The sequence below is a fragment of the Alosa alosa genome, chromosome 5 (genome assembly GCF_017589495.1).
Source record: "Alosa alosa isolate M-15738 ecotype Scorff River chromosome 5, AALO_Geno_1.1, whole genome shotgun sequence".
NCBI lineage: Eukaryota > Metazoa > Chordata > Actinopteri > Clupeiformes > Clupeidae > Alosa > Alosa alosa.
The window spans coordinates 5405066-5535767 of NC_063193.1; the positions used below are offsets into that span (position 1 = coordinate 5405066).

Sequence of the window (130702 nt, forward strand, 5' to 3'; positions counted from 1 at the left end):
TCTCCACCACTTCCTTGCTAACGTCTCAGCCTTGTTGGGACATGGTGGCCATTCACCAACCATCCATTACTCCATCCATCTGGACCATCTAGGGTTGCATGGCACTCATCCGTAAACAAAACTGTTTGAAAATTAGTCTTCATGTATTCCTGAGCCCACTTCTGCTTGTGAGCATTGTTTAAGGGTGGCCGAATAGTAGGTTTATGCACACTTGCAAACTTCTTGAGGATCCTACATCTTGAGGTTCGCGAGACTCCAGAGGCACCAGCAGCTTCAAATACCTTTTTGCTGCTTTGCAATGGCATAGAGCTGCTCTCTTAATCCTATGAATTTGTCTGGCAGAAACCTTCTTTATTATGCCTTTGTCTGCACGAACCCGCCTGTGCTCTGAAGAAGCGACAAATTTCTTTACAGTACGATGATCACGCATACGTTTTTGGGAAATATCCAATGTTTTCATACCTTGTCCAAGGTAGTGCACAATTTTACACTTTTCAGCAGCAGAGAGATCCTTTTTACAGTGCATGAAAATGCACTGTACTGTTCTTCCAAGGCAACAACAACAACAACTTATTATTATTATTCCGCTTACCACTTTTTCCGTACGCAATTTCTCTTGAACAGTTTAACATAGAAACTTCGTTCAAACTTTGTAACGTAGGTATTCAAACGGACCAAGCTGCTATGTCTTTTCAACTTTGAAACTTTTATACTTTTTAAACTATTAAAGAAAAACTTTTTAAAAATCCCCATAGACTTAACATTGCTGATTGTGACATCATAATACGGCCATTAAGCAATTAGAATCCTATGGCAGGTGTTCAGGCCACCTGGATCAACTGCCAGTCTCAGGCTTTAAGCATACAAACTGGCCTTATTAAGACTACACATCCTGTTCAACTGCTTCCTCTGCCAAAAAACTGTTTCAAAATAAAAGTCCTCACTACAATATTTCACTGTAAAACAATTTAACCCTTTAAACTACTGAACTTTTCAACTGTTCAGCCATTGTAACTGTTACTTGTCATCAACTATGACTCCTACCCACTGTAGCTAGTTAGCATGTTAGCATAGTTAGCATACTAGTTAACATTTTTAACAAAAATATCTGTTTTAACTATACATGATATTTTACATCACAACTTAAGCATTTTCATGCACTGGTAATTCCTTGGAATTGCATTTCTAGTTCTTTCTCATATTGCTTGAAACCTGTGGCATGCTTAATAATGTGGAACATAGTTTCTTAAGTAGTTTTCCTTTGATTGGGCTCACCTGGCAAACTAATTATAGGTGTCTGAGATTGATTTCAATGATCCAAAGAGCCCTGAGAAACAATACCATCCATGAGTTTAATTGTGCTTCTTGTCAGGCCATCACTGTAAATAAGAACTTGTTCTAATGATCTGCCTGGTTAAATAAAGGTAAATAAAAAATTGAAAAACAACTAAATAAATGTTTATGACACTTAAATACAATTTGCATAATAATTTGGAACACGGTGTACACGCCAGGCACCGGCTAGAACAAGGTAGCGATTGAGTCTCTCAGACGTTTGTTATGACAGAGCCAGCAAAAAAGAAGCAAAAACCGAGAAAACAGTGAAGAAATTGCCAAAACTGTATAGTTTTCGCAATCAGGCGTAATAATCCAGTCACTAACCAATTCATCTGCTGCAGCTCAACCTTGTTGCTGGAAGTTAGCCTACAGGTACTATTTTCAGGTGCTGCATGATATCATTGTGCTGCTGTGCCCATGGTGTTCCTAGATTATTACGCTGGAATGAGAGTTCCATGTCAAATCAGCCTAGAAAATCACCACGTTTCATTTTCCATTGGTCTTATTACACTTTCTAACTTGAGAGGAGACCAGATTTAAATAGGAAAATTCCCAGAAATCTTAGTCACTTTTAAACATGATGCTAGCAGGCGATAAGCTAATGGTCTAATCAGATTCAATGATCTATGCTAGGCTGGAGCTAAAACTGGTATCGCCAGACTCAGAGAACGGCTGGATGAACTGGAGAAAGGTAAAAATCAATTGTTTAACTCAAGGGGAGGTGGAAAATGAGTGTAATTCCCCAAATGGTGGAATATCCCTTTAACCATTACTTAGAATGTTGGCTCTTTACACCATCTACCAACTACTTTCTCTTGTTTTTCCCTTTCTACCATGTCCATCCAACTAGACGGAGCTACTCTATTATGTGTTGGGGAGTAAAAAATTCCCCAACAGCCCAACTGCACATTTGGAGCGCTTCATACGCCGCTTCTATGTGGTGGCGTACTGGTTTGGCTACGGATCTCTGTCTGTGTGTGAAGTTCATCAAGATGGCCACAATGTGAGTTTGACAGTGCGGACACCATCATGCCCCGTCAGGACTAAGGTTATGGGCTGCAGGGCTAGTATGATTCTCTTGTGTGACACTGGAGAAGGAACAATTTCTAGTGGTGAAGTCACAGTTCGTTTTAGAGATCCATAATGAAACTTCTAACATGGTCACTTGCTGTTCTCAGCTTACTTTGTAAAATGGTTCCAATGGTTCCATGTGTGTTTGGCTTACGTGGCAGCAGATGCATAATCCTTGGGTTTCTCCTCTTTTTAGCCTATATCGTGAAAAAAATATGAGCTCATTCATGGCTGTAATGTATGGCCTCACATGGAGCTGCTGATCACTTTCTACTCAGCCATCATTCAGCCTGTCATCTGCACCTCCATCACTGTCTGATTTGGGTCTGCCACCAAACGGGACAGGGTCAGGAAAAGGGCAGCTAAAATCTCTACAGACCCCTCACATCCTGGTCACAAACTGTTCAACCTCCTTCCTTCTGGCAGACGATAGGCTACAGGGCACTGTTTGCCAAAACCAGCCAACACAAAGAGAGCTTCTTCCCCTAAGCAGTTAGGCCTACTCTGTTGAACACTCAGTAACAGCCCCCACCCTCACACTGAACAAGTCAATCAACACTGTTCTGCTCATCTACCTCATGTGTACTTCAACCTTATGTTACAATGGTATTATTAATACATGATCATTGCACTGAACTGCCTTGCACTATATTTATTTTTAATCTTAAACCTCAGTCTATAGGCCTACTGATATTGCACTTTCAACTGTAGGCTATATTGCATCTTGCTTCTGTCTGTTGAGGGGTCCACGACCATGGCACCATTGACAGGGACAACATGGAAGCGATCATCCACACTACACACACACTATTTCAAAGGAATTGTATTGGGTAGGCTAATTCAGTTTTGAAAACATTTTTTTATAGAGCCATCAAGAATAACACTCTTTTGCAAAAGGTGGCGGTAATGTAGGCTATCAAATGATGTCAATCGATTTGTTTTAAATGTTTTGCCTATTTGCATGTGTAGGCTACATACTTACGGTCTATATCAAGTTTTATTTCATGATGAGACGAATATCTGAGTTATGGGCTTCAAGATTTCACTAGACTCTCCACAACACACACACCTTTTATTTTATTTTTTTATTTTTTATAATGAACTTTTATTTTGACAAACATATCCGGTTGCATCTATCCTCATCCGTAAGCTGTTGTCACTCTATTCACGGAGATGTTTATGTCGGGTAAGATTCACACGTGTGTACTGTCTATGTGTATACCACGGGTTTTTTCACTTATGTGAAACCAAATAGATGTGAAACACTGTAGCCTTAAACTTAGAGCCACTCACACTCACCTTCAGATACAGAGTCGTATCTTGGATGTTGTTTAGGGTCCTAAGTCAGGTCAGTATTAGGCTATTGGCCAAAGCTAACGTTAGCCTACTCAAACAACAACAACAACTTGTAGCGAAATAGTCTGATTGTAAATGATACTGTAGTAGCCTAACGACAAGGAGGTTACATTAGGCCTACATTAGTCGACTTAATAGTCTTACGTTATTGTTTTGTGGTAGCCTACTGCTAATCTCAGGCATCAGCTGAATCATTCTTGTTCCAGAATTATTAGATATATACTCTAGTATATACTCTAGGCTAAGATCTAAACTGATCGATTAGTGTTTACGTGTCTGCTTTTTCACTCGGCTTTCTGTTAACTCTCGATTGCAGAATGGCTTCCCAAGGCGGAGGGGAGTGTTCATGCTGCTCCCATCAACGGGCAGTGCCCAGCACACACCAAACTTTAGAAGAGATGGACTTTGAAAGAGGTGGGTGACAATTGGCATCTAAGCTTAGCTGATTCCTAGTCTGCTGCTGCATGTCACACTCGGTGTAATTTGTGTAACCAAAAACAAATCCCCACAGGAATTTGGTCTGCTGCTTTAGATGGAGATTTGGGCCGTGTGGAGTCATTCATTAAGAAGGGGACCGATCCTAATACAAAGGATAATGCAGGCTACACTTCCTTGGCAAGTGTTTAGCCAACCATATTCCTATATCTTACTCAGACCTTGTGATGCATTCTTTTTTTGTCAAATTCACTGAAAGGTCAGCTTTACTGTAAAACATTAAAATTGAAATGTTTTCGGGCTTTTCTTGTTATCTCAGCACTACGCAAGCCGCGGAGGCCATGAGTCTGTTTGCGAGCTGCTCCTGGGTCACGGGGCGTGCGCCAGCCCCCAGACCCGTGGCGGTGCCACGCCGCTCCACCGGGCCGCCTACTGTGGGCACCTGCCCGTGGTGAGGCTCCTGCTGAAGTTCCACGCAGACCCACAGAGGAGTGACGACGACGGAGCCACTCCTCTGCACAAGGCAAGGTGGCACTGCTGCCTGGCATACTGGCGTTCAGCACAAATGCGTGCTGCTTGTATTAATTTTCCCTTGGGGATCAATAATTTCCTCTTGGGGATCAACAAAGTATCTATCTATCTATCTATCTATCTATCTATATCTTAAAACTTTAGTGTTTTTGTGTGTGTGTGTGAGAGAGTGTGTGTCTATCTCTCACTCTGTGTGTGTGTGTGGTTGTGTGTGTGTCTCTCTCTCTCTCTCTCTCTCTCTCTCTCGCTCTCACTCTCACTCTCACTCTCTGTAGGCTGCTGAACAAGGCCATGTGGAGGTCTGTGAGCTGCTGCTGAGGCATTATCCAGCCCTGCGGACACAGAGGGACAAGAAGTCACGTGCGCCTCAGCATCTTGCGCCTGTAAACAGCCCTCTGCAACAGCTCCTTCATAGCACAGAAGATGATGGGCCTCCCTTGGACTCGAGCAGTAGTACATCCTGTACTGTGGACATGCCAAAGGCAGATCATCCCCCGTAATGGTACGGTCATCAAATGTTACTGAGGAACAGACTTGGAGTACAAAAAAGAGCTCTGGTTCTCACATCGCTCCAGTCAAGACAAGCTTGGGAAACATTTGTATTTGTAGGAGATGACATTCTTTTTCTCATGGGGGCGGGGGGTGTCTTTGTAATATAAAAAATTGCAAGGAAGTCATATAAAAAACTGCAAGGATGGCCTTTGTTTAGTTGTAGTTCAAACAAGGTTTAATTTGAGCCAAACTGTAGCATCTACATAAAGTATTGGCCATTACATTACTTATTTATTCAATGTGTTTTCTCCATGATCCTACAGAGGGCGCTCTTCCCTCAGCTATTGCAAGGACAGCTGGTGCATGTGCTCTTTGAGAAGAGAACATCTCCAGGAATCTCTGTGCTGTGGAGACCTGGGTGTGCAGACTGAATAACCATTGAAGCAAAGCCTCGACTATCAGGACATGCCACTGTAATGTGCAGCGCCAGAACACCACTCTGTGAAAGAGATGTTCTCAAGCCCTGTTCAACACAACATGTTCGGAAGTTTATGTGTGATCTGGTGCAAGGGCCATAATGTTTTGTTTTGAAGTGCTAGCTGTAAATCTGGTGTGCAGTGATGAAAATCTGTATGGCATAAATTAGTTATGAAGAGTTTGGGCACAGTTGCATTTCTACATTTTTGGAATCTTTTGGGGGGAAAAAAATGATAACATTTATGCTCATACTGTGCCTTGCTACATATTGTGTACATATACATAAAATCCATTGGAAACTTTTCTGTATTTCTTTTCAGTGCAGAAACATAGCAGGGGGCTATCATTTTACATGGATATGTTGTTTTGTAGCTGTTAATCTCAAGAAATTAAGATTTGGTGAGCAACAGAAGTGAATCTGGCTCACTGGGGTTCCTCGGCAAGTAATGAGGAGTTTGCAAGCTGGAATGGTTGTTCATTCTTGGTTTACAACATTTTTGAGCGAGCTCCAGTAACACTCTCCAGTGGAACTGTAATTGTATCTATCACAGCTGTGTCTCTCGAGATGGGCTGTGGGGAGAGTTAGTTGCCGGTGCTGTTATTTTCATGCTAACTTCTGCACAGCTGCTCCGGCGACTGTAGGCCTACCTGACCAGTCGCTGTTCTCCCTGTCCACTTCCAACCTTGAGTCTGTATGTCTTCTTTACTGAGGTCCTGTCTGCCTCAGAAAGTGCTGGAAACATTTGGCAGTCCAATGGCGTGTCTTGGAAGTGGACACAGGCCAGTTTTGACAGGGACTGCCTTTCCCCCTCCTTTGATTCGAATGCCATTGCAAAGCGTGGTCGAACTCTTGTTGGGGGTCACAGCTGATGTCTCATCTAATATATAGGTTAGTAGCTGGAATGTAAGGTTATTGAAAGGTCAAGTTATGAAACGGTTTCAATTTCAATAACCTTTTGATGCACTTACCTTCCATATATTAACATCAACCACTGGTGTGGACAGTCTGAGGGAGAACAAAGAAGATGTATGGAATGCATACAGTAAACATTACATCTAAACCCTGTAGCCAGTCATTCAGTTCTTACTCATTTTCATTGCTTTGACTGACGTAAATCAGGCCAAACAGACCTTTACGCCATGAGCTGTATAAAAAGTGGAAGATATATGTAACCTTGACTGGGAAACACTGCCCTGTTTACAGTGAATCTGCTGTCTTGACTATTTGCAGCACAATGTGCACAGCTTGGGCCATGATGAAAACCGGCAAAAGCACCTCAGTTGGGAGAGTTCTCCTGGAGGCGGTTTCAAACTGGCAACCTCAACACATGCGCTCAATAACTCAGTTTGCATCACCTTGGCGTCGTGGAGATGCAGCACGCACATACATCATGTGTGTCCTCAGCTGTCAAGAGCAGTGAACCCGAGACGTTCTTCACTCCCAGTGTTGATTAGCCATAATAAATCCTTGTTGCCAGTGCAAGAGAGAGAGAGAGAGGGGTGATTGTGTCACCCACACTGAATGTGCTCGTTTTCAACCAGGCACGAATGCAGAGATCTCTCAGACCAATGGTGTAATATGGAGGGGAAAAAACTGCTCATCCTAATGCTAAGCAAACCAGCGCTGAAGTGGGTGAAAGCCTTTTGACGTCACATCGGTGTGTGCACCACTGCACATTTGTCTAAGTAAATGACGAACAAATGTTATTTCATATCTCCTTTCTCTGTGCTGCCACAGAGCCATGAGGAATGCAGGGCCTGGCGAAACGCAAGCACTAATCAATTATGCGCTGGTTGTTGGGAGGTTTATGAGATGCTGTCAGTTGCTTGCCAGACAGGGCTGCATCATCCATGGCCTGTCACAGTTATGATGTGAGGCGGATCAATCCCAGGCAGCAGAGCTTGTGTCTCTGTGCCTGGGATTGGCTTGCTGGGAAATCCAGATTGGCCCTGTGCTTTTCCCACTTGCCACCCATTGCATATTTTTCAGTTGGATCTGTTAACTTGTTTTTTGGATATTTTGTCAGTGGGAAAAATAAATGCCATTTGCTTAGGTTGTGCTGTTCTTTTTTATGGGAGAAGGAGATGGGGGTGGGGTACAGGGCAGGGAAACTGCACTTGAGTAGTTGGTATTATAGTTTGTGTCAACGTCTAGTGCCCCTGCTCCATTCAGAATCAACCCTGTGCATTCTGTAAACTATACAACACACACACACACGCACAAACCCATCCGCTGTGGACACATTGTGCCCTGATCCCAGTGGGGCACCAGCAGGCCCTCTTCCTGTAAGCTCAGCAGCTTTACTGACCACAATTCTCTACAGCACACCAGCGCTCTGGTCCTTATTAAGCTGCTAATTCCGTGCACCACAGGGAGACTTCTACCTCCATCCATTCTCTGTCAGCCTCTGCCTTCACTCGGCCTTGTCTTTCTTTACTCAACAACCATTTTCCTGTTGCTTTGCACACAAGTCACTTCTCTCTTTTTTCTGCTTCGGTAATAGAGCGGTAGCACAGAGACGTATTTCAGGCCAAAATTAAAGTTTTGCTGTTGACAAAGCTCCCCTGACTCTCCCAAAGCTGTAGACTTCTCCCCTGTAATTTCACAAAAACGTCACTTATTATTGGCTACAGAAAACAAACAGAGCAGAGCACTGGCCATGGGGATTGGTTGGAACTTTGGGTTTGCTTACCCAGAACCCACCATTATGAGTCCGTGTTTGGATAAAAGCTTCTGCTAAATACTAGTCACTTCATCACAAACATGAAGGCTAAAGGCTGGTGTTATGGTTGCCCTCACAGCAGACACAGAGCTAGTGTGCCATGTTGGGTTGTGAAGGGTGAGCCCAGAGCAAGGATAATGTTGGCACACCATGATGGTGTGACAGCTGGAAGGTGAGGATGGTTCAGCAGCACTGCATGTGCTGTGTATGGTTTTTTTTTTTTTGGCCTGGCAGTGATCCAGCTGACATCACCCTTTTTTTAACCCTATCCCTGTGTATTATGCTGATTGTGCCTGTGTGTGTGTGTGTGCTGCTCCCATACACGTGCACTAGAGAGACATACTACGGGTCCCTCACCCAGTGCGTCCATCCTGTTGTATTAGCTTCGACTATAGGCCCTTTCACACTGGCAAAATTGCCGCGATTTTATGTACCAGAATCGCGGAACGACTGTCCCTTTCACATAGACCGAGGCGGAACGGCGGGACAAAGTGTCTCGCCAAATTTACTACCAAGCCCCCTAGACATTTTGCTGAGTTTTTTCGTTCCGCCACCAGTGTGAATGGGTCAAGGCGGAAAGGGGAATCTGGGCGGGCATTTCAATGCTATGTCCAGCCCACCACAGGATATTGCAAATAAATCTAACTGATCAAAAGCAGCAATAGCAGAGACAGCACATTATGTCAATCTATAAATTCACAAAGTCTCCAGTCATTCAATGCCTGCTAGAGTTGACTGTAGCTTGGAATGCAATCCATAATAGGCTATCCTAAAATCCAGCAATAAAACAATTGCATGAACTCATGAGCGTCTGTCTGCCCTATATGTATATCCTCTGATTGTAATGCTTACAGATATCTAGGCGATATTTGTAACATTTATTTTGTATTTGGCCTGTTATAAAATCATGTAGACTTATTGAACAATTTAAACACATTAGGAACCGCAAAGTTGGAGATATGCATAAAGACATTGCTGCAAATTTAAAACCGGATTACTCTGGAATGGCTAACTGTGCAGGGGAATGCTTTAGGCTACACCTTTATGTTCGGTAAGGTCTGCTGTTTATTCTGATATATGGTTTGTCATGTGTTGAGGGAAAGTTCGCGAAGTATTCCACCAAGATGAATGGGTAGGGAGACTGGCGCAAAAAATATGATTAAATTAAAGTTACTTTTCTCGCGAACCGTTTACCACAACAACTAACCACTAACATCGTTTAAAGGCTGAGAAAAAGCTCTTTCGTGTGATACATGTGATGTCTGTGATGAATAGGCTACTTCGCAAGTAGTTCAGCAAATTTGGGTGGGACAGAAATACCATTACAGAGCAGCAGTTCTGGCCATATCGGCTCTGGCTCACATGATGTAGCCTACTGCTTTAAATGCATTATCGCTTCACTACCCAACACGCGAACAAGAAAGAAAATAAAACAGAAACCAATGTGCTTATGTCGCGATTTCCGATAGGCCCAGGCCTAGAGAAAAGACAGCTATGGTAACCTAACAATTAGGATTTGCTTTGCCTACACTGCTGTTTGGTTGTCCCAAACTTTGAGACGATCCATACTCGCATTAACTGAATCTTATCAACCCGAACTGCGATGTTGAGTGACAGGATGCAATGCCTAATAATCTCACTGCCTTCGGCATAACTGCTAACAGTGCACTTAGGCCTACTGTTAAACACCTGGAAAATATTAAGCTGCTGTTTTCTTTTCATGACGAGCACTAGGCCTGGCCTATGCTTGAATGATTTATGACTGAATGGAACGTTGCGCTTTTAAAGAACTGCTTATTTCGTCATGTGACAAAGTTTACACTAATCATCATCCTCTAATGTATCCTTATGTTGAGATGTCCATTCTCTTTGCCCTAGGCTATCATTTGTGCGCGAAGCATGTTTCAATTAAGACAGTACACAAGCTATTTTAATTGTTGTAATATTGAATTATTTCATGAATAAATTGTACGCACAGTAGGCTACATTGTACGGCCAACGCAAGGGGCAACTCTTATCTTCAATTTCTCTTCCAAATTACGTTTTATTGTCTGAAGACATCTATTGCAAGAATTTAACATTCTAACAGCATCAGCAAAGCAAATGCAAGCTGACCAAAGTGCAGTCGGTTCTCCCGCCATGGTTTTTGAAATCACACACCTGCTGTATCTAAAGGCCCACGCACATAAGGCCTGCTACGACTATCACTCTACACGCCTCCTGTTGCACGTCACAATTTAATTCACTATAGCTGATCCTGCCTCCTGGCTCCTCAAAATGCCGCATCATGTGAACAGATCAGCAGGCCGGCAAATTTTCTTTCAGACACAAAAAGACGGCAAAAAGACGTCCCCTCTTCCCGCAAATTTAGCGGGATCTCTGTGTGAAAAGGCCTTATGAGTGTTTGTCCTAGCTCACACCGAGGAGACATGCAAGCATGCACTGCCCTTTCTGGGGATTGTTATTACTTTGAAACTTTTATTTCTTCTCTTTCTTCTCCTTCTTCTTATAGCTGATGTAACTTCCTGTGAGTGTGTATGTGAGATTGTGTGTGACAGTTGCGTCTTTAGGTTGTTTGCAGGTGAAATGGCACGTGTGTGTGTGTGTTTGCAAGAGGAACTGCACTTTGGAGCATGGGGAGATTTCATTGGCGTGGGGCGGTGGGCGGTGTTTCCAGGCCGATCCTCGAACCACATCCAGGCCAGAGAATGGAGCTGAGCCAGCCTGCATCTGGAGCTCATTGCAGCTGACGCCACACGACACCAGGAGGGGAGAAAGCCTATGCTAGTATGTGTGCGTGCGTGCGTGTGTGCATGTGCTCGCATGCCTTAATGTTTCAATGCTTTCAAGAGCTTTGCTGAATTTATTATATTCCCCAAACCAGATGAGGCTGAGTATGTGTAAGTGTTCAGATAAAATGAAGGCAAGAGAGGAAAAGGAACCATGACACTGTATAGTCTTGCATTCCTTACCATCCACTTGTGTTATCGAAACTGTCACCTGTTCTTCAAAGATTACCCTCATTTTCACCTATACCCCCAGTGACATGACATGATACGACCCACAAGACCACCCTCCACTAGGGAGATTTGACCTTACTCATCCTGGTACTGTACTATCCTCTCACTGATACGGACACACACGCACACACATACATTATGTCCTTCACACGACTATATACTATCAAAATGAATTTAAAGATGATGCCAAAATGAGTTGCCTAAAAGGAGTTGCATTGTTAAAACACAGGCCACATTTTCATCCACCTCAGCAGGCCTTTACTGAGCACTTCCAAAGCCACCCTCCACCAAGGAGATTTGACCTTGATCATCCCAGGACTATGCCCTCACCAATCTGGTCTCAAATGGTGTTTACACACACACACACACACACACACACACACACACACACACACACACACACACACACACACACACACACATGCCTTTTCTGCACATGTTATACTTGTGTGCCATGGAAAATGAGGCCTAATCCATTGCAGGACTATGGCTGATGCATTTCAGATGGCACACAGTAATATCAGAGCACATCACAGCCACTTGCCTGATGTGTGACAGCACTCCGTTCTGGGGGAGATTCAAACAATCGCTTTGAGAAGGCTTTTTTCCCCCCTCTTTCTTTTTGCGGAGCAAGCTGTTGCCAGAGAGAAAGACTGAGAGAGAGAGAGAGCTTGCTAGCGAGCTAATGAAAACACCATGTGCTATTGGCTGAAAATGAGAGAAACGCTCACAGGGGTTTTTCTCAGGCTGTTGCTTTTATATATGCTGTCATGTGTCAGGCTTTTAGTAAGAGAAAGGTTGTCGCTTTGATGTGGTAAGCAAGCTCTTGGACTCCTCTTGATTAATATCCATTTGAATTGGTGCTAATTTGCCTAGTTGGATGTGAAGTGAAGCTGTGACTGATGAATATATGTTTGTTGAATTGCTGATGTATTTTCCCCCTGTGGCCCTCTGAGCATAATAACCATTCTTCCTTTGATGTGTATTCAATATCTGGCCTGTTTTACTCATGCATGTGTTGTTGTAAAAGCAGTGTTGTTGGATCGATAGGTCACTCTGCTGGGAGTGCTCCATTTCTTATCACCCTCGCATGACTCCCAAACCTGACTCAGTTTTCCAAAGTGAGAAAGTTGTCCCATGGCAAAGGCTACTGCGGAAAACCAATAAACATGAAAAAAAGGAAGCTCTGGTCCAAAGAAGTCACAACACTCTTAAGCAGCCACACTGGTTAGCCACTTTCCTGGCCATTGTTTCTTCTGTCATCCTCATATTTCACATTTTTGGCAGCTGAATTTAACACTCTGTAAGCCACATATCCTTTCTATAATAAGCTTGCTGCTTACAGCTTAGCCATCTACTGTGTGTATGTATTTACATGTGAAAAAGAGCACCTTGGCAGTGTTTTGTTCTCTTTCTCTCTCTCTCTCTCTCTTTCTCTTTCTCGCTTTCTATATTCTTGCCTTTCATTCTATGCTTCTTAGTCTTTGTCAAAACTATCATGAGTGAGGCTACAAGGCAAGGGATTTGGACAGCACTCAATTTAGTGAGATTTATTTGGAAAAGCCATGAAAGTTCCCTTGGATCCACAATCCCACTTCCTCGGTAATGAACCACAGTAAAGCCAGAACCTGATGTTATTTCCCTCTGAAATAGAACATGGGTTTTAAACACAGGGCTCCACTATGCCTCAGGGTTCCTATTTGAAAAAAAAAGGCTCACGGGTAAACATCACTGTATAGAGGATGGACTGTGTGCACATTTATTCAAGGTGGATTCCATTCCATGTTTGTTACAGTTTTAGACCCGCAGGAATTAACATGTATAAACAGCAATGTGTGATCAAAGAACTTGGTTTATAACAAAAATCACTTGTCAAGTTACACATTTTAAATTTTGGACCACATTGTTTTAATTAACTATGTGTGTGTGTGTGTGTGTGTCTGTGTGTGTGTGTGTGTGTGTGTGTGGATGGATGGATGTGTCTGTGTGTGTGTGTGTGTGTGTGTCTGTGTCTGTGTGTGTGTGTGGTTGTGTGCAATGTATGACTGGGTGCGGCTGCTGTGTGTGTGTACATGCATTCGTGCCCGGCGTGTGTGTGTGTGTGTGTCTGTGTGAAGCCTGTGAGAGATTGGTATTCGTCTGCTTACTGTCACCATCCTGCTTTGGCAGACCCTCCTGTTTCTGTTAGGAGCCATTTCCTGCAGTGCCAGTGGCGGCGTTGGGCCTGTTTGAACTTGAATTAATCAGGGAAATGGGCACCCGTTTCAAACAATATCGAACCCTCAGATCCTGGCATGGACATCTTTCCTGTATTACCTAATGGATGTGTGTGTGTGTGTGTGTGTGTGTGTGTTTCTTGTCTGTATTTGAGTTAGTGTGTGTGTGTGTGTGTGTGTGTGTGTCGGTGTGTGTGTGGGTGTGTCTGTGTTTATGTGTGTGTGTTTGTGTGTGTGTGTGTGTGTGTGTGTGTGTGTATGGCTGCATACGTTTCTGTGCTGTGGATACTGCTAGATGCATTGAAATCTAGCTCCTATAATCTGCTCCGCAGAGATACTCGTCCAGAGAGAGGGGGTGGGGATCCCCAGGTAATCACATCAATCTCTAGTTGCCCTGTTGTCTCATGATTGAAGTGCGGGTGGGCCACAAGCCGACCGCGGCTTCACTAGCCTGGTCAATTGGAAACAGTGGGCAGCAAGCCAGCCGAGGTTTAAAAGGCCACCACTCTTCTCCGGTTTAGGTGCTTATCGGTGCTGTTAGAACACGAACGGCTGACTTACGATGACATGAACCCATTAGCGATGGCTTGAAAAAGATGAAATTTTCTCCGATTTTTCCCCTCTCCCTGTTGAAATGTCTTCGCTCCGTCTGGCTCAAGTGGTTAGGCCTGGGTTCTAGAATATAAACAGAGACAATTTGTAGCCTGTAGGCGTTGAATGATTTACCGACAGTTCCATTGTTTAATTCAGTTTCACAACACATCTCAGCCAAAGCCAAGGATGTGGAGGAAACGCATTTGTCTAGTTTGGTCCTTCATTTTGCTCAGTGGAACTCCTTTTTCTGTGGTCAGCTCTTTTTTTCTGAAAAAAAAAACTTTTACACTGACGTTATATCTTACAAATGTAAATAATATCCTTGGCCGTATATTTGTGATTATACAGTATGTTTTGGATTAAGTACAAAATGTGACTTCATATGTACACTGAAATTCTTCAAATGTACACTCCTTAGTTGATGTGTATTGAGTAGTTACCTTCCATTTTAACAAACCGACTCTCATTCAGTACATAAATATATGACGTGGCATTTTTAACAGATAAAATTTGTTCTCACCCTTAAAAACAAACAACCTTGTAAACCGCATTGAGTATAAAACTGTCTGCTATGCTGAGACACACGCTCCCATTTCTCTCTTTCTCTTTCTCTCTCTCTCTTTCTCTCTCTCTCCCCCACCCTGCTCCTTGTGTTGCCTGGTAATGTTTTATGAGGGTGCCAGTAAAACACACATACTGACACTCAGTGCTAGGTCTCTGCCTGCTCTCAGCCTGTGTCTACATGCCTGGAATGTGAGTGTGTCTGTGTGATGGAAAACAATGATCTTAGCCAATGCCTGCATCTATAGAGCAGTCCCAACACCAGTACACCAGGCAGATATGGCTGTTGGGTCATTTAAAAATTATTCAGTTCCATGCTGTCAATTTCCCGCTTTGGATATATGATATTACAGTTCATTTCGCACGTGATTATGACTACATGAAAAATGTAGGCCTACAGATGGTGGTATTATCAATAATGTAATCAGGTATTTAGGGTTTAATCTAGAATGAGAACTCTGAATATTAGGTACTTAGGTGTGCAAGAGGATTGTTTGACAAGAGTAAATCATGATATTGAAAGAGCCTGCTGATAGTCGAGGATTGCTCTAATGTAAAACAGGCCAAATATGTATCAAATGCATATGAGAAACATGTAAAGACTTTTGTTCTGACTTAATGGCTGTCAGCCTGCTATTCCACAGGTGTGGAACGTATGTGCTTTGCTGAATGCTAGTAGTAGACTTGAAATTTCTCACTGGTTTTGAAACATGGGTGTTGTACATCAGCAAAAATCCAAGACATAATAGAGTGTAATACTGTATGTAATTAAACCCCTCAGAGTGTCTGCCTATTGTTTACAATGTCAAAATAAGATCAAGAAATAACATGATGAATGTTTCCATGCCTATAATTTGGCGCGTGCATGTGTGTGTGGGGTGTGGTGTGGTGTATGTGTTTGTGAGGATGGCTGTCTATCTCTGTGTATGTCTGTGTGCCTCTCATTGGTTTCTGTAGGGAAAAAAATAAACCTGTTCTTATTGATTATGATAATGCAATCTTCACAAAAGCATCTCTTGACACATGCTATGGCAGGTAGACAAACTGCCCAGAATCTCATACTATTCAGATGACAAATAATGAGCAGTCATTCACTATAAATCAAATCTGACTGTGTATCTTTAATCAGTGGGAACACACTGATACAAATAGATGAAGGATGATCTGTTCCTATAGCTTTTCAAGAGCCTCACGTTTCAAGAGATTGTGTGTTGTATGAGAATTCAAATGAGTTGTTCCTGTATATGTTCTTCTTCTTTATTTCTTTATCTTGAGGCAGTTTTCTACTCATGATATTTGATATAGAAGTACCTATCTGTTCAATTTCCATCATTGTAGAGTGGTTGATGAATGACAACATATCCCTTGATGTTTGATATGATGATGTAATGTTTGATATTTTTTGTAGTTCCACTTCAAATGTAGCATATCACAGGAAAACCAGAAACAGGCGGTTGCTGGTGTCACCAAAGAAAAAAAAAATAGAATGATATTTTAAATTCTGTAATAAAGTAATAAAATCAGCAGCAAGGTAGACATTGTGACCTAATCTTTCGTAAAGAGTGTACTGTGTTATGTGTGGTTACAGGCACAATGCAATACAAACACAGACCCAGCAACATGCTGGCCAATTCACATGTTTGGTCTGCTTTGGGCTTAAACAAGAAAACCCTTGACCCCTCGGGTCAAAGGCTATCGGACAAAAAAAAGGCCACCCTCAATCTGCGGGTGAAGGAGGCCCTCAACAAAAAGAGCCCAGAGAGTTCCGGAAGCGCTCCCCTCCTCAAGCCTGATGTGATTTGCTCGGCCGGGGAAGGATGGGGGTACTGCTGATGGATGAATGGGGGCTTGTGCTGAGATGGACTGACAGGACGAGAAAAGAGCAGGGCTCTCTCTTTCTCTCTGTCTCTCTTTCTCTCTCTCTTTCTCTCTGTCTCTTTTGTCCCTGCCTGTGAAAGAATATTTGGACATACACCATTAAGCTGGTTTTGTCAGCAGACGGGGAAGAGAAAGGCAGTTAGTCCATGCTCTTCTGTCCTAGATGTGGGCAGGCTGGTATGGAAATAGTCCAGCAAACAAATCATGTGTGTGGGGGAGCATTGTTCTTTGGCAGGTCCTTTTGAAATGACACTCTGCATCCATGCTGATGTGTGGTTTTCTTCTCCTTTTGTTTCTGAGGCACGGCGGTCCGAACTTTAACAGTATCCGGCATATTTCTTTACCATGAAAAGAAGGGACCCCGGGAGTGCTGTCGTCTCAGAGCCTCGTCTGTGTTTGCTGGGTCTGCCACAGTCTATTGTGATACAAAACAAAATCAACTGAAACATGCTTTCACTTTTAAAAAAAGATTTGAAACAGAAACACTTTCCCTGACCATCGTTGGTGGGACTGTCTAGGTAAAACATAAAAAATTTACCATAAATGCCTATCTATCTATCTATCTATCTATCTATCTGTCTATCTTTCTATCTATCTTTCTCCCAATAGTTTATTGTTTGTTTATGTGTTTGCGCGTGTACACCATATCTGGGATCTTGGCTGCTACTTTGTTCAGAAACCACACCCAAACAGATGCAAATGGTGCAGCCACAAACTCTGAGAACGTCATGTCAGGCCTCCATTCCCAGGCAATCCCTCATTAGTACCTCCTCTTAAGCTTTACAGGGCTGGAACCAGCTCTCTATACCAATAGTTCTGTTCAGCATGGCACTTCTGAAAGAACAGATATTGCACAGACCATACAGACAGGCTGGAGGGTATTGTCTTGTAATCTGTGCAATGCACTTGAACTTCCACAATCCCTCTATCTAAATCTATTTAAAAGTGTTCTAGAGCTTCAGGGACTATTCTGCTCTGGCTGAATTCATGACCATTGCCATAATGTCCAATACAATGACCTTTTTGCTGAGATAACTCTTCACTGTACCTCCATTCAAATTATTGTAATGGAATTATAACAAATGAAGTTTAATTCAATTTAGCCTTAAGGTTTTACTCACAAAGGGGACTAACATAAAGATCATAAAGATAAAGGTCTACAGGATATCCAATTCATTTGTTGCCAAATGCATTTTCTTTCCCACCATATGATTACCTTATGACTCGAACGGAAGTGGGAAACTGTTTGAAACTGGCCAGGTCCATGTCAAGGAAATGACTGGCGGGCCGCATTAGCTTTTAAGCGTCAGTGCACATGGTTTGAGTTGATCCCTGTCGCTCATGTGCTCCGTCCTCACATGAAACCCTCACATCTCGAGCAGCCACACATGAGCTGCTTTTAGTGAATGCGGACCTCATGATCATTTGTGTGCATTGTGAGGGAATGCTGCAGCCCTGTATATCCTAGTAAACACTCAGTGGATGTGAGTGGCATCGGTACAGATGGGAGATTGGTTTTATTTTTGTTGAACATTTTACTTTGGTTATACATTATACATGCATTTAGTGAAACGAAAAAACAAAATCATTTGTTTCAACTGTTTTAATTATGGAAAATAAATTACTCTAAATTATAAAGAGAGATTCTAACAAGAGTGCAACCTAATGCTTTTACTTTTTCCATCATTGACCGTGTCTCTATTTGTGATTACAGATCTTTAGCTTCACATCTGAATTAATTTCTGATTAGGTACAAAACCCCAACATGATCAATGGTCACACACACACATACAATCATGTATATCAAAGGAAAAGATAACCCCTTCAAAACATCTGAATGACAACCACCACAGATGACATTTCAGATGACTTTTTCCTCCTAATAACCATGGTCAGTTGATCCCCTGTCACAGGTGTCTAAAAACTGTGCACATGCATGGTATCCAGTGGTCCCACTCCTTGTGGGCCCTCCATGTGCAACGGTTCCTACAAATGCAGACTTCACACAGAGAGAAAATCGAGGGTCGTCCCAAAAATTCCTGTCATCCCCCCCCCCCCCCCCCACAACATCAGCAAAGGCAGTCCACAAAATGCCTGGGCTGATTAATTCCTGGCCCAAGAAAAGTGAGGCATGCGTTTGGGAATCAAGGATCAATGGGACTTCATTTAGCATCAAAGTCAAACTTCATATGGTCTCTACAGACATAAATTATGCTTTTGATTGAAGAGTTGAACCAGTCTACGTTGATGTGGGTATGGTAGCCAGATGGATTGTTGGCGTTGATCATGTCATCATCAACGTATATCATTCTATTTTGTATTTCTTCTGTTTCTAACCATCTTCATCCAATCTAAGAAAATTCATTTTAAAATGACCTTTTTTCACAACATTACCTTAATATGACATATACAATTTCTTTAAATACATAATGCATGTAGCCACTGATCAGTAAGGCTTTTCATTTTTGTACAGGAGTGCCTCAATGTTTTTATATTTCTATGATGATTTAGAGCAGTGGTCCCCAAACTTTTTCTTCCGAGGGCCAGCTCACTATCCCTGGCTATAAGAGAGGGCCAGAGACTCGGAGTATATCAGTAACCATAAATAGCTTAGCGCTGTGAACAAAGGCAGTCTACCTTAGTTGAATATTCCATTACATTTAATCTATAGGCTAGATTTTATATTTATATGTTTATATTGCCATCATGCCATATCAGTGTAAAATGTAGCTCAAATGAAATAATACTAATAATAGCATTCTCAAAACTATAAGCAGGGAGTCCCAAAAGTATATTTTGAACTCTGAACTTTGCATACACAGCTCAAGTTGTGAACAAGCAATATCCTACAAATAATTTAAAGTTCTCAAACTATGAGTTTTATGAAGTGGTGGCAGAAACATCTGAAATGACCACCATTCTAACTTTCACTCACCTGATGAGAACTTTGTGAACTCTGTATGAACATTTGAACGAGTGAATAAAAATAGATAGATAGATAGATAGATAGATAGATACTTTATTGATCCCCAGGGGAAATTCAAGGTCTCAGCAGCATACATACAACACAAACACATTCTTTAACAGCAGAAGAGTAATTAAAGTATATAATATAAAAACACAACTAAGCAGTAAGGACAGTAGAAGATAAAGGATATGCTAAATATACTAAAATACAAATTATACTAACACTTAATACAATATATAAAAATATACTAAAATACAAATAACAAAATTACAAATTATACTAACACTTAATCTAAATAAATTCGAAAAACAGTATCCACATAGTGGTGATTAATAAATCAGAGGCGCTTGCAATGACTGAGGCAGGGACTGAGCCTGTGATTCTCTGTGCATAGTAAGGTATGGTAAGGTGCTCTAAGGTGCTCTGTGTGAATGAGTGTCATGGTGGTAGTGCAATGGTGATAGTGGTCATGGTGATAGTGCAAAATATAAATAATTATACCAGAAAGTTCCAGAATTATGACTTGAATAGAAGTTAGTTAGTTATTAACAATTAATTGATACATTTTTAGAATACTTTGAGCACTGATGCAGCCAGCAGAGGCCTCTTACATTGTTTGCAGGTAGGCCTACTATACATTTCATTCTGTTTTCGATGGCAAACGCGAAACAGCGCCAAAACAACCACCAGTGGACAAAAAGAGTATTACATGTGTACTGTTAAGACCCGCCATAGAGAATGAATGGGGGAAATCGGAGGTTATAGTTTGACGATGTCGTACTCCCGTGCGGGCCGGATCCTATATACCACGGACATGTTTTGGGGGGCTACCTAAAATGAGGTGGCGGCAGTATCCGGCCCGCGGGCCGTAGTTTGGGGACCACTGATTTAGAGGCCCATTTTTGAATAGCAGCCTGTAGTTTTATTGCAAAAAACCCTTTTGACCCAGGGAAGCGTTCCCTGTCTGTCCTTTAACATATATGTACCGGTATGTTTCACCAAAGTGCCTTGACAGCAGTTAAGTTCATGTTATATTGTGTTTTATTTACTTTTACTATAAAAGATTTTCAACCCGACACTTTCTTGCAGAGTAGGCCTACTCATTTGTTTGTCTGTTCGTTCGCTCGTTTGTTCATTCTTTCTTTCCTTCCTCTCCCTCCCTCCCTCACCCCACCTCCCCCTCCCCCGACATGTCTCTCATTAGTCTTTGTAGGCTTGGTTCACACCTCATTGCCACCTCTATTCATTGCAATATTTGGTGATAAGCCCTCTTTAGTAGGTCAATGGGACCCTTTCAGAGTGGCCTGTTTGCCCTCCAAAAAATAAGAGTCAGGATAATGGACAATTAGCTAGATTTATTCTTTCTTTTTGCCTTTCCCAGTAATAAGGCTCAGGAACCATTTCCTGTTCCAGTGGAAGATCTTTATGTCCTCAGCATTTGAACAGAATTCAGGCTGGAGCCCAGTGTAAGGAGAAAGGAGGGGAAAGAGAGGTATTTTGTACTTTCTGGGAGCAGTTTTTAAAATGTGACACTACAAATTAATATTGACATCAAACAGGGTGCCGGATTCAATTTCAAACTTTCATATATTCCAATAAGGTAAAATTGCCTGTATTTTTTATTATTCATATTCTGACCGATACAAACTAAACTTGCTCACCTGTGACTCTTCCACAGTATATTTCCCAAACAACCTAATTGTGTTTCTCAGGGGTGTCAGCAGAGGAGAGAGTATGCTGTCCCTGAGCCTCCATGCTGTTCTCAGTGCACATGATTGGCTTAGGCAGGGTTCAGTGAAGAGTCACACTGCTTCACAGACCAGATGATGTCCACTGGGGGTGTAAGACAGCTAATTACACCTCTTTAAACACAACACGGAGGAAATGAGATGGTCGAAAATGAATCACTGATAGCATCTACTTGTGTCAAGTCAAGGAAATAATCCAGAAGGATCTGATTTGTAAGGCTCACTGCACAAAGGATCAGAGCTGGTGTGTTTTTCCTTGACCATTGGGGCGAACAGCACAGAAAACCAAGTGTAATTGATCATCTAAGTCTGCAGCGTGTTCTACCTGTCCTAATGAAAGGTATCTACACTGAAGAACTGCATCCTTAACATTTCTATGATGAGGTTAGTATTTTTGTGTAATAGTTACAAGCCTTTACAAATGTAAAACTATTCTGTTGTGGTGATAAAAAAGTTCCCTCTAAACAGATGAGTATACTATAAGTGAAAATTCTTGATGATTAACAACAAGTATCTATTATTATGAAAGCTCTTAAAATACAATGTTTTATTAACTGAAATGTTAACTAAATGTATGGGTTTGTCTCTACTATAAATAATTAGAATTGCAGATAATGAACAAGACATCTGGTAAACATAATTTATTTAACTTTGCAAAACTGTTTACTAAATCTCATATCAATGTCTTCATCAGGCGATTTTATATCACACTCCCTCGCAGACTACAATCCCATAATGCAAATGGTGCTGTTGGGCACTGAGGTGTTTCGAATGGCAGGGGGAGCCAGGTTTTAAATTCGGTGATGTAAGTAGTCTCTGAGCGATGGTAGTAGGAGGTTTCCTTGAGCCCGGAATCTCATTTGTTTCTTCTCCACTTTTGGGGAGGTCGATGGTACGCGCTACAACTCGCCCCGTGATAGTGAAGACTAAAGGCGACTTAAATTAAAATCTAATCTTTGTTGTGGTATCAACATTTCCAATCGTTTTTCAGCCTTTTCCTATAGTTTTAACCCTGAGAACTACTAAATGGAACATACGTTTTAAATGGATTTATGAACCGAACCGAAGGACTGGTCACTAAAGTTGCTGCTATCGGATAAACCTTCTCCAGAACAAAAAAAAAGGGAATTAGGAGGAACTTCTGTATTTCTCTCTCAAGGTAATAGCCTACTTTGATGTTTACCATTGAGTTACAGATATGCACTTGTGTGAAATATTTAAATACACGCGTTTTGGTTATACAGATCGTTTTGATCAAACTAACTTTCAGAGCCCATGCATGCTTGGTGGTGCTCGTTTCGCGACTGTTTTCCCTTGTGTGTGTGATTGCACGTAGTGAACAGATTTGTAACTTTGACTACGTGTTTCTTTGAGACTTTGAGGACGGAGGAGACCGTGCTTACCGCCTGTATATAGCCCATTCCTTCATCTCTATTGCGTCTACCAACAAGCGGATGCTAGGATTCATGTTTGTATTGATGGACAGCCGTTCTCTCCGGAGACGTGTGATAACCTGAGTAGGTTGAATTCCGGTTGAGATAACCATTGCCTAGAGCATTTCAAGTGGTCTCCATCAACTTTTGGCGGTGTGCTGCGCGGACGTTTTTCGACTCTCGCGTTTTGCAGTTCGTTACATTTAGCTTTAATTGGAATATTTCACAGAGGCAAATTCATTTGTAAAATGCAATGTCCCTACTCAGCTGCGCATTCAGAGATGCCCAATTGGCCAAGGGCCAGTGGCTAAACTGTTTTATTTAATAACTTTTTCCAATGATACATTTGACTGTTCATCTTACGAATTGAAGAGCATCACTTCATGTTTTCCGATTATTCTTTTCCTTAGTCCACATGGCCCCATGGCCCCCTCCCGACACAGTTCAACCATTTCAGTGCTTGTAGGAGAACAATTGAACTGGGGTCGCGGTCATTTGCATGTTAAATACGAAAACAGAGGGTGAGATTGCCGGGTTATGCAATTCATTTCACACATTAAGCCTACAATCTTTGTCATGTGAGGTTTTTCATTTGGAAATGTATTTTGTCATCAGGTCTAAGTGTCCACACCCGTATGCCCCTATGTCTTAAAAGGATGCCTAGCCTATTGCCAAGATTCATCCTATGCCAGAAATTATGTTTTGACGTGAAATGGCTGCTAATGTTAAAGGTCTATCTACTGGCGTTTGTCTTAAGAAATTCTTCACATTGTACTTCAACCAGATTGTAGGCTACCACTGTTCATGTTTCTTCCAAATTGAGGGCTCTAATGTGCACACTTTGCCTCACTCATTCACTGTTTGCTGTTTGATGGCAGTGCTGGTAATGTATCCAAAGTTGTATTAACAGAAATGCAATAATGGAAAATTGCCCTGATGACTACCTGCAATACTCTCTGTGTGTCAGCAAATGATTGTGTTTTGTGCTTGTCATTTTGCAATTGGACAGCCATTGGAGTCCTGGAGCATATCATTGTTTCCTCTAATGGGGCATCACATTTGAGCTTTCCTTTATATCAAATTGCTTTTTTATTTTTGATTTGATGGTTTTTACAATATGCCCCCAATACTCATTAAATTTGATATAAATCTGTAAAACGTGCTTTTTTGTTTGCATGCATATGCATTTTTAGGTATTTTTTTGTTGTTGCTTTTATTTAATTTTTGCTTACAGCCAGATTTGCCAGATGTTATTTTATTTTAGTCCAGTAGTTGAGGTGTTTATCTGTCAACTGGATTAAAATATGCCATACCAGTTACAGCTATCGATGTTTGGAGAGGAATATATTTGAAGGTCTTAATCACAAGTTTGTGTTTGTGGACCCTCTTATGCAGTGTTCAGTGTATTGCACTGGAATGACAATGATGGATGAATACAGTGTATGTACTAACTGCATATGCTGGTAGCCATTGTTTACATCTCGTGTGTGAAGGTGTTATGCTCTTCTTTCTTTGCACGATGCTGGTCAGTGCATTAAGATCCCTTGTTGCACATTGTATGGCTTGACATACACTGTGTATGTATATCAAGGGTATTTTGTTCATACTTGGACATAGTTTGGGAAGGTAGTACTACCAAGGCTTCCCCTCAATAGAACTGGCATCAGGTGGAGAAATGGTGATTTGCAGCACCCACACTGTCTGTAGTCATGGCGTTTACATGCCAGGGTGTAGAAAAATGTGTGATGGAAGCATCAATTACTGATGACTGAAAATGATTGGGAGGAGGAGGGCAGTGTTTGTTTGAGCAGATCTGTGCTCCCATTGGGAACAGTTCCGGAAGGAGGTTCTCATTTTAGAGCAAGGAATGGTGGAGTGGAATTTTGTTCTGCCCTCTAATTTATGGGTTAGAGTTGCCACAGGAAAGTCGCTTAAGTCGTGTTAATAACAGTTTTCCGAAAAGGCTTTTCCTGAAACTTGAAAAGCAAGGAGGAAGTTGCAAGACACGAAAATGGCAACAACAGTTCAATGCTAAAATAAAGCTTGTGACAGTACAAATTATGGCTGAAAGAATAGGCATGTCATTAAAACCGCTCCATACTTGCATAATGCCCTCTGGATTGTAGTGGTCTCCAGATCCTTCTTTATTTACCTGCCAGATGGATTAGGCCTATACTTCCAAAAGTCATGTTACCTTTGCTCTCTGTTGATGATGAGTAAATGGATGTATTATCTTCTGTTTTGTGTTCCCACTCACACATTTGAGCTGTCTTGGAAGAGAGCAGTCATAGCAGTGCACCAAAGTATTTAAAAAGCTGAGTTTTGTGTCTAGAAAGTGGTTTGAGCTCTTAGAGACAACACTGTTGTGTGTAATCCTAAAAATCCCAGAAAGCCCTTTTAAAGAGAAAATAAAAGAAGTAGGGTTTGGAGCCACAGTGTGCAGACCACCCTCCTTCTTTTACCAGTAGAATGTCTGACACCTGACAAGTTTGGGTGGGACCTTTTTCCTTTTTCTAAATCCTAAAAATCCCTCACAGCCCTTGAGCCTGAGCCCCTTTCAGAAGTAAGGTGAAAGTGTGTGTGAGGGGTGCAGAGGAGCAGGCCCAGTCTACCTCGCACCTCTCCTAATAGGGACCCCTGCGGAGCTGCAGTCTCTGGGCTCCCCGCGGGGCAGACAGGCCCCCAGGAGGGGAGGAACCACCGGGGTCAGACCTGCTGTCTCTGAAACAAATGCCCACAGCTCAGGAATGCTACGCATGGTCGACTGCGGATGGTAATTAAGGGGCCGGCCCTGGTGCTTACTCTCCTCGGAACATCAGGGGGGTTGGGGGGTTGGGATGGGGTGGGGGGAGGGGTGCGAAAAAACATCACACACGCAGGGCTGGCGATCGTTGGCGACTGTCATGGCAATATTTATAGCATCATAATGCATCATCATGTAAATACTTGAAATCAGCATTTTGGGCAGTCAAATGGAAATTCACCCAAGTTTTGATTTGAGCTTCTGATTTTATACGTGACCTCTTTCGCCAACAAACTTTGATTATTGTTTTTATTTTGCCCCAAAAGACTAGAGACTTCATGAAGCATATTAAAGCACACATTTTAGAATTAGGTCAAGAGAGAGATTCTGCTTTTTCCCTACACCAAAACGGCCACTCAGCTATTAAGAAATGAATGGAAAACTCAAGTTAAAAATGGAAAAAGAAGCAAAAGGAAAAAGATTTCTTTCTTTGCGTCAGGGAGGTTGTGACCATAAGAGGAATGTTCCTGGCTGTGTGTTTATTCTCCTGTCCGCACGACTAATCTGTTGTTTGGAGAACGATAATGGGAGCGCCACAGTGCTATAATGTCAGCTCTTCCGAGACACTTAAGGGAGACTAACTGTTTTAATATGAGACATGCAAATGCCTGGACATGGTATCTGATATGTAATGCAGACACTGTGAGATACTTCAAAGCAAAAATGCAGGCCAGTTGTTAGGTAAACATGAAGCAGATGCATTTGGCCAAGATAAACTGTCAATGTTTATCTTGTTGGACTGAAACTGGAGCCTGTTTCTTTTCTTAAAAAGATGGATATCTCCCTTTCAGTAGTGGCACTATCTCCACTACTGTTCATTGGTACATGATCAATAGAGTTTTAGGCAGCATTCTGTTGTCTCGAGTTTTGTCTTGTATGAGATGCTTTCAGTGTTTGTGATGGCTTGATATTTAAAGCCAGTAGAAATTCACAGGATTCTGGTTTTCTAGTGAGTTGCTACTCAGTTACAGTTGCTTAAGGACATCATTAGGAAGAAAATGAAACCAGTCTGAAATGTTTCAACTTGTTTTTTTCCCCTTTTTTCGCTTTTTGATTCTTTTTTTTTTTCATAAATAAACACTTGTGCCCTGTAGCTTTTGGAGGAAGTCAAGTTTGCACTTGTTGTGGAACCTCAGGTGTTTTGTTGTGTGTGTGTGTGTGTGTGTGTGTGTGTGTGTGTGTGTGTGTGTGTGTGTGTTGGCCGGGGTTGTGATGTGGAACTGATCCCGTAGGAAGGAGAACCCCAGAGGGGCCCTGGGGTAAAGTTAGTGAAAAGATCCCAAGCTCCAAGTCTCTGGTCGACAACTGTTTAGCTGTGTGTGACAGCGCTGCTACCCTCGTGCTTAGCACCGCGCTTATTCTGCTAATTGTCAAGCTGGGTCCCTGCAGACACCGCTAATGAAAAGACCTGAAACGCATGCCTCCAAGAGCTCTCTCAATTGGCACTTCCTGTCTGCTTAGTGCAAGGCTGAATAGAGAGCCATTTAAATGCCCCATATGAAGCTTTCGTTAACAGATTGTTGGTCCACGTTAGTATAGGGTAGGCAGAATGGAGGGGAAAAAATCATAGTTTTCGCCTCAAAAAAGTTAATTGAAAGCATTTGTGTAAGTTGCGAGTTCTTACCAAAAACAAATTTCTCCAGCCTCTTCCACACATCAAGGTTACACAACTGTAGTGATTTTTTTTCAGTTTTAATGCATTTGTAACAAACATGCATTTGTACGAGTTGCAAAAGCCCCAAGGAGGTTGTCCCTCATAGCGGGTTGAGGGCGCTGTAGTGATGCGCACCGAAGAGGGTGTTATTGGCGGCGGACCTGCCTCGCGCATTGCGGTCACCAGGTCCTCCGGGGAGCACAGTTGGGGCTGGCCAAGCCTGCGCTGCTGAGCGCTCTTGAAGACCTCCGGCTGTCTGGCAGATGACCCGCACCGGGGCTGGAGCTGGAGCCCAGCCAGGCACTGGGGTGCGTCACTGCTTACGGGGCCCAGAGCCGGGGGCCGGGCTGCGGACAGGCTGGATCCCCACGGGCCTTACGGTGACTCAGCTGCTGCAGCCTTCCCTTTTGCTGGCTGGCTCTCCTCGATGGAGAGTGAAATAGTGTAAAGACACCCCCCCCCAACACACACACATGCACACACACACACACACACCTCCTTTGTGTGTGTGTGTGTGTGTGTGGTGGGGGGGGGGGTGGTTGGTGGTTCTTGTTTCAATGGAATGCACTGGTGGAAGTTTCTATTCGTGTCAGGCCAAACTCTGTTGCTTCTGAGACACAGCTGGTGTATGGTAAATGCAAAGGTATTTTAGGGATTCTGACTTTTCTTCCCAGTATGAGGGTCGTGACTCAACGAATAGCGTAGTGGTTAGTCAACCTCATGAGGCATTAAAGGTCTGATTTGTGGTTTTCATATCAGCATATTAGGGATGTGCATCTCTATAAGACAATCTGATACATGTCTGGGTCCATGGGCCTCAATGCGATTCAGGCCATCCTTAAAAATATTTTCGCTTGTCGAACCCTTGACCCGACCCTGTCAATTTAGAACCGACCCAAATATTTATTTTTTCCCCTTTTAGTGACCGTGTTAATACCGACCCATTGTTTTTTTTACTCTAAACAACCAATACAAATGCAATAAAAAATATTTATTTTAGTAGGCCCAAGTATTGTGAATATAAATTGCCTACATGCAAACGTGGCTCACTTAAAACCTGTGCCATCTCTACACCATTGGTTTTCGCGATGTCACACTATGGCCTACGCCGCTTCATTCACACAAACTGGTTCTTGTTTCAATGGAAGAACTGTGGCCAGATCTTTTCTCATCCCTTCTCCCCTAGTCTAACGGTGACCGTCATTGGGTCTATTCAGCACTCAAAATATGGGTCCGCAACATGGAGACTGCTGGTTCTGAGGAAATTACACAGCTTGGTGATAATTTGCTGCGCAGTTGATCAAGAAATGATCGGAAAAAAAGAAAACAAACGTATTTTAAACATGGAGCCCTACAATTAAGTGGTTATGAGCATTCATTCTTCCCAGTATGTAGAGAAACTGAAACTAATCGATAACGTTGGTATCAAAGCTCCCGCTTCAATCTGTTGGAAGGCTATTTATTTATTTATTTAAACTTTAATAGAACGACGTTTTTTTGGAACTTCCTTAGAAACAGAGTGAGACTGTTAGTACACTGTACCTCATTGAGTATTGGCAAATTAAAGGTCAAGATTTGTGCCTTCTTTTTCATGTATCTTATGACCCTAAAATGCCATGACCGGGCCTCAGGGAGTTTGAGAAAGGTGGTCTATCTCTATAAGACAATCTGAAGGCACGGGTTGAAGACCCATGTCTGGGTCCATTTGGGCATGACCAAAATTGTAATTTTATTTTTTCTTTGAATCTTGCGATTTTTAAGGATGGCCTCAGGGACAATTTATTTGAATGGGTAACAAGTCAGTGCGATTTAATGCAATCTAATTACATTTGTGTAATGTTGGAATTGATACGATGATGTTCTTTGACAAACAGAACCCCCCTGTGACAATTTGGTGAGGACATCTTGACAGCCAGAGAGACAAATGGTGGCAAAAGGTCATGTTTGGGGCTCAAACCAACCGCGAGGTGATGAATCTGTGGGGAGTCTGTGCTGGTGTTTGTGTTTGTTAATAGGCAGGACAAGCAATGGGACACTTCCTCTAGCGAGGTGTCATATAGATGCCTCTAGCTGGACTGGGCTGGGTTGTCCTGGCTGACTGACAAGACATCGAGTTCATTCCTTCTCTCCTCGGAGCCTTTTGAGAGGCCAGGTGTTAATTGCATCAGGCAGGTGCCAGTGCATGATTGAGCGAGCAGGTCTATGTGTCAGAGGTGACTCACCCGGGCCCTCGGCCAGTCCATTCCACACGGCGCTTCTTCCGATTTCTCACCCCCGCCCCCATAGTATCCCCCTGACACAGTTGTGACCACTCAGTTAGTGAACAGTGTGACTCAAACGGAATGCATAACGTCCCTACCAAAGCCGATGACTAATAGCTTCTTGTAATCTTTCACAAAGTCATGGAAGAATCAATGCAAGGAGGTTGATGGATGTACCTCCTTAGAATCTACTCACACTGGACTCACTGAGCCTTGAGCAAGGTTCATTCATGTGGCTCTGCCTTTTAACAGAACACCTTCAGGAGTAAATCTCTTTTCTCATCCTCCCTGGCCTTAGATCAGAAGAGCAACAACAACAAAAAAGTGAGCCGGTGTATATTCAGGATGGATATCTTTTAATTATGGTGAAGCAACAGATATGCCTTTTGGCTGTAGGAAACTCTAGACTGCTGTGAAAGTGATCCCTATATTATCCTGCATTTTCTGACTGTTTTCCCCACTCCCTTTCTCAAGCCTTTCATTTGCGGGCGTCGTTTGACTGGGTCAACAGTTTCTATCTCTGCAGCGGAAGTCTAACAGCCTACATTGTTATATATTCTCTCTCTCTCAGCAGTTTGAGGAATTATTTTTGTGTGCATTTTGTAGACAGCCGTTGTATTTTAGATGTCAAGCACTTACGTGTAATTATTTTAATGACAATTGCGCATATTGAAACAAGAAACAAGCTTAAGTCCAATGTCGCTCCTTTCCTAATACTCTCCTGTTGGTCTTACATAAGATATTTGGTCTCTCCAAGTATAGGCCTACTTTATGTAACATCTGCTACTATGAATAATATTAATATGATTGTTTAATGAAAATCCTTATTAATCTTGCTCCCACACAGTTCAAAGCATTTTATCTTTTTGTTTCCTGATGGCTGTTTGGTAGGCCTTTGTGGGGCTATCAACTCAATCAAACGTGCGTCCTGTTTTTGCTCTTATCACTCAGTGAATGTCAACAAATGAAATGGCGAGCCTTGAATCCTAGTGGCTAGAGTACATGCTGTCCATGTTAGCTAATCATATAGCAACGCCTGGTGTTTTAGCTGTGTGCAACCGGCATTCGGCCTTTGTGTTGGGCAATAAAGACTACTCAATTGGAGTCCTCTGGCATAAGATTATGAGGGTAACAGACTTAGAGGTTTGTATCTAGCAGTGACACCAGCCTGGTACATTTGACTTGACATGTCATGTGGTCATTAAGTTCAGCCACTGTTAGCTGATAATCGTATTTGTTCTAAAACTGGTCAGTCTCAGCTCAGTGTTAGTTCTGGGTGCTGTTCTTCTGAACCTAATTTCACACTGGGTCTGCCGCTAATTTAGGATGTCCCAAAAGTGTCCTCCCGTAGACACGCCAACCACGTCTCAGTCATGGGTTTAGGAGGGACGTCGCTATAACACTGTCATTATGGCGCTAAACAAAGCAACATGGCATGTCGAGTTTACCCGTTTACATGCATCATACGTCAGACGAGCTAATTTAGATGCAACTTCCTCATGTCTCTCTCTTGTCTGTGTGTTTGGTGTAGGTCCGCCAACACGCGCATGGTCCAGAGTTGATGCCCCTGCTGCCCAGATGGATCTCTCCATCCAGAGCGTTCCCCAGCTGTGAAGCCCACGGCAGGATGAGGATGACTGGGAGCTTGCCACCACCACTGCTGCTGCTGTTGCTGTTCTGGACTCTGGCGGCTCTGGTGTTGCAAACTCAGGCTAGACCTGCGATCACTGAAGAAGGTACTTTACAGTCTTGCAAACTTTAGCCTTTTGACCCCATTTACCCCTGATTAAATAGCTTTATACAGTGTTACAAAATGTCTTTGTAATAATAATTATAAGGTTACGTTATTATGGAGTTATTTTGTTGTTACTTTGATCAACAGTACTTGCATGACCACTTTGCAAAGGTAACATTTCAAGGTTGAGCATGTACTGTCTATCACTGTGTGTAGTCATTATAAGCATATGAGATTTTCACAGACTTTGTAAGGCATTGTTCTTCTGGTTATTTCAAATTTTAGCGATACTAATCCTCTGAAGTAATGTAATTCAGAAGTCTAACCAGGGAGTGGCATAAACCCAGTGAAGCGAAGTGAAAAGAGAAAGGGGGGGTAAAATGCTCCAGTGAAACTAAATCTGGAAAAATGTCTCCTGGCAAAATTCCAGTGATGCTATTGCTGCCACCTCTTCCCTGCCTGGAAGGCCACGTTTGGGTGTTTCCACGTTTTGAAATGTCAGACGTGTGCTGTGCCACCCACGTGTACAATAAACCAGGGGCATTATAATTATACAGCGTTTAAATAGTGGGGTCTTTTTGTCTCTTCCTCTCTCTTTTATGGTGACTCCTTCAAACAAATTAAAAAGGGTGATATTTATACTTCCTGGGAATAGATTGGGGATGAAATGACTCCCATGTGTAGACCGTGTAAATACCTTCTTAGCTTCTCCTCCTGTGCTCTTCTTTTTGAAATGAAAAAGGTATCTGTTGTGAAGGGTTAACTGTTGGGGGGCATAAATGAAGTGCTTGAGAAAAGAAACACACAGCCAAGAGATCCTCACCCTGTGACTGTCTTCAGATATCATGTTTCTGGGAAAGAAAAAGACTTTCTCTCGTTCCTCCTCTCTCTCCCTCTCCCGTTCTCCCCTGTCTCTCTCTCCCTTCAAGTGAGTGACTTTCAGTATAGACAAACCTGAACGACAGACCTCCCCCCCAAACAAACAAAAAAAACCCTTCCCTCTCCTCCCCTGCTGCTCTGTCACCAAATGGTCACTTCCTGTGCGTGACCTGGCGTCCACCCCGCTCTCTCTCGTCCCTCTGACACATGGGCTGTTTGGCAAGGCTCAGCTCTGCGCCGCCCCAGAGGCCTCCTGCCGCTCCACCGACAGGCTCAGCTGTCAAGAGCTCGTAAACTCGGACAGGCGTCAGAGAGTGTTTATTTCCCCCTCCTCTTCTCCTTCTTTTCAGAGGATCGCAGGCAAGAGTGTGGCTCACCGTGTCACGCAGATGTCACGTGACTTTAACAGTTGTTTGTCTCCTATCCTGAGTGTCTACTGATTTGAAGTTAGGTGTACTTATTGAATGTATTGAATTGGAGGACTATTTTGTTGACCTTTTGAAAGGTTAACAGCAGATAAGGTGGAGGAGTGGCGACTGGGGGAGTGTGTGTGTGTGAGGGGGTTGTTGGGGGGGTGCTTCAGGTAGTTGTTGTCTTAAGGAGGTGACATCAGGCTATAGACGGAGTTGAATAGGCTCTCTGCAAAAGAAGTCATCTTGAGGTGGGGCCCCAGGGAATAGTGTTTCCCAGCGCATTCCTTTCACTCTGGATTTCACTTCCTGTCTAAAGGCACAGGTCTGTGTCAGCCAGGCCTATGTGAGGGGGACATTTTAAAAGAAAGAAATACACACACTTCCCATATGGAGCCTGTTTGCACTTGTTGTTCCCATGTTCTGTTTACAAGCCTTAATATAAGTAAGAGGGCCATACAAGGATAGAACAACTGAGCTGCACTGCAGCAGTGCTTTGGCTCATAGCTCTATCCTCAGCTGCCTCTCTCAACAAACTGATTGAAAACATGAGCATTCTTTGCGTGGGCTCATTAACCAACTTGTTTTTGTTTATTTCCCTAGCACCCTTTGTCTCTAATGTAACACATGTGTTGAAATCGTAACGTCTGCCTCGGCCCCAAAACCCCTCTGTTTATTTACGGAAAACTCTTTGCCCCGGACTGCTGGATTTTGTGCACAAGCTGTCCTTGCTCTGTCCTTGGGAAGATGGAAAAGTATTCTGTGCCAGGGCAGGGGACTGCTGTCGTATAGCTGCCGTGCTGGTGGTGGCTAGCAGCAGCAATGGCTACAGCAGAGCCAGGTTGCAACCCATAGAGAACAATGGAGATGATTCACTGACAGCTGCTGATCTCACCCCCCTGGTGTATATTGTGTTTAGAGAGAAAAGTCGGGAGGGCTGTGAACAAACACCGTCAGCATTCAGAAGGAGAGGTGGGGGTTGGGGGGCCGTGGTGGACACTGCCTGTAACGAGGGTCAGCCTGTAGATGGGTGAATCATGTGGTTGTATTCATTACCACGCGCACACGCACACGCACACACACATACACATACTTGCAGTTGGTTATTTTGTTTCCTTAGCAATGCCATCTTGCATGAGGATGGATAGGTGGATAGATGGATAGATGGATGGGTGGATAGATGGATGGGTGGATGGATAGATGGATGGGTGGATAGATGGATGGGTGGATAGATGGATGAGTGGATAGATGGATGGGTGGATAGATGGATGGGTGGATAGATAGATGGATGGATGGGTGGATAGATGGATGGGTGGATAGATGGATGGGTGGATAGATGGATGAGTGGATAGATGGATGGGTGGATAGATGGATTGGTCGGTAGATGGATGGATGGATGGGTGGGTGGGTGATTGGCAAACATAATGTGGAAGTGCAACATGTAGGGAAGCATCATAGAACCTCAACTCTGGCTTTGCAAGTTTGCCTCCCTCCAATCAGTAGGATCTAGGTGTGGTCTTCCTGCAAACCTTTATATGTTTATACTTTTATATGTTTGTAGTACTGCTATGCCAAATCCCTCTGTCATTCTCTCTCTCTCTCTCTCTCTCTCTCTCTCACTCAACCATCAATTCAGGTCAGGAAATCCCAGCAGTCATTCTCGCACTGTATTGCTTCCTTTCTTGACGCCGGCCCCACAGTACTCCGTGGCGCCGGTCATTGCAGTGGAAAGGCCCCTGATGCGGCTGTGGCTCACTTGCTGTTTCCTGAGCTCTCTCTTCCTTTTTAGTCCAAAAAACAGCCTTGATCGCGTGCTTTGCTTACTTGAAAAGAATCCGTAAAAAAAAACCTCTCTTATGATTTTGTGTAATTAACTTGATTTTCGAGGATGTCAGTCAATTGTTCCAAATGGCTTGAAGAGGGCACGAGAGCCGCAGCTCCTCCAGCTGGGTTTCACTCGGGAAATGTGCTCTGGGATCCGACTTAATCCTATCACAGAGTCAGGAGGATCAACTGAGCCCCGACTTGCTCGTGGAATGCAAGGCCTAATGGGGACTTCGTGCTTGGGTCTCCTGAATTTAAACTCAAAATAGTAAACATTCAGAGATTGTTTTGGAATGGGCTTGAGTTTCATAAATCCTGAGTGCAAGTATCGGGATGATTTCAAAGCATGTAATTGTGACATTTTGTGTAGCAGACATTTGGACCTATTCTTTGTTTGGACTCACTTTTGGTGGGATTTATTTTACATGACCTTGGTGTTTATAGTGTTTATATGAGCTGTTAATTTGTGACCAACTCAAACACATGGTAGGATCTTTGTAGGTTGACTGCAGATCATTGTTTAATTTTAATTGGTGTACTGTATTCACCTTATTCTGCCATGCCCATTTCAGAAATGTATTTTCTCCCGCCTTGTGCTCAATCTTCCGGTCGACTAGTTCCGGCTAGTTAGCTTCATTGGGATACATGACAGAAGAGGATGGAGAGGCTACCTTGGGAGGAAACAAAAAATACAATCAGGAGGTCAGATGGCAAGATTGTACTTCGCCACCCAAGGGCATTCATCCTTACGGAGCGGGTAGATGATATGTGGCGGCCTCCCGTATCGTATGGAGATATGTTTTAGAGACAGACTGACCGTTCTCAGACCAGTATAATACATAATTGTCATAATATGTTCTTAAAGTACTTTCTTTATTTTTTTTTTACCCAAAACCCAATTCTAAAATGCATAAACAAAAACACTTATTGCGGGGCTGTATTACAGAAACTTTCTAACTTGCAAATCCTGTCCTATCCGTTTGGTAACCAATGGTAACTATGTTTTGTACAGCCGCCAACTCCTAAATAAGCGTTCCTAACTTTAGGATGACCCATAATATATGATGCCAGTCCTCTCGATAGAACTCGCTAAGCCCCCCCCCCCCACGTTTGTGTGCAGAATGGTGAATACAGTCTTGTCTCAACTGCATTGACAGACATGTATGTAGAAGATCTGAGAAAAAAGCCCCAGGGTGTAATCAGTATGTTTCAATTATGTAACAGTTTTTCTTTGAGATGAGCATCCAACATCTGCCAAATCTGTTATCGGTGTGGCATTTTGGGAAGGGCTGGAGTTTTGAAGCCACATTGAGAAGTTTTGGTCTAAGACTGGTCAACAAACTACCTGAAAGTGGTTCTAAAAAAACCTTCCAGTTAGCATTGTCTAACATGCTGCCTGGTGTCAATGGATGAGGTAGCTTATAGCAGAGACTTTCTAATGTGGAGACACAGCACTCAAAAAATACTCCATAGAAATGCATGGGGCTAGTTTGTCACGCCAATATGGCCGTTGTCTACACATATCCCACCCCTTCCTCGCAAAACGCCGACATGTGAATACATTGAGCCAATCATGTGGTGTGATGTGAATACATTGAGCCAATCATATGATGTGTTGTGAAGACATCGTGCCAATCATCTGTTGTGATTCGCCGCTGGAGCAAGATTGGTGTCGTGAAGCCTTAACGCCGGCGCGGATTCGACCAAATACTTTGCCCGATGAGTGCCCATAAAACGTTGGTATATGGCCGCCGAGTGGAGGGACTTGCCTAAAAGGACTTTGCTTATAGCTAGAAGTACCATCCAGAGAAAGCTTGTCTTACATTTTAACAGGGTGTCCCAGCCTGTAAGATAGAACTAGTGCATAGCCTTGATAGCTAGTGGGAAGGACATGTGTTAATCTGTCCTGGACCTAGCCATATTCCATCAAAATTAATTTGAAGATGACATTATAGGTAGTTGCCTATAAAAACATACCTCAAGTAGTTAATTACCATATACTGTTGCTTTAAGATATCCTAGTCAAAAGGATGTAGATGTAGGCTAGACTTTTTAATATTCGTAGCCGTGAATTCTGATATTCGTAGCCGCACAGTATGGACATTAACCCAGCCGGTCACACTCTCTAAGCCTTGTCAACACAGGACTGTGACAGACGCACAAACCCTGTATCCATCTGTGCTCCACATCAAAGCGACAGGCGCATTTACAGAGCTTTTATGGGATGTTTTTATAGTGTGCTTGTGGCCTGTTTAATAGCAGGAATGTTGACAGAAGCATATCAGCGCAGTGGACACCAGGCTAGCTGTGAGAGGGAGAGGGAGAGGGAGAGGGGAGAGGAGAGGGAGAGGGAGAGGGAGAGAGAGAGAGAGAGAGAGGAGAAGGAAACTGGACTGCTAGTGTGTAGGAGTTTAAGGCTATGTGTGCCTTTTCCCTTTCCTGGCTTCCATCTCTCTCTCTCTCTCTCTCTGGTTTTGTTTTTTGAGGAGAAAGTTGATCCTACCCCCTGGCCCCTTTTCCTGCTGGGATTAAGGGCCTGTCAGGCATATGCAATCCAGGAAATACCTTCACTGGGCCCAGCTAGGGTTACCATGGCAACTCGCCCTGGAACCTGCCACTTCAAGCCCCCCCCCCAACCTTCTACCCCCTCTTCCTCTCTTTTTTTGCCTTCTCTCGATCTACCCTGCTTCTTTTGGTTATCTGTGTGGCCTTCTATTGTGGAGTCGAGGGGTCTTTGTGTAGGTAGAGGCACTGAGTGAAGAAGGGGGAGGGGTTACTTGAGGAGGTCGACCAATCGAGAACTGACGTTCGGTGGCCGTGCCTCATGCATGTTACATCATATGGCAAGAACACACACACACACACATACTCACACACATCTGTTGCTCTTGCTCTCTCCTAGCCTCTCCCGAAATAATTCTGCTCACTTAAACTTTTTGTCTAGTCGTTAAGAAAATACCTTTTGTAGGTTTCTAAACCAGAAGTGATGGCAATGCCATTATCTGACAAGACTGCATTTTTCTGCAAGTAATCTCAATCCCATGCAAGGACACTTCCTCTTCCTTCACCCATCCATTGCACCTCTTCTTTTTCCCCTTTCTCCAAGTAATTCTACCTCTGCTATAACCCAACTTTATCATTGGCTATTATTTGAGACATGTGTAATTGAGTTGTTCTGAAGTTTTGTTTTGTTTTGTGTTGAAATTAATTTGAACATTGTTCAAGACCATGAGAATTGCCCAGGTAGCCCAATACATAGTGCATCCAAGCAAGTACTTTATTTTATGGCATGTGACTTGCAGGCCTTCATCCACACTTAAAACTCCCTTCCTTTCCTATCAACCTGAGGGTCCGGACCATGAGGACTGTAGCCTTGTTTTTGTAGCAGTCAGACAACAGCTTGGTGATAGACGGTGTGTCGGTCTAATTGGTTTACCCCACCTCCCATGCCTCCTCCTCCTCTCCCCCATCCCAACCCCCCGAGATGGCATCATCACTGTGTGTGGGGGTGGGGGGACTCAGGTGGCCGCCTCCAGTCCCCCCTAAACCCATTTATCGTAATTAGATTTGGTCTGCCCCTCTCGACTTGCTCCTCGCCAGCTTGGTGATTGGCCTGTGACTAATTCGGGGTCCAATCGAATTTTGCGAGGACTGAGTGGAGATGATTGGGGCTGAGCTGCTGGAAAGGTATAGCTGCGTGGTCCTGGCATAAACACACAAGGGCCCAGTTCCAGCAAGGGGATGCCCGTCTGGAAAAAGGGAGTCAGAGAGCAATAATGGGAGAGAAAACACACTTGCATATTAACGTCAACCAGATTTGTTGGGAGTAAAGAATTGTGCTTTGTGAATTTGTGACTTGAAAATCGCTTGAAAATTCACTTAAGAAGCTGGCTTGTTCTTTTCCATTTCCTCTATTGAATGAAATAAAAACTATACTACCTGGCAAAAGCTAGCAGGTGACAACAACCAGATTTCAGTTGCTTCACGTTATTATCTTGAACTAGACAATATACAGAGTGGAGATCTCTTTGGTGTTACTCAGTGTTTTGAATGATTTTGTTGTTTGTCTTTGTATTTAGAAACTTCAGTAATATTTCATAATTCAATTTTTTACAGAGCATTCCCCCCCTGGGCCCATCGTACAGCCAGGCCTGCCAGCCAATCAGACTGTAGCGGTGGGCAGCGATGTGGAATTCGAGTGCAAGGTCTACACCGACCGTCAGGCGCGCATCCAGTGGTTGAAACGTGTCGAGGTCAACGGGAGTGACGTGGGTCCTGGCGGTCAACCCCTCATCCGCGTCCTGAGGGTAGGACGTCTTGTCTTGTCTCGTCTCCTCATCAGGCCTCTGTGTCATGCCTTTAGCTGGTGCTTAGTCATCTGGTCCAGACTGTTCTAGCTCAGAACATCTCCAGTGTGGGCAACAGATCACAATATCATCCAAGATTAGTTGAGCATTGTCTGTTTCTTTGGAAAAACTGACTGGCCTTTTGTGGCATGGCCCTGGGGGTATGCCCAAGCACGTGGTTTAGGGACAAACCTGGGTACGTTTGCTCAGAGTAAGTGGTAAACCACCTAACCAAAGAGCCCTATCACTTTATTCTCCAAGTGAAACAGAGCTCTTCTATTTGGTGGTTTACCACTTAAACATGAGTTAACTTACCCAGGTTTGTCAACCCACATAGTTGGAATCTCCCTGTCGTGCTTCAGCTATTTCTAGTGCTGATGCCCTGAGGGCTGGCTTGTGTACAACATTCAGTCAAAACAAGATGCTTCAGATACCGAGGATGGGTTGCAGAGCATATTGTTTACACATAGCTGTATGTACTTTTGAGTGGGTTTCTAAGGAACCATCAGTAATGAGAGAGAAACAGTGGGTTGTGTATTTAAACAATAGTGTAAACAGTTATACGGTAATATGTTAATACTCTTGGTGTAAATGACACTTGCTGTAAGTGACCTCAAGGAAAATTCCAGAGTTGTTGAAAGTGCTTGGACACTTTTTTACATCTGGGAATTTTCTTACTCGTACCCCCCTGTCCCTGTTCCCCACCAGCCTAATAAGGATGTTCTCCTGCCATCCAGTGGCATTACTTTTGCTTCCTCGCTCTTCAAAGTTGCCAGGCAGAGTCCGCCCCGTGTCCTGTCCTGTCTGAATTCCTTGGCCACTGCCACTGTTTTGTTTTGCTATTGCCCTCATGAAAGCCCCACCCCACCCCTACCCCCTATTAGCTTTGATTTGCATGGCCATTTTAGTTATCAGAGTATATTATAGTGAATGAGTGAAATTGAAAGGATTGTCCTTTTAGCCCATCGTCTTTTAATCAGATTCTTTATGCACAGCAAGAATACATACAGTACTTTCTTCTCTACACTGTTGTTTTTGTTTTCCCACTGACGACCTTCACTTGGAATTTTTTCAGACCTCCGGACCCAACACCACTGAGAAGGACTTGGAAGTCCTCCAAATAAGGAATGTGTCCCGGGAGGATGAGGGGGAGTATACCTGTGCTGTTGAAAGCTCCTTGGGGCGTTTTCATCATTCAGCTTGGTTAACCGTTTACAAAGGTGCCTGCTGGATTTCATTCTGCAACCCTGGTCATGTCGCATTAACTTGACAAATTGAGTTCTGAAATGTGCTTAAAGCTGAAGTCCATTCCAATAAGTGTTCATGGGTTGCCCAACAGAATAGACATAACAGCTTTTGTTTATTGACTTTGCAACAGACCTGACGTCCTCTGAAGATGACGATGAGGAAGAGGATGAGTCGTCATCTGAAGAGGCCAAGCTGTCCAGTAGCCAGAAGTTAATGCGTAAGTGTTGCAACTTCCATCACTTCTTACCTTATTTTAATATTCAAAACTGAATGACCTGCATTGTGTAGCGCCCTTTAGACATAACAAGCGTGCAGGTTTATTCCATTGAGCTTTAAGTGGAATAGGGAAGGGGCCAAAAGTCTCTTTGATGTTAAAAATCTCTCAAATTCATGTCATAAATGATTTTGTTACCATCTGGAACTGAAAGTGATTAGACTCAAACCAACAGTGATTTGTCTCGGTTCTCAGCTTGAAGGTAAAGACAGGCCAGACTCTGTGACTTGCTGCCCATGCGGCCAGTGGTCTGGCACTGGAAACAGCGCTCTTGTGACTCATAGCAGTCACGAGAAACGACCTCAGTGAAAAAGGGAAAAGGCTCGGGAGAGAAAACGGAGGATTAGTATTTGACTCCCTAGAGGGTGTTTTATGAACGCGGGGGGGGGCAGCCATGTCGGGGCTGAAACCACCACCCTGTCTGGGGCCTCACACCGCTAGCAGGGGCTGGTTGTCGTTCAGACTGTGACCTTGGATATAGAAGGTTTTTTTACAAGCTCATTTCTTTCAGTGTGAGTGCTTTTATTAAGTAGTGTATCATTAGTTAAGTTGTCAGTAGTGTACGTGATTAATAATAGTGTGGTGGTAGTCTGTCTGAACTCAAAAAGGGCCTTTTTCTTTCACATTAGATTTGAAAGGCCGTTGGTTGAGAACTTTACCTCTATTTTTTATTCTCTTTACTTACATAATGACACTAAAATATGACCACTGAAGGATGCATACATTCATGTATATTTTCAACAGTATAATAGGCACAGTGTTGAGTGAGTAATCTTTATGAGTGAAAAAGTTGAGCTTTTGCACACCTCCTTGGGACGGGTGCGTCGGAGAAGGACCAAAGGGTCACCGATATCAAAGGAAGTAGGAAGCTCCCGCACATTGTCTTCATTTGCAATTGTAGCTTTTTATTGCAACGTTTCGGTCAGATGACCATCATCAGGCAATTGACTGAAACGTTGCAATAAAAAGCTACAATTGCAAATGAAGACAGTGTGTGGGAGCTTTCTACTTAATCTTTATGAGTGCCATGAGTAATCATCAACCCATCGCTCCTGATTTTAGCGATGCCCCCACAGTGGGCTCAACCGGAGAGGATGGAGAAGAAGCTTCATGCCGTCCCTGCCAGCAAGACAGTCAAGTTTCGCTGCCAGGCCAGTGGCAATCCCACCCCAACGCTGAAGTGGTTTAAGAATGGCAAGGAGTTTAAAAGGGACCAGCGCATCGGTGGATTCAAGGTGAACCATGGTTTCCAAGTAGCTGGTGACCACCACGTGCATTTTTGATGTCTTATTTAGTATTTAAAAAAAAACACTCACAATAATATGATTTGTTTTTGTCTTGAGTACATTTTGCACAAAAAAAATACACATTAAAAAAACTGTAGCAAGTAGCATGAGAGACCTTTGTATATTTAATGTTATGAAAAGAACAGCATTGCCTCCCAGTAAAAATTACTCCTGGTGCATTTATCCATTTCACATGTGCAGATGTTTGTGTCAGTTGCACGTGTTCCACCAAAACACCAGGATCAGTGTCCTTACATGGACAGGCCACAGGCTCACCCTTGCGGACAGACAGGTAGTAAAGGTGAAGCCAGACCCCATAAAAAGGAAGTTGTATTTGGTTAGACAGGCCTGCTTCAGGGCCCGCTTTGTTTTCTCAGTATTCGCAGTGTCCTGGACACGCTTGCTGCTTGTTTGCGTGGAGAACAGCTGGTTGTGTTTTACTGCAGAGTATTCTCTGTGCCCAGATGGCTAGTGTTTCAAAAAACCCAGCAGGCCTGATTTGAGTCCAGCCATAAGCCTTCAATATGCATGTTTTAAGAGAGGTTATTGACCATTTCGCAGCTGTGAAACCGGTTGTTTGCTCATAACCCCCCAAAAAGACAAAGTAAGGATCGGTTTAAGTCTGCAAGCTCGTGTACACTGCACATGGTGTTTTGTCCTATTTTAGTGTTGGTTGCAAGCAAGTGTGTGCCTATAGTCGTCCTTCCCTCTAGCATTCTTCAACAGTCTTGATTCACTGTATGTACAGTAGAACTTAATGTCTGATATTTAGTTGTGTCCCCAGACGTACAAACAGGTTGGGCTAAAGCAGGAGGGCTAAACCCCAATGTACTCCCATGCCTGTAAGGTCATGAAATGTGCAGTGTTATTCTCAGAGCGTTCAAATAACAGGAGGGACAGAACATACACAGAGAAAAATTATTAAACGGTTATTAAACAAAATTGCAGTCAGACATGAAGTCAAATTTTCCACTGGTTAATTATTGCTGGTAATGGAGGCGGTCTTTTATTTTTTTATTTTTTGCCTCGCGTCACTGACCTCAAGCACAACTGCTGCTTCCAATCATAGCAGACGTTGTTTTAAGTTTCCTGAAATCGTGTTAAAAACATGGTGCCAACTCTGCGTTCACAGACTTCTTTTCCTCCTGCCTCTCTCTCTCTCTCCCTCTCTGTACTGGCACAATGAACGTGTGAGAGCGCCCAAGTGAGGCCTGGTGCTGTGCCATCCAAGCCCTGAATAAGGGGAGCGTGACGTGGAAGCAGTGGTTGTTTTTCCAGCGTGTGCAAATTGAAGACATATGGACACTGATATGCTCGCACAGACACACTAGAACACCTTCTCTCTGTCTGTGTACGTACTCAACACTGATTATTTAGCACATTTCAAAACTCACTATGTGTACTGGTCCCATAATAAAACCTTTTAGGCCAGTGCTGATTTCAGGGTCTAAGGCCCCTCCCCCCTCACACTCACTATCCTCAGCATCTGTGTTTCCCATCAAGGTGTTCTCCTGCCTTGTCCTGGACAGACCCCCCTCTCATTCTCCACCTCCCCCCACCCCCCTTGCTGCCCCCCCTCCCAGCTGGGACACATTACAGTGCTTCCTCTCGACTGTGCCAGTTTCCCCTGTTCTGGACCGTTAGGCTTCAGCTTCAGTCCCCCCCCACCCACACACACACACACACACACACACACACACACACACACACACACACACACACACACACACACACACAGACACACACACTCATACCCCCCACCACACATACACACACCAAATTCCCATCTGGACTCTGTTTTCTGCTATGAACAGGCTGAGGCCTCCATTGGTGGTGGTGCTGGTGGTGGTTGGGGGTGGAGGTGGGGTTTGTGGTAAATGGGGGCCTCTCTGCCCAACCCCCTCTCTTCTCTGAAGCTATGCAGGGGTCTATTGTTGTTGCATGTAAAATCTTAGGTGTATTGCCGGTGTGTGTGTGTGTGTGTGTGTGTGCATATATGAAGTGATGGGGGTGTTGAGGAAACAAGGCAGACTGTATGCATTCAGTGAAGCAGGGCACATCTGGAGCAGCTGTGGTCTCTCTCTCGTACACACACACACACACACACACACACACACACACACATTTGAGTGTAATGAGTATAAATTTCAGTGCCCAGTTAGATCACATAGGGTCTTATGTGTGCCATTTCCGGTCTACTGGAAATGGACGTAGTTACTGTGCAGCGCAGAACACCAGTCAAGCTTGTAGACATTTACAACATTAATAAGGAAGGTGTGTGTGTGTGTGTCTGTGTCTGTGTCTGTGTCTGTGTGTGTCGGTCGAGATTACAGGCATGTGATCTTAAACAATGTAAAAGAATTTTCAAAAATATTTGATGGTTTACAGTGAAAAATATTGTTACAACTATGTGTTACAACTAAATGTTACAACTACAATTATTTCTACAGATTTGTATCTCAAAAATTGAGCTGATCACTTGTGAATGTGTATATCTTCTGTGAATAATTCATAATATTCATCTGTTCTTAGTTCTCATCTTGTTGAATCATCTGGCTCTGTTTTCCTTAGGTGCGAGAGCACATGTGGACCATCATCATGGAGTCTGTAGTGCCCTCAGACAAGGGGAACTACACTTGTGTGGTGGAGAACCAGTATGGCAGCATCAACCATACTTACCAGCTAGATGTCGTAGGTCAGTACCATGTTGGTTAGCTTTATGGTAACCTGAGGAAACAATAAGACTTAAGACTTGTCTTAAGACAATAAGACTTGTATTATAGCAATGTACTGAATAGAATAGAGAGGGATAGAAAATGTGTTTAAAATGATTTGTGTCAACATGCAGCAGCATCAAGTAGAACAATAGTCAGACTGTTCTAACACACCCATGCAAAGTCGGCAGTGTGTGAGGCAGGTGATCAACAGGCAGGTGATATGAGGCCAAGAACTAGATTCACCCACACCAGCCTGTGACTGAGTCACATTTGAATAACCCAGTCAAAATCACGCCCCATTGGCCCGTAAAGCCTTTCTGAGATATTTCTGAGGGCACGACATCACTCCAGAACCTCGCCTCCACTGATTGGTTTTGATACCACGCTTTGAGAGCAGGCCTAATTTGCCCACTCTGAAGGCGCCGCGGTCTCCACAATCAAAGAAAAGCAAAAGCAAATCGGAGTCTGAACATTTTGTTTCCATGCCAAAGTTTTCTGCTTCATTACCAAGGCTTGTATTTATCAGGCATCAGAATGAAGGGGAGGGTTTTTTCCCCCCTTGAAAGCAGCTTTTAGCCTCTGGACTTCAGTCAACATATTTAACAGTTCCAACTGACCCAGGGGCTGCTGCTTTGACTTGCAGTCGTTTCAACAAAATGGCGGCAATTATCCTCACAGAGACTGGACTGGATAAGTAGCCTAATTCGTTTGGGATCTGTTATGAGTTGGGCCATGAAATTGTGGTCTCAGTGTTGTGAAGTGATTTCAAGTCTGAGGCGACTGCGAAACTCAAACCAGGCAAATTGCAGTACTTATAGCTGTGATACACCTTTGATATGCTTTTGAGTCTTTTTAAAAGACTGTGTGTGTGTGTGTGTGTGTGTGTACAGAGCGCTCTCCTCACAGGCCCATCCTACAGGCTGGTCTTCCAGCGAATCGCACTGCGGTGGTGGGTAGTGACGTCGACTTTGTTTGTAAGGTCTTCAGTGACCCCCAGCCTCACATCCAGTGGTTGAAGCATATTGAAATCAACGGAAGTCGTTATGGATCAGATGGCTTGCCATATGTTCGGGTGCTAAAGGTATGTAATCTGTAACGCTGAAGACTGTTTGTGTGAGCTTCTTGCCAATGTTGTCTTCGGAACCAGAGCATCATGTGACCATATAGTACACACTTGACATACAGAAGAACATTGTGAGAACATACACCCCCAGTCTTGGCTACTGACAGCACTATACAGCTTTAACTGTCCAGTTTCTCTGTGTTTGTTTGTTTGTTTGTGTATTTGTTGCCATGATGATATTTATTGACTGCCAGATTCTGTGACCAATACCTGGCCAGACGTACCTGCCTTTGACGCCTGTTTTCCTGTTTGCAGCATTCAGGGGTGAACAGCTCAGACACTCAAGTGCTGACACTCTACAATGTGACTGAGGAGGAGAGCGGACAGTATATTTGTAAAGTGTCCAATTATATAGGCGAGTCCAATCAGTCGGCCTGGCTCACAGTCATTAAGCCACAGGCCCAAGGTAACCCTTCTACAGGAGCCCAGAGGGGTCATTGTTGGAAAACATTTGAGAGAGATTAAAAAAAGAGTCATAGAAACTATGATAAGTATGGAAGGATATGAATAAGCTTAATTCTGATTCCTGACTCCATTCCCTGCTCACTTGATTTTACTTCCTGTGGATGATGCCATGGAAAAATCCCAGCAGAGCCTATGGGGGTGTGTGTGTGTGTGTGTGTGTGTGTGTGTGTGTGTGTGGGGCGGGGGGGTGGGTTCTTTAGTCCATGTTTCCATTTGGAATTGTGTAGGTCACCCATTTACTGAAATGCGGTCGGCGAGATTCGTAGCTCTGCTGGATCAACTTCCATGTGGCCCATCTTGTGCATGTAGAGATGGACTGAGGGGAATACAGGCTCCCATTCCCCTCTCTTCCTGATCTGCTCTCAGATATGGTGACGGGTCTACGCAGGGTGAAAACGTTGTGCTCTCTATCTCTCTCCTCAGCTCGCATTCCCCCTCCATTCCAACCTCCGGCACTAACTATGTTTATTGCAGGGACGGTGCTGCTGAAGCTGAACCTCTGGGGTGTATTCCAATGGTGTGCATGCGTGTGTGTGTGCGCGCGTGTGTGTGTCCGTGTGTCCGGGGACTTGAGGCATGTCGGCAGCCATCAGTCCTCCCTCTTATCTTGCTACATGAACCTGCTCTTTGCTGGTGTCCTTCCTAACTCAGCCCTTCTCTCTCCCTCTTGGGGTCTTTTTTTCTCTCTCTCTCTCTCTCTCTCTTTCTCTTGTGGGTCTTTTCCTGTTGTTCTCTTCTAGACTGCTGGCCTTAACACCACGGACAAGGAAATGGAGGTCCTGCAAATAAAGAATGTGACTTTTGAGGATGCTGGGGAGTATACCTGCTTGGCGGGAAACTCTATTGGGCACTCTCACCATTCTGCATGGTTGACTGTCTATGAAGGTATCTAAGGTTCTTTCATGGTTCCTTTTCCTCCTCTGTGCCTTCTGCCAAACTTCCACACTGGCCTCACCGATGTTGTCACACTTTAGAATGGAATGCAGCTGACAACAGCTTTTTGTTGCATTTTAAAATCATACATTTCTGTATAACAGCAAGCTGCTCAACTGCCTGAGGTGACATTGTCAGTCACCCAGGAATTCTTTGCATTCAGCACACAAATGCACAGGTGCACATGCACGCACACACACACACACACACACACACACACACACACACACACACACACACACACACACACACACACAGAAATGAAGAGGGCACCTTATATTTATGGCTATAACTATAAGATATTTTAATTACTGGGAATATCTATCTCCTTGAAGCTAATCCTGTGTGTTAGGTGCAAGAGCAGTGCAGGTCAGTGTGCGTTTCTAAAAATGGCTTCTTGTCGTCATCCCTGCTCCTTTACCTCTGCATGGTCTCTGTGCATTTGCTGTCTAATGGGATGGCCTGTGACAAGACAAGACATCCCTCTCTCCTCTCTGCGCTAATGAGATCAATTCATGTCAAATACTGTCCTACCAAAATGGGCCATTGCTGTCTCTAAGAGAATGCAAGATGAATTTGGCCTTATGTGGGGTTTTGCATTGGGCATTGAGCTTTACTCCAATACATTCTTCTTCCTCTTTATATAAAGTCCTATTATATATATATAATCAGTGATGATACAGAATCTTGTGTTTGGAATTCATTTCAGTTGGACAAGAGTTCCAAAGAGTGTTTCAGTGCAATCTGCATTTTACTTGTGAAATGCAAATGAAATAATCTTTTAGTTCTTGTTGATAATCCAATGTTTTGCAAGAGTCTGTGCATTGGGTGCTTAATATGTTGGATTATCATTTTGCTTGTCAGTCATACTCCAAACACAAGCAGTTGTTTCCGTCTATTTCTAGTCTTTTCTGCAGCATTTCTAAACATAACTTATATTTGTCATTTGCACATCAGTTTTAGTAGAAATCCTTTTCTATTTATATTTGGTGTCTACAGATGTTTGTATACTGTTATCTGTGTACAAATATAAATTCTATACATTAGAAATGAGTTATCTCTGTGTGCGTGCATATCTGTGTCTGTGTGAGGGATACCATCTAGGTATTTAAAGTAATCATCCACTGTAATGATTACACTCATTAAGAGTCTTGGTTGTATATGCTTGGCGTGTGGCTACTGGCGAGTGCCGTGCAGCTAACTGTGTTTACTTCTTCTGGATGAAGCCGTGCCTCCCTCTCCACTGCCCAATCAAACCTATCTGGAGGTCCTGATCTACTGTGTGGGCTTCTTCCTCATCTGTGTGATGGTGGCCATTGCGGTCATTGCCAGGATGCACAGCTCATCCAAAAAGAGCGACTTCAACAGCCAGCTGGCCGTGCACAAGCTGGCCAAAAGCATCCCTCTGCGCAGACAGGTAACAGAAAGTAGATGGGGGGTTTGCAAACTCTTACTCTTTCCTTCTTCTCTCAGAGTAGCATCTCAGCCTTTGCCAGATATATTTTCATAAATCATTTGATGTCATGTAGACTATGCAGTAAAGTGCAGTGAAATGTCATACATTTGTTAATAAAATGACCTTTAACCTCACATTGGCTCATGAAGACGACAGATTGACGAAAGAAATTTTTTGCTGTCTATGCCTTTTGAGGTAAGTTATTCCATTAAAGGTGCTCTAAGCGATGTCATACGTTTTTTAGGCTAAAACATTTTTTGTCACTTACAGCAAACATCACCTCACCATCCACTAGCTGCCTGTGTCACTGTAAAAAAAAAACAATCTTTTGACAACCCAGGCTCCAAAAATGCCCCCAAAACAACTTGGGCAAACCTTGCCCATAAAAACACAACAAACTGTTCCAGCAAATTACCGACGAGATGCACGTTTAGAAGAGTTTCAATTGCACGGGAGGGAGGGGGAGGAAGTAGTGAACTAGCTTTCTATTTTGTTTGAACGTCCACAGAAGTGACGTTACCCAGCATCGCTTAGAGTGCCTTTATACTGATGGTCTGATACTGATACTGATACTGCTCCTTGGCCAAAGCAATCACACAAATCAGTATCACCTTAATCTCTCCAATCAACCAATTCATGTAGGCTATTAGTAATCTTTTCACACTTTGCGCTAAGCACAGTTTGCTTCCCCCATCATGCCTTCACCACCAACAAATAAGAAAACACATGTTATCTGTTGACCACCTAAGACCACTTTGGCTGCCCTTTCTCTTTGCCCAAACCAGTGTCCTGTGCTTGTGACTGGGATGGAGGATAACCCACTGCTCTCTCCTCACAGGTGTCCGTGGACTCCAGCTCCTCGCTGCACTCTGGGGCAATGCTGGTGCGTCCCTCGCGCCTCTCCTCCAGCGGCTCCCCCATGCTCTCCGGGGTCTCCGAGTACGAGCTCCCCCAGGACCCCCGCTGGGAGCTGTCCAGGGAACGGTACGGAACAGGACAGAACTGAGCCTTGCCTTTTGGCCAGAGGTGTAAAAGTCTGGGTTCAGAAAGTAAAGTCCTACCATGTAATAGTTCTAGTGTACTGAACACAGGTGATTTCACTAATTAGCTTATCTACCTGGCTGAGGAGTTGTGCTAATTAGATTTTTGATTTAGTGAATGGTTGGAGCAAATATGGCAGGACTTTTACTTTCTGAAGCTGGATTTTTACAACTCTGCTTTTTGGGTTGACATTTGTTTAGTCATTTGTACCCTGCACATGAATGTTGCCATTTGATGCATTGTTGTACCAGAGATAGCCTGAGGCTAATTGGGCCTACATCCACAGCCTCCTGGCACGTCACAATTAAATATCCACTTGGTGACCAGAAATACATACCATAATACAAATCGCATACAGTAACACACACACACACACACACACACACACACACACACCAGATCAATGCTGCCATACAATGTTCATCTTCTTGTATGACCTTTCACACTTTTAATGTTTTCTTTTTCCCCCATATGCTTTTTGGTAGGCTCGTTCTCGGGAAGCCTCTGGGTGAAGGCTGCTTTGGCCAGGTGGTGATGGGAGAGGTCATGGGAATGGATAAAGACAAGCCAAATCGTGTCAACAAAGTGGCAGTCAAGATGCTGAAATGTAAGTTTGTCACAATGGCCATGAAAATGGCACCAACAATGAAAGTGCCAGTAATACATTGTTCAACCGGACCAAAATTTACTGTATTATACATCATAGAATACAACATAGGTAGCATACTACATTGCCAACTGAGTACAGCCCTTGCAGTTGTCTACCCACTTTGTTACATCCATTATTTCTAATACAAACGTATGTGTCTAGTGTATGCTATATTTATGTATCTATAAAACAATGTATCCAATCAGAGTAGTTTGTGTGGTTACATCTTGTAAATGTGAAATTAACTTTTGGAGTGGACGCTTCTGACCACGCCATGTCTTAGCACCGGTATTTCACATTAATGTCATATAGCATAACATAGGGAGTATTCTACATTGCCAAGGGAGTACAACTGACTACAACCTTTGTGGTTGGTTACCCACGTTGTTACACTCAATGTTTCTTATAAAAAGGCATTGCTGCACTCTGGCTCGTGTTTAAAAAGGAAATCAGCCATTTAAAGTCTGAAACTGTTGTAGTAATGGCAAACCTCCAGTCTCTCAGTGGATCACACAGGCATCTGTAGCGTCAGTCCCACTGGGAGAATCAGCTCGGGACAGTCTTGCTGGCGGAGCGTCTATTCCTGGCAACAGGCCACCGTGCAGGAGACAGACTGGAGTCAAAATTTACGAGAGGCCCTGATTTAAAATGTATGACGGTCCCCATAAAATCGGAGATGCACTGTTAAGGGGGAAGGATGAGGAAGGGCTTGCTGTCTTTTTGTATTCTCCCACTAGAAAAGGCTTAGGTCCAAAAAGTTCCAACTGTGAGGCTTTGAGGTCAGTACATTGTAAAACGATAAAAAGATATAGAAAATAATATCTAGCATAAGCTGTACTGTAGCTTATTAAATTAATGTACCTTTACCTAATATTCATTTATTTCCAAAACCTTCATTTATTTACTTCTCAAACCTTAATTGTACGCTGATTCATTATGGCGATCTATAGAAATAGGCAGCTTATGACCGATAATATTTTTGTGTCATTGGTCTCAAGTCAGCAACGCTTTTCTTACTCCTGCAGCTGATGCCACAGAGAAAGACCTGTCGGACCTAATCTCAGAGATGGAGATGATGAAGATCATTGGAAAACACAAGAACATCATCAACCTGCTTGGAGCCTGCACACAAGATGGTGAGACACTGATAAGTAATTGAGAACAAAGAATGATAGGAGAATGTGAGAGGCTGCCCAGATAGAGAAACATAAAATGATTTCAAACATTGATTCCGTAAAACACTGTGAAAAAAGGGTATTGATAAGTGAAAAGTAAAAATGATTCACTTAATGGCCAATTAATGTAAATGGGGAAGATGATGTCCAAAGTGTCAAGAGTTGGGTGGACAGAGGGATCAGCAGGTTCAGATGACCATGGCCAAGTGTGTACAATGGGAGCAGTAAGAGCTTCCGACATCGGCTTCCTGAGCTCTCTGCAGGACATGGCTCCCGCTGCCAGATCTGCCATTTCACTCAAATCTTCCCTGACAAGCCTTGGCAGTGGCGCAGGGCTCTCTGCGGAGCAAGACCATTACTCCAGGAGCAGCATCCCGCCTCAGCCATGTTCCCCAATGCCAGACTAATACAGAAAACATGACCCGAGTCTCCGCACTCTTCCACCTGTTTGGCCAGAGCCATTATGCAACTGGAACATGCCAAAGCCTGCTGGCCAATGCAGTCGTATTTCTGTCCAATTCCGCTCATCTTTGGCTGGGTCTCAATCATGCTCATCGGTCCAATCAGACATATTTTTCACATCTGTAGTACGCTAGCACATGTAGTGCTGAATTTTAATTTGTTTTGTTTTTTTTAAAAAGAGATAAATTATTCATGCTTCCGGAACATTTATTTTTGCTTATTCATTGTTTCCTGAACAAAACGGTTTCCTCTTTCAACATTCTTTATTGTAATGTATTACTATGTTGGAGATGTAAGCCAGTAAGCTGTGTGTCCTATCCCCAGGGCCCCTCTATGTGATCGTAGAGTTTGCCTCCAAGGGCAACCTGAGGGAATACCTACGGGCTCGTCGTCCTCCCGGGATGGAGTACTGCTACAACCCAGACCAGGTGCCTGTGGAGAACATGTCCATCAAAGATCTAGTGTCCTGCGCGTATCAAGTGGCCAGAGGCATGGAGTATCTGTCATCTAAAAAGGTAATGTTCACTAATTAGTAGTAAATAATATGCAGTGTATAAAGTTGAAGCTTACTGGTATTTAGCAGACGCTTTTATCCAAAGTGACACCGACTCGTATCTGAGTTTAGGAAATGAACCTGGCCAAAAACTGATAGTCAGGGAGTGATGTTACTACTACTCCCCCACTCCCGATACAGAAATGCATGAGGTGTATTATAAATAAAGAGCACTTGTGTCTGTTAATGTATTTGGAGGTGGGTTGAACAAGATGGGTTGCAGGGCATAGTCAAGGCTAACTTATGCCCCATTTCTGGCCCTTGCAGTGTATACACAGGGACCTGGCTGCTCGCAATGTTCTGGTTACTGAAGACAATGTTATGAAAATCGCAGACTTTGGGTTGGCACGAGATATTCACCACATTGATTACTACAAGAAGACCACCAATGTAAGCTGAACATGACCCGAGTTGGGAAAGATTTTTCTTCTCGCACATTATCTCTACTGTACGTAAGTCATTATTTGGTCTAAAGTGGAGTGTTCTTCCTGAAGGGTCGTTTGCCAGTGAAGTGGATGGCTCCGGAAGCTCTCTTTGACAGGATCTACACGCACCAGAGTGACGTGTGAGTGTTTCACATTTTGTATGTTTTCATTAGAAATTAGTCTGATGGGTCAAGCTGTCTGTCGGGCATGATCTGCATCCTTTAATCATGTAATCCTGTTACCAAGACTGAATTGCATCTGGTGGTTTTCCAGGTGGTCTTTTGGAGTGCTCCTCTGGGAGATCTTTACTCTGGGGGGCTCCCCATACCCGGGCGTCCCTGTGGAGGAACTCTTCAAGCTGCTAAAGGAAGGCCATCGCATGGACAAGCCCTCCACCTGTACCCATGAGCTGTAAGGCCCGATCCAATCTAGGGTTTCATACAAATGTGTGACAAATCTAAATCCAAAGTTTGTTTTTGTTTATAGTGCAATTTAAGGCAATTGTTATAGTCAGTCTCATGACTTTCTGGACATTTTGCATATACACTCAGATGCTGATTTAAATAGTCCAAATGCACCTTTGAGTAGCCTTCAGAATGCACAGTAGTATACTACAGTCTACTTATCAAGTCAACTTTCCTCTCCTTGTTGCCTTGCTCTTCTTGCTGTCCCATCCTCCCAGCCTAACAGAGTCTCTTTCTTGATGTCAGGTATATGATGATGAGGGACTGCTGGCATGCTGTTCCTTCTCAGAGACCAACATTCAAACAGTTGGTGGAGGATCTCGACCGTACGCTTTCCATGACTTCTAATCAGGTCAGTCACAGTAACAACATGTGATTGTTCAAGATGTATTTGCTTTGGCAATGAAAATACTGTAAATAACTCTAAACCACCATTGACCACGTTTCACATTTTTTCAGAAAGCTCACAACAAAAATGCTGTCACATAACATTAGGGGTGTTTTTGTCTATTTGCATCTGGAGTTCCTTACTTGAGTCAGGAGACAGGACCCATCATAAATAAGAATTTGTTAGATCAAGTACTTAATTCATCCCCAAAGGAAATGTTGGCTTTCTTTGTTCTTGCCTGGTAAATTGAAGGTTCGTTTTATTTTATTTCATTTTTTACTGATGTCTTTCACAGGAGTATCTGGACCTCTCTATTTCTCTGGACCAGTACTCTCCCAGCTACCCGGACACACGCAGCTCTACCTGTTCATCAGGGGAGGACTCGGTGTTCTCCCATGAGGCCGGCGTGGACGAGCCCTGTCTGCCAAAGTTCCCCCCTCACCCCAGCAGAGTGGCATTCAAGAAGCGCTGATGATTCCACGTTATCTTCCTTTTTTTTTTGGTCTCTGCTCTGCAGATACCCAACACACTCGTCTTCATGCACACAGCAAAGGCCTAAATTAAACACACACACACACACACACACACACACACACACACACACACACACACACACACACACACACACACAACACACACACCCACAGACACCCTGTAAACTCTTATCTTTTCACCCCAGAGCTGGACTTCATTGAACTCAGGAGATAGGGCTCAAATTGGGGATGTCAGTAAGCAAGTGTGGCGGAACTGCCTTGATTAAACTTTAAGAAAAAAAAAAAAAAAAAAAGTGCTGTTTGGTACAGATGCACCTGACTGGTCAGAGTTTATGCCTTGGTACTCCAACAGGAAGTGCTGCTCCAAGAGACTAAGAGAGAACATAATGGAACCCCTAGATGTTTTTTTTGTTTTTGTTTGTTTTGTTTTGTTTTTGTTGTTTTTTTTTTTGTTTTGTTTTTTTTTGAAGAGCACTGCAGGAGAGATGAAAGGACCACATTCACTTTCCCACTTTACATTTGGTCTCTCTTGCCTGTCCGTCACTCAGAACATTCCACAGGACCGATTTGTACAGAAAATGTCGACTGTCAGAGAAAGGGATCACAAAGGGCCATTCCTCTCTGGGGTTGCGTTGCTAATGGATGAGGGATGTCTCGGATGACCAAAAATTGCCAGGCTGTAGTGTTGGTTTGAGAAAGTCAAATGGAGCTAGAAAGAGGATTCATTTGTAAATACAGCTAGAAATTTATAAATATGAATATATATTTACAGCATACTCATATTTCTATTACTACATTCAATTTTGTTTGGAACAATGATATGTTTCATACAAAAAAAGAGTTCTCAGTAGGGGATTTGGGTTATCAGTTGTCTGACATGAAATGTGTTGTATGAACTTTGACTTGGCCAGTTATTTTTATTTTTTGCTCGTTTTCTGTCCATTTTGCCTTTGCTTTTCCCAAGACCTGGTGGCTCCCATTTTCCCATCAGGAAAAATGGATATGGTACGACAATGTATGACCAAAACTGTTTTCTGCTTTCAAGGCACAGTGTGGTATTACTCTCATTGTCACACAGCTTTTGTTATTGTTATTTCTTTTTTACATGCCCTATGAACTCAAAACATGGTTTAATTGTTGAGCTACATCTATAATGTCTTAATACAAACAGTGCTGGGAACTTGGGCCTCTAAAAACCCAATGCACTCTAACAGTCTTAGCCTGCCATATTAGGTATGACTGTATTCCATGCGTGCGTGTGTGTGTGTGTGCGTGCGTGCGTGCGTGCGTGTCTTGGCGTGTGCGTGTGTGTGTGTGTGTGTGTGTGTGTGTGTGTGTGTGTGTGTGTGTGTGTGTGTGTGTGTGTGTGTGTGTGTGTGTGTGTGTGTGTGTGTGTGTGTGTGTGTGTGTGTGTGTGTGTGTGTGTGTGTGTGTGCGTGCGTGCGTGCGTGCGTGCGTCGTGCACGCACGCGTGTATGCGTGCATTTAAGGATGCCATGCATTTGAAGTGGTGGTCCAAGGAAGATACCAAGAATGCTTGTCACCATAAAAGGATTACATTAAATAAAATGCGACTGAAAACAACTCATTAAATCTTTTTCAGTTTGAGAGAACTTCATAAACAACCTCGTAAATAACTCCCCTCTTTTGAGTTTGCAACATAAATCATGTTTACAGGAGTACACGCATAGGTTGTTACGATTCCTTCTCCCATTAAACATGGGTTACTGAAGGCAATTAAATATGATAATGCACTTCTGATAAAATAAGCAACACCTAATCATGTTTGTGCTGAGCTGTAGCTAGCTGTTAGCATGTTATTTATGGGCTGGTGAATGGCTCCGCTAGCAAGCACTCTGTGCTATCAATCAGACATCCTCGGTGTTGGGCTAACATGTTCTTGGCTGGCCTAATGCCACATGCTGATGCATCACTTGAAGTGCTCCTCTATAGCAACAAGCGGCTTTCAGCCAAATGACAAAATGTCCATCCCCTTTAAAGAGTGAGCTTTTACTGCTTGATTCGACTCAAGCGACTTGCATTATAGGAGTTCAAATTTGAGGGAAAGTGACTGAGGGTGGTTCAAATTGTTTTACATCATCTGGGTAAAGATCTAGCCATTGGAGTTAATCTCTCACTGGAGACTTCCACGATCATGAGGGCTCAATGATCAGTGCTCAGTTTGCTCTTACATCCTTTTCAGACTATTTGTTGGACAGGAAGTTTTTCCTTGTTCTTTCAATTCTATTATTTATATATGCCCATGAACAATTGATATTGTTCATTATAGAAAATTAAAGAAAACCCTGGGTTTACCCAAATTTAATCCAAGGCAGACCAAAGGTTTAACTCAAGTAAGCAATTCAGGTGAAGCCATCTGCATTAAAAAGAACCATGTCCGGGGGCGCTGTGGCGCAACAGGCTATATACCATGTACCAGCGCCCATACCATGTACGGGTCCAAGTGCCCACGGGACCCAGGTTCGAATCCATTTCCCGATTCCACCCCATCTCTCTCTCCCACTCACTTCCTGTCTATCTTCACTGTCCTGTCGGAATAAAGGCAAAAAGCCCAAAAAATATAGAGATAGATAAAATATAAAGCTAACAACGTGAGTCGACCCTTCCATACAACAAATTAGTGCAGGTTTTCATACAAGAAAATGAGCATTGTTAGCACCTGTTACCTAGCCTGGGTGCCATTCCGAACTTAGTCCCGCCCACAACATTTGAGGTCGGGAAGTTCGGTCTGGCATTGCTCCATTGTGGAGCAAGTATGCTCGCCCTAGATCGGGCGGACCAATCAAATCGGGCTTTACGATGATGGACAGGTGAGCAACAGCGCCTGGTCTATCACGTCATCTAAGCACGCTTAGATTAGGCTTATGTTTGAAACAAAAACGCTGTGGCTAGAAGGATGCATGGCTTTTAAGACCCCATATGGAAAATGCATATTATTTAATGAGGTTTTATCACTGAAAACGATTATTTCTGAAAACTTTGGCCAAAGTTGAGATGTGGGAAAACTCGTGGTTTCACTTTCATCAAGGGAAAACAGCGTGTTGCATTGTGACATGGTTCTCGTTCGTTTGAAATCTCTGATTGACCACCTGTTCGAGGGATTTGCGACAGCTTATCCCAGCTGTTTAACATGTTTGTAGCATATCAGTGTTCAACAGAAATATTTTCAAAAACGGAGGGGATATAGGCTATCAGTTTTTTCCTAGCCTACCCTACTACGTATCTCTTAAATTTCGCTAATGAGTGTTGTAGGCTAGGAGTTATTGACGGCACTAACTTTTACAAAAGACCAGAAAACAATGTTAAGGCATAAGGTGGAGAAGAAGGATGGTTCGTGTGTTCTCTTCCTACACCTCACGGTAAGCTATTTCGTAGCTCTGATTGGTTAGGTCTATCCAATTGAGTGCAGAGGCATTCCCCCCCTGTATCGGTTGAAACACGCCCCATAATTACATCCCAATGGAGCAGTATCAGACTCATATTCTGACTAGAATTGAGTATGGCTGCGTCAGGCTACCTGTTACCACCTTTTCTCAAGTTTCAATGTTGACATAGAGGAGGACTGAGGAGGATTGTGCTTTCAGGTCTCCCTTAATGGAAGCTATTGGAGCAGGCCATGGATGTGATCATTTGCGCCATATGACAAAGGAGGGGTTGTATTGAGTCTGCTGAAGTGGAAACCAAATTAACATCCCTATCTGTTGTTGTTGATCTAGTGTTGAAACAGGACAGAAACAGCCCAAAATACAGTTTTAAAAGAAACCAGCTTTGAACTTCTAAACTTGAAATGTCCTCCATTTCACTCTCATCTCTTTTTAGGGCGCCGACCAAACGGTGCCTGGCACAGTGATGATGGGATTGCTTGTGTCAGGTCGTCCACACCCCCTTCGCCGGCGGCCACATACTGAGTTGGATTTGCTCAATTCACTTAAACTGGCTTTGATTTATTCTGGTCTCACTTTGATGCCACTGCCTCACATCAAGGAACAGACCCCTCATTATTCTTCCAGTCTTAGTCTGGGGTGTGTTGGGGCTGACAGATGACCTCCCCTTCACCTTGCTGCTGCTGCTGCTGCTTCCAACCCCCCACCCCACTCCACGCAGGCAACACGTTGTCAATCAGAATATGACGCAGTCGCGCTACAGTGTGTGACCTCACAGGGGTCAGAAGTGGGGTGGGTGTTTGTGTGTGTGTGGAGATGGTGGTAGGAAAGGGGCAACTTACTCATTTACAGCCCTTGGTGGGAACAAAGAGTGACATCATCAGCTCGCTGCAGGTTGCTGTCTGTCAGTGCTTGATTTAAAGGGCTGATGCACAGACAGGAGAAATTGGAGAAAGGGGAAATGGTTGTGCTTGAGAGAGAAATACAGCAAGGCTGCCAACACCCAAGGAAGGCCAGCGGAACAAAGACAGGGCAAGACAATGATTGAAAGAATGAATGGATCCTACTCATGAATATCCCCACTGGCCAACTTCCTGCTGGCGTTTGGCCAAAGAGCTCCGAAACAACCAATTTCAAAGGCCTGATAAGGCTTCCGCCAACACAGCCTCCAACATAAGTGCGCCAACACTTTCTGTCACTTGCCCACGTACACCAGCAGCGAAATGTTTAGCTGACAAGCATTCGATAAACAATTTTTTTTTTTTTTTTTGGTGCTGACAAAAATTTAACTGAATCATAATCTCCATGGCGGTCGCAAAAGGGTTCAACGGTCATGTATGTGGTCGTGTATTGGAAACAGTGGAATCTAATGTAATCAAATGTCAAAAGCAAAGTACACTGCGCTCATGTCGGCGCCCATGTGCGGAAGCCCTTCGCCCTCCACATTGTCTCAAAAGGTCACACACAATCAGAACTGTCCTAGGTGAAGCTATCAAAAAAAGTAATAACATCCAAAAACGTTTTCTGCAGTCCAATCTGTCTAAACTTCAAAAGTATGTATATAGGAGTACAATGACAGCGATTATGTCATTTAGGAACTTTCTGGTGAACCCATTTAGAGATCTAAAGAATAGAATCACCAGCTGAGCGGAATCTGAAGATGAGGGCCGGAGTGATGTGTCTGAGGGAGAAGCCTCAGCCCTTTGACCCAGAGTGTGTCTCAGGAGGACAAGGCCCCCATGTCTGCGGAGTGGCTGTGGCCCTGACAGGTTCCCGGTGCACCCCGTATCCACTGGGGCAGAACTGACGGATCGGAGTGCAAACGGGGCAGTGGCCTGTCAATCACTCCCTGATGATGCATTGTCCTTCACTTCTTCCTCTCTCTTCATCTTTGAAAGATGGTGCCTTTCGGGAATATCAGGAAATATGCCCCCATTTGGTAAAAGGCGGTATGTAATGTGGTACAAAAGAATGCATATAATAAGGGGTAAACAAGGATAATGTTCTGTAGTAACAATGGCTTTGTTGTATATGTTTTTTTTTGCAAACTAAAAGAAGGCACTTCCCTAGAGCTGCTGTTGTCTTTTCTTCAACCAAATCCCAAAGTTCGCAGTGGTCTCAGCTCAGTCTGTGCTCCTAATGGAGAGATGCATAAGGCGTGGCCGATGAGGCTTAATGAAGACTTAGGCTGCGGTGCCTTCTCCATGGGTTTTTTTTTCGGTAAACTCTGAATTACAAAACAGAAAAAGGAAGACTGAGAGGATTATGATGACTGCTGTCTGGCACCCCTGAAAGTAACTGAATACATACGGCTAAAGGGAAAGGGCAAGCCATTGCAGGTCTGACAGCCAAAATAACCTGACACAGGAGGGAGAACTAAAAACAAAACACAAATGAATACTGAAAACTGACTCAGTACACAGAACTGGCTTCCATACACAACCAGGTCCTTAGGACATAGTTCAACAGAACTAAGTTTACCCTGATTTACATTTGATATGCATTGTTATGGCTGTGCACATAATATATGCAACTGGCCTTATACAACTTTGAAGGAGACTCACCATCACTGGTCCACAAAATGAAATGAATATGGATAATGAAATGACATTAAAAATAAGTCCAGTCTAGTTTTTCTCAGTCACTTTGGCACATTTCTCTGATCTGAATTTAAGTTCTCAAACCTGTTCAAACTCGGTATCATCTTAGAGTATCACTTGTGCACATCATTAAAGCAGTTTCTCTCCATCTTGAACAAACAGCAATGCTTTAGTACATCCAGCAACTGATTTTGTACAAATGAGTGCTGGTTTTTACATTTTCAATTGTAAAATGTCATGTTGGTCAAAATGCACTATACTGGTTCCATGCTGAATAGTCCTACCCCATAAAATAAGCTGCCATTATTTCTTTGCTTGAGTCATTACATGCAAAAGTGTTGAACTATCTGTCATAACTAGTTGTCATAGTCTGTCTAACATATACATATATGTGACCCATATATGTGAACGTCAGGATGTATAGAAAGATGTACAGTGGTGCACAGCTCTGACCAAGCAGTGTTTTACTCTATATTAGTCATTTTTCATTTGCATAATGCTGTAAAGCCTTTGTTTTCTTCATACTGTCACACTGTCTGTCAACAGTAAAAACTTTGAAACATATCCACTGTTTTGCAGAAAATAGTGCTGCCTTGCACATTGTTCATTAGAAAATATTTAAGAGTAAACTGTCATATTGACAACAAGACAAAATAGTTTGACTATCTTGACCAGGCTTGGAATTTCACCATTCTGGGGGCAAGGCCACTTGGCTTTCAGTTGGGCATATTTGGTGGGGGGCACAAAGGCCACATGTCAGGGCACCAAGGCCAAAGTTAACTATACAGTAGTAGGCTATAAAAATGATCAAAGTTGTATTTAGCCTATTCACTGCAGTAGACCTGCATCACTGTATGAAACATTACAAAAACATGAAACATGACATAACATAGAACTGTAAATCATCTGATCATCTAATATTTACAGATATCTAGGCTATATATAGCATTTATTTTATATTTGGCCTGTTATGAAATCATGTATTGAACAATTTAAGCACAGCTCAGCTTTAAGAAACACAAATAGCCTAGATGCATGCTTAGCATTTTGTGATCATTAAGGCTACTTTCACAAACTCTTAGTCAGCTGTCCTCTGATTTACCAATATCTAGGCGATATTTGTAACATTTATTTTGTATTTGGCCCGTTATGAAATCATGTGGAACAATTTAAACACATTGTAAAACTTAAAGCCCAAATTTGGAGACATCCATGTACGTCGAACTTTACTGCAAATTCAAAACGGGATTACTCTGGAACAGCTAACTGTACAGGGGACTGCTTTACACCTTTGTGTTCGGTAAGGTCTCCTGTTTATTCTGATATATGGTTTGTCATGTGTTAAAAGAAGGGTTCGTAAAGTATTCCACCGAGATGAATGGGTAGGGAGATCATGGGACGCAACCTTCAGTGTAGAATGTATGATTAAATTGAATTATATTATTTACTTTTCTCGCGAACCGTTCAACACAGCAATTATCGGCTAACATCGTTTAAAAGCTGAGAAAAAGCTCTTTCATGTGATACTTGTGATGTCTGTGTGATGAATAGGCTACTTCGCGAGTAGTTCAACTAAGAATGAGTGAATTTGGACGCACTTTCTTTCTTGCGCTGTCACTTTCTCCACTGCGTAAAATACTAAATTATTTTTATTTAGCACAGGCTAAATAAAAATCGCTATTAGTAGGACGCAAAGCAGAATATTGAAAGAAGGGGGCACCAAGACCACCGTGGCCTGTAAACCTCTGATTTTCAAAGGGGCCTCACGGCCAACGCAAGGGGCTACGCAATGGCCGTCGTGGCTATCCTACCCTGATCTTGACATAAACAATGGCGTAAGGAATAAATACTTCCTTTTGAGACTAAGCATTATGAACAAGATACACACTTTTGCAGGTAAATCACTATACGATACAGTTTGCACTAATTGTTTTGAGAAATGCACTAAAGCAACTGAGAAAAAAACTGTGGGTATACTACATGTGACAGTCTCCTCCAAAATACAAATAATGAGCTAATCCTATACTTTCAGCTCCCCCATTGCCTCCATAAGCTCTCCATAGCAGAGTTGCTACAATGACACATTCTCAAAGATAGACACCAGTAGGAAAAGCCAACAAAATCTATTCTGACCTTGAATTTGTTCCATGTGCTTTGCTGGTTGTCATCCAATGCATAGCCTGTTGTTTTAACAAACAATAGATATAGATAGATAGATATCAATAACAACAATGTCTTTAACAATAACAATCAATAATAATAATAAATAACAATAACAATGTTTTTGTCTGTCTTAAACTTAAGTTCAATTATATTACACTTTTTTGGCTGACACTTTTGTTCAAAGCAACTTTACGTATGTCAATTATTACAAGTCTCCCCAGAGCAATTCAGGGTACAGTGTCTTTCTCAAGGGCACAACGGTGGCAGCCAGGAATCGAACTCACAACATTTTTTTTGGCTACTGCATCTTAGCCCAGCTCCAACTACACTACCACCACCCCATTATATTACAATGGTGCCAAAATAACTGATATTGTCTCAAGGTGCTTTACAAAGCCCAAAGCCTCAACAACTAGAGCAAACCCAAAGGCAATGACTGTCAGAAAAACTGACGGGAAGAACGGGAAGAACCTCGACTCAGATCAGATTAGGAAGATCAGGATAAGCGGAATCCATAGAATCCATAGAATTTCATGTGTATAAATGAAAGACATTCCTCAACATCCAAGTTTAACAAGGCAGACCTACTTCCAAGTAGGCTAGCCTGTAGGCCTATGGTATGTGGCCCCAGACTGCTTTCCATTTCCTACAGTTACATTACATTACAGTTATAGTTGCATTACAGTTCGGTCCTTCAGAACAGTAAGCCTAATTTTAATGCCATCTGTTGCATTCAATGAAATATGCTTAAGTATGGTTGAAGTGAATATAAACGTTATTGAGTTGCACACAGTGTGGCAAATGGAGAAGTTGTTGTTGTTTAATAACATAACATTACTCTAGCTGTATTCATTTAAAAGCCTATGGTGACTGGAGACCATCGTTTTTTTGTGTGTGAGTTTAAAAATGGCTGACATTTACTGTCATCATGAAGCCACTGGAAATTTCTTGTCAAGACATACCTGAAGAAATCATTCTAGTATCCTTTAGAAGACATAATCTGAAAGACCTCAATCTCAAAAATAGGTTAGTTTGTCTACATCCAGTCAGTATTCAAAAACTCAAATTTTCTGAAAAATTTAGAAATGTGTACACATATGTGTCCAAAGCCAATTATCCAGATAGCGAGAGGCAGGGCAGTATTTACATTACATTAAGCTATGTATTTCAAATACCCAAAAAATGTATTTTATTGGATTGAAGAACAATTTGTATCAAAGTACTTTATAGGTGGATATTTTTGTAAAAAATACTGCCAAATATTTTTGGCAAAATCGATACTTTGGGTGATGTGATGACATCATAAAAAGTGCAAAACAATAAATGTAGCCTCTGCTTGGTGCTGAATTTGCCGACACTTGTGATCAGAATATTGAGATTCAGGAAGATGATCCAGTGCAAGACGAGTAACGTATAGGTTGCTCACACACACAATACACTCCCTCTCACAACACACTCATAAGTTTGCCTTTTTTTGGTAGAACTTTGGAACAACTTTGACTGTGATGTGTGTGTGTCCTCCAAAGCTGATAATACCACAAGGCACCTTTCTGAGCAATGTTCCTTGATATTGTAACTTGATTTTCTTGAGAACTTCAATCATTCACATTGCTCAAAATGTTGCCCCATGTATCACCTAAAGCTTTTTCCATATTATATGTCAGTACCATGAGTTTGAAGCCGTTATTTTAGAACTGTATTGGATTGCTTTAAGCCCACATTCTATGGCTCTCAATAGGTTCGGTGTTTAGTCTGTACCACTTGACAAGTGGTCCGCTGGGGTTTAGCTCATCGGTTTTCAGGCGGTCCACTGGTGGGTTGCCAAAAACCCCACCGTTTTGTCATTTGTGATCCAAAAACGTTTATGTTTTTCCCATTTACAACAATTTAAAGGTGATAGTGGTCCAACAATGGACCACGCCACAGCCGTGAAGCCACTGGTGGTCTGATATCGAATCTGATTTTGCAATCTTAGACAAAAGAAACACTGGCATTCCACTTCATTCATTTCAAACTCTTGAAAGAAAGACATTGTACCATTTGGCCATATTTTTACATTGAAAGGATTATTGTCATGCCATCAGGTTAACCAATTGAAGATATGGAAGTAATCCCTTCTGAATCCCAATTCAATTAAAGTGAGTGAGAGGCTACTGTGTTATATTTCTGGAGTTACATGATTACTGACCATCTAAAAACCTCTCCCATTGTCTCATGTCTTCCCCCATGACTTAGGCTATCTCTTAAGGTGGCCAGGAGAAGGGAGTAATATTGCTGGCCCTATGCTGTCTAGTGTAGGCCTATTTCTTTGACAAAATATAGGACTTTTGAATCAATAGGCCTAAGGTTTCCAACGTGAACAGTGTTGTTTCAGAATGAAATATAACAGTGACACTTAGCCATCACTCATCCATGTGACGAGCAAAACAGGCGGGGATGTTTCTGGACTCTGGTGCTGCTGGCGGTTGAGGTGGTCGGTCAATCACCTGCAGCCGCGGGGATTTTCCTGAGAACATGAACATGGCGGCACCTGAAGGGAAGTGGGAAACATTTCACATCCTGTTGCTTCCCAGCACATAGCGCCAGAACGCGCAGCGAACGTAGCTTACTAAACTCAACCAGATGTGCAAGTGAAGGAGACAGGGCCTCTTTCACTCCGCCTGGCCTCGGCTCGTATCAATCGGGATGTGGTTTAAAAAGTGTCATTTACAAGTGATTTTCATATTTAAAAAATATTTTTGAAAAATACTTAACGACTCATGCCTGTGACGCACGTGGGCCTAGTTCAACATCTTCGACCCCCACAGGTGACTAGTAGGCCTAGGCTAAAGGAAGTAGCATGAATGTTGGAAAAGATTAATTAACAAATATTTTCCGAATGACTCAAATAGGAAAGTAGGGTAGTTATAATGTGGATTCCAACTGTAAGGCAAGCATACATCTCTCTCCTTATGAACAAATGCCCTGTATGAAAAGATTTTCCCTCTGGCAGAAAAGCAGATATTTCGAAAGCAAATGAGCCAGGTCCAAAAGCACATCTGTTAATGCTATGCCTGTGGGATAAGTGCTGAATATGCAGAAGAGTGGGCCAGTGCTTGTTGGAACACATGTCTTCTATGATTTTCACTTACTTGCTCTCATAGCTCTTGTTTCTGTCAAAAGCCTAACTGAAAGAGGCTAATAGGCTATCAGTTGTAAAATGTAGCAGGTGTCGTGGAAAAACTAGTCCACTTTCGAATCCACTAGCAATTTATCACTTGACTATTACTAATTAGCACTCTGGGACAAGGCGTCCGAAGGAGACAGAACAGACAGGAGATCTCTGAAGACTGCTGAATTCACCGTATTGCAGTGATAATCCAGTCTAAACAATGTTCAGACCAGGTGTCAAGCAATAGGGTTAGGTGAGATGTCATCAGATGGCGGCCCCCGATGAGATCTGAAATCAAAATGGCTGCGGCCTATCTTTTATACTCCTTAACCTTGAAGTTGGGCCCTCTCGCCTCCCTCGAAAGACACCTGTTGGCCTATAAGCATCCACCAAGGTTATGGATATTGGTGGGACCCCTTGTCATATCATGCATAAAAATTATATGCAAAACTGTCTGATTCTGTTTTTTTTTTTTCAGTTTCCATTACCTCATCCTCTCGCTCTTGACCGTCTAGGCCCAGTGTCACTGTGCACTCATTCACCCCACTCTTTGACACCTGGTCTGGTCTGCTTAAGATGTGTACAGGCCTTGAAGTCTCATAATAATTGCAGTAATATCAAAGTTTATAAAAAACCATACATGCATCCTTTAAGTCATAGAAATCCACCACACAGGCCTACATTTTTCTAATATCCAAACTGTGATGTAGGCTAGTCCAGGATAAAAAGTTGTTTTCATTTCTGACTTGTTTATTTGATGAAAAGCTCTGAAGATATATTTTTGATCAAAATACTTATTTCAAGCAAGGTGCCACACACACACACACACAGGGAGGGGGGAGAGAGTAACCTTAAAAACAATGGCTATTTGTCTCTTCTAATGAAAAGCTTCCCATTTTCCAGTCCATGCAGTAAGCACTTGTGAATTTGCACAGGCATGCTGTGTGAGTAAGTGTGAGGGGAGTGTGCCAGTGTGTAGCCTACTTGTGACAGTAGTCCCGTTGTGCTATGCGGTAAAAGCTGCCTGTGCCTGGTACAGCTGGCATGCTCCTGCTGGGCTCATGCGATCTGTATCTATTTCATTGCTGAGGAGACAGTGCCACCTATTGGTAGCACTGAGCAATGATTTTTGACACAACTAAAAGACACATTCACAACGCCTTCATTCGACGTTATGTCGATTTGCAACAAAACTGATTTTTTGGACCTCTGTAAAATGTAAAATGTGAAAGAAAATACTGGAAATTACAAAGTCTAAATATTGTTAGTTTTTTTCATAACATACAAAATAACACAAACATATATTGCTCTGCTCATTTCTAGCCCATTCAGTCTACTTTTCTTTATTTCATTCCTTTACTTTTCTGTTTGTAAAACATGTCCTGCTGAAACCAACATTGTGCTTGAATATATTATCATTGTTATATGAAATCTGGGCCACTCATTTTGGTGTGATAAGCCCAAATGCTTTGAAGGGTTAAACTAAATAACTAAATAAATAACCTCCATTTTCAATGAGAGGGTTTTCTGTTGCCTCCTTGCTTACCTGTTCTCATCTACATGCTGTCCTCAACATCTTTACTCTTGTCTCCACTTCCTGTTCAGGAACTCTGCCCTCTAGTGATGTTCATTCTGTGCTTTTTAGAACTGCTGTGATCTATGTATGTAGACATTTGTAACAGTATGTATTCAGACCACTGTTTGTTTGTTAACTTGAAAAATCAATAGACAGAAGATTAAAAAAAAGTCAGCAGAATCAACAGAAGATTTTAAAAAAAGAACTGCTGTGATCTACCCCTTCCCCCTATGCCTCTCACAAGAAATATGTAAAATGGGAAGACTGGGGGCAGGGTCAACCTCCCCCCACACCACCACCACCACCCTCCTACTCATCATCCCTCCACTCTCCTCTCCGCCTGCCTGTCTCTCAGGCTGGATGGTGTTGGTCCACGCGATGGTTAATAATTCAGTGTCAGCCGTGCAGTGCACAGGTCTGCATGCAGCAAATCGCAGCCTCGCTCCTGCAGTCTGCTCTTTGACAGCAGCACCGTGAGGAGATAGAGGGAGGGAGAGAGGGGGGGACAGAGCTAGCTCAGAGTACTGCAGAGCACACACTTTCTCACAGACAAGCTCACAGAGAAAAAGGATTACTAAAGAGGTGGGTACTGCCTGCTCCATTTCGCTGTCCTTATAGTATAGCTAGATATCTCAGATCGCCTCTCCCTCTCATTCTCTTTCTTTACTCCACACACACACACTCTCTCTCTCTCTCTCTCTCTCTGTATGTGTGTGTCTCTCTCTCTCCCTCACACACACACACACACTCTCTCTCTCTCTCTCCCCCTCACCCTCCCCAATTCTTCCAGTCATTCTCTCATCCCCACTCCTCTCACCTCATAACCTCATATCTCAGGAGTGCAGCACCCTTACCACCTCTCTCTGTCTCCCTATCCACTGCAGGATTTTTCTCTCCCATCAGTTTTAATTTTTAAAGCCCAGGACTACACCTCCAGCCTTTTCCTCATCTTCTTCCTCTTGATCTTCTCATTTCGATTTTTTTTTTTTGTCCAGCCACTTCTTGTCTGGACGCAGGCTTTAGGAGAGGAGAGAGAGATAGAGAGAGAAGAAGAAGTAGGGTCAGCATGCTGGAGGCCGGGCCGAGGAAGGTGCCGAGATGGCCGCAGTGGAGGCAGCTGCTCCCCGCAGCCTCCCTGTGGCTGCTGCTGCTGCTGCCGCTCCTGCTGCTTGGGCCGGCGGGCTGTGAGGCCAAGCGTCCGCCCAAGATCCCCCGCTGCCCCGCTACCTGCTCCTGCACCAAGGACAGCGCTTTCTGCGTGGACACCAAGGCCATCCCCAAGAGTTTCCCCCCGGGGATCATCTCCCTGTGAGTATAAACCGCACCTGCGCTAGCACCAGCGCTAGTCCTCTGAGTGCTGCTGCTGCTGCTGGGAGAGCACAGGGTTTAGGCTGTGTTCACAGAACACTGGGGTGCTGAGAGCTCTTAAAGTACTTAAGAGTATTTATTCTTAGGGAGGACAGCACAGCTACTGATAAAAGACAAGATGAGATGTGTGCTGCTGTACTTTCTGCACTGTGAGCTTGTGCCAACTGAAGTATTTGCTGTATGTGAAAGTACATCCCTTTGGTCACATTAAAATGTTGCTCTTGTAGTTCACATATATCAGATGTGTGATGCAGGGAGTGAATCATGTTAATCTACCTGAAGTGTACCTAATGTAACCAGTGAAACCATAACATATCTTACTTCATTTTTTGCTTTTGATAAAGTCACTGACCCAGTAAATCCAAAATTTCTGTCCATACGAGACAATATAAAGAGAGAATGGCAATGACATGTTTTGTGATGGAATAGATGTCTCCTGGATTTCTTTGTTACATAAGGCAATGATGAAGGGTTGGGACTGACGTCACGTCCTATTTGCTCTGTAAGCCATTGTCCAGTCTAGTGTGTTGTCTGCTGAAAAATATTGATCAGATTTTCTGCAGGAGCTGAAAAAGTGGTACTTTCAAGAATCCTTTTAGGACTCTGGACTCTGTTAATGTACTGGGCCAAACCACATCAAACAGCATGATCTCAGAACATTTTCCTGAGTTGAATAGTTTCATTCAGAGACCACTAGTGCGCCACTGTTCTCAAGAGAACAGTTCGACACTTGGTACCTTGGCTCACATGATTATGTGTTAACTTTTAAACACCAACACAATGTAGCAGTGCACTGCTTGTTACATATAATCCAGACCATACAATTCAGTAGCTCGGACACATAACAAATGAAGTGCTTGTATGGCAGGGACTGAGAAATGAATGAGAGAGCTTAAGTTAAGATATACAGCAGACTGATATGTTTTATATATGGGAAGCCTGCACAACAGCAACAATCCCGATCACTTCTGCGCTCTCCCTTGTGTTGTGATGGACCACTCCAGTGAGCTCAGCTCTGGCTCGCTCATAAAAGATGAGAGATGGGCTTTGTGAATCCTTCTGCCGCAGACCTCTCTGTATTCTTGGAATGAAGTCAGCAAGCTGCTTTGGCTCTGGTTAAAAAGACAGTGCATCGATTGGACCTCACATGTGGGCGTCGGGACTCTGGGGAGATGTAGTTGTAGCACACAACTTCATAGGTCCTCTCCAGCCTACTAATTGGCACCAAGGGACAGTCTGTTAAATCTTTGTATGAACAACCTATGAAGAAGATTTAAACCCTAAAATCAGAATGAATTTGAAGAGTGTATTTCTAGGAACAAATGAAAAGCACTGATGCAGAGTAGAATGCACAAGTGTCTGTGTATGTATGGATTCCAGAGCTGCAGGATCAATTAGTTTAACTAAAGCATCGTAATGTGGATGGCCTCTTTTTTTGCTGTAAGAATTCTTGTGATGGGCAAGACAAAGAGTGTGTGTGTGTCCCAGTTTCTGCAGATTAAATGATCCACAAAACTGAAACAGCCAGCGGGAATCAGTGCAAGCTAGGCAGGTAATCACTTATGAGGTCACAAGCTGAATGACCCCCTATAGATGGGTCAATATATAGATATTGTGGACAAACTGTGTGCACACAGACATTTCTGTCCTGGTCTGCAGCAAAAATAAGTACTGAATAACATTTTTAAATACTCTGTAATTGTATTCTATGTTTTAGCTACAGCTATGCTGGTTAATCATTGTCAATGTTTAGTAATTATTATTATATATATAATATATATATATTATATGTAGGGAAAATATTTGAATAGACACATTTAAGTGAGATGTTTGTGCTGGTAATGAAGTTAACAATGATGATGAAGATGAGGATGATTATGGTGGTGACAAGGATGGTGAAGACAGTAGTGGTGGTGGTGATGGTGATGATGATGGTAGACCCTCTGTTTCTCAGGACGATGGTAAATGCTGCCTTCAGTACGATTCCAGAGGGAGCATTCTCTCACTTGCACCTGCTCCAGTTCCTGTAAGTCTTCCTGACATCTCTCCTTTCTTGACTTCTGTGTGTCTCTCTTCCTAAATCCCCTGTCTTCCTCCAAATGTTAATGCAGGGTTAAATGTTCTTTCAAAAGTTATTTTGCTCCAGGGATTCCTTGAACAGGATGTTCAATCTCAATGGGTTCAATAAATGATGAAGAAATAGACACCTCTGTGCCCACTTCCTGTCAGGGAGCTCTGGAGTGCCGTAGTTGGTGGTATGGTGCTATGTTACGACAACAACTCAACGACAAATAGGACAACACAACAACAAATCAAAAATCACAACGTCAAATCACAAAACACAACAGCAAATTTCAAAGCACAACAGTAAATTAAATCAGCAAATGATGGCACAAAACACAATGGTAAATAGACAATCACAACAGCAAATCGCAAAACACAACAACAAAAAAAAAAAAGATTTTCAAATTGCTGATGTGTTTTGTGATTTGCCATTGGAATTCCCTATTTGCCGTTGTGATTTGAGATTACACTTGTGATTTTTGATTTACTGTTGTGTTTTGTTAGCCTAGAAATCTAGACGCACCCTAGCGGCAGGCTAGTGTTTTGTGATTTATTTTCAGTCATGATTTTTTTTATTTGCTGCGTGTTTTGTGATTTGCCATTGTGATTTCCTATTTGTCATTGTGTTTAGCACTTCAGGGCCACTGTACTATGTGGATTTTTTCCCCAAACAATTAAAAAATACATATTTCTTCATAACCGTTGTGTTAGTAAAACAATTGAATGTCCTGTGAATTAATAACTAGAAGTAATGTGTGACTACTAGCTGTCTTTCCCATTGGAATCAATGATATAATGCTAACGTGTCTTCCCCTAAAAAGGGGCGTGAATCTGTTCAAATGCATGCTATGACGTCGCGGCGGTTGTGAGAATTCTCTGTGTTGCCTATACCTACTAAGGTTAGCATGCAATAATATCTCTGTGTACCACATGAGGCTGTATTAAATACAATGTAAGTCAATGGAGGAGTGTCGTGTGGCTGCGTTCAAGACAACTTGAAGCCTACAGGACTCCACATAGCACCTTTAACCTTTAACCTTTAACCTCTGGTGCTCTGTGTACTCTGGCTCTGTATCACTGACAGTGTCAGTGTCATGTCCCAGCCAGAGTCAACGTCATCCGCCATTACGAACTCCCATTGCTCCCTCTTGGCCAAACAATGGGCTGTCTGTTTACTGTGTGTGTATGTGTGTGTGTGTGTGTGTGTGTGTGTGTGTGTGTGTGTGTGTGTGTGTGTGTGTGTGTGTGTGTGTGTCATTGTGTTTTTTTTTTATAGTACAGTACTTGCTTGACGCTGGTCAGCCATACTCATATCCACTTTGCTGTAGATAGTAATAGACTCATATAGCCAGATATATCCCCATGCTCCTGTGTCATACCATGCATACAACTGCACCATTTACCTCAAAATTCTTGTAAAAGGTTTTATATATATAACCCTGTGAGACATTGTTTGAATAGTTATAGATAGTTATAGAACTCATTGAACTCACACTGCACTGCATTCTTTGCAGATGTGATTTGCATAAATCTCTTAAAGTGTGTTAGACCATGCGAGTGCAGCACAGTGCTCTCTCCCGAGGGACTGCATTGCGATTTTTTTCACAAGGAAAGAGGGAAACAGAAGCTGACTTAACCACTCCCTTTAAATTAGAAAATGAGTCCCCTTTGTAACCAGACAAGGCAATAATCGGGATTGTACATGAAAGCTCATGGACCAGTTATTGGATGGGTGATTTTCTGCACCACATATACTGTTGCTGGAAATATGAATGTGACACCTGTTTACACTCTGTACACACTGTTACCTCTCAAGAACAAGATTGACTCTCTCTTTCCCCCTCTCTCTCTCTCTGTCTCTCTCTATTTCCCTCATGTCTGCAGATTATTGAACTCAAACACATTTTCTTTGATTGCTGATGATGCCTTTGCTGGTCTATCACATTTGCAATATCTGTAAGTAATACATATTTCCCCTTTAGTTCCTTTTCTAAATATCTTCACTTACTAAATGCATATTAGCATAGCCAATTTTGTTTTGTGTTGGCATATGTACAAGGAATTGTTTCAAATTGACTGCTCATTCAATATCTGAGAGAAAGTAATGTCTCCATCCATGATGTTATATGCATTTCTGCTTGCATTCATAAACAAGATGGTTATATAGAATGCTGATCAAGGGTGTTTCCAGCTTGCTGTTACATAACAGTACTCCCCCCTCTCCACTTTGGTGAGCTAAGCAATCCCAAGGTGGCCATTTTGTCCACCGGCTAAAGTATGAAGTACAGCTGATGACCTGAGTTGAGGATCACAGATCAGCAGTGATGTGCTAAATGACTGCATTAGACCTTCAGTGGCATATCAGACCTGTTTGAGACCTGTTTGAGGCTTGGCTGGTGGTGTTTTGGTGCGTGGGGTGGCATCTTAGCTCAGCTTAGTGCGGGTGGCTTGGCTTGTTGTTGCCCTGCTCTGGGATGCGGCGGTGCTGCCAGTTCTGTCTGGCGACTCCCCTCTGAGCATGCTGATGAGCTCCGCTCCCTCACATCAGCGGCGACCCGGCATTAACAACTCCCTCCAGCCACCTCCATCACCTCATACAGACAAGCCCTCCTCACAGTGGCAAGAAATGGAATGGGGAATAGGAGATTTGGTTTGATGGCCCATTGGTCATTATGGTTCTAATAGCTATGCAGAGATTGTAATGAGAGACATTACAACTTGTAAAATGTTTGTCACAAACAGTCAGCAACTCTTTCAATCTCACCATTCCTCTCTGTAAACATGGGCATGTGTACCCCCATGTTTATAAAACTGCAACCGTTGCAGCACTCTCATTATCCCTGTGCGCACAATTACATTCTCTTCTACTCTCTCACCTCATTACAGATAATTCAATAGTTCCAAGCAGAAAGATAATCAATAGATGGCACAGGAGAGCATTGTTGTTATGTAAGTGCTGCGGGTGTTTGTGGGATTGTGGGATGTTTCCGCCTGTTTGCTTACGCCTGCACTGTCTAAGGAGATGCATAGAATCTAATCTGCCCGGCATTTTGTGCGTGCTTGGCATTTTTCATCTGTTGTGGCACCGATGACAGCCCTCTGGCTGACAATCGTAGGCTACACCCTGCCATTGGGTATCGGCAGATTGTGTAGGGTTCACTTCACCTGCAGTGGTTGGAAATGTTTGGGGGATATGTTTCAGTAATTAACATGTCCTGACTGCACATTTTTAATAGTAATTACACATATAATACTAAATGCTGGAAATTAGTTTGGCTGCGTTGTGTAGGACTTGCGGATATTCACGTGCGTTCAGTGCTTTCCTCCTCATCTGACCTCTATCACCATCAAGGTCATAGCTGGTGTAACCCATGGGTCTGTCGCCATTAAAGCTGTTTAAGATGCAAGTGGCATCGCAGGGTGGCTGTAGGGTGGCTGTGACTGCTTGTGTTCCAGTGGCAACGAGGGGAGACAGGAAAGAGCTTTTAGCGGAAATGAATGGACGGGCATTAGAGCACCCCATGTTAAGCTGAAAGGTTTAACAAGAAAAAGTACGGCGGATTGAGAGTGCACGTGTGTGGGCCCGCCTGCCTCTGCCTGCAATCCATCTTCCCGATCTTAATTGGATCTAACAGGCCAGTGACCCCTATATCTGTTGGAGATGAGCTGGGGAATTTGGTCGTCTTTTCAGACAGTAAAATTAAAGAGAGACCCAAGGCAGAGAGATTCAGAGGAGAATGAATGTTCTTATCGATAAAACCATGTCCTTCTAGGGTAAATTTACATTCATCTCTGCCTGACTGCTTCAACATATTTTCTTCTTTCTTTTCCCCACAGGTTCATTGAAAATAATGACATCCAGTCGCTTTCAAAGCATACATTCAGAGGACTAAAATCCCTAACGCATTTGTGCGTATATATATTTATATATTCCCTTGGATTGTATGTCCATGTTATAAAAATAATTGTGGTAAAAGCAATTCAGTTCACACAATGATAACAATGTCTTTGTCAGATCTCTGTCCAATAATAATCTACAGGGTCTTCCTCGGGAACTCTTCAAGTATCTTGATATCCTCACAGACTTGTAAGTAGTCTTTGTAATCGTACAACAATAGCATCTTTGTCAAAGTGAGTCACTGAGTCTTCCACAGATCTTTTTTTCATTAAAACAAATTATGGAAAAAAAACATTGCACATCATGGCTGCCATGAAATCCTTCCACTCATATGGCATACATTTTACACAACAGATTAAAAAAAAAAAGATTTTGGTTACAGTTAAAATCACTCCTTATAAAACAGTTGAGTAAAATGACAGAATGATTAACTGACAACTGAATGATTCATGAAGCCCCAGCCTTCCTTTCACTGCCCTTCCCTTACAGAGACCTGCGTGGTAACGCGTTCCGCTGTGACTGTAAGATCAAATGGCTGGTGGACTGGATGGAGAAAACCAACACATCTGTGCCAGCCATCTACTGCGCCAGCCCCTTTGAGTTTCAGGGCCGTCGCATCCATGACCTCACCCCACGGGACTTCAACTGCATCAGCGCAGGTCAAACTTAGTGTTGCTGCACATTGTGTGTTAGTAACAGGGGCACTGGTAAAAATGTTGGGCCTTATGAAAGATGATATGATGATGATGATATTGGGTCTCCCCAATAATAATAATAAAAATGTTGATAAGGTGTGCCTCTGATTAGTAAATCCAGTGCATCGTTATTACAGCCAAATAGATAACGTAATGTTCTATTGCTTCTACTGTCTGTGGTCCAGAATGCATTAAGAACAGCATGTGCTGTTAGAAAAGCTGTCCCACCCAATGCAATACCTGCATTGTATGACTGAGTGAATCAGATTTAGAGATCAGATCAGACTAAGTCATACTAATTATAATACATTATTGTTTAGTAATATATAGTAGGCTACTAAAGTATAATTGCTGGTAACACACACTTCATACTGTGTTCCTTTTTTCTATATGACAGACTTTGCTGTGTACGAGACTTTCCCCTTCCAGTCCCTGTCTGTAGAGTCATATGAGTTTGGTGGAGACCAGTATGTGGTGTTTGCTCAGCCCAACACTGGAATTTGCACAGTATTCATGTGGGATCACGTGGAGATGGTTTTCAGGAAGACACACAACATTACATGTAAGTAGATATTAGATAGATAGGTACTTTATTTATTCAGAGGGTGTTACGCCCGACCCTTGATTGGTCCCACTGGGGCAAGCAACAGCCTGCCACACGTAGATAGACAGATATAGGCTTTATTTATTCAGAGGGAAATTTAGGAGTGCAATTATCATACACACTTAGATGCAGTTAGTTTACACTTGAAGACAAAGTATGTAAGACTTTCCATTCCAGAGCATTCAACACATGACTGCCCAACACGACTTTCAATAGGAGTTTTCTTTTTGTTTTTGAAATGCAGCCTGTTCTGTGTTTTGTGATTTTGTTTGTAAACACCAGGAGTCTGTGGCTCCCAGGTCCTTGCTCCCACCTCCTCAGGGCACCCACTGAAAGTGACAGTGTGTGCAACAGACGGCATCAGCTCTGCCCTGTCTTTTATTGATGTAGTTGCTCTTAAACTAATGGATGTAGCCTGAGACTGAGTAAGTGACTGAAAGCAGTGGCTGGTCTCTGTGGGAGGGCTAAACGAAGAGCACAGAGAGGAGAGAGGAGACATCTTACTCAACCATACAGAGCTGCTACATCACTTCCCTTATATCACAGGAGAGACTGAGTAGCATAATGTATCTCTCTGAAAAGAGATAGTTGCACGACTACCTCCTCTTAGTGAGGGGGCTATTTTAGGAGGGCTACAGATAGCGGTACAGATTATTTTGGTAGGATTTACCTCTCAGTTTAATCAATAATTGATATTATCATCACAGAGCACTGCAGTTTCTCAGTATGTGTTTTCTTTCCTGATTACTCTGTGTAGATTTGCCATGTGAATATTGCAGCATGTTGCTTTTATGTCTCCCAGCTCGGTCAGCGGTCTACTGCAAGCCTGTGGTTATCAACAACACACTCTACATGGTGGTAGCCCAGCTTTTTGGAGGATCCCACATATACAAGTGAGGTGTTTTTTTATTGGCCTACTTGTCTTTGAGAACACCATTCTCCTACTCTGTCACAGTTCTACAGTGAAACGAGCTGTCATGCAACTGCAGATCCTCACTCCCATCTTACAATGTTAAACAAATGAAAGAAAGTGGAACAATAATTCCATTATGCAGGATCAAGATATTATGACCATCTACTTTACAAAAATATGCCATAATTAAACATTAACATGGCAACAACAGATTCACTGTAGGTCTACAAAAAGTTTTTGATAAATTAATTAACAGAACTTTAATATATTATTATGACCGCCGCGCAGCAAAGCTTTTTTTTTTTTCTTTTTCGCATGCCCAAATTTCCGTCAAGGATTCCCGGGACACTGAAAGACCGGGGTACACGAAACTTGGTGGGCATGTAACCCCACATGGATAGCATGGAACCATCGTTTTCGTTTTGATCTGTAGCCCCCAGCTGGACTGGACCCCACGAAGGAGGGTAGGGCAGACACAGTTTTCTGTGAATATCTCGAGAACCGTGGGGTTTAGGAGAACCATTTTTTTTGTATGTTGATCTCAAGGGGCCATGTCAACCCATTCCATAACCACTCATTTCATATATAGCCACCTAGTTAAACACAAAAAAAGTAAAAATGAGGTGTTGTAATCGCAGGTATCTGTGACCTAACATAGTCAAAACTGCACAAAATTGGAAGTGTAGGATCATTATGACACCCTCTGTATGCACGCCAAGTTTTGTGGAATTCCGTTCATGGGGTAACCTGGCAATAGCCAGATGAATTTCGCCTCGCCTAGCTCCACTCATCCATCTGGAACCGATCCATTGAAGTGTTGCTTCAGAAGGCTGGGCCTAATCAAAAATGCTTGCATATGATTGAATAAGTCACTTGTCCGTCATCTATTGGCGTGCTACTTCAACCACTCACGCCGAAGCCAACCCGTGGCGCTAATAACAGACTCACAGTCGCTTCACGCTATGTCACATCTATGAAACTCCGCCCTGCGTCCTGATTGGCTAAACCATAAAGTTGGTTGAAGAAATCACTCTCAATGGAAGAGGTCCCAGATGGATGTGAGTGAAGCTAGGCGGAGCTAAGCGGAACGACATTCATCTGGCTAGGGTCAGGTTATTCATGGGGGGCCACACAATAAATTAATTTATGTTACTATACACCAACTGGCCTGTAGGTGGCCGGAGAGAGTTTTCTGTGAATATCTCGAGAACCGTGGGGCCTAGGAGGTCCATCTTTTATGTATGTTGGTCTTAAGGGGCATGTCAACCCATCCCATTACCACTTATTTCATGTATAGCGCCACCTTGTTAAAAATTAGGTGTTTTCATCACAATATCTCTGGCTGACAAGGTCAAAACTGCACGAAATTAAAAGTGTAGGATCATTATGACACCCTCCGAATGCATGCAGTTTTGTGTACTTTTCGTTCATGGGGGCCTTACAATAAAATAATTTATGTGTACATTTAGTGACGTACACCAACAAGGATTCCAGGGACACTGAAAGACCGGGGTACACAAAACTTGGTGGGCATGTAACCCCACATGGATAGCATGGAACCGTCGTTTTTCGTTTTGAACTGTAGCCCCCCACTGGACTGGACCCCCCGAAAGGAGGGTAGGGCAGACACAGTTCTCTGTGAATTTCTTGAGAACTGTAGGGCCTAGGATGACAATTTTTTCCCGTATGTTTGCCTCCTGGGGTCATGTTAACCCATTTCATGTGCACACATGTGCACAAACAGATACACACACACACACATACATTCACAGTAATCGTACGTATGACACATACTCACACAGTACACATATGTACGCATGCATGCACAGGCACATACGCAGGCACACACACAAGCACGCGCACACACACACACACACACACACACACACACCCACACACATAACATAAACATGTACATGCACACATCCACACAATTCAAGAATTTCTCAGAATTATGAACAGGCAAGATGGAGGTGGGGTTGTATAAAATGAATTTTACATGTGAAATCTATGAACTAATCATGATTTGGTATTTGTTGTCTAGCAGATACCAGCGAGAATTGAGTGTGGATAATGCAATTTAGTGAGACAGTTAGAATCATATAGGCCTTTCAGCGTAATTTATTTTTGTGGAAAAAATGTGCTGGACTGGGCGGCGGTCATATTTTGTACCGCTCTCGGTACATCTAGTTGTAGATTATGTTTTTTTCTTTTTGCACCATTTTGTTTGCAGATGGGAGGAAGGCCCTCTAAGATTTGTGAAGATCCAAGATATTGACACAACCCGTGTGCGTAAGCCTAACTTTGTGGAGGCCTTCCAGATAGAGGGGGATTGGTACTTCGCTGTGGTGGACAGCTCCAAGGCAGGCTCGACCAGCATCTACCGCTGGAACAGCAACGGCTTTTACTCCCATCAGTCCTTGCACCCGTGGCACCGTGACACCCACGTGGAGTTCCTGGAGGTGGAGGGCAAGCCGCGACTCATCCTCTCTAGCGCCTCGCAGCCTCCAGTGGTCTATCAGTGGAATCGCAGCCAGCGCCAGTTTGCCTTCTACTCGCAGATCGCCGACACGGCCGACGTGCAGATGGTCAAGCACTTCTGGATACGCAAGGTGCTCTACCTGTGCCTCACGCGCTTCATCGGAGACTCCAAGATCCTGCGCTGGGAGGGCCAGCGCTTCGTGGAGATCCAGACACTGCCGTCGCGTGGCTCCATGGCAGTCTACCCGTTCAGCGTGGGTTTGAGGCAGTACCTCCTGCTGGGCAGCGACTACTCCTTCTCTCGGGTGTACCTGTGGGACGACCTCACTCAGCGTTACCAACCCTTCCAGGAGCTCAACTTGCTCGCCCCTCGGGCCTTCAGCCTCATCAATGTGGACAACAAGGACATCCTACTGGCCGCTAGCTTCAAGGGAAAGACCCTGGCTTACCAACACCTAGTGGTGGACCTGAGTGCAAAATAATGTGTTGCTTTAAATGAGCTGCTGCTTGTGTATAAGCAAAACTTCATGAATGGCAGAGTTTTTTTTTTTTTAAATGTGGGTTCCCAAAGATACCAGAATAGGCAAGTTTACACATAACATGGGTCTTTATTTCATAATGTGGAATTTTTAGTTGTAGGTAAATGATAGCAATGAATGAAGGCCACAAACATTGACAACTTAAAAATAATCTGTCCTCCAAAATGTAACAATCTAAACCTGAAATTGAAACCTCTAAAGTTCATGTTTCTATGAGTGGTAGGAAAATATACGTATAGAGGATATTCTCTTGTTCCTCTACACTTTGATTAGCTTTATAATGTTGTGGTGAGCAAAGATTATAAATGTAGCTTAGATCTATGGTTTTTCATTTAAATGAAATGGTCCAATTTGGGCATTTTGCTTTGCATTTTTGAAAGATACCATTTAATACATTTCACCCAAGTATAGGCTTCTGTATGTTTGGAAGTACATCTGTCATGATTTTCAACCGAACTTTGAAAACTAACATTTTAATAGATGACATTTTAACAGTGACTAATTAAAAATGCACCTGAATGTCCTGCTCAGGTGTGTAGGAACAAAGTTAGAGGTGTACCTTACAGATTTGTAGTCCTTCAGACTGCCCAAGCTCACAAACTTTCAAACTTGAATACACAAACATGTAACATGATAATATGGTTACCTTCACATAATGCTGTATAATTACTTAACATAAGTTTGAAAGTCTGAAAGCAACGTCAGTGTCAGGAATTCCTCTACTTGGGGGATAAAGGACACATTGGAATGCTCATTGTTTTCTGTTGTGGCTCTTGCCAACTATTTATACTTATTTTAAAAGCATGTAGCTAGATGCAGTGCTATCATGGTGACATGACTGTTACAGGAGATACAGTGAGGTCATTTTTACTAACATTCATTTACCAAGTGCTCAAATTACCAAATATATAAGGGTCTCGTTTGGATTATGCCTAACATGTAATGAAAATATTTCATCAATATACTGTGATCTGCATGCATGGCTTAAATGATATATGCTGTCAGAATACAATTTTGAAAGACCCATTTGATCTGAAGGAAATTACTTTATTGTACCATTACACATTTCTTTGGTTTCCACACTTACACAAAATAAGTAACAAGCAATATGTCTTTAAAAGTCTAAAGACAAATGTGTATTATTTGTTTTGCTCTTTGTTCTTTGAGGTGGTTAGTAGTTTGGCATTAGTACAGTTTATTGGCTGTATGTTGCTATGATAGAGCACTCTCACTAAGCATTTTAGTGTATGTGAGTGAATGTTTAGTATGGAAATGTTTGCAGTTTTTTCTGTCTGGGATGAAGACTGTTTTTAGAATATGTTTGGTGAAGAGTATTTTCAGACTATTTTTGATGCCAGTTAATGTAGTGAAACTATTTGTGGCTTAATGTGGTTTCTTTGCATAGAATAACACATTCATCTTAATTCCACTTTGAACAAACACATTTGCCTTCATTGTGCATCTCCTCATCATGAGGCATGTTTTTGCCTTAAAAAGCACTGTGCTTCATGAAAGTCTTGGGTAAACCAGAATCTTCGTATAGATTTGTTGTGACAGTTGCCAAATATATTTGCTTGAAAAACACATTAGGCTACCAATGAGCATATCCAGTAGTTCCACCGCACTACTGAGAACAGTCCAGTGCTTCTCATGTGCAAGAAAAGGAAATACTGGAGCACAGACGTTCAAAATGCTCGTTAAATAAAAAAGTTGGGTAACACTTTACTTGAAGGTATCTACATGAGAGTGACATGACACTGTCATGACACATGACCCCTAACCTTTAACCCTAACCTTAATGCTAACCCTAATTTGTCATGACAAAAACCGAATGATACTTAATAACAGAAGCGTTATGTCATTAACGTTTATGACACATTCATGACAGTGTCATGTCACTCTTATGTAGATACCTTCAAGTAAAGTGTAACCAAAAGTTGCATACGTTTTGATGTAAGACCTTCCTCATCAGAGTTGTCTTCATCAGACTGATGAAAATGTAATCATACATTGAAACATTATTCCAGTCTTTATGCAACTTTTTTAATTGTAAGTAAGTCAGTCTTTATTGTCTCTCCCAGGAGAGAAATGTGCTTTGGGCAACCAGAGAGTATCGGTGACACATACATAAAAAAGAGGTCATACAAGCTACAACCACAAGACATAGACCATTGTACATAGACTCACTATACATAGAACATGAAACACATTAGCGCGTACACACACACACACCTACCCCCACAACTACCCCCCCTCCTCCACCCACACACAGACACACGCAGCTCATCCAATAAATAGTATAAAACCACGTTGACCCACTAGTTATTGCCCTATTGCACTATTCACCATTAAGTAGCTTAATTGATAGGGGGAACTTGAATCTATTTAGCCTACATGATGGTAGTCGGTATCTTCTTCCCAGAGGCATCAGCACATACTCTGTGTTTAGGACATGGGTTGGGTCTGTGGCTATCTTCAACCCTTGTTTCCTAACTGTCCTCAAAAATCTCATTTAACGAGGATGGGGGCTGAATCCCCATTATTGTGATGCCAGTTCTCTCTTTTATTGTGTTTCCTTTTCTTATATTTAAGTGTTTTCCAGTTTTGGTACCAAACCTTCTAGGGATACACAGGCTGGCCAAAGTCAGGGGAGAGTGGGGTTGTGGAGCAAAATCCAGTTGGCTGCAGTCACAGGTTTGACGTCATGCAGGGAAACTGCACCAATTCTTGGGAATTCTTTGTGGAGTATGCAACTGTGTAAGAAAATAAATAGCTTCCCCTTGGAATTATATGGTTCTTCTGTTCTGAATAATAGTCCTCAGATAACGAGCTTCATGTCACTGTCAGTTATTTTTTTGCATTAAATAGAGCAAAACTGATATGTGAAACAAGTCTCCTTACACATATAATGCCCAAAAAATGCATACAAAAAATCTGTTCACAGAAATGTCAGTTAGAGCCTTATTATTCCAAGGGTATGATATGCCGATTGTTCTCATTTCCAAACAGACCCTTTGCTTAATTTGTTCACATGCTCATAGGCTATATTATGCACCTTAGGATTTGTTGCCCACCTGCTACTTCGAAAAAAATATTTGTGTAATTTTTGTTCTACTACAGATTGTTCCATAGATTGTGCCTCTGAAATGCAACAGATGTGCTACATAATATCTGATATAATTTGTCAACTAATAAATTTGTGCTGCACCATGCCGTGCCATTGAGTCATTTCTAATACCAAAAACTGATTGATAACTTTTTGTTCAATCCCCCAAATCTTATGACTATCATACAAAAAGTTCAGCTTGATATCTTATTTTGTTGTTTATTGTAGTTTTGAGGGGTTATTGTGGTATTGTAGTAACTGTTACCTAAGGTTTTCCCTGCATAACAGTGTAGTATTTATTGTTACCCAAGCTCTCCTCTGCATTATAGCTTGGATGTTATACCTCATTTTGTCAAATTGCTTTCAATAAAAGCATCTGCTACATTAATAAATAAATGTAAATATGGCTATGGGATTTGGCAGACACTTTTGTCCAAAGCGACATACAAATAACACAATAGTTAAATTTAACAGTAAACAATTTAAAAATATAGTAATAAATATGAAAATTGTTTATATATGTAACCAACTCTTTATTACTGCAAGCATCTGAAATTAACTGATCATATCTATCCGGCCATATAATACGAATAACAATCTAACCAGTTTCATTCCGGAACAACGGCTGCATGTGGGACCAACTGTACATGCAAGAAAAGCCGTCTTAACACAGACATATAGCATCAGCAGGCAACACTATGCTACAACTTCTGTAACTTATATGCAAGAATTTCAAGTGTGATGCATTTAATGTTTGTCTGAAGGCATCTCAGATAAAACCAACTAGTCTTTTGTGACATGTCTGTAAACTGGTAAATCCTCTTTTCTAGTGTTCAAACAGAATCTTTGTGAGGAATGCACTTCAACAGAGGTTAATAACTGAGTCACCAAACTGGACTTGTCAGAGCTGTGCAGTCCTAAAATGTCCATGTATAAAGCTTATTACAACAACTGATCAAATTATGTCAAAAACATATAAGATCCATTATCCATTTGCCATTTGAGACACCGGGAGAAGAACCCAACTTGGATCTGTTGGCTGTCCAGCAAAGATTTCCACAGAGCTGCTGTCAGGTGGTACTGAGGTAACAAGCATGTTCGAGTTCGATTTGGGGTCATCGCTGACTTGGGTATCAGGATTCTGACTGGATCCATTTTTGCTGTTAGGCCTACACCATGCCTTGACTGTTGTAGGATGAGGCAGAAAGCTATCAAAGCTCTCACGGACAAACCGGTAGGCTTTTGGAGAAAGGGCATAGAGAGTCGTGGAAAAAGACTTCAAATCATTGGACATACTGGCAGATTTACTCTTACACTTGGATCTGGTAAGAATTTCTTTGGCAACTCCTCCAAAAGAAGCCTCCATTATACCATTACAACTATTAGAAAACAACAACTTCTTTTTTAAATCAGTTACAAGTGAGGAGAGAGATTTCACTTTTCTTCTCAGTCTTCTTACTCTCTGCTGTTCAACCCTCACTGTCTTTCTGAAAGAAACTAATTTAGTTTGAGCATTCAAGAGTTGCTTATGTAGACGAGGGGAGCTTTGGGGTACAGGATGGCCGTTATTGGCTAGTTGTTCCTCAGTTGTAACTGGATCTACACTGTGAGCATACACATAGTCATGATCATGGTTGACGACAGGGATTTCAGCTGGTATGCCAGCACTGGGCTTACTTATTTTTATGTTCTGACTTGTTCTGGTAGTCCGCTTTTTGGGTATCGAAATAATGCGAGGGGGAAAAATAGTCGGAACTGCATTGCATGTAAGGTTAAGGCGGCTATGTCCAAGGCCTACACGTGGTCTGAAACAGTCTGGCGTAAAGTGATCAGAACAGAGGGAAGAATGCTTGGTTGGAGTCCAGCCCACTCTGTTAACTTTGCGTATCCATTGCTTCAGCCGGTCTGAGTCACGGAGAGGGAATCTAAGAGGCAAAAAATGACACCATCAAATAACTGAAGAACAACATTGTTGTTTGTAATGCTCATATTGTTTCTCTTAAATCAACCAAAACTCTCAAATTGTTTGCACCTCAAAGTGGTCTGTGACGTAGATCTCAAATCATCGACATAGAAACCAAAGATTCTAGAGCGGTGCTCTTTCATAGAAACAACCACATCTTCTAGTAGCCATAATCTGTAATGGTAATACATACAACATTGGAGTTAACTTACTTGAAAAAGCTTATTTTAGATGAGGCGCCCCGTCTATTTGAACATTTGACTGCCACACAGGAAGGCATGTTAACGTGAGCGGCAAAATTAGTTGTTAAGATTAAACTGCTAAGTTAAAGAAAAACACACATTGATGAAGACCAGTCAAGCGAAATAAAACTACGTTAAAATCATCATTGTAGTTATACAACAAACTTGAAAGTCATGCTCTATCTATAAAATCTTCAGCGATAACTTTCAGAAATACGTGTGAAGTGAAAGACAGTAGCTATCAGAGAATCCGCTAACGAGCTTTGATAGTGTGAAGTTGTGAACGGACAACTTGACTTTTGTTGTTGTCTTCCGCGAGTAAAAATAACTTCCGGGTCGGTATCGTCTCGATTTTAAAAACAGAACTGAGTCAGAGAATGTCTAATGCCGTAGACGGGCTCTGACTGAGTGCACGTGATCCTTTTTCAATCTTTGAAAATGTTAAGTGGACAAAAGTAGAGTGGAGTGGACACTTTCAAAAAACATCTAGATAACTGAAAAACGTCTGTGTCATAATTGGTTAAACCAATCACATGGTGATGTTATGTTCCGGGTTGATAGCGCTGTCACATCACATCCGCCATGGCACAGGATTGGTCATAACATTTCACTTTCAATCTTAACACTAATTACAGATTTAAAGGGTTTGCTTTGTGAACTCGTAAACATATTTGATCTAAAATGGTTATAGGGCTATTTGGCTGGTGATTGAAACCTTGGCCTACCACTAACGTTACCCTGGCCTTAGTGGTGTAGCTAGCGAGCTACGAAGGTGAAGAAGGTGTGTGTTTTGCAAACAGTTTTTACCTACACTATAGGCTATTAATGATGGGATCAATCCAGTTATTGCTTCATTTTAGTATGCTTTGATAGAATAACATTAACGTGAACTTAACTTAAAGGTGTGTTTGTGATATATGTTAATGTATATTATTGATACCCACCTGTATCAAACTGCGGGGCAGATGGAAAAGTTGGATGTCAGTTTTTTGTATTCCACTTGCTGCCTTAAACTAATCTTAGCTTTAATTACAGAACAATGTCGAGTTTACCTCAGTCAAAGGAGGATTGCTCTTTCGAGTTTCCCTCAGACTGGGGAGACGATGCACGCATGGCGTTCCTATTTTCGGCATTCAAAGAAAACAGAGATGTCGATTCTACAGATTGGGATGGTAAAATGGACTTCTGGACGCCACTAATCATAAACCGCTGCAGACGTCGTGGCTCTGTCTGCGTAAATTTGCACGAACTGAACGAAAGTTTTCGAAGAAAGGGCAGTTCGCCCCTGGGTCTGGGAACTGTTCTTCAGTCCATGTACAGGTACTGCATATTATTTTTCAAACCCTGCCGCTGCAGTGCTTAGCTAAGTCCTCCTTTAGTTATTACAAAACGAGTATAAAGGGAAGCCAAGCTTTGCATCCTTTGTCAATTGGTATATATCACCTAGTAAATTATGTTTGGTATTTTGATGTAAAGGAATGGAAAAGTGCAGAAAGAATCAGAGTTTGCCGCAAATGTGGATTCTGGCTGGCTATCGTGGGGAGTTGGCCTTTTGCTTGTTAAGCCGCTGAAGTGGACATTGTCCACTCTTTTGGGCAGTGGTCGTGTACCTCTGGAAGAGTCTTTTGTCGTGATTGAGTTGGTCAAGGTGAGTTTCATTAATCATATCAAACATTGGCAACATATACTGATTATATCAAACATTTACAATATGTACATTCAGTAATATAAGATTGTGTCTTGTGTTTATCGTCCATAGGAGAAAGCGGTGAAGCTCCTGGAGACATATCGGTCCTCTCCTCTGGCAGACAGGTGTCTGTTGTCCTTTCAGGAGCTGAGAACACTGGCCTCCCATGTTTGTTCTGATGAGACCAACCTGTGCTTGGCTCTGCTTCAGCTGCAGAGAGACAAGCAGGTGACCGTGTCGCTTCACGAAGGCGAAAAGGTGGGTTGATGAATGTGATTTAATTCTGGTTGGATCACTGATATAGTGATCGCTCAGGGGATTTCTATGACCCCAATGGATCTTATGCATGCAGGGCTCTATAGCCAGGTCATTTATTTCCAGAGGAGCCAGGTGTTTTGTAGCTGCCACTATTGTTAATGTAATTAGTGTAGCCTACCTCACTACACAGACCCGATTGGGTGTTGCACCTAGTGAATCAGCATGTTACAATGTAGAAGGAATGCAAAGTTGTAGAAAGAGTAAATAGGTAAGGAGCAGAATGTAACAGAAGATGCCGTCACAACATAGCTGACGGTCCACTGGAAATAAATTATCTGGCTAAAGAGCCTTCCATGCATAAGGTGGATTAGTAAATACAGCTCAGGTATCATTTCTAGTAAAGTGTGCCAAAGTAGAGTAAATTTGTCAGCTGTTTTTTTTTTTTTTTTTTTTTTTTTTCCTCTCTCTCTCTCTCTGTTGTGTCCAGCTGGTGAAGTTCTCCCAGCCTGGGCAAGGTCGTGTGAGCCCTGTCAGTGATGTGGACCTTGGTATCTACCAGCTTCAGCGCAGTGAGAAGCTGCTGGGGGAAAGAGTGGAGGCCCTGGGCAAGGAGGCAGACAAGTACGTCTTGAAGACAACTCACACTGCATGCAATACAGACTTAAGACTGTCCAAATTGGTCTCACATTATGCTTTGCCGGTCTGGACGGTCTGCTTTAAACACAAATCTGGGCATGTTTATTATTAAAGGAGAGGTCATGCGCACCATCCCTTTTAAACTGATGGCAGCTTGTTTTTCAAACTCCTTTGGATTAGTTTTTATGAAAACATGAGGCAGATGATGAACCAAACAAATACTGTTTCATTTTTACAGATGCAAAGAGGAGGCCAGGGCTCTACTCAGTGAGGGGAAGAAATCTCAGGTAAGTCATCTGGCAGGCCTTGGTTTTGGGACCCATTTATGATGTAGACAAGGTTTGAGCAAAATCTGAGATGGTACAGCAGGGTGGTTTTGAACTGTTAGTCTGCCTCTTAATGCAAGTAATACAATGTTTAAAAGTACCGCAGAATTGTTGTACATATTCAAGGCTTAAAGATTACAGGCACTGTGCCTGAATTCAGGCGTAGACCGGGCTGTTAAACATTTGAAAATTAATAAAAGTAATCAGGTGGAATCAATTGGTGTAAAGAGTTGCTCAGCTAGAACTATGTTAATGTGGATGTTAAAAAGATAAAGTGGGCGGGGGCAGTCTGTTAGTATTGAAAAACGTCTCCTTGATTCCAAGTGGGAGACACTGAGTTGGCGAGCAATTAGTTAAAGACAAGAGAAAGTATGACATAAATAAAACCCCTAAAATTTAACAGTAGCATATTAGTCTAGTCCGGGGACCGTGACCCTTGTTATATAATTGACAAATGTAAGTCGCTTTGTTTAAAAAGCATCTGCTAAATGTCTTGCTCCCTGTGTAGGCTCTGAGGTGCCTTAGGGGGAGGAAACGTGTGGAGAAACGGGCCGACCGGCTTTATGCCCAGATGGAAACTGTAAAGGGCATTCTGGACAGAATAGCCCACTCACAAACAGACCGCCTGGTGAGAAAATGGACACATGCTACAGCCATGTTAAACCATACTGTACATCCTTCTGTACTCAAAACAAATGGAAATTGAGTCTGTTTTGTCTACATGCCGAGTATTCTCCTGTGAAGCTTTTTTTTAATCATCACTCAAGGGCTGTTCACACCAGTAACGTTAACTATAACGATTACTGTAATAACAATAGTTTTATGTATCTCTAGCTAATATGAATGACAACGTCCACACTGCATACTATAGCAAAAACAAAATGAAGAATGATATTCTTGGAAATAGAGCAATTTTGATTACGTGACAGCCAATCTGAATCAATCGAAGTTTAGAAATCACATTAATGAACATGAGAGACTTTCCTTACTGTTGGTCAGTGCGGATGTTGATATTAATATTGATTTTGTCACCGTTGTCTTTTGCCTTTATGCTGCTTCTTAAAATCTGCTCTTAAACCTAGTATGCTTAATAAGTTCCCTTGATCTTCCCCATGCACAGTTTATTAATTGAGAATGCTGATGTTGAACGGAAAGAGCATTGATTGACGTACAGTTTTACGTTCATGTTGAGCCCTATCAAACAGTACACAATGCCTGTGTTTGTCACAGGTGATGCAAGCGTACCAGACAGGTGTGGCTGCTCTGCGTCTCTCATTAAAAGACGTGACTGTGGAGAAAGCTGAAAGTTTGGTGGATCAGATCCAGGAGGTAAGACCACCTTGTTCTCTTTTGGTATGAATATAATTTTGTCACCCCTGATTATTTTCCCTCTGATCCTCTGTCCTCTGTGTGCTTAGTTGTGTGATACTCAGGATGAAGTCAACCAGACGCTTGCCGGAGGAGCACTGGACACAAGTATGTGTGCTACATTGAGGCTTGACTACCACCTAATGATCTGTACATGTCCTCTATAAAAGAATATGAAAAATTGCATGGCAAAATAAATGTACTTGAAAAATTCATCTATGATTTTGTTAGGGTACTCACAATGTTGGCGTAATGGTTTCTATGTTGTATATGTCCCAAATAAAAAATAGATTGTACACAGTACACACAGAAGCACCACAGAGTCATTCGTCATGCTGTATTTGCTGTACTCAGTGATGTTGTGTTTGTTCTTGTAGCTGGTGGGGACACGGTCGAGCTGGAGGAAGAGCTCATGTCTCTTTTGGAGAACTCTGCTCCAGATGGACAACTGGACCTTCCAGAAGTTCCTTCAGGACCCTTGTCATCCAGCAGGGAAAAGGGTGCCCTCGATGATGATTTCTTCAACTCTTTACCCAGTGTACCTGACTCACGGTTAAATATCACAGACGAGGAGTTGGACAGGGAGCTGAGTCGCCTCAATATCTCTGGAGCAGGTTTGTTTTTCCTCGTCTTGATCTGAGCTCTAGGTAGAGTTTTTTTTGTCCAAGGTTGTTATGACTTACATTTTACATTTTCTTTGTATTGAAGAGTCTAGAGGGAAATTGAAGGAGGTTAATATGGCCTGTAGGTACAGTCTCATGGAGTTTTTCTGAACAGTGGCATTGGCCGACTTATATTACAAATGTCTCGGAGTGAAAAGGGATAAAAGCTCACCCCCTTTGTTTCGTTCTGTTACAGAATAGTCTGCCATTTAGTAATGTTTAAAGTCATCAGTGTCGTCTGTTTAGTGATAAAAGGCTGTTATCTTGCTGTGAATTGTTGACTGATTATGTATTTTTCCTAACAGGTGGGCAGCAGAGGGGACCGCTCTCGCCACTAAAGAAACTAGAGCCGGCCCAGTGAAGCACAATGAAATGTATTAGTTTTAAGTAATAAGCAATCAAACTACAGTATATTGTATGTTTTGCAATATGCCTTTTATTCATGTTTGTTATGGCATGTTTGTGATCCTTTTTATTTTAAACTAAAAGTTTTAAAAGTGGCCTTTTAAAGTTTGTGAAGTGTTACTCTAATAAATGATTACAATTATGATGCCAAAACAGCTGATTCTGTGTGACAGAATCATATTAGTTATTACAGAATAAATTGTATGTAAATGTAAAATGTGATTGTCTCGACTTTGTAATGCATGTGTAGAAAAACATGATGCTATAGTTTTTTCCTCATACTTATTAGTACATGCTGTAATTTGGATACGGCAAAAAAAACAAGACTTGTTATAAATCTTTCGACAAGAAACTTAGAACTGTCGCGCATGCGCAACCTGGCAATCTCAACGGAACGAGATTTTCTTGGCCCATGGCGACACGTCTCAGCTTTGAGATGATTCTGGTTTCGATCTAATGTCGAAACAAGGACTGGATGCACAAATAATGACATGTGTGGGTATGTAGAACATTTATTTGGCCAGGGTGGATATATGACAACACGATAAATACGGAATTATAGCTATTACGCTAACACGAGCTAAGGTGTTAGCATAGATAGCTAACCGTTAGCTACTTTACATTTAAACGCTAGCATGCCGCCCGGTTAAACTTTCTCGTGAACCTACAAATTGGGTTATAACGGTAGCTAGCTGCTAGTTTTGGTTTAGGTAGCTTTCTGAATGTCTCAAGTGGTGACGTACACATACTCTGCATGGTTATCGTATTTAGTTTTAAGCATTCAATGTATCAGCGTAAGCGATACAATATGTCAATGGATAACATCTTGAACAGGTTGCTATGCTAATTACGTTACGCTGGTGGAGCTCTGCTCCAGTATTATTAGCAAACGAGCTAACTTTTAACCTTGCTGGCAGCTAACCGGCTGGTTAGAATGTAGGGAATTTGGCTAACGTTAGCCAGACGCACGACTACAGGTTATGTAACTTCAGGTATAAAGCCAGATAGGATGCTGTTCTGACGTTGACAGTAACGTTAAAAGACCGGGGCCTTCGTGTCGCGTTGGACAGTTATTGAAATAAGATACTGAAGGGGATGCATTAGCAGCTACTGGACCAGGTAGATTTCTCTGATAAGTTACTTACGTTAACGTTATGCGTTGAAGCAGTTTTCCCCTGCTTTCTTATTAAAGTGATCTAACTTTTAATATTGGCTAGTTTGTAAGTTACACTGGCTGGTTAGATGAAACGTTGTAACGATAGGTAACTTAGGTTATAGGTATACGAGTGCAAGATCAGTTGGATAACACATTTCAGGTGGGCATCTTTCACCTCAGGTTCTGCAGTGACGTGTATGAGCGTGAGTTTGGGTCATTATGTTTGACAGTTAGCTTCTTACCATATGTTAGGCTATAACCGTCTGTGGTTACAGGTTAACAGGTAATGCTAACAGGTAATGCTAACCACCTATGCAATTTATATTTTACAAGCAGTGACAACGTTGCCACGTCATTAGTCCACGATCGATGTTTCGTTACCTGTCCATAATAGATGAATTTGTAGATGATACCCAAAGTTAGTTGCCTGATAAAAGCATGCATCAAAATGATTTAGCAAGATTTTTTTATCTGCTTTTCAAACATTTCGAGAAATGTTACACCTAGTCAGTGAAGTTGGATGTCTTTGTTATTGCTTTGAAAAATATTATTCTAATTCGGTATATTCTCAAGCTAGTTGCCTATAACCTTTACATCAGGACAAATGTATTTTTTTTTTAGTATGAGTTTGTTATTCTTCTGGCTCATTACAGGTTGGTAATGACGTGCTCCAGAAGCCTCCATGTGCATCAGCAGGGTTACCGGTAATGTTACAGGAGTCAAATGTCAACACCTCGGTTACATTGAATTGATTTGAACAGCTCTCGACAGGATGGGAAAGTAAGTTTCCATTTCAGTGAAAGCAAATGTTGTTTGCAAATGAAGGCATTTCGTCCCACAACATCTTCTCAAATGCATCCGTTGTATAAAGTGAAACGTAGGACCAGTAATAATGATGAACTGCCGATCTAATCTTGTATCCTCCTCTCCTCTCTTCTCCCCTGCTCTGATCTCCACAGGATCAGCATATCCTGCCTTTTCCCTGCTTCCTGGCACTTCAGCATATCACCAGTCGTTCTCCCCCGGCTCCTGCTTCCTTCATTCAGACAGCTCATTTTCCTGAGTTTGTTGGCGGGGCTTCTGGGTCTCCTTTACCTGCTGCTGGTCACAGGAAAGGGCCAGTACAGCTGGGTGAGGGAGGATTCCCACATTCACAGGTGAAGGTGTTACATTGGTTGCCATGTCACTTGATTCCCCGTAACCTTGACAGATTTATGTGGTGTATGGTGATGTCCTGCTTATTCACCTGTTTGTGTGGCACCCTTGTAACCCTGTAGACATTTGGCCAGGGTGACGGATTTAGAGGTCACAGACACCAGCAACCCAAACCTTAACTATGGGCTGGTGATTGACTGTGGAAGCAGCGGTTCACGGGTGTTTGTCTACTGCTGGCCGCGGCACAACGGCAACCCACACGACCTGCTAGACATCCGTCAGATGAGAGACCAGCATAGGAAGCCCGTAGTCATGAAGATCAAACCAGGTGAGCTGTTCTCTGTGCACGTGTAAGGAAAACACTTGGGGTTTTATTGACTGGTTTTTAACATGTAGTCATATCTTTGTTTTTTTAATCTGTAACCTGCTGTTGTCTGTTGTAACCCTCTGGTGCTTGTGGACTGACAGGTATCTCTGAGTTTGCTACCACGCCAGAGAAGGCCAGTGACTACATTTACCCTTTACTAAGCTTTGCGGCACAACACATCCCAAAGTTTAAGCACCAGGAAACACCTCTTTACATCCTCTGCACCGCGGGAATGAGAGTGCTGCCTGAGAGGTACGCAATATATGACAGACAATAAATCCAAAATGTTTTCATCATGTGTTGCAATAGAAAGCAAATGCATTCGCAAGACCACAAAATGCACTTGGGTTCACAATGAAGTCCACAGAGAAGGCTCAGTCAAAGACAAGCAAGAGAATACTTATCTCGTCACATGATTTGTGACCTGGAGTTGAGCTAAACAATGTTCATATGGCATCAGATTATCCATAAATGAATAGATGTTCTCGCACTAAACTCTACTGCTACCATTACTTCCTTTTTGATGGGCTTGCTGTATTTTGTGAATTAGAGCCTTGCCAGTAATGTTGTCCTCTGCACGGAAGCATACAGATGCCACATACCTGAATATCAATAGAACCCTCTCACCTAATCTTCTGACTTGATAGGCAGGTTGCTTTCAGTAGGGCTGTGAAATGTGGTATTTTAAAAAGAGGTTCTAAGCTTTTGGCGAGGCAAATATGGAGTGGTTTCAGTGTTTGGACATTTGTGATGAACAGTGGTGTTGGTCTTTGCCTGGAGTTGTGAATGGAGTTTCCATGTTCAGTCAGCAGGAGGCGATCTTGGAGGATCTGCGGACAGACATCCCTGTGCATTTTAACTTCCTGTTCTCAGACTCTCATGTCGAGGTCATCTCTGGGAAACAGGAGGGTAAGTCTGCTCTCTACCAGCACTTTATATCAGACCGTGACACAGACCAAGTGTCAAGACATCTTTAAACGCACATTTAAATTCACCTTTATTTTTGGATTTGTCCAGGTGTGTATGCATGGATTGGGATAAACTTTGTTCTTGGAAGATTCAATCATGGAGATCATGGTGAGTGCCTGGTTTCCTTAGCTTATGATGGTTTGTTGCTGACAATGGCATTTATTTTGTATTAAATCCGTTTGCTCCTTCACCAGATGGTGAGGCAGTGGTGGAGGTGCAGGTCCCAGGGGGTGACCAGCAGGAGGCGATGGTACGCAAGCGGACAGCCGGCGTGCTGGACATGGGCGGCGTCTCCACGCAGATTGCATTCGAAGTGCCCAAAAGTGTAAGCTTTGCTTCTCCACAGCAGGTTATTATCCCTAAACAGTTTCCCTTTTTTACAAGTTTGTTGACATTTGTTGCTCATCCGATTTCTTCCCCACATTTGAATCACCACTGGCCCACGGTCTGTGCTGTGAACATCCCTGTCTGTTTAATGGAGTTGAAGTTCTTCCTTCTGCAGAGATAAGATGCATGGATTCAGAATAGGATGGGGCATACACTTTTAGAGCACTAACTAAAAAGCAAGGATGGGTTAATTCAGACTTTGGAGATCTGTTATTCGGCAGTTTTGGTGTGTGAATAGGCTCTGGGGATAGATTTGCGTAGCTAAATATAATGGGCTATAATGTAGGATGGCAGATCTTCAGGTTTGGGTGTCCCTCTGCTGACAAGCATAACATTTGTAGATCAGGGTTTCTTCACAAATATGCACACAGTATGTTTTAGGTGAATTTAAGCAGAAATGATTACAATCAATCTCAAAATACTGATTCCTTCTCATTGAGTGATTTCTGTGTTTGAAGGCTTTTGAGTGATGGTGTATAATGCAATGCAGCTTCTTGGGTTTAACAAATAAGCTGAAACCTCGATTGGGTGTTGGTGTGGCTCTGAAGTACTGCTTGCTGGTTTTAACCTTTAGAATAGAAAAACACAATAGTCACTAACGTCTCTGTCCTTAGTGATATATATATATATGGACGGCCTGGCTTATCGCTGACTGTGCTTCCGCAGGAGGAGATGGCAAAGAACCTGCTGGCAGAGTTTAACCTGGGCTGCGATGCCCACCGCACAGAGCACGTCTACCGTGTTTATGTGTCCACTTTCCTGGGCTACGGCGGCAACGCAGCCCGCCAGAGATATGAGGAGAGCATGGTCAGCAAGATCGTCGCCCAGAACAAGTAAGACCCCCTACGTTTAGCAGAAGAGTTGTAACGAAAACGAGGTGTAGTCTGATCAACCCACAGGATTTTTTGTTGCTCAGTGGGTTCAGATGAGATTATTATTATTATTATTATTACAACATTTGTTGGTATTGATAATCACCTATTCATCCGATCTCAATAAAAACTGTGGGTCAGTGTGGGTTACAGATCAGCGGTTTCCAACCACTAGTGTCTGCGGCTCACTGGTTGTCAGTGAAGGCATTGCTGCTGGTCCATGACCATGCATTTGTAATGTAGTTTCAATGTAGTAATCACTATTTTGTAGTCAGTGGTAGTCCCCATGCTGCTTCCCTTGTCAGAATGGTGGTCCTTGGGTCACAATCAGTTGAAAACCTATGAACTGAGACGCTATGTTGGAGAGTATACTTGCTCAGCGGTGTGTTTCTGTGTGTCTCTCTGCAGGCTTCTGGACCAGCATGTGGGCGAGTCTGCAGACACTCCAGTCCTAGACCCGTGTCTTCCCAACGACCTGCAGGACGAAGTGGGACCCACGGGGCAGAGGATCCACATCCGCGGCACCGGTGACTTCGACTCGTGCCGCCTGCTCCTGCAGCCGTTCCTCAACCGCACCAACGAGACGCACACCTCCCTCAATGGCATCTACCAGCCAGCCATCGACTTTCGGAACAGCCAGTTCTACGGTTTCTCCGAGTTCTACTACTGTACCGAGGATGTGCTGCGCATGGGCGGTGACTACAACTCCACAAAGTACACCAACGCTGCAAAGGTAGGAATCTGTAGTAAGTGTAGGCACAGCATTTGTCTGCAGGCAATAATATCTATTTACTATGAAAATATAATATATATATATATATATATATATATATATATATATATATATATATATATATATATATATATATATATATATATATATATGTGTGTGTGTGTGTGTGTGTAATAACAGGTTTTACTTTTGTGCTGTTGTGGGTGCAACAGTCAAATACTTAAATTAAAGATGGCAATCTTGTCTTCTGGAAAGTTTGCCACTGTGTATTCTGAAACTGTAAGTGTATGTTTTTTTGTAAGTATCTAAACCCCATGGAACAATCAACACCTCATGTCATGGTTTTTTTGCTTTGTGTTTATTCCCCCTGTAGAACTACTGTGCCACCCAGTGGAGGACCTTGAAGGAGCGCTTTGACCGTGGTCTTTATGCCTCTCATGCTGACTTGCACAGACTTAAGTAAGTCTCAGAGGTAGTCTCTGTTGCTAATAACAACAGCAGCTCTTCTATTTGGTTCAGTGTTTTCTGTAAGGTCATATCTCCCTTTGCAGGTACCAGTGTTTCAAATCAGCATGGATGCATGAAGTTTTCCACACTGGCTTTGCCTTCCCCTCTAATTACGACAACCTGAAGACAGCGCTGCTGGTCTACGACAAAGAGGTGCAGTGGACACTGGGAGCCATTCTCTACAGGACACGTTTCCTGCCTCTAAGGTGACAAAGAACATATAGCAACACTGTAGGCAGTAACTTACCAATTTCTGTCATATGAATTTAAAATAAGCAAATAGTTTTTGTGTCACCATAAAATGTATTTTTAATATATAGGGTCATGTCAGCCACCTACCCACACACACACTACACGCACACACACAGTCACTGCTCCACTCCCCTCCCGCCCACACACACATCTTCACTGTCATCACTCACATACATTACATACAGTACTATGCTTGCAATAGTAAGTCCCTGCCCCCCCCCCAATACACAGCACATTGTCTCATGAGGAAGCTTCTCCAACACACATATTGCACACTGCCCTCTCCCCACATACACGGCACACTATCCCATCTCCCCTGTCATCCCCCCAACACACACACCAAGACCCCTGGCAGTTGGGTTAGCCCCTTGAGCCGTGGATCTGCCCAAGGTTTCTTCCTTGGTAAGGGAGTTTTTCCTTGCCCCTGTTGCTCTTGGGTGCTCCTTGTTGGTGCCCCCCACCCAATCCCAATCCTCCCCCACCTTTTTATGCAGCCCTTGCCACTTAATCTACTAAACCCCTCTTCTACTGCACTTTTACCCCCCCCCCCCCCCCATTAATGCACAAATAGGCTGACACCAGACATAATTTCACTGCATTTCTTACTTCCAGTAACTATATGCATGTGACAATAAACTTCCTTGTATCCTTGTATCCTTGTATGTGAAGGCATAAAAGTAAAGACCAATAGTTAGCAGATGCATATATGCACTATATTTTCTAGTCCAGTCTTTTTTTTCTGTAGTAAATTACAGTGTGATGCCATCTTCAGAACAGTAATGTAAACAGTAACAGTAAAGCTTATATTTGGTGCATTTGTTATTTCTGTCAAGTCAGACAGCATTGTCTATTACCTATGAGATGCCGTTCTTAAATTGGGTTTCCTTTTTTGCCCGGTCTTGTGCCTGTAGGGACATCCAGCAGGAGAGCCTGAAGGGGACGCACTCTCACTGGCGCCCCAGCTTCCCCTACATCAACACGCACTACCTGTTCCTGGCGTGCTTCTTCGTGGTGCTGCTCTCCATCCTGCTCTACCTGCTCCGGCTGAGGCGCATCCACCGCCGGGCGGTCGCGCTCAACCGTGGAGCCGCCTCCTCTTTGCAGTGGTTGGAAGAAGGCTTGGACTCCCCTGACGTCCTCGTCACGCTATAGGCTGGAGGCTTGCCCTTCGTTAGGTTTTGCCCCTGCCCCCACCCCACTCCTGACATCACCCTGCCAGGGCCCTTATTGGCCAGTACACATGAAGGTCCCCTTTTTAGACTGCTGAAAAGATGGCAATAATCACGCTGACTTGACAAGACTGTTTGGACTGAGAGCTCACGCCTCAGGTGAAGTTTCTGTGCTGCTGTGGCCCATCACAAAAAAAAGACTTCACTGACCTGCGATTTCAGAGGACATTTTGAGTGCTATGAACAGTTTCCGTTTCAGTCTAGCTTTGAAATGATCATGTGTTTCTGTGTTAATTTATTTTTGATGTCTTTGGTTTTCTTGTTTCTTTATTTTTCGTTTTGTTTTGTTTTCCTTTTTTTAAAAATGACCATTAGCAATGTTAGCAACAGTCCTGAACGTGCACACTCTGTGGCCCGGAGAGATTTGTTCCCGCACTCCATGAAGTTCCTTCATGATTTAGATGGAGTTGGACCTTCGTGCCATCCGCCTCCTTTGTGCCAAAAAAAGAAGGGCACCTTTCTTCTCCCCACTCCTCATGGACACCCTCTCATCCAAGTTGTTTAAATCACACACACGACTAGATGATATTGTTTCCAGTGGCACATTCCTTAGTTAGAAAGGCAACTTTATCATGTCCCGAGTTGCCCTCCTCATGTCAGGTGAGACCTGGCTCCGAAGCCCTTGTAAGCAGAAATGCCCATGCCTTCTACCATAGATATTAAAAAGCTTTGTTTATCTATGGCTTCTACCATAGGGAGACCACATGGAAATGCCCGTGGCTTCTACCATAGAGAGACCACATGGACATTGATTTCGCTACTTGGCAGTCCTTTTAGAGACCGGTGTTACTCCACTTAACAGAATGTTTAATAGTTTTGTGGTACACCTCAATAGATGGTATTTCCTTGAAAAATGCCTCTGATTTTACCGTTGGTAAATATTTCTGACTAGGGTTATGGGATATCTGCACTGTCAAAACAGTGTTTCTGTATACGGTAGAGGGTAAAAATCCAGTGCAGAATAGTAGAGATCCCAAGGCATAGACCAATGCTTGTGCGTGCGTGTGTGCGTGTATGTGTGTGTGTCCGCGTGCGTGCATGTAAGGGAAGAATGGTTTATCAGACCTTTTTGTTTTGTTCTAGTTGGTTTCTAGTCTTTCAAAAATGTTATGATTAGTGCAGAGACTCTTTCCAGGCTTCTGATTTCAATAGAGCACACTTTTAGGGACCACATTGCATCTCGGTTTTACATCTTGAAAAACTGCTTGTGTCAAAACCCATAATAATAGTGCCGATATTAGCACCGCGTACTATAGTGTGTTTCCTGACACTGCTATGGCATGCAGTGTCCTAGAGTTGTATAGATTTCAATATGTTGTGCATCCATGCTTCATAATACCCCTGGTACTTTTTTCTTGGGTTTTCATAAAATGGTTTAAAGGTGTCTGCAGCAGCTCAATAGGAAGACTATATTTGAATAACAATATCGTGCAATATTTTTTTCCGCAATGTCTTATCACATGTTGAGGTTTGACCCAGCTGTAATCCCAGCGCTGGTCCTGTATTTTTGAGGAGTGAAAGTCCAGTCTGCTGAAAATGATCCACAGGTCTTTTAGTCTATGTGAATCTGTCACTGAATCCTGTGTATGTGTGTGTGCGAGCGAGTGAATGTGTGTGTTTTTATTCATTTGAGGCTTCTTTTTCTGAAGCCATTGTCACTGCTGTATGAAAAAATGTTTGTGAAAGCACAGACGGCATATTTATAAATGATGTTCAGGAAAGGAATCTGTTTGCACGGAAAAGTTCAACAATCTTGTCTGATATTAAAAACATATTGAAGTCCTCAATGAGTATAAATGGCATTTCCTCAGGCTTACTGATGGTGAATGAATAGATTGAGGGCCCTAATTTGAAACCTGTGCAAAGTGTAACTAATGCTAATGTAATAACTTACTATAATCAATTAGCTAATTTAACACAATCAGCAAGACCTGAAGCGCAAACATTGATGACACTGCTCAATGCTCCCATATGCCACATGGCTGCTCTAGTGTAAGTGGGATAACTTTGCTTTCAACAGACATTACATGTGCTTGCCATTTAAATTAGGGCCATGAATTTGATCTTTCCCCTAGCAAAAAAAACTCCAAAAAACAATTAGGGCCATGAGTCCATGAGATTTTCTTATTGTTACAGTCAGTTCCTGGGATGTAAGGATCAGTACTATTACAGCATGTTGTAACAAATCTACGTGGAGAATGAACCATTGTGTGTGTTCTGGACTATGGGAGTACTGCAGGAGTGGGCTGAATGGTTTTCCCAGTGATCTGTCTGATGAATGGGCAGATCAGCTGGCCTCTCCCCTCTCCTGGAGTGAGAAGTGGCTGACTAGATGACGAGGTGGCCGTCCTGTGGTGACGTGAGGGTTGAGTAAACAAGCTAATGCATCTTTATGGCAGTGGTAACCGGGTCTTACAGATCCCCTGTGGCCTTGGGAAGAAGGGCAGAGGACATGGGCGGGAGCATCAATCAGGCATGGCAAGCCGCAGACAGGCGCTAACGCTCAGGTCATCTGGTCAGGTCAACAACCTAGTAAGTGTCTCCAAGCTCGACTCCCGGCCTATCACACAGATTGCGTTTTCCTAGCCGGCGTGTCTCACTAGAGTCTGGGTGGCTCGCTGTCACAGTGCCCCGCTGGAGGGTTTTGTTTTCAGGCTACTGCCCCGGCCACAGTGGGGTCAGGTTTCACCGCTCACCCAGGCAGAGGTGCTAAAGAATCACTACTGACAATGCCCCCTGCATGCAACTCCAGCACAGGGGAGAGATTGGCTGCCCCATTCTCTTGCCCAATGTGTTAGGTGTTTGTTTATTTTCAGTAAAACCCTCTAAGCTTTTTAAAGCCAGATATTGGCAGGTTTTCTGTCAGTCAGGTGAGGTTAGGGGAGGTTGTTTTGGAAGTTACAAAACCTTAAGAACAAGAACCTTGTTTTCTGTCAAGCTCATATTGTCCTTTAACTGTACATACAACAATAAAAGCGAAGCACATAATTGGTGTTGATGTGTAAGCTGTCTGACATGAGAACATTCTGTTTCACTGCCGTCTGTCATGCCCAGTCCATTTATTCAAGTGTAACTCTCAACAGGGATTTTATATCGAGTAACAGCCTATTCATCTTATTAAAGCTAGTCTGTGTTTCTTTCCAATACACCTTTTAAGTGTCTTGCTCCCTGTGGTCCACCATCGGTCCATTCTGTGAGTGTGCAGAAAAAACACTGGTTCATACACAGTCCTGCTTTTGTAAGATGGGAAACGAAGTGGCTTGGACCAAGCCGTGCACTGTTTCAGCCTATCAACACATTGTGTCAGGAGCAGGACAGGGAGGGGTGTCATTTGATTGGCTGTTGTGCTCAAATATCAACCTTTTCCCAGAATCCAGGACTGGATATTTCATGGTTTTACTCAATCACTTTAACATCTCTTGTCTTCATGTCTCAGGACATTTGAAAGTTTTAAAGGGACTGTAGTCGTGTAGCTTTGTCTTGAAACTCCTGTATTACTCAATGCAGACAAAATATCTACATTGTGAAATAAATTCCAGGATTTCATTCAGGAAGTACAGATACACAAGTGCATAGACACAATACAGAAATCAGCCTCAAGCAATCTGTACAGCTGCACCATTCCCTCAATATAAACAATCTAAACAGAATTAGACACAGCAAGCGAGCATTCAGCATTCTGTGGTGTTAGATGCAACATGCCATCCCTTAATTCAAGCAGCACAGTGTAGGCTATGTTACTATCAGTCATTGGTTTCCAGTATCATTCATTGGGTTTTCTTCTTTACACACCGCTCTTAAGGATGGTGCCCTCTCAGCACTGTGAGGCACCGTGATTGTCTCTCCTAATGGAGTGTCTTGGGTCATTATGCCTCTCATTTTTCAGCTGTGTCATTGTGAACCCAATAAGGTCTTGTTGCTGTGGAAGCACTTCCTTCTCTACCAGGGAACATGTCTCAGAAGGTGGCACTAAACAGTGAGTTAGTTTAGTATTACAAATCCTGTTGATCAAAGTGTTTCAATAGACTTAAATGAATAAGAAATGTTTCACGGCTACACATAATTATCCCTGAAATAGGAATGTTTCACTGCTACACATCATTATCCCTGTGTCTACAAATAGAGGGACAGCAGTTGTACAGCAGTTCAAATTGTAAGTTTAAAACATGTTGTCTACTTGTGTACATCTACTTGTTTATTATGATTTAATTCATATGACTTTTAACTTTTTTCCTCAGTCCTAAATGGATATACTGCTCACAGGGATCAAATATCAGTTGTAACCAAGAGACAGAGAGCATGTAAAGGTTCAAGTGGCCAGAATATGAATCATACCAATATTGGACCTTTCAACTACTGTATAACTTCACTATAGAGTTTAACATAGCACACAAGTGTGTGTAACTCCTCTAAAGGTAAAGAAGTGCTATTACACTGAGAAAAGATTGGTCATTTGTCAAGAAAACGTGTTTGGGCTATACTTTCACCTGACTGTGTTGTAATTTGATTACGTATGAATTGTGATATAGCAACCAGCTTTTTATGTGTTGTATTTACTGCCAGGTATTTTGACCCCTGTGAGTTGATGTCTAATGTTTTATGTTAAGGATGTGACTGTGGAAGGCCAAGTGGTTTTCAAGTGTAATTATCACTTTCTCTGCTGCTCTGGTGCGGAGGGAAGTCAGTTTGTTAGTACAGCTGTAGATCCAAGGTGTAAACACACATACTGTATGTCCCTCAGCTGACATAACAAAGTGTGCACACTGATAGAGGCCTCGTCTCAAAACCCAACACACTTTACAGTAACGGGACACACCTCGCCATACCATCCACAGTTGAGGATTTAATGGTAGCCATCATGCACCACTGCACTCATCTCATATTAGTTATATCTGTGAAGGTGATCAGACAGGGCATTAGTCAATAGGGACAATGTAATACATTGTCTTATTTGAGAGGACATTTATCTGGGACAAGGCACAGTTTTTTTTTAAGGTGCATTGAATGTTTTTCTTCTTTTCCTTTTTTTTCAACTAATGCATTGGAGTTGCACTGGTGGTAGACATATCTGAAAGATAACACCTGACAAATGTTCCTGTGTATATACATTGTTCTGTTGATTGTTTCAGGTGCATGTTTATACATTTCTAGACAATTTAGGATATAAACACATGTAAAAAACAGAGGCAAACAATCTGAAGTAATACTGAGCAACAACTTTATGTGTCATGCCTTCAGAGTTACATCAGCAAGTCAGATGGGGTTTTCATAGTTTCATAACCCAGCTGGTTATAGGTTGGGAGATGTGAACAGTGAACAGCAAATCTGCTTCTGATTTCTCATCAAAATTAACCTTGAATTGACTTGCGATGAGAACAAGCATTTATTGATCCCTAGGCTGCACACGGACAACATTTAGGCCGTTTTGTATGTCAAGTATTGATATGAAGTTTCAAATGACACAACAAATGTAATATTGTTCCAAAACTGGCAACTGAAACAGTTTAATAATCAACTGATTTATATAATTATATCACTAATTTCACCGGAGCTATTGAAGTAACCGAAGATTGCACCTTGTGAATGTGGCCTGCAATAAGATCCAGGAAATGTATTGATGCCATCCCATGAATTATTGAAAAGTCCCTTTGGAAAAAGTGTGCAAATCCATTTAGGCATATATTATCACATGTAGCCTATATGCACACCCCTGTCCGCAGCATTCTGTTTTTACATTTTGAAGAGGCTCACTAGACAAAGATAATCAAATTTTTATTAGGAAAATAAGCAGAATAAAAAAGGAAGACATGGTTTAACATTTGCATTCACAATTCTCCCCCAATATTTTGACAAATGGAATGTAGGTTGTATCAAAAGGTGTCTTTACATTCTGCCTGCTTCGCACCATAGGCTAAATCATATGATCAACTCATGACTCAGCAAAGCGCGACAATGGTCGAGTAGGCTAGGGTGCCCTGGTGACTGAATGAATGAGTAGGCTATGTTGACGGTAGGCATCAGATGCTATGCTATATCATAGCCTATAAGCCTTACGTTTTAACCAGCAATATCCACATGAAGCTACTGACACGTTCTGATAATCTCCCAGCGTTTTACTTGTTAAACATTGTTCAGCGGACGTAAAAAGCGCTTGCGCTATGGTCCCAACTTTAGAGGACGAGCTCACGCCCAAGTCCAATACATAGCTTTGAACTGATAGAGGGACCACAACCCCTTTATCTACCGACCCACCCTACCAGTCTGACTGCTCACATACACACCCATGTAGCCTTCTTGCCTTTTGTATAGTGGACTAATTAGTCGGATTCAACGGCCCAATACTGAATTTTAATCTCTGACTGTTTAGAATTGGGAAAAGCTATCTTTTCAATGCTAACTGTTATCAAAGCTGGGGTCCATTAGTCAACATCTGAACAAAACAAAAAAATCCAAAACGATGCTGAGATTTAGGCAATGTATAGGATATTGTATTTTGTAAATAGCCATATTTGACTTTAGCCTTTCTATTGAGCAGGATATGAATGATATTTCAAGTGATCTCGCAGAATCTTAAATTCCTCCAATAATAACTAGATTGTGGACACTATGTCTGCTATGACATGAATATAATTAAAAGTTTCCGATTATCCTTGGTTAGATACAAGTTTACCGAGTAGAGTATCCTATCAAAACTACTTTTGATTGGATACATTTTCTTGATACTCCGCCCTTTCGTTGGTTTAATCCCGCCTTATTAATGTTTCGCAATGTCTGATTGGACGCTCAAGACAACCCGCTGTGTACCGTCAGTACGTCACGACAACGGAGGTACGCAGTGATGATGGTGTGGCTCTCCTTGCCGCCGATTCAGATAGGTTGATGGTAGAGTGTTAAAAGGCATTTTTAGTCTAGTTTCTCCCGTATGGAGTTACGTACTGAGGCAGTAGTGGCCACAGTGGAGATGTCGGAGCTAAAGAGCCGAGAAGATGACCCTTCAGATAGCAAAGAGTACGAGAGTTTGCCACCCCATGCCTCCTTGACGACCCACATGACAGCGGGAGCAGTGGCTGGAATACTGGAGCACACGGTGATGTACCCCATAGACTCTGTCAAGGTAAGACATGGAAGTATGTTTGCTACCAACTGACACTGTCACATTAGGTTCATAACAAGCAACACGACGGTACGCTTATCAACACTGCCTTCTGAAATCATGAAATGCCTTCAAGTTTAGCCAAACGTGCCAGCTAGCTAGCTAGTTTAACTAACATTAGCAAGCGTGTTAGCATGAGGCGCTGGCCAACAACGTTAGCTAACGTTATCTAAACCAGCCCAGTGCTGACTTCGTGTACACATTAATCCAAGTTGGCTGAAAACTGAAGTTCTAACCCAGGCAGTTTCAAGTATGAATTAGTTAACTTGATTACTGTAAGACATATTGAGCCCTCCACAAATCTGGTTGATCACTATAACGTTGCACCTCAAAGTAAACTTATGAATGGCAGCAGTAACGTTAGTTTTACAATTCTTGCATGTCTGAACAGCGATGTATTAGTTGATGCGATCTGAGCCAAAAACAAGAGTTAAGTAACCGATGTGGCTGTTTATCAGTTACCCTTACATTTCTCACTTAATGTTACTACAACTTCTCGTTTATATGTCTTGCGCCAGGTCATGACCTAGACTACTTCGATTCTATCAGGTTCTGGTGAAGGTCATCAAGCAGGGTTGTCCCTGCTGATGTCTAAACGAAGAAAGCTGTCTAGTTAGTATTGCCAATACATACATTCTCTCTCAGTATCGAGAGCTGTTGGAACAGCATTAGGAGTTCATTCATAACATTTCGCTTTTCAACAATCACTCCAGATAGGGACGACTAGAGAGGGTCTTACCACAACATTCGCAGTTGTCGCACCAGTTGATATCGATAGTGACTATTAACGTATCTTGAGGTTTACTCTTATATTCCTGTGTTCAGCCGCTAACCCAGCCACTAAGAACAGTCTGGTACCGATAGGATATCAACGGGTTGTCTTAATGTCGGTGTTTCCTTGAATATCCCTGGTTGAATCGAATCGGTATTATTTGTTCAAATTCATTTTGAATTTCATCTAACTCTCGTTCACTGCCTGTTTAAAAGTTGAAAACGAAATGCCGGTCTTATCATAATAAGTGTCACATCCGGACACTGAGTCCAGTCCTAATCCTCCTTGCAGTCTAGTACTGCTTCAGTGACCGACACCTTACCTCTCTCAATAGCATCTGCCTAGTCGTTTCAGAGCAAGTAGACTGACATGTCACTGTAGTAAAGAAAGCCAAAAGGTTGGTCAGTTTTCTCTGACAGTTAAGTTGCTGTGAAGTACCAGAATGAAATGACTTGACTCTGTGCCAGACTAGCTTCCAGCCAGCCAGTCAGCCAGCTCTCCAAGGCCATTGTCACTATTTCCTCCTGGCCTGCCAGAGCTCACTCTTTCAGCCTTGTTCGTACCATCCGTCCAAAAGCTATGCTCTGGAGGGAACAGTGCTACGTGTCTGGACAGCACACATCCCATAGACACAGATAATGCCTCACTAACTAAGGCCGTGAACCGCTCCAGAAAAGGGGAAGGTTGGATTTACTAGGAACACGTATTTACCCATGCATTTGGTAATTATTCCAGTGATCGCTGATGAGGGGAGATTGTCTCAGAATGTAGGAGCTACATGATTAAACACTGATGCTTACTCCCTAGGAAGCTGAAGTTGTTTATTCAATTAATTACAAAAACTTTCACCATGTCACGATAAGCTCTTTTGAGATGCGGCATTCCTATGTTTTTGTCAGTCGTGCTGTGGTCAGAAATTATTAACACTTGAGATGGAGGCTCTATAAATTTACTTTGTCCAGGTTTGGGCAATAGTTTTTTTTAGTGGTGATACTTGAAAAATGTATTTAAAAAAATTGATGATCATAAGCCCCATGAACATCATAAGACTAGCTGCCTCAAAGTCATGAGGCTGACATACATTTTTACACGGTGGCTTTCCGGATCCATAACAGAAGCTGTGCTGGTTCATTTTATTGACTAGATGGAAACTTCTGAAGGAGCTTCACTGAAGGAAAAAAGTAATTGCAATAATTACTTGAAGGAAGTTGTTACAGTATATTCCAGTCAATTGAAAGGGGTTTGGTCAGGTTTTGTTCTTGGCTCTGTTTGCAACATCCTCTTTCACACTAACAGAGGATGTCCAGGTGCTGTAAAGTTAGTTATATTTCAACTGTGGCAGTCTAAGGAGTCTTGGCATATCTTTTAACAGGATATCTTTTCCAGTTAAACCTGGCAATGGTGCACAGTTATAGTAACAACAAAGTAGTTTTATTCATGTAGGTACAGTGTTAGGTTGATCTAAAATGTCTCAGTGAGTGCTTAAATAATGAAAGTCTGTGGTCGAGTTTGTAAGTTCACTGTGGTTTCTTTTACTGGTATGGTGTCTGTGTTTGCCTTTCTTTTAAAAGCTTGTGTGAGAAATGTTAACCACATATTCTTGAGACGCCTTTCCTCATTCATCCTCTTTCAAGGATTAACCTCTACCTAGGTAGACATTCATTCATTCAAGAGCACAGGGAGAAAAGGGGGCATGGCATGTGTCGGTGTGTGTCGGTGTGTTTCATTGGTTTACACTTTGTTAGACAAACACGTTTTAGGTTGCCGTGAAGACGTTAAGGTGACACTGAATGAGTAGCCAGCATGAGCTTGCATAATCATGTAAGTTAAGTAAGTCTCCTAAGTGTGGCTGTAAGTTGTTATAAAACAAGTGCCTATTAAGTAGTAAAATAGTTTTAAGTTTTAATCACAAATAGAATGACATTTTTTTTGTTTTCGTTATTTTATTTGTGTAGGTTTAGGCAAGCCTAATGAAAAGCATCCGCCTTGCCTTCGTTAACGGCTGGTGGGTGATTTATTAGCCAGTCGGAGGATGATTCAGAGCCGTTAAGCAACTTCCGAAAGCCCACAGTGTGGAAGGCATGGTGCACCAGGCAGCAGGGAGCACTGGGTAGGGAACTGGGACACAACACACCGCTGAGAGTTAGAGAGCAGACGGGTTCACCTCTGCTCACCAGGGTCCCTGAGTGCGTTTAGAGAATGACTCGCTCTAGGGAAACTCTCTGGCGTGTGTGCTCTGTTAAACAGAGCTGTAACCTTTAGCACAGACGGGGACAACGAGAGGTTGAGGAGGTGGTGGTGGTGGTGGTGGTGTCCTTGTAAGGGCCTGCAGAAAGGGTGTGGGATTTATCAGACTGACCCAGGGGGTGTGTTTGTGTGTGTGTGTGTGTGTGTGTGTGTGTGTGTGTGTTAAATCTGCACCATGCAGATGAAGGGTGGACTTGGTGTCCCACCCCTATGGAGCTGATTATCCAACCGCCACATAGCCACTGGCAACTAGCTCTTTTACAAAAACAAAACTCAAATTACGCCACACATAGGATTGTCCACTATGTGTACAAATGTTCTATGTCCACTTCACATTTTGTGTTGACATAGTTTAGAACCAAACTTCCCCTTTTGCTTGGACACCATATACATATTGTATAAATTTTAATTTGAAGTCCGCAATTATGTATGGGCTGTCAGTCCCAAAATACAAACACCCTTTTGCCACATTCCTGTGTACTCAGGAATTTGTATGTTTTGGCCCTAACGTGATCACGATTGGGTGAGTCCTTTAACCCTTTCTGCCTCTCCTGGTGAGCCGGCACAACAGAGCCAGTGGCTACCTCTGGGTATTCCAAAGTAGCTCTCAGAATTCACCGAAATGCTGGGCAGTAGGGAATGTGTGCCTGTGTTTGGCATCTCTCACATAGAGGCATTCAGTGCAAAACCACTAAATACTACCATCCTTGAAGGGGAAAAATCAGTTCTGAAGCAGTCAGGAAAAGGTTTGGAATTTTTCCTTCCTCGGAAAAGGGCAAGCACTCTGATTAATAAATACAGGGAATACCTATGCCTGTATTTGGCATCTGTGTCCCAGTGGCATGTGGATGCAGCAGTCAGTGCCGGGGCCAGTGTGCTGCTAGGGCTCAAGGGCTTGTCTCACCTCGCCTGTCTGCCGTTAGACGACAGAGCTCCTCCAGCCCAGCTTTTCCAGGCAGCCCAGGCGCTGGTGCGAGCACTGGAGATTTCTTTCCACTTCAGTGCTAAAGGGGCTTCCAGCCTCCTCCTCATGCCAGACAATAACCCCCCCCGCACACACACACACCATCCACCCCAATTAAAGAAAAAAATGGCAGAAGGGATCATCCTGCGTTCATTTGCCTAGATGGTTGTGTCTCATGTTTCAGTCATGTTGTACATTTGCACATTTCATGTGTCAGTTAGCCTATGCTGCATGTCCGCACAAAGGAAATGGTTTGAATGATGATGATGTAGTGTGAAGTTGTCTATGACTTTCTTTTTGGGGGACTTCCTGGTTTCAGCACCCTTTTCTGGCAGTCCCAATCCAACAGGGCGTCCCAATCATTCCTGTAGAACTAGTTTGTAAAGTGCTGATTTGTGTGCAAAGGTATGATATAAAGCCATGATGGCCAAGTCAAGGTGTACTGCATGATTGCTTGCTAACAATCGGCCATAAGTCAAAACCAGCTCCCAAAAAGTTCATTGCCTCCGCCAAGTTAGGTCTAAAATCTGTCTGTCAAGAATGCATTACTCCACTGAGGTAGGTCTAAAGCCTGTTAACAAGAATGCATTTCCTGGACTGGAGACTAGAGACAATGACGGGCAAACAACACCAACAAATGCAAGTTGGCGTGTGAGTGTGACGTGGCCTATTGTCTTAGCTGAAGACAATCCTTATCATCCCTCCCTTAATTCCATGATGATACTCCTCCGTCATATTTGGAAGCTCACGGATGAGCTTGCATTCCAGGAAGTCAGGTCCCCTTGCTGACTCAGGCAATCAAGATTGCTGTTGAGTCAAGTAAGTTAGGCGTACATAAACCGAGGCACCCTGGACACTGGTTAGGTCATGGCAGAGGTGAGCAGAGGCCACACTTGGCAGTGCTGCTGGAGAATCTGCTCTCAGGACCTCTGTCTCTGCCTGCCAACGCTCACTTTGGAGCCAAGCGCTTCAAAGCAGGGCTACACCGCCATGCAAAAACCCTGGCTATAGCGAGGAGTCGTACTGTCCTACTTGGTGTTGTCCAAACCAATTAACCATACATTTCAACAACCCACATTTTGAACCCAGGACCTTGGCGTCAGTTGCTGCCCCCATGCTTCTCAAGATGCACTACAGATAAGGACTATGCCCCAAGACAGTGTGTTTTAAGGACTTGAGTCCATGGCAACCATCAGCGAGATAAACGACACCTTATTAGTTACTGTAATGGATCCACTGTGTGGAAGATGCTGGGATCCACCTGGGGAGAGCCTTGTGGAATGCTACAGGGTGTCAGGATACACTAGCGTGTGCCCGTCTGGCTTCTGACAGCTTTTGGCTGAGCTCCCAGTTGTTTTAGTGTAGTGGTGTAATGTACATTGTCTCTGTTTGGAGACTAAGCCTTGTTGTGTATATTCTGTACACATTTTAAAATAGAAATATACAAAAAGTACACAAAGAAAAATATATATGTACCGAAATATGACTTAAAAAAGGAGAAATATTAATATAAGTAGTACTAGTCTTTAAACTATTTATGAGCAGCCAATGTGATCTGGTCATACAGTGTAAAATGTTAAGAGATGCCAAGAAGTGAACAGATGCCTACAGGCCCAGAGTTTGCCTGTGTGTAATTCCAGCAGCTGTAAGGCTTGTTACCTGTCCTGCTGTGTGAGTATAGTGCTTACATGATTATACGTTTGGTCAACATGTGTTTAACAGGTACCACTCTGCCAGCTTAATTAGCTGCCATGTTTTGGGGTATTAGTTTGGGATGAGGCCTCTTGTGCTATGTTGATGGGTCTTAGTGCCGTTTGAATAAAAGAAGCCAGCATTCATTCTGCTGTCTTGAAACTTATGCAGGGTAAAGCTGTTAAGTAAGGAGATTTAGCAGGATAAGGGGACCAGAGAGAATGCTGAAACTGTGCCTAACGGGATCCTGTAAACACCATACTGGGATTTGTCAAATCCTACCATTTTCATTAGAGGTGCGTTGTTTGACAGTCAAACATTAGTATATAACTTTCCATGCTTGTTGAATTGGCTATAATATTATTAATAGGTTATGGTGGCTTAAGACTGATAAGAAATTGTAGATCAAGCAGGTTTACTACTGAGCCAGTCAGTCATCTCATAAATATTGTGTGTTGTGCCTTATTAATAGTCACAGTAACAAGGAAAAGGATATAGCCTAATTTAATTTCAACATGATCTGCTTTCTGCAAGAAGTTCTGCTTTCTCTCTCTCTCGCTCTCTTTTTTTGTGTTTTTTGGGTAGCTGTCCTTTTGGAGAGATGTGTCAGTCTCTGGGTTTGTTGCACAAGTGTTTTGTTATAGTCTTGCATGCCAACCCATTCACACAGCACAAAGCATGTTTTTATTTAGCCTAAAAATGTAGGGAAGCTCCCAAAGACTGCCTGCCTCTATCTTCCCCTGCATATTGCTTTGTGTTTCCTTCCCCTTTTTTAACAATAAAATATAATTTCATTTCCGTCAGAAATGTTCGCAAATTTCAAAAGTCTCCTTGAAGAAACTTTTTCTTTTTTAAATAAAACAATCTAACAATATCTGTTCCTGTTCTTACTGAGACAGGAAATTTGTCTGAAAGTCAAATTCGAATGATTGGGAATAACGTTAGATTTTTCTCAGGGACAAGGAAGGCTTCGTGTGCTCTTGAATTATATTTCCTATTTTTATTTATTTATTTATTTATTTATTTATTTATTTATATTTTCCAAGTTGAAAACAATGAGTTGTCATCTCATCTACATTGCAATCCAGAAACACTGACACTCTTTTCAGTAAGACTCGAGGCCTACATGTTTGTCCGATTTTGACTCCCTCATCATACCCCTCTCTCCTCCATGACTAGAGTTTACTTCCTCTTGTTTTCCTTCGACCTTCTGCCTCAATTCTTTCTGCTTTTTTGTCTTTCTTTCTTTAATCAGACAAGGATGCAGAGTCTGCAGCCTGACCCGAAGGCCCAGTACCGGGGCGTGTACGAGGCCCTGCAAAGGATCGTCCGCACCGAGGGCATCATGCGGCCCCTGAGGGGCCTCAACATCACAGTGCTGGGGGCTGGCCCGGCCCACGCCCTCTACTTCGCCTGCTACGAGAGAGTCAAGCGCACCCTCAGCGACGTCATCCAGAATGGGGGGAACAGCCACATAGCCAACGGTAAAGGCCATCTGCTTCAGCCTTGGCTGACATTACTGAAATGGACTGTTGTGTAGATTTTGGTTGGATTTGAGTTCTTTAATTGCGATGGCACTCTTCAATTGACTTGCCTTACTTAAGGCTCTAGCATGCGTTTCCCAGAGTCTCATCTCTGTTGCAGTGTCTTTGAGCGAGTCTTCATCTTGGAACCCATGAACCCTTAAATCATTCTGAGCCATCTTTCAAATCAGCCAGAAGCGTGTTACAGATTCACATGCCTTGTAGTCATGTGTTGTCATGAGGTTTTGCACCGAGACACTTTTTTTTTCTTGTAATGAACCAATTCAGCTTTCAACTATGTCAACCTTATCTTACAATGTTCTTGTTTCATGCGTCTTGCATTGTTATTACCATATTAGCTTTTAGTCTAAAGATTAATCCATTTTATAATGCATATAGTTCATTAACAATCCGTGTCAAGCCATTTCAAGCATGAATTTGGTTTGTAAAGACATGAAAGCGCATTTTGATGGCCTACAGCTCAAATGCCCCCTGGTACAAATATGCAGGATTCCCATAGTCATGGAAAACCTGGAAAAGTCATGGAATTGTAAAATCACATTTTCCAGGCCTGTAGAAATCATGAAATTCAATAAATTCATTGAAAGTTTTGGAAAAGTCATGAAAATCTTTTAGGCAATGGCGTACATGCCACAGAACTCAGTCGCGTTATTTATAGAATGGAGGAGGAGAAAACTACCCTGGAAACTCCAGAGTTCTCGCAAGAGCACAATTTCAATTGTCTCTGCGAGACACTCTGGCAATGAGTAATGATGCATGTTACTTTTGCCACTTGTATCGCGGGGAGCCAATCACATTGGTTAGTGCTGGGCGGTATGACCAAAAATGTATATCACGGTATTTTTAAAAATTCTTACGGTTTCACGGTATATGATGGTATTTTTTTACCATGCATAATCAGATGTTCACAGCATTTTCTACAGGTTGAGAGAGGAATTGCTGCAGTACATTGCCTAAGGATGGTCTATTTTACTGTCATGATGTAGAATAACTCCACACTAGTGGAAATGCAGTTTTGCATGGCCCCAGAAAATGATGCCGTTTACAAAGAGCCACTCATGATTCTAATGAAGAATCTAATCAGAATGCAAAGACAATTGCAGTCAAAATACAGAAGTTTTACTGTGCACATTTCACAAACATCTTGTATAAAACCAATACAAGAAGTAGTGCAACTTGCAATAATTATACTTTTTTGAAAATGATACAATTTAAAATAAAACCTCTCTGTTAATATGCTTACTCTGTCAAATAGGCCTATCAGAAATGTATTGTTATTGTGTGGTTTACATGACATTGTTGGTAGGCTAACGTTAACTTCATGTGGATGTCTTGTTAGCCTGCCATGAGCTTCGGTTCGGTTCGCTAGGCAAAACATTAACAAAAAAGTTTGTTTTGGTGCACTGATGACAGTCAGGATAATTTCTAACTAGCCAGCTAGTATTGCTCAGTGCATGTCTATAACACGCTTTACTTGCTACCTGGATAATTTCAGCGAATATTCTTAAGGTGAGATGAATGATAAGATCATTCAACTTCACTGTGTTCGATGGGTTGCTAACTAACAACATCACCTACTAGGCAGCTAGCTGTTGAACAATCTCAATAGAATTTTCGTGACGGTAAATCCTTTTCAATGCAGTATCCCTTAACGTTTTTCCTTAACTAAAGAAACAATTTAAGGTATTATTTCTGTGCAACACCCTTAAATAAACCCCTTACCTAAGGAGAAATTAAGCCTTAAGGGTCATACTTCAGGGGAAAAACTTAAGGTGTTTTGTGTTTACCCTCACTATGCCTCGCAGTGGCACCATGCGTGCGTGTGAAAAAAGTCCTGTCTGAAACACTGTCGCGGTATAGCGTTCCAAGCGTTATTGTAATCAAATACACCGGTATGGCGGTATATTAAAAATTCATATCATAACGAAAATATACACCGGTATACGGTGTGAACCGGTATACCGCCCAGCACTAACATCGGTGTATCTGAAATAGGCGGGCCAGAGGCGAGCTAAACTGATGACAGTCATAGTGATATCCAATTGCGTCGAAGTCCGGAATCAGTCAGTAAACGTTGGTCGTATTATGACTGTGAAATGCATACATGCACTACAGGCAGGCTACTCCAGACATACATGCACTCCTACGGGCAGGCTACTCCAGACATACATGCACTCCTACGGGCAGGCTACTCCAGACATACATGCACTCTTATGGGCAGGCTACTCCAGACATACATGCACTCCTACAGGCAGGCTACTCCAGACATACATGCACTCTTATGGGCAGGCTACTCCAGACATACATGCACTCCTACAGGCAGGCTACTCCAGACATACATGCACTCTTATGGGCAGGCTACTCCAGTCATACATGCACTCTTATGGGCAGGCTACTCCAGTCATACATGCACTCTTATGGGCAGGCTACTCCAGTCATACATGCACTCTTATGGGCAGGCTACTCCAGACATACATGCACTCTTATGGGCAGGCTACTCCAGTCATACATGCACTCCAGGCTACTCCAGACACAGAACTGAAGCGTTCCATTTGCGGAGTGTATGCTGCAACAATTAGCTTCCACTAGAATACAATGGAACTGCACCAGAAGTGATAGTGGCACGTACAGTACATTCGAAGAAATGAGACCAGTCATCTAAAACTAGTTTTACCCTCTGGGAACAGAACGCTTCAGTTGCGTGCCTGGTTTAGCTTGCCTGTTAAAGCTACGGTCAATTCAACGGTAATGCTGTAACCAGTGGTACGAGGTATCCTGCGACTCAATAGCTCAAATCCTTCTGTAAACAAGACACAACGTTCTGCCACCTCTGATTCCGTCTGAATATGCTGACTAATTCTGCTTCTGCTTCTTGTGTCCCTATCAGGTGTGGCGGGTAGTCTAGCCACTGTTCTCCATGATGCTGTGATGAACCCAGCTGAAGGTACCAGCAATACAGACACCTTTCTATTTGTTTGTTTGTTTGTTTGTTTATTTATGTATTTATTTCAGATACACCCAGTAGAGTTGCAACGGGCCAAAAAACTCATGGTTCAGATCGTCAAAAAAGAGATAGAATAGACTTTAAATGTCATTGTGCAGTAGTACCATACCAACGAAATGTCCTTGTGCAGCCTCTTAAACGATGCTCACATTCATATACACACACTCACATCTAAACAACAAAAAATAATACAAACAGCAACCACATACAGCATTGTTTTTGGGAGCACTGAGCCGCTTCAGTTCATGCAGTTCAGAGAGCTTTTCCTTCTGTGTAGCCATGGCCGCTGCTGGCCATGTGGGTGCCCTAAGCTGAATTGCTTTGCAGTAAAGCTACTCCTATTTATTGGCTACATTGTGGTGCCCCCTCTGTCTCTTGGTGCCCTACGCACAGTGTGTGATGCGCATGGTGGTAGCGGTGGCACTGTATGTAGCCCTAATGCTCATATAATTAGAGCATATAGCTAAACAGTGTTTGACAGGTTTTATTTCCAAATAACAGTGTAGGAGAATAGATTGACAGTGCCAGCATTATTTGCCCTGTGTTTCCTGTATTTCATTATTCAGAGTATTCTAGCTTGAATAGAAAACATAATGGTATTTTTAGCAGTTGCTTCTGCAGGTAACTATTAAGGAAAATGTTTTTCAGCATCATTCCAAAAGTTCAGAAGTAGAAAACAAAATGCTCGACTTAGAATACTAAATGGCCATAGACAGAATCAGAAGCTGAAAGGAATGTAATCATGTTTCCCATTACAAAGGTGCCTTACAAATGGTTACAGATTGAAAAGGAGCCATTGTTAATTCCTGCGTCCCCTTTTGACATCAGTCTAAGAATGATCTAATGATGTATTTGGAAAAAACAATCACATTCATTGTTTTAGAAATGTAGAGATTATTTACAACATTGTTGTATTGCATATTTTTATGAGCTGATTATGTGCCTCAAGATCAGGCTTGATTGTCACCACTGTCTGATTTTTAGCTTTGCCATAATTATTTTTTTCACATTCCTCTCTCTTTCTTTCTCTCTCTCTCTCTCTCTCTCTCTCTCTCTCTCTCTCTCTCTCTGTCTCTATCTCTCTCTGTAAATCCTTGTTCTTCCCCCTGCTCCCTCCGTCATCATCTCCAGTCATCAAGCAGCGCATGCAGATGTTCAACTCGCCGTACCGGGGCCTGTGGGACTGCGTGGTGACGGTGACGCAGCGCGAGGGCGTGGCGGCCTTCTACCGCAGCTACAGCACGCAGCTGACCATGAACATCCCCTTCCAGGCCGTGCACTTCATCACCTACGAGCTGACGCAGGAGCGGCTCAACCCGCAGCGGCGCTATCGGCCGACCAGCCACATCGTGTCGGGCGCGGCGGCCGGCGCGGTCTCGGCCGCGGTCACCACGCCGCTGGACGTCTGCAAGACGCTGCTGAACACGCAGGAGAACGGCGCGGTGCGCCTGTCGGGCATGGCCAACGCCATTAGGACGGTCCATCGGCTGGGCGGCCCCGCCGCCTTCTTCAAGGGCGTGCAGGCGCGCGTCATCTACCAGATGCCCTCCACGGCCATCGCTTGGTCGGTCTACGAGTTCTTCAAGTACTTCCTCACCCAGCATCAGCACCAGCATGACCTCGCCCACAGGGACCATGTGCATCAGCACCAGCATGACCTCGCCCACAGGGACCATGCGCATCAGCTCCAGGAGCCCAAGCCAGACGCGGGCTCCAGTCCCACATGAGACCCACCATGGCTCTCTGGGTTTGAGCAAAGACAGGGAGCTACAGGCCCCTGAATTAATGGGGGAGGAGGCAGAGTCCTCCTCAGAGCCACACCCCCCCACCCCCCACCCCGTCATTTCAGTATGTTTACCGTGAAGTCATGACCTGACTGACACTAAAAGAGGGCACTTTGGACGTTTGCTGTCATTTAGGTAGAACCTTGTGTTCATTTGTCGTCGTTGTTGTCATTCTCATCAACATTCATTTTAGAATTTAAAAGGGTTTCATCCAACTTTTCTCATCCACCGTTCCATCAGTCTCTCCCCGCGTTGCCCGAGACACTGGTGCGGTCCGATGAAATGACTCTTAGCGGCAATGCAGTGTGGCTTGCCACGAAGGGGTAATAGAATGTAAGCGGTGGTTACCACTCCTTCTCCACCACCCCTCGTCTTTCTCCATACCAGTCTTTGGCTCGCTCAACAACCCCCCCCCCCTGGTCGCTGTCTGTGTGATGACTGAGTCTCCCCTCCTCACACTGGGCTTGGCTTCATCCGTTTGTTTATGGATTTCATGTAGGAAAGTTTTCTTATTTATTTTATTGGCTAAGCGGAGGTCGCGTTTCGAGGATTTCGGAAGCACCGCAGGGTTTGTGGTCTTGTTTGATTTCCTTGTGTATTTTTTAAAGGACTGTTTAATTGCGCGCATTCCTTAGTCCTGCAATGGTGCCCCCCCGCATTCACCAAGTTAACGCAACCAAGTTAAATAGGACCTAATCTTTTTTTTTTTTTTTTATTTTATTTTTTTTATTTATAATTGCTTGAGGGTTAGAAGTGCTGTTCTGGATGTCACGTGACCGCGAACGTAGAGTCCAGTGAGAGCCTATATATATATATATATATATATATATATATATATATATATATATATATATATATATGCAGCCCAGTGCTATCTTTTGCGACATTATGCAGAAATGAATCTCATATGTGAGATGGCTACTATAGTTAAAGGAGAATAGCTCTTCCATGAAGAGATTCAAGAGAAGTATCCTTTGTTCATGTGTCATATGGATTTTTAGTAGTGTGACATTGCATCTTCGCCATGTCGGTCTCTTACGTAATGTACTAAAGAGTTTTGATGTACCGCACATATTGTCCCAGCCTTTATCACTCCATAAAACATATTTACGAGTCGGTGGCTCTTTCCAGTTGTTACTCATAAGTTCATTGTTGAACTTATGAAATTGAGTTGTTAATTATATCGTTACAAATCCCAAATTGAAAACAAGCGAGTGAATCCGCTTGATGTGCTCATTCCATGGAGACACTGTAGCCTTCTCACAGTAAACAAACAGAAAAAGTATGTAAATATAAATCTTATCTATCTATATGTATGTTAAAAACATTACCTGTGAGAACTGTCTTACAAATGTCCTTCTGATACATTCTTCACTCACACAAGTCTGTATCTCTGCCTGGGTCAAGTCTGTAGATGTGTATGTAATGGAGCATTCAGGCACAACTGAAATCTTCCATACAAATCTACGGGCGCCCTGCCCCTTGTACAGGTGCCTGTGTGGCCCAGAAAGGTTTGCCTTGTTTAATGTAGAGCACTTGGCTTGCTCTGAAATCACGCACAACTCTATGGAATTGTAATAGTGACGTAAAATGTGTATAATAATGACAGCTTTGGCAACTTTTCCTCCTTTTTTTTTGTGTGCGTGTATGCATACTTTTTTTTTTTTTTTTGCGTGTGTGTGTGTGTGTGTGCGTGTGCTCGCGTGCGCGTGCATTTGGGTGTGGAGTTTTTTTTCTGAGTTCTTGTTGTACAGGTGTGGCTTGACTCACACTGGTCAACAGTAAAATGAGACGCACATACCAAAAGCCTGGGGTGTGGATGACCACATGTCTCAACACTCCTAAATATCTGTGATTTATTTTTTTTATTTTTTTATTATTTTTTTTTTTTTTTTATTCTTCTTCTTACAATCTCCTGTAGATTCTTAATTTAAATGTAATATAATGTAATGCTTGTAAGTATTAGCCATTTTTATGTAACAATGCATTTATGGAAGTTACACAGCATGGGCTGATTGAAAAACAAAAGAACACTCGGAGTTCAAGTGCCTCACTCCGTATATGTTCCAAGATCTGCTCCTCACAGCGGTCAAGTGTATCAAGTTGGGGATGCCGTAGTGCACTAGACAGGGTTTCAACATGTGGGTTTGTGCTGGCGAAGAGAATGCAGGCCAACAGTGATGCGTACTGGGGGTTGGATAGGGTGGGGGTGAGGGGGGTGTCAGACTGGTTTCACTGGCAGAGCTTTGCAGGGCCGAGGGTGCTTCCTGTGTCCTGACTGTCCTGCGTCACTCACTTCCTGTGTCTGCTCTGCCTGGTCATTTTATCCATCACGATCGCACCCCACCCCCAAAACTAGTAATACAGACATTTCCAAAAAAGACCACATTACTAAAGCAGCTAGGAGTTGTTTGTTTGCTTTTCATTAAGTGCTTATTGGTTTAATTTTTCTCTCACAGAAAAACGCAGAGGGTTTTCGTTTGTTGTTGTTTAAAAAGCCTGCTTCTATAAAGCTGTATTTATTCATTAACTATGCAGCAGAGTTGGTTCTAGGACAATGTTATGTGGAACCATGACTGTCTGAGACTAAATGTCCTCTTCCACCCCGTGGAGATCCCAAAGAAGTCGACTACTAGACACCATGTCAGGCCCTATTTAGACTTCAGACATAGCTTTAAAACGTATAGCTTTAGAAATAATGTTGAATAGGTTATACACAGTTTTTTGATTGCCCTTGATTTGATTATTGCTTAATGCCGTTGTTCACCTATAGCAAAAGGGGATGTAGTGAAATCGCATGTGGTGTTTTTTGGAATTGTTTTCAAAATGCATACTAACTGCTTGCTCATCTGTCTGCAACCACTAGTGGGTCTTTGGACAAAAGTCCAGCTGGTCTGAGGGGTAGTTTTATTGACTGGGAATCTACTCTTTCAACCATGTCATTGAAAACTGTCCCCTAAATGATGTGATCTTATCTTCGAGGGATTTAGGTCTTGTATAAAGTTGACTTTTACATACCGAGCTAAACCTGAGTGATGAATAATACTATAAATATTTACCAGCATAATAGCCTAGTTTAAGTACCCCATAAGAACACCATAATTATGACCTGCTTAGTAATAATTGTTTGTTCCTGTACACTTGTAAAAAGGACATGGTTTGACAAAGTACTTGTGCTTTGAAAAAAATGAATTAAACACTGAAAACAATCTTAATTTTTGGTACAAAGTGAAAAAAGTAAATCACTAAATGACCAGTATTTCTTTCTCTATGCATACCCTTCTCTTTGCTGTTATTTGTGGCTTTCTACACATCCTCCCAGCGATATCACTGTCTTAAAGATACTGAAGCCTTTAGCACATCCTGACCACCAGTTTGACAGGAATATTCCTCGTCTCTGATTTGATATGCTGAGAAAGAGACGGCAAACGGAACAAGAGTTTTAGACCTTTTAGAGTTGAGGCAAAACTATTAAATAGCTTGTGCATATGTTTCTCAAAGGTCATGAAAATTGCTTGTGCTAGAGTTGTGGGCTGGAATAGCGACACATGACTTACTGGACTTGACCAGGGGTGGACAATGTAATTAATATTTATGCAAGCGTTTTATGCAAATGCACCTGTGGTATGTCACTAAGCTACCCTTTAGATGTATCACAAAACAACACGTATTCTAATGCCTTTCATAACAGCAAAAGGACAAGGTTATCCTTCAAATAATTTCGTGCAGAAATTCAGTCTCTTTTTATTTTTGTATAACATGTATGACATGTTGCCCCATAATATATATGCTAAATAGTTTTAATGAAGAAATGTAACGTGTCTAGGGGCGTGTTTGCTAGTGTACATTATTTGCTGCTTGTACGCACAATGATATGGGAGTTTGGGGAAAGAGGGATATTTTTAAACACAGAGTGCCATCTAGAGTTCTGAACTATTTTTGCTGGAATATGAATGATGCAAATGTTTATGGATGGAGGAACTGCTGCTACAGTTTGTAACACTGGAGCTGAAATAAAATGCAATTACTCAAATAATGCAACCTGACTCCTTGTGTTCTCTTCTGCTTTTATTTTTTTTATGGATCTATGTCAAAATGTGAATGGCACTTGAGACTGTATTGTACAGTCGTCTCTGCTTTTCTGAGACCTGATGTGGATGTCTCGCCTCAAGGGAAGGTTGTGTTCACACTCTCACCACTAGAGGGCACACCAGCTGAACCATTTATCCTTGTTTCCAAAATGATGTAACACAAAGACATGCAAATGCAACAACTGAGTAAGTTATTGACACAGTTATGAACCTGTTTCATATAAGGCACAGATGAATCTTTGGCATCTTCTATTTCCTTTCTTACTAAACAGTTATTTTGACAAGACAGAAACATCCAAAAGACAACAAAGAGTCAAATAATCTTGTTTGTATTAGCAAAAAAGAGGCCTTAGTGAATGAGCAGAGTAGCAGTGTATTGAACAAAAATGTATTTAATGTGCTATTGGTTGGGGACTTCCACAGTGGCCGACCAACAACCAGGTCAAATTAATACTCTACAACAGTTATTCCCAAACCGTGGTACGCAGACTCTCTCTAGTGGTACTTTGGGAGTCTCCAACATAGACATAATATACATAGACACCGCATCGACCGCTACTCCTTACTAGCGCTGACGAGATTTGGAGCCGCCATCTTGGACCGGTTATCCACTCCACTCAGTGTAATCTGTTTGGCCGGTGAGATGAGCTGTCAGCGCACTTAATTAATCATATCTCACTGAATACCGAACAGATTCTCACGCGGTTTTTTTTGCTGCAAAGGTCATACATGTAGCTATGATACAGGACACATGATTTAGCGTATTTTAATATTCATAGTGGGTTTAACAGTAATAGAATATTCTGATATATGATATAAAGTGACCTGACGTCCGATATCAAAACTGGGAACATAATCCATGTTTGACAGCATAGACAAAACTAGTTTGATACAAGTTTAATGAGTTAAATATAGTTCACAGTTGACAGAAAAGTTCCATCAACAGCATTATTCACAGTCCACAAAAAGGTTCCATAAACATTTAAGTGAGATCAGTGCCATTCAGACATCTGAGGGGTATTCCAAGTAGGCCTATGTGGTTTAGTGACAAACTTGGGTAAATTGACTCAGAATAAGTTGTAAACCTCCCAGTAGAAAAGCTGTATGATACAGGAAACATGGTTGTGTGTATTTTAATATTCATAGTGGGCTTAACAGTAATAGAATATTCTGATATATGATATATTATAAAGTGATGACATCAATATAAAAACTGGGAACATAACTAATCCACGTTTGACAGCATAGACAAAAACTGGTTTGATACAAGTTTTAATGAGTTAAATTTACAGAAAAAAATCCATTAACATTTTCAGTTCAGTGCCATCAAAAATAAAGTGATGAACAGACATTGGTGTGGCATAAAGGAAATGGAGTAACTGGGTTCAATATCAACAGCATTTGTTAGACAAGTTCCATAAATATTGTAAAGTGCAAGTTTGTAGGTTTGTTTCTGATCCTTAAAAAACAGACATTGGTTTGGCATAGTAAGTGTAACAGTTCATCAATTCAAGACAAAAAGGTGACTTGTCACTTGTACAGTGTCAATGGGTTCATCAACAGCATCTGTTATTTACAGTTCACAGAAAGGTTCCAGCCCCAATGAAGAGATTAAATAAAAAGGAATTAAGAAACATTTTAGAAACTGCTAAGATCAACCCGTTCATTGCAATCAGTAAAGAATCAGGGAGTGTCTTCACAGGCTCAGTGAGACAGAGTTACCGTGATGCAGTTGGTTCTATGATTTCGACAACTGGTGCATGTCATTTTGTATGTTCCCACCTTGCTAAAATTGCTTGGGTACACTTTGGCTGAGAACATAAGTGCTTCAGACAGCAGGTGGGCAAATAAGATGGCATAGTAAACTGGGTACTCCATAAAAGAGGACTGAGTCAACCAGACGATGGGAAAATGGGACACAGAGTGGCAAATGCAGGTGATGAAGGTGGAGCTCATAAATCAAACATTCAGTCACAGTGTAGCAGATGCCCTGCAGTACTGCAATGAAGAGCTGCACCTTCCTCAGTTCCAGGGGTGTGAGGAGACCGTTCAGTTCATTCACAGTCTTCTTGAACAAGGCAGTTGTTCTGGAGAGATACAAAATAATAAATAAATGAATTAAAAGGAATTTGAGAGGCATCTTATTCTTGTTAGGGTAAATGACATGTGAATAATACAGTGTTGGGCAAGCTACTTCGAAATTTTAGTGAGCTAAACTATCAGTTACTCTGCCATGAATAAAACACTACACAAAACTACCACCCAGTCAAATGTATTAGTAGCCTAACACAAACACAGCAGTAGGCTAGTTCACTACATAGGAAGCTACTTTAAATTGTGCTAATTTCACATGACAAGAAAAGTGTAGCTTGTCTGGCTAAGCTACTTGATAAATAAAGAAGTTGAGCTATTGAAAAGTTACTTTATTCAGGAAATAGTGAGGCTACCACCAACACACTTATGCTACAAGTAGCAGCTAGCGCTTGCCCAATAGGCTAGTCGGTGCCACTTGTGTAAAATTTGCCAGCCAAATCTAGTCTGATTTATTTCTACAATAGCCTTCTTGTGTCAGTTGTAATCTAAGTCAGTGTTATGGAATATGACTTATCAAGTCTCAGTTCATAGCCGGGTGAACACCGAGTAAACATAGCCTAGCTAGATGGCTACGATTTTCATACAGTAATATCAAAGATTGCTCCTTCTCAGCTCTCTGGTAATATTCTATTCACAAAATACAACCAATAAGTACGGTTATGTTAAATCTTACTTGTGAAAAGTAAATCCCCCGAGTATGGTCCGCCGATTTGAGAAGGAACATGCTGCACAGTGCTGTCATCTTGTGTCTTCTGCTGCAACGCAAGGAGGAGTATGACCGGTCCAAGATGGCGGCCGCATTTCTTGTTTCCAGCAGCCAATGCGGCGTCTATGTATATTATGTCTATGGTCTCCAAGATGTTTTTTCATAAAGACAAAATAATCACTTAAAATTATATCAAAATATATCTAATTAAAAAAAATCCTTAACCACGCAATCGCTGAAGTTAAATTTCAACTAGTTTTTGTCTTCTTTCTTGAACAAAAACCTGACGCAGAACAGTATGTACGATGTAAAATATAGTTAAACTGGCCTAACTGTATTAATGCCGTCATCATGGTGGTACTTAGAGAGCCAACTGATTTCTGTGGTGGTACTCATTGTGAACAATTGGCTCCAGACAGCCGCAACACATGCCTTAGGCTGTACCTGAGATCTGTAAAGGCACTGCTTCACAGTACAGCACACACACTTAAAGTAATCACGCAACTGGGTGCAGAATACATCCAAATGTCCGCAAATCCTGGAGTCAGTGGGGGGAAAACACCCCTTGTACTTGACTTATCTGTCATGCTCTATGGAGTTCCAACTCCATATGGAGTGTACTCAGAAACAATGTGCTTTTTTAATCGTACAGAATTTACATACAGAAAACACATCCTGTGTCAGTGTGTTTGCCACTTACATTGAGACAGTTTGAATGACGGAAGATGTACCCTAGGCCTTGATATGCGTTAGCATTTACATCCTGGATGTGAAAAAACCGTATAAGTTGCTCCGGTCTTTAGGGTGAATGGGGATATCCTTGCACAACTGAACCTACATGTCCTAGGACACGTACACAGTTTGGGAGAATGCAGTGTGTTGTGTTTGTTGTTTTCTGTCCCCTCTTTTGAGATGGCTGTTTATCTGCACAACATAAAGAGAAGATCCCTCTTGATCATGATGAGGCCCTTGTCATATTGTCCCTATTCTTTTATCACTTGATCTGGTCTAAACTAAACTGTCCCTTCTGCCTGGAGCTTCTGCCAGGAGATAACACACACACACACACACAGCCATGAGGTCTTCAGCTGAACGTAGACCGGCACATGCCCACACACACTCACACAAGCGCCCTGATGGTTTGAGTAGTTGCTGCAATCGACGGCTCTCATCAGATGGTGCGGATGCGAGGGGGTTTTATCTGCCACTGGAGAAGAATGGGAGCCCATGCTGGTTGCGGCTACATCAGGCATCCAGTTTCATGGCACAGGCCCTGGGAGATGTTAGTTTATGGAGGCCCTCCCCTGCTGAGGGAACCTGGAGCCCGAGGCCTGGGATCATTACCTTATCAGAAGGTTGACAAATTTGTCAGACAGTCACGGCATATTACAGTAGTGACAATGCTGCTCTTTGTAGAGGGCCCCGGCCTTCCCCCCCATCCTTAAAGAGGAGATACCCCGGTGTTTGCTCAAATCAAGATGGCCTCCTGAAACAACAACACGATGGCTCCATGACCACACAGTGTGTACAATCTTAAGGGCCAATCAGCAATATGAAAAGATAGGGGAGGCAACAGGGAAAGAGTGAGCGAGAGAGAGAGAGAATGGGAAAATACTTAATGTAACTGAACTGCTGCTAGAGGGAAGATGCTTATTGATTGAAACTCTCATTACCCAGTTGGTTGTCAGACTGCAGTTTTAGCCTTCTTAAACTTTAAATAGTTTAGATGTTCTCATATGACTAATATTGAACTTGATGTTTAATTCTTTGTGGCATCATCATAGAATCTCACTCAATGAGTGATGAGGAATGATTTTATCAATTTCAGACTCTGTTGTTGATATATGTACATTGTACAAACTGTGTAAGTATGTCAGCATGCTTCATTAGTTCTTAATGTGTGATGTATCTCTTCTTGTCTACCTGATCTATTGCCTCACAAAAGTTTGTGAAAGTATTGTCAGTAATCCAGCTGTGGATGTATTTATGGAGGTTCTCGGAGGTGGTTAAATCAAAGATTGTTAAGGCGGAGCAAGATATTTCATCAGGAGCCACTTCCGGGAACCCGGATCGCACGAGGGGGGGGGGTCAAAATCCCCCTTTATGCAGAGCAGAGGCAGCGACTGCTCCATTGAAGTCTATGGGCATAGCTCAGAATTTCACCACATATGCTAAAGTCTTGGTTCTATAGAGTTAGGAATGTGAATTTCAGGCACATTTTCATGATCCTCAAACCCTTCTGAACATTTCAGGTACATTTTAGCATTTTGAGCAATCCAGTCTGAGAAAATCAACCTTATATCAGGTGTCGCCGGTTATTTCTGCCGCTGCTGTTGGCGGTTGCAACTTACGCTTCGTCAATACGTCATCGACACGCCTCTTTATGCAGACAGGATTCGATCCCCATTTCGCGCCCATAGACATGAACTACGACGAAGTATCTTGCTCCGCCTTAACAATCTTTGGTTAAATGAATGTTGTGGAACACACTGCAGTCAAAAATGTACTTTTGTTTACAGCAAACAAAGAATCGACTGCTCTCCAACAATCTCACGGCATATCTCCTCCTCTCTTGTTTGTGTGCGTCTGGCGAGGGCTGTAGTGTTTTGACTTTACATCACAAAATTAATTCTCTGTGGTATTACCAAGTCAACTTTGGCCCATCACCATTGTACAACCCCAAATCAGAAAAAGTTGGGACGTTGTGTAAAATGTGAATAAAAACAGAATGTAATAATCTGCAAATCCCTAAAACTCATATTTAGTTGCAAAAAGGACACAGACAACATATCAAATGTTGAAAATGACAATTTTTACTATTTCATGGAAAATATATGTTAATTTTGAAATGTTTCAAAAAAAGTTGGGACAGGGGTAACAAAATGCTGGACAAGTTGTGTAATGATAGAAAACAAGAAAACAAAAGGAGGAATGTTTCACAACTAATTAGGGTAACTGGCAACACAATTAGGTATGAAAAAGAGCATCCCAGAGAGGCAAGGTCTCTTAGAAGTGAAGATGTACTGTAGGGGTATTCATCACTCTGTGTAAACCTGTGTGCACAAATGATGAAACAATGTAATTTTAATGCTTCTCAACATGAAATTGTGAAGTATTTGGGGAGTTCATCATCTACAGAACATAATAAAATGAAAACATTCAGAGAATCCAGAGAAATCTTTTTAAACAAGGGCTAGAGCTGAAAACATATTGGGTGGCCATGGTCTTTTGGACTTCACATGGCACTGCATCAAAACCAGACCTATTTTTATACAGAAAATCGGGTAACACTTTACTTGAAGGTATCTACATAAGAGTGACATGACACTATCATGAACACATGATGCTGTTATGACACATGAACCCTGACACTAACTTGTCATGACAAAAACCGAATGACACTTAATGACAGAAGCGTTATGTCATAAACGTTTACGACCTGTTTATAATGTTTATGACACGTTCATGACAGTGTCATGTCACTCTTATGTAGATACCTTCAAGTAAAGTGTAACTGAAAATCATTGTATGGGCTCAGGAAAACCTCTGATAACCATTGTCTATGTGCACAGTTTGATACTCAATTCAAAAACTTTAAACCATGCAACAGCCAAAATTTTATTGAGAAACGATACAGAAAATATCCCCGTCTCATCTGGGCCTGAGCTTGTTTACAATGGACTAACATGATAAAGGTCCTGTGATTAGACCAATAAAAATTTGCCATTCTTTTTGGAAAAGATGGACTCATCTGGGCTAAAGAGGAAAGGGCCTAACCAAATATCCAACCTATCTAACTTGTTTTAGCAAAGTCCTTTTAGGCAAGTCCCTCCACTAGGCGGCCATATTGCAACGCTTTTTGGGCACTCATCGGGCATCCTATTCGGCAGAAATGCACGTGCGCAAGGCTTCACGACACAATCTTGCTCTAGCGGCGAGTTCACAACACATGATTGGCACGATGTCTTCACAACACACTATATTATTGGCTCAATGTATTCACATCACACCACATGACTGGCTAAATGTATTCACATGTCAACGTTTTGCCAAGGAAGGGGTGGGATATGTGTAGACAACTGCCATAATGGCATTACAAACTAACCCCATGCATTTCTGTGGAGGATTTTTTGAGTGCTGTGTCTCGTTATTAGAAAGTCTCTGGTTTTAGTGCTCTGTTTGGAACCCAACATCTATGACAGTGTGGAGGTGCATTAGTGCCTACAGCCTGGGCATCTTGCACGTCTGGCAAAGCACAATCAATTTTGAATGATAGATACAGGTTTTGAGCAATATATACTGACATCCAGGCAATGTCTTTTCCAGGGAAGACCTTGAATATTTCAGGAAAACAATGGCAAAATGAATTCTGCACATATTTAAACAGTATATCTTCACAGAAATAGAGTCCAGGTGCTAAAATGGCCTGTCTGCAGTCCAGACCTATCAAATAAGGTGCATCATGGAATGAAAAATATAATTAAGAATACACCATACTGTTGAGCAACAGAAATCTTATATTGGACAACATTTCATTCTCAAAACTCTAGTTGAAGCTGTTGAAGCAGCACAGTGGTAAACATTCCCTGTCCCAACTTTTTTTGAAAGATGTTGCTGGCATCATGGGCGGATTATGAACTTTCGGGCCCCTAGGCCCAGATGTATTAAGGGCCCCCTACTAATTGTCTTATATGTGGGAGGGGGGGGTTTGGGGGTCCTCCCCCAGAAAATGTTTAATTTGTTTGATGTGATTTCCTGTATTCTGGTGCATTTTGGCGATGGCCAATACTAAATTCAATCAGATTCATAGCCTACATCCTGATTTGTTGATATTGAGGCAATGATTCCATGCAAAGGCTTGGGCTTCAGGGCCCCCTGACCCCTTGGGCCCCTGGGCCTGGGCCCGGTAGGGCCGTGCAGTAATCCATCCCTGGCAAACATATTTTCCATGAAATAGTCCAAATTTTCATTTACAACATTTGATATGTTGTCTATGTCCTTTTTGCTGCTAAATATGGGTTTACGAGACTTGTATATTATTATTACATTCTGTTTTTATTTGCTTTTTACACAACATCCCAACTTTTTTTGATTTGGGCTTGTACATATTAACCAGGCTGTGACCAGGCTGGCCTCCTCATTCTTGGGGAAAGCCAAGCATGGGCTGGTGGATTTGAAAGTGCTTAGGGACTGTTCATCAAACAGCCTCCAACACACACACACACACAATACATATATCATGCTCATAACAGTGTCTGTCATAGATCCAGTTCGTCCAGGTGGTTTTGGGGAGGATCACAAAGGCATTCCCTCTGTCAGTTCGACAAGATGACGAAGAGGAAGGGGAACAGGCAAAAGGGGCGTTGCAGAGCCTCTTGTGTTTCAGAGGCAATGTTCCGTGTCCTACTCCTGACTATATAGGCATCACAAAGGCAAGATGGGCAATAATAGCCCGTCAACTGGGGCCCTTATCTGATGGCCATGTTCCTGTGCGCCATGTTGGCTGAGACGCTAGCCCAGATAATGTCAAAGTTATAATCCCGTCAAAACAGATGCTATCAGACGCTGCTTTCACATCGACCACTTTGCTACGTTTGAATTCGCCATTAACACTCTGAGTTCATCGCTGACCCATTCAATGTGCTTCAACTTGGCCTAAATTATTTTTTTTTTTAAGTGTCTGATGTCATGACTTGTGTTAGCTAAGGATGTTTTAAAATTGAAAGTGACCTCATACTGGGGGCATGATATCTTAGAGATGGTTTCTCTCGGGAACTATTTAAAGGCCTTTGCAGGCATGATATTGAGACTTTAATCTCTCTTGCTCTCTCTCTCTCTCTCTCTCTCTCTCTCTCTCTCTCTCTCTCTCTCTCTCACTAAGGAGGTTCTTGGGGACCACGTTCAGACATGGTCCAAACCTGCCTCTTTGCCCTTGTGTAATTGGTCAGTGACAGCTAGGTCACAGGTCGTATCTGCATTGCTTAGTGGTTATACTTGCATCACATTGTGAGGGTAACCCTTACATGCTTTGTGTTGACTTTAACATGGACATTTCAACAGTAGAACAGTATGGCAATATGGCAATGTGTTTTTGTAGCACCAGACATTTATTCCAACAAAGTGTTGTTTGGTTAAACCTTAAGCCCTGAAATTCCCAAAAGCTTTTTACTGAGTTGTGTGTGTAAGTCTGTTATCAGAATATGATTCATCTGAAGGGTCACAAAGAAAAGTTTTTCCTTGTGGCGTGTGCTCCTCTTCCCCTTCTTTTTTTTTACATGTAGGTCACTGTTTCTTCTGTCGGTCGTTTCCTGTGTGCATTATTACATGGAAGGCTTCAGTTAACAGGCACTGACATCAGGCTGTCATTCCACCCACTGCAAACTGCTTTGAGCAGATCCGGTTTGGATGGATGGAAGCTCTTCATTCAAAGTCAATCAGGTGAATCAGTTTGGAGCTATCAGCAGTATACTGTTCAAGCAAAACCAACATTCCTTTGTTTTCATCTTGAAAGGCTTTCTGAGCAAAGCCAGAAAAGCCTGTTGTCTCTTAACAAGAAAGTGTAAGTATTCTACACAGAAAAAAACTACCAGCAACAATAAAATATGGTGATCTCCCCCTCTATTCTTTTCCAAGAGAGACAACCCCATGGCTAAAAGTAAGTTAGCTCCAGTTACTCCTCCAGTTACTAAAAAAAGAGGTCCATAGTTCTTTAGCTCCCTACATGAAAGACATGCAACTTGGTAGCAAAAATATGACAAAAAAAACAAGACATGACCGATGACAGCCTTGTGATTGGCCCATGTGTGGAGATTCCCCCGGGGTCATCGGGTCGTGGGTCTCAGATGTGTCAGGAGCATTTACAGGGCCTCTGTCTGTCTCCCAGATAAAGAGCCGATGCTATCACGGCCACATCACACTCCTCTTCTCAGCGCAGGCCTGCTACTGTAAACAGGATCTCTGTTGATGGCACGGAGTTCTCTCCAGGCCGCTGTGTTATCAGCCATGCCTG

General features: G+C 42.5%; 7 protein-coding genes across 21 annotated transcripts; 6 read left to right on the forward strand and 1 right to left on the reverse strand.

Moving 5' to 3' along the window:
• The first annotated feature begins 3541 nt into the window (after nt 1–3541).
• On the forward strand, nt 3542–6002 carry ankrd39 (ankyrin repeat domain 39). Of its 2 annotated transcripts, none has more exons than XM_048242988.1 (6): nt 3542–3595; nt 4082–4179; nt 4277–4380; nt 4520–4723; nt 5007–5233; nt 5547–6002. In XM_048242988.1, exons 2-5 carry the CDS (start codon nt 4083–4085, stop codon nt 5229–5231), a joined length of 630 nt encoding a protein of 209 aa, XP_048098945.1. In that variant the 5' UTR covers nt 3542–3595; nt 4082; the 3' UTR covers nt 5232–5233; nt 5547–6002. The 2 variants fall into 2 exon arrangements, with proteins under 2 accessions (XP_048098945.1, XP_048098946.1); XM_048242989.1 differs by lacking the exon at nt 3542–3595 and adding an exon at nt 3602–3757.
• Nucleotides 6003–21519: 15517 nt separating this feature from the next.
• LOC125294358 (fibroblast growth factor receptor 1-A-like) lies at nt 21520–54065 on the forward strand. Of its 5 annotated transcripts, none has more exons than XM_048242980.1 (19): nt 21520–21792; nt 31091–31295; nt 38524–38714; nt 39829–39973; nt 40132–40218; nt 41338–41510; nt 44133–44256; nt 45169–45359; nt 45657–45807; nt 48026–48222; nt 49094–49239; nt 49782–49903; nt 50971–51081; nt 51907–52097; nt 52403–52525; nt 52630–52700; nt 52834–52971; nt 53271–53376; nt 53708–54065. In XM_048242980.1, exons 2-19 carry the CDS (start codon nt 31121–31123, stop codon nt 53882–53884), a joined length of 2619 nt encoding a protein of 872 aa, XP_048098937.1. In that variant the 5' UTR covers nt 21520–21792; nt 31091–31120; the 3' UTR covers nt 53885–54065. The 5 variants fall into 5 exon arrangements, with proteins under 5 accessions (XP_048098937.1, XP_048098936.1, XP_048098938.1 ...); XM_048242979.1 differs by lacking the exon at nt 21520–21792 and adding an exon at nt 22244–22567; XM_048242981.1 differs by lacking the exon at nt 21520–21792 and adding an exon at nt 22244–22567 and having other exon boundaries at nt 48026–48216.
• A 7112-nt stretch (nt 54066–61177) lies between these two features.
• On the forward strand, nt 61178–82572 carry lgi3 (leucine-rich repeat LGI family, member 3). Of its 3 annotated transcripts, none has more exons than XM_048242997.1 (10): nt 61178–61210; nt 67796–68108; nt 70123–70194; nt 72117–72188; nt 74070–74141; nt 74248–74319; nt 74620–74789; nt 75223–75387; nt 76232–76322; nt 78576–82572. In XM_048242997.1, exons 2-10 carry the CDS (start codon nt 67867–67869, stop codon nt 79303–79305), a joined length of 1686 nt encoding a protein of 561 aa, XP_048098954.1. In that variant the 5' UTR covers nt 61178–61210; nt 67796–67866; the 3' UTR covers nt 79306–82572. The 3 variants fall into 3 exon arrangements, with proteins under 3 accessions (XP_048098954.1, XP_048098952.1, XP_048098953.1); XM_048242995.1 differs by lacking the exon at nt 61178–61210 and adding an exon at nt 67229–67382; XM_048242996.1 differs by lacking the exon at nt 61178–61210 and adding an exon at nt 67240–67382 and having other exon boundaries at nt 67685–68108.
• A 101-nt stretch (nt 82573–82673) lies between these two features.
• Nucleotides 82674–85115, reverse strand: LOC125294364 (THAP domain-containing protein 1-like). 4 transcript variants are annotated; one of them, XM_048243003.1, is made up of 3 exons: nt 84971–85115; nt 84501–84605; nt 82674–84393 (listed from the first exon to the last, which is right to left on the reverse strand). In XM_048243003.1, the coding sequence occupies exons 2-3, from the start codon at nt 84572–84574 to the stop codon at nt 83454–83456; spliced, it is 1014 nt and encodes a 337-aa protein (XP_048098960.1). In that variant the 5' UTR covers nt 84575–84605; nt 84971–85115; the 3' UTR covers nt 82674–83453. The 4 variants fall into 4 exon arrangements, with proteins under 4 accessions (XP_048098960.1, XP_048098959.1, XP_048098961.1 ...); XM_048243002.1 differs by having other exon boundaries at nt 84773–85113; XM_048243004.1 differs by lacking the exon at nt 84501–84605 and having other exon boundaries at nt 84644–85113.
• Nucleotides 84697–90232, forward strand: chmp7 (charged multivesicular body protein 7). Of its 2 annotated transcripts, none has more exons than XM_048242998.1 (11): nt 84697–84717; nt 85709–85993; nt 86150–86321; nt 86433–86618; nt 87106–87239; nt 87493–87541; nt 88089–88208; nt 88811–88909; nt 88999–89056; nt 89326–89562; nt 89916–90232. In XM_048242998.1, the coding sequence occupies exons 1-11, from the start codon at nt 84710–84712 to the stop codon at nt 89969–89971; spliced, it is 1404 nt and encodes a 467-aa protein (XP_048098955.1). In that variant the 5' UTR covers nt 84697–84709; the 3' UTR covers nt 89972–90232. The 2 variants fall into 2 exon arrangements, with proteins under 2 accessions (XP_048098955.1, XP_048098957.1); XM_048243000.1 differs by lacking the exon at nt 84697–84717 and adding an exon at nt 85265–85454.
• Nucleotides 90233–90370: 138 nt separating this feature from the next.
• Nucleotides 90371–99425, forward strand: entpd4 (ectonucleoside triphosphate diphosphohydrolase 4). Of its 4 annotated transcripts, none has more exons than XM_048242991.1 (13): nt 90371–90514; nt 91825–91951; nt 92131–92328; nt 92449–92654; nt 92795–92945; nt 93499–93602; nt 93711–93770; nt 93857–94011; nt 94716–94882; nt 95330–95654; nt 96028–96113; nt 96206–96367; nt 97325–99425. In XM_048242991.1, the coding sequence occupies exons 2-13, from the start codon at nt 91944–91946 to the stop codon at nt 97563–97565; spliced, it is 1863 nt and encodes a 620-aa protein (XP_048098948.1). In that variant the 5' UTR covers nt 90371–90514; nt 91825–91943; the 3' UTR covers nt 97566–99425. The 4 variants fall into 4 exon arrangements, with proteins under 4 accessions (XP_048098948.1, XP_048098951.1, XP_048098949.1 ...); XM_048242994.1 differs by having other exon boundaries at nt 93857–93987; XM_048242992.1 differs by having other exon boundaries at nt 90371–90510.
• Nucleotides 99426–103427: 4002 nt separating this feature from the next.
• slc25a37 (solute carrier family 25 member 37) lies at nt 103428–117441 on the forward strand. The gene is made up of 4 exons (XM_048242529.1): nt 103428–104756; nt 111726–111954; nt 114902–114958; nt 116150–117441. Exons 1-4 carry the CDS (start codon nt 104565–104567, stop codon nt 116743–116745), a joined length of 1074 nt encoding a protein of 357 aa, XP_048098486.1. The 5' UTR covers nt 103428–104564; the 3' UTR covers nt 116746–117441.
• Nucleotides 117442–130702: the final 13261 nt, after the last annotated feature.

Bases quoted from the DNA above. Each gene is read 5' to 3' on its own strand.
- ankrd39 (XM_048242988.1), top strand. From the start codon at position 4,083: ATGGCTTCCCAAGGCGGAGGGGAGTGTTCATGCTGCTCCCATCAACGG. The intron at 4,180-4,276 runs GTGGGTGACAAT...AAATCCCCACAG, and splicing joins AGAGATGGACTTTGAAAGAG to GAATTTGGTCTGCTGCTTTA. The intron at 4,724-5,006 runs GCAAGGTGGCAC...CACTCTCTGTAG, and splicing joins GAGCCACTCCTCTGCACAAG to GCTGCTGAACAAGGCCATGT.
- LOC125294358 (XM_048242980.1), top strand. From the start codon at position 31,121: ATGCCCCTGCTGCCCAGATGGATCTCTCCATCCAGAGCGTTCCCCAGC. The intron at 49,240-49,781 runs GTACGGAACAGG...GCTTTTTGGTAG, and splicing joins TGGGAGCTGTCCAGGGAACG to GCTCGTTCTCGGGAAGCCTC. The intron at 52,526-52,629 runs GTAAGCTGAACA...TTCTTCCTGAAG, and splicing joins ACTACAAGAAGACCACCAAT to GGTCGTTTGCCAGTGAAGTG.
- lgi3 (XM_048242997.1), top strand. From the start codon at position 67,867: ATGCTGGAGGCCGGGCCGAGGAAGGTGCCGAGATGGCCGCAGTGGAGG. The intron at 74,142-74,247 runs GTGCGTATATAT...TGTCTTTGTCAG, and splicing joins CTAAAATCCCTAACGCATTT to ATCTCTGTCCAATAATAATC. The intron at 75,388-76,231 runs GTAAGTAGATAT...TATGTCTCCCAG, and splicing joins GAAGACACACAACATTACAT to CTCGGTCAGCGGTCTACTGC.
- LOC125294364 (XM_048243001.1), bottom strand. From the start codon at position 84,622: ATGTATTACCATTACAGATTATGGCTACTAGAAGATGTGGTTGTTTCT. The intron at 84,394-84,500 runs GTGCAAACAATT...TTTGCCTCTTAG, and splicing joins ACGTCACAGACCACTTTGAG to ATTCCCTCTCCGTGACTCAG.
- chmp7 (XM_048242998.1), top strand. The intron at 88,209-88,810 runs GTGAGAAAATGG...TGTTTGTCACAG, and splicing joins ACTCACAAACAGACCGCCTG to GTGATGCAAGCGTACCAGAC. The intron at 89,563-89,915 runs GTTTGTTTTTCC...TTTTCCTAACAG, and splicing joins CCTCAATATCTCTGGAGCAG to GTGGGCAGCAGAGGGGACCG.
- entpd4 (XM_048242991.1), top strand. The intron at 92,655-92,794 runs GTGAGCTGTTCT...GTGGACTGACAG, and splicing joins AGTCATGAAGATCAAACCAG to GTATCTCTGAGTTTGCTACC. The intron at 94,883-95,329 runs GTAAGACCCCCT...GTCTCTCTGCAG, and splicing joins AAGATCGTCGCCCAGAACAA to GCTTCTGGACCAGCATGTGG.
- slc25a37 (XM_048242529.1), top strand. From the start codon at position 104,565: ATGGAGTTACGTACTGAGGCAGTAGTGGCCACAGTGGAGATGTCGGAG. The intron at 104,757-111,725 runs GTAAGACATGGA...TTCTTTAATCAG, and splicing joins ACCCCATAGACTCTGTCAAG to ACAAGGATGCAGAGTCTGCA. The intron at 114,959-116,149 runs GTACCAGCAATA...CATCATCTCCAG, and splicing joins TGTGATGAACCCAGCTGAAG to TCATCAAGCAGCGCATGCAG.